At 45.8% G+C, this 143,392-nt stretch overlaps 4 protein-coding genes across 5 annotated transcripts; 1 reads left to right on the top strand and 3 right to left on the bottom strand.

Annotated features, from left to right (window-relative positions):
- Nucleotides 1-28,054: 28,054 nt before the first annotated feature.
- On the bottom strand, nt 28,055-34,797 carry SCGB1A1 (secretoglobin family 1A member 1). Its single transcript, XM_032414807.1, has 4 exons — nt 34,743-34,797; nt 32,090-32,277; nt 31,585-31,609; nt 28,055-28,125 (listed from the first exon to the last, which is right to left on the bottom strand). Exons 1-4 carry the CDS (start codon nt 34,795-34,797, stop codon nt 28,055-28,057), a joined length of 339 nt encoding a protein of 112 aa, XP_032270698.1.
- A 22,095-nt stretch (nt 34,798-56,892) lies between these two features.
- On the bottom strand, nt 56,893-79,522 carry ASRGL1 (asparaginase and isoaspartyl peptidase 1). 2 transcript variants are annotated; one of them, XM_032414290.1, is made up of 7 exons: nt 79,394-79,522; nt 77,767-77,967; nt 69,216-69,358; nt 68,259-68,416; nt 59,870-59,988; nt 59,017-59,127; nt 56,893-58,577 (listed from the first exon to the last, which is right to left on the bottom strand). In XM_032414290.1, exons 2-7 carry the CDS (start codon nt 77,954-77,956, stop codon nt 58,372-58,374), a joined length of 927 nt encoding a protein of 308 aa, XP_032270181.1. In that variant the 5' UTR covers nt 77,957-77,967; nt 79,394-79,522; the 3' UTR covers nt 56,893-58,371. The 2 variants fall into 2 exon arrangements, with proteins under 2 accessions (XP_032270181.1, XP_032270180.1); XM_032414289.1 differs by lacking the exon at nt 79,394-79,522 and adding an exon at nt 79,169-79,354.
- Nucleotides 79,523-101,588: 22,066 nt separating this feature from the next.
- On the bottom strand, nt 101,589-103,734 carry LOC116638707 (secretoglobin family 1D member 2-like). The gene is made up of 3 exons (XM_032414806.1): nt 103,680-103,734; nt 101,767-101,954; nt 101,589-101,678 (listed from the first exon to the last, which is right to left on the bottom strand). Exons 1-3 carry the CDS (start codon nt 103,732-103,734, stop codon nt 101,589-101,591), a joined length of 333 nt encoding a protein of 110 aa, XP_032270697.1.
- Nucleotides 103,735-110,886: 7,152 nt separating this feature from the next.
- On the top strand, nt 110,887-111,259 carry LOC116638093 (replication protein A 14 kDa subunit-like). The gene has a single exon (XM_032413809.1). The coding sequence runs from the start codon at nt 110,887-110,889 to the stop codon at nt 111,250-111,252; it is 366 nt and encodes a 121-aa protein (XP_032269700.1). The 3' UTR covers nt 111,253-111,259.
- The last annotated feature ends 32,133 nt before the right edge of the window (nt 111,260-143,392 follow it).

The following is a 143,392-nucleotide window of genomic DNA, read 5'->3' as shown; positions in this document are numbered from 1 at the left end:
TTCTCAGGGTGGCTTAAAACAACAGAAATTTATTGTCTCTTGGTCTGGAGGCTGCAAGTCCAGAATGAAGGTGTTGTCGGGGCCATGTGCCCTCTGAAGTTTCTAGGGAAGACTAAGACTCTTTCCTTGTTTCTTCCTGGCTTCTGGTGGCTGCTGGCTTATGGGTGTACCCTCCATTCCTGCCTGTTCACACACATGGCCATCTTCCTTCTGTACACGTCTGCGTCTCTTTGTCCAAATTTCCCTCTTATAAGGACCCCAGTCTTTGGATTAGGGCCCACCCTAAACCAGGAGAGTGTGGGATCTAGAGCAGTGCCTGGTTCATGGGGAGACATGTTATAGAAATTCAGAGTAGGCATTTAGCTACGTTTATAGCCATTTCGCCCAAGCACGTGCTCATTCTTGTAGCTATTCATTCGTATTCTCTTAGAAGTGTTAGTCAATAGGAAATAAAGATGCAAACATCTTCGATCCCTCACCACAGGTTGAGTAAGATAGGAACTCAGAATTCACTTTGGATTTGGCAGTATGGGTGGTTTTGACCATGGAGGTTTTGTTGGAGGAAAGAGGAGCGCCCCCCCACCCTGCCCTCTGGAGTGGAAGCTATGGACCAAGAATGGCAGGTGTGAAAGGATTCAGTGCGCACGGGTAGAGCTGTGCTTGGAAGGGCAGCGAATCAGGTTGGTAGGAGGGGAGAAAAGTGGGGTCAAGGGAGATGTTTCTTATTCTTTAGGGTGGGGGATCTTAGACCATGTCTGCATGGTCAGGGGAAAGGGTCAGTGGACAGGGAGAGGCGGTTGAGGCAGAAGAGAGGGTGATGCAGGACTGGACCCCGCAGGCTGGCAAGAGCGGGTGGTACCCTGTGTCCCCCCCGGAGGGTGGGCTTCCCATGGGAAGGAGCGGGGGGAGCACATCTGTGTTTAGAGTGACTTCCCCAGTTTTAGCCCTGAAAGTCCCACATCCTGGGAAAGCTTTAAAACGGAAAGTTCCATGTCCCAGGGCCACTCCCCTGCGCCCAGTCCCAGGCAAACCAGGACAGGTGGTCACTCTATCAACAGAACTGGCCTGAAGGGAGAGTTGGATGCTGGGAGGCCGAGGGCTTGATGGAGGGAAGATGAGGTAGCCTTTGATGGTGGCTTCTATTTTCTGGGTGACATAAGGGGTGAGGTCATGCACTGGGAGCAGAGTCAGGGAAGGAGGCCGGAGGGGAGAGGAGAAGGTGTGGAATAGCCATCTTGGGAAGGGGGTGAGGTAACTTACTAAGAAATGGAGTAGCATTTCCAGGCAGTGTTGGGTGGTACCTTGAGATCTGTGGTCGTAAACTTAAAGGGATACCAGTCAGAGTGACAGTGGGGATTCTGCAAAAATCCAAACGGCTAGCATTCCGTAATAAGTGATTTGTTGGAACATAGGACACTTACTGGGTTGTCCTGGGATATGGTGAAAATGGATACATCATTAGAAACACATTCCTGGTCTGTAGGACTTCCAGATAAAAATAGAGCAGAAGCCATCTCTCCTGAGAATAGATTAACGACAGACACTTTCACTCCGACCTTTGATTTCTTCACTTACAGGCTGTTCACAATGACAGTGCGGACCTGGTCATGTTGTCCACACCCCTTGTATCTCCTCTCCTGCAGAAACACCTCAGTGGCTTGCTCATACCAAATACTTCTTTGCCATTTGCAATTATGATGATTCGCACAAGCAACAATTTAACAATAACGGAAATAAAAAGTTATCGCCCAGCTTGATTCCACAGATCTTCAAGTGAAAGGAGTTTAGCTGGATTGCCCATTTTGGCTCATTCTGCCTATTCTCTTGGCAGATTTTATTTATTTATTTTTTATTTATTTGAGAGAGAAAAAGAGAGGGAGAGAGAGATTGAGAGAACAAGTGGGAGGAGGGGCAGAGGGAGAAGCAGACTCCCTGCAGAGCAGGGAGCCCGATGCGGGACTCAATCCCAGGACACTGGGATCGTGATCTGAGCCGGAGGCAGATGCTTAACCGACTGAGCCACCCAGGTGCCCTCTTGGCAGATTTTAGATGTGTGATCAAAGTAGGTAATTCAAAAAGTAGCAAGGTATCCTTATATTTGGAGTTAGAATGCCTGGATTCGAGTTATGCCCCTACTGGTTTTTGGTCAGGTGACCTTACGAAGCTCACATAACCTGCAAGCCTTAGTTTTGTCATAAAAATGTAGCTAAAACTACCTTTGCCTGCTGCTTTGTAAGCTCTGTAAAGGAAAATGTTGTGTGTCAAACATAGGCTGGCTATTTGCTCTGATGGTTGGCCGCGTGGTTCTGTGATTCTTTGGTAGATTCCAATTCTGTAGCTTTAATAATAGGGACAGAGAAAACTGCTGATCCACTGGGTGTGGCAGCTGAGCTCTGGATGACCGTCAGTAATGAGGCGCTGGACTAGGGACCAGGGATGAAGTGAGTGCAGGGCAGGGGTGGAGGGAGTGAGGCACGGGTGTGGGGTGGGGATTGTGGTAAGAGAGGGAAAACTCTAGACCTAAGAGTGGAGTTCTTCCAAGCACTGGTAAGCCGTAGGGGCTGCCTTAAAATGGGATTATGGAAATAATGTCCTGGGTTCTCTGTTTTAGAATGCAGGGGAGCGAGGAGGCCAATTTAGAAAGTTTACTTGTTTGTTACTTAAGGTTTTCGCCTTCAGCTATTCAGGAAATTTTACTCTATAAAGTGACTCATTCATTCCCTAAGGGTTCCGCATAGCCAGGGTTTTACTGGGTCAACCACAGAAGCATCAATTCCTGGAAGATTGTTTCCATTTTGTCACGGACTATAACTTGGAGGTAATATTTTTGAATGCTCAGTTATGGAGAACTCAAAATACTTTTTAGAAATTAGCTGTAAAATCCTTAGGTGCTGCTTGACGATCTCCAGATTAGTTACTTTTAATGTACTTAAAAAGGCAACTTGGAGTCCAATTCTACCCCCACAGAGACACCCCCCTTCCAGGAAATCCACCTTGCCTCCAGTCACTGAGGTGTCCTTTGGTCTTCTTGCCTTGATCTCAGCCTCTGCCTTAAAATCCCACTATTCTCCTCTCTCTGCTTTCCACAGCTCAGAGCTTGGTCTCCTGCTTCTCTCTTCATAGCCACCAAAGAACTCCCCACCCCTTTAATCTTATTTCTTTATTAATTACTATTATTATTTTAGAGATTTTATTTATTTATTTGAGAGAGAGAGAGAGAGCACAAGCAGGGGGAGAGGCAGAGGGAGAGGGAGAAGCAGGCTCCCCGCTGAGCAGGGAGCCCGATGCGGGGCTCCATCCCAGGACCCTAAGATCATGACCTGAGCTGAAGGCAGACGCTTAACTGACTGAGCCAACCAGGCACCGCCCCCCCCAACCCCTTTAATCTTTTTTTAAAAGTTATCACAAAAATCAAATTCTACCAGTTATTTCAAATAACTCAAAACTGTTTAAAGTGAAAAGTGAAAGTCATCCCCACTGCTCTTCCCAGGATAACCCCTATTCTCTCTGGGTAAGCTCCCCAGGCTGAAGGCTTCGGCACTGTGTCCATGGGATCTAATTCTGGCTCCTGGAGCTCTGGTCCCTCCCTTCTGCTGCACGTTGTCATGAGGGTCTCTCATTTCAGATATAGCAAATCTTCGGATTCGTTGGCAGGTCCCACTGTGGACAGGGCTTAAGTGACCTGCAAGAGATGTTTCCTGTGTATGGCCTTGAGAAATATATTTGACCTCTGTGTCCCTCAGTTTCTTATCTGTAATGTGTGGGGGGTTAAGACACCATGGGCCTTAAGCACTCTTTGCTCTAACCCATCTATGTGTCTAGCCTCTTCCCCCTCAATTAATATTTGTTTTCTTTTTCTGCTGTTGTCTTTTTTTTTTTTTCCCCACAAGCCCAGAAGGGCTTGTGTTGAGGTGCAGAGATCAGAGAGCTAGAGTCACCTTTTGGTTGGCTCGCTATGTGACCCTGCTAATCACGTGGCCCTTCTGGACCTTAGTTTTCTCATATGAGAAATGAGGGACCAGGACTGTCTGATCTCCAGGAGACTTTCTGGTTCTGACACCCCATGATTCTCACGACCTCCTCCTACCCAGGGGTGACTCCTCTGATCTTAAGGGAACACTCAGCTCAGGGCAGGTGTTTGTTGCTTTCAGCACAGGGTGGTGATAGTAGGTTTTGGGCAGGGGACAAACTGGGGGAGCTGGACCGTCTTCTAGAGTCCCTGAGTCAGCTCCTCATGGTCTGACTTCATTTTTTCATCTGGAGTGTTGTGAAATCCCAGAACATCACCCACGCCCACTCTTAACGCTGAGTACATTTGGGGCACATTCCAACACCAAGTAGGAGCCATTTGGGGATGACGATCTCATCTGCGAGCTTGGAAGCCCCTGCTCCTTGTCCTTGTGTGTGATTTGAAGGGAGCTAGGATGGCTAGCCGTCCCGGCTTGCCCTGGACTGTCCCATGTCCCAGGAACCCCAGGGCCATACCAGGACAGTTGGGTCCCCTACCGATGTTCCCCATCAGGGCCTGGCCCACTTCTTGAGTGGGCTAAGGAGCCGGCAGGGCAGTGAGACTAAGAATCAGCTGGGGTGCCTGATTATTGCAGATTCCTGGGCCCCACTCCGGAGAGCCTGATTCAGTAGATCTGGAGCCGGGGACTGGGAAATCGCGTTTAACAAAGCCTCCAAGTGCGTCTGGTGCCGGTGTTTCCGGTACTGCATCTTCAGACACACTCGGTACTTGTGGCGATGCGGGGAAGAGAACCCGCTCCTGCCTTCACATTGCTCGTACCATAGGCAGGAGAAGCCCGGGGTGGGGGTGGGGGGTTGTGGGGGGGGGGGGCTACTAATCACGCTTACATTGAAATGAACACTGTAACATGAGTAGCATGAGGACCAAGAGATTTTATTCCTCCTCTCACCCTCCAAAGTAATTCAGTGCTTACAAAGCTCGGCTTTGTTCATTAAGAGAGTTGACTTGGCATTTTTCTGCAGGGGGCCTGCAGGGAGGGTGAGTTAGTTGCAAGAGATGACCATTCCCTGCAGTTTATGTCAGACTCCCCTGTCTCACCACCACCCCTGCTTGGTCTGCTGCATCGTGGGACCCCTCTGGTGGAAGGACAAGGGAACCATCTCTAAGACCCACGGTAGCTCTGACCTTCTGGCATGGGGGGGAGGGGGTGAGGAAGCAGCCCTGGTCTTTTTCTTGGTAGGTAGCTGTCATTTCTATTGCTTATGAGCTAACACTATTTATAAGGTGAATCGATGAACTTGAGTCCCCAAGGGCACTTAGCTACAGGAATGATTTGAAGAGGACCCAAGATGGCTTGTGAAGGACGAGCTTATTGATGGTTCCAGTGGGTTGCTCAGTGCCCGCTGCCAAAGAACAAAGTGGCAGAGGCATCCCTCAGAGGGGAGAGGAACGAAGTCACAGCTCCACAGGTCTTCAGATGAGGAATGCAAGGTTCATGGGCTCCGGGCAAGACCTGCCAGCACTGGGGTTCCAGGAAGGTGCTATGGGGCCATGCACCACCACTGGCCATGTTGGCTCTACCCATCCAGCTGGTCTGAGAGCTGGGCTTGGGGGGGCTGTCTTAGTTCAGGCTGCTATAACAGGATACCGTAGACGGGGTGGCTTATTAACGATAGAAACGTATTTCTCGTAGCTCTGGAAGTCTGAGGTCAGGTTCTGGTTCTCTTCTGGGTTGCAGCCTGTCAACTTCTCACTGTGTCTTCACATGGTGGAAGGAGGTGATGGAATTCTCTGAGGTCCCTTATATAAGAGCACTAATTCCATCGCAAGGGCCCCACCCTCATTGCTAATCACCTCCTGAAGGCCCCGCCTCCTAATATCATCATGCTCTGTGTGTGTGTGTGTGTTTGTGTGTGTGCGCGGGGGAGTGGGTAAGATTTCAGCAGATGAATTCTGGGGGGACACAAACATTCGGTCTGTTGCAGGGTCCTTCCAGGGACTGGTGCCCTGGGCACCCCCCGGGCTGTGTTGCGATGGCTTCAAGTTGAATCCTGTCTGAGTCGTTTATCTGCTGGCTGTGACCTTGGGTAAAGCATTAACTTCTCTGAGCTTCAGTTTTCCCATTTGTAAAATGGGGTAACGTTCCCTGTGTTGTTGAGAGGATTGAATGAGATAAGCATACGAACTGCTTTAGCACAGTGCCTGGTGCGGAATAAAGGTTAGGCTTTATTATTATTAGTGACAGAAAGTGGTAGAGGCCTGTAATGAGGTCTGTATTAATTTGCTCAGGCTACCGTAACAAAACACCACAGAACAGTTCCAGAGCCTGAAAGTCCAAGATGAAGGTGTCGGAGGTCTGATTTCTTCTGAGGCCTCTGTCCTTGACTTGCAGACGGCTGCCTTCCCACCTTGTACTCACGTGGTCTTTCCTGCATGCACGTGAGTCCCTGTGTCTCTTTGTGGGTGCAAATTTCCTCCTCTTATGGAGACACCGGTCAGACTGGATTAGGACCCACCCTATGGGCTTATTTTAACTTAATCACCTCTTTAAAGACCGTGTCTCCAAATAGAGTCACATTTTGAGCTGATGGGGGTTAGGGGTTCCACATATGGGTTTAGGGACACAGTTCAACCCATAACAAGGGCCAGTCTCCGGGCCAGGACCTCTGAGGGTCAGACAGAAAAGGCCCCCTCTAAGGAGCCAGACACGAGAGTGGGGTGCAAGCTCGTGTGGGGGCTGTGTTGTGGTCACCCAGGCAGCGCATCCCATTGGACCATGCTGCCAGCTGCAGTGAGTCTAGGATTATGGTCGATGCCTGGGTTTGCCTGGGCCCCAGCCTGGCATGTGTGGTTGAGATCAGCTTCACGGGTGGAGTGGGGAGGTGAGTGTATGGGATATGGAAGGAGGAGCAGATGGTAGCTCTAGAAGAAACATGAAGATCACATCCATGGGAATTAGGGAGACACAACAAAGGCAAGGTTGGGGACCTCTGGGCTCCCAGCCCAGTTCCTTAGGGTTCATAAAACTCTTGCTTGCTTTCACTGGGTCAGGAAACCCTTTTAAGAAAATGTGATAGGCTCTCCAGTAGAGGCTGTCGGCCATTTAGGGCCTTCTCATGGATCCAGTCCATGCATTTCTTTAGGAAGTGCAAATCTGGGCTTCAGCAAACAACCAGGTGGCTGGGGTGCCTTTTAAGGACAGGCCTAGAGCCCAGCATGGGGGCAAGTGTGCCAGTCCACTAACTTTCAACCCAAGGATGAGCTCATGGAGGTCACTTGTCAAGCCCCCTCCTCTTCTCCCCCCCCCAACTCTTCTCTTCCACAGGGGTCCTCTTGAGCTACTTTGTGGACTTTCCCAACATCCTGGCATATCTGTTCCTGCCTGGGTTCCTGGACTGAGCATCTCTTTACCCGCCATTCGGCTTTGATTTTGGCTGAAGGCGGGGTCCTGAGGATGGTATCCTGGTGGCTTGTTGCTGGAGTGAGGGTGGGCAGTTTCCGTTGTCGCCACCAACATTCTAGCTCCCTCACCTTGATCTTAAGGCTGTCTTGGTTTCAGCCTCTTATTCACGTCAATTATTTAAATGGTTTGGGATTTGATAGTTTCTCTGTTCATAGTCATTCTGAGGGTGCTAGAGGTGGGAGATGGCATTCTTTTCAAACCCTTTGGCTGTCTCCAAATTAACTTAGAGTTTCTGACCGTGCACATGGCAGAGGGTATTTAGACACAGTCCTCTTATGCGAGGATGTGTTCCTGGGGCAGAGGCCTTGAGTCCAGACTAGAATTCAAACTATATCTCCTACTTAAAGGGTCTCCTCAAGCCACCCCTTCCTCTAAGGGACCTGAAACACTGGAGGACTCGCTCAGCTCCTATGGGCACTGGGTTGTAACCTTCTTGGAAGACAATTGTGCAGTGACAAATGCAAGTCCTGGGTTCAAATCCTGGCTCTGCTGTTGACGAGCTGGGTCTCCTGGGGTGTTTCTGAGTCTCAGTTTCCTCATTTCTGAGTCACTGTACCTGACACATATTAAGTAATCAAAAAATCATGGCTGATTTTATTATTTTTAAAAAAATTTTCTTTATTTGAGAGAGAGAGAGAGAGAGAAAATGAGCGGGGGGCAGGGAGAGGCAGAGGGAGAGGGAGAAGCAGACTCTCCACTGAGCAGGGAGCCCGACATGGGGCTCCATCCCAGGACCTGGAGATCATGATCTGAGCCGAAGATAGATGCTTAACCGACTGAGCCACCCAGGCCCCCCCTGATTTTATTCTTATTGTTTTCACTCATTCAACTTCCTCAACCCAAATGGCGTTGAGTATAGTGGTTTCCCCTGGAATGAGGATAAGGTGGAAGAAATTACCCTGGAGCCACGCTGGTCCTCAGGGAAGCTGATGAGTGACAAGTTGGACAAGAGTGGTAACAGCCAGCCCTTAGGCACTGCTCGGTGGAAGAACAACCTGAATTGTGGGAGAAAGCAGAGACAGGTTTAAAATATCTGAAGCACGCCTTCTGACATGTCAAGATAATGCTGTTTACCCTTCTGGAAATGCAGTGCCTAGCTGTGGATGGGGTTTGGAGATGGGATGCCCCTGGGACATCTGACTTTGTTTTGGGCAGCAGATGGGCATAGGTTCCTCATATTATTCTTGCAAAATTTGCAGAAACCCCTCTTACAACTTCACGGATCTCATTGTGTGAGCCCCGGAAGAGCTCAGACTCAGGCGACAGGGGTTGTGGAAGACACCTATTGACTTCGATCTCCATCACCCCCCAGCTTGGGAAGTCTTAGATGGAGGTCAAATAAAACCATGGCAGGAACGGCGAGAGCACTAATGCAGCAGTCGCTGGGGGACTGCTCTCACAGTGCCTGCCTGCCTTCTCAACCCTCCAAGTAAAAGCAGCTGGTAAGAAACTGCAGGAATCCAACTGACCCCCCCAACCCACAGTCACATGGGATCAGAGCCCCCTCCTGCAGACAGTGCAATGGAACAGGCTCTGTGGCTTGGTAGATAGAACCTCAGGGTCCAGAGCAGGGCTGCGTTCAGGTCTAGCTCCCCACTTACAAGCCGTCCTTTTTTTAAAAGAATTTATTTATTTATTTGAGAGGGAAGGGTGGGGAGGGATAGAGGGAGAGTGAGAGAGAGAATTTCAAGCAGAATCCCTGCTGAGCACGGGGGAGCTATACTCTATCCCATGACCCTGAGATCATGACCTGAGCCGAAATCAAGAGTTGGACGCTTGACCTGAACCACCCAGACACCCCCACAAGCTGTTCTGAATTAGCCTCTGCTTCCCCCTTGCTAGAAAGGGGATAATAATAGCCACGCACATCATAGCAGTGTTGTACAGATAAGATGAGACTATAAATGTGAAATCCTGGGCACATAGGAAGAAATGTTATCTGTTATTCTGATTACTCTCTTTGCAGTGGGATTTGTGATCTGCCTGTAGGCTTCTTGGGAATATACTGCTAATTGTCACAGGCACTGAAGTGCCATCTGTCCTGTGATATTATTATTATATTTTTTGAGACTAAAGGCTTTTGGGCTTCTGGAGAGCCTTTTTTTTTTTTTAAGGATTTTATTTTTTAAGTTATCTCTACACTCAGTGTGAGTCTCGAACTCACAACCCCAAGATCAAGAGTCCCATGCTCCACCGACTGAGCAGCCAGGTGCTCCTAGAGAGTCTTACTAGTAAGCATCCATTCTAAGCATTCCAGCAACTGTCCTGCCAGGTGGCTCGCTGGGCAAGGACCTGGGATGGGCACAGGGCGAGTGTCTGGGTTTGCAGAGGCACCTGGAAGAACATCGGACCAGATGACAACCTTTCTCTGACCCTACCTGTTGCCCTGGGCTGCATTCCCCAAACCACCCATGTTATTTAAACTGAAATCTCGCCCCCAGGATTGTTCTGAAGTTTTGGTGGAGGAGAGATGAGTTGAGACCCGCCCTTGGCATGTGGAGGTGATACCACTGGCCCCAGCTAGAAGGGCCAGCTGAGATGTTGGCCCTTCCTGGAATCCTGAACTGGTCTCTCCACCAACCTTCCCATGGCTGCTTTTTGAAGATGTCATGAGCTTTTGACACTTACTCCAGTCAGCGTCTACTGAGTGGCAGCCGTTGTGCTAGGCGCCCAGAATCCAAGAAAGAGAGAGAGGTCCCAGTCTGTAAGTCCAACGAGCCTAGGGCTGGTGGCTCTTGGACCTCCCTGCAGACAACTTCCTGTCTCCTCCCTGGTGGAGAAGGGCCAGGAGGGCGTTCTGCTCCTGGAGACAGCAAGAGCAGAGGCTCGGAAGTGTAACAATTCAGTACATTCAGGAAGTGAGCAGCCCCAGATGGAGGAGTGGGTCATGTGGGTGGGTCAAGGTGAGACCAGAGTCCTTATCTTTGGGGAGTGGGAGCCACTGGAGGTTTTTATATGGGGAAATGGCACGAGCTGGCTTTTGTTTTTCTTGTAATAGCTATCACAGCGATCCGTATTGAGCATTTCTTGTGATAGGCGTTAACTAAAGGCTTTACCAAGTTTTTTCTTTTTCTTTTTCAAGATTTATTTATTTATTTTAGAGAGAGAGAGAGTGCGCACGCAAGTGAGCGGTGGGGAGGGACAGAGGGAAAGGGAGAGAATCCTGAAGCAGACTCCCCGCTGAGCACAGAGCCTGATGTGGGGCTTGATCCCAGGACCCTGAGATCACGACCTGAGCCAAAATCAAGAGCCTGCGGCGTAACCGACTCAGCCACCCAGGTGCACCCCAAGTTATTTTATTTAAGCCCCTTTTACAGATGAGGCTGGGAGAGCCCACAAAGCCCAATCATGTAGCGGCAGACAAACCCACGTCTGTCCAACACCAAAGCCCTTGCTATTAACAGCTCCTCAACCTCCCTGAACCTCAGCGTCCCCATCTATAATACCTGCCTCATGGGGTTGTCTAATGGACTTGGGGAGCATATGGGCACTTGGAACAGTGACTGGCACATTGTAAGCACTCAGCAAACGTTAGTCTCTGGTATTTTTGGTGTTGTGGTTGTTGTCTGTTGTAGAGAGCCCGCTCGCATGCCAGGTGTTGCGTGGCGCCTTGAAGTTTGAAACCACATGGGCTGATGTGAGTCACCTGCCCTAATAAAGACACTCCTGTCAGAGCAGGGCGCTGACTAGGGTGCATGGCCTGAGTCTGCCTGCACCCACCCCAGCTGCGGCGGTTACCGACCTGGCACCTCGTTCTCTCTGTCCCGGGGGCCTCTCCAGCTCAGGTCTGAGTGACCCTGTTCCCACAACTGCTTCTCTGAGGCTTCCTGCTGCACCCTCTGGTTTCAGTTTTGCTAAGGCTGAGCAGTGGCCCACCCCACCGGTGGCAGAATGGTGGATGCCCTGGAGGCACTGAAGTCCCGGAGGCTGTTGAAAGTCTCCAGGTGAGACAAGGTCACGGCTGGAAGGGCACAATCATGGGAATGGAGAGAGAAGACAGCTTTTGGGATATTTTGGATTTAAACTGAGAAGATGTGGCAGTCTAATATCACAAGGAGAAGACAAAAGGAGATGTGAAGAATAAATAATATCTCTCACTTAAATGGCCTGATGACCCTACTGTTTCCCTGTCCATGCTTCCGTCAGTGGATCCCATCCATTCCCATGGCTTTATTTTATTTTATTTTATTTTATTTTTCCCCATGGCTTTACATACGTTTCTAGGCTGACAATCTCCAAATTCCCAGTTCCCTAAGCTCCAGCCTTGAGTACTTAGCTGTCTCTTGCTCTTTTCACTTGGATGGCTCTCAGGCATTTCAAACACAACATCTCCAAAACAGAACCCCAAAAATGATTTGCCTGCCTCACCTCCAAACCTGCTTCTCCATCTCAATCAATGGTACGACTCTCCCTTGTGTTCAAGCTAGAAAATATGGGGATCATCTTTGATGCTTCCTACTTCCTCACCCCTGGAATCCCCCTCATCAGCTAGTCCCATAATTTCTACCTCGGGAGTACATCACAAGGGAAACATGTCACCATCAGCGCTGCTACCATCCTGGGCCAAGCTACCCCCATATCTCACCGGGGTGACTGTGAGTCCACATTGCCTCCCTTTTTCCACTCTGGCTCCAAATTCCAGCCACATTGATCTTTCAGGAACACAGATTCGACTGTTAATCATCTTACTTCATGAATTCCAACTGCACTTAGCATAACAACCACCACCTTCCTAAGGCTTACAAGGTCCTGCACAGATCTGAGCTTCATCTGACTTCCTCCTCCCCTTCACTCTTCTTCAGCCTCACTGGCTTCCTTGCAGTCCCCATAACATGCCAAGTCTTTCCTTCCTCGGGTCCTCACCCATGGTTCACATTGTTCCCACTGTCTGGAATGCTGTGTTCCATCGTTGTCAGTTCCTTTTCATCCTTCAAACTTCAGCCTAAATGTTCCCTCTCAGGTCACTGCCTACAGCCTGAGGACATTCCACATCTTTCTCAACACCCTCTTTAGTTAATCATTTTATTCAGAGCATGCACTGATCACAAGTGAGATTTATTATTTGTTCATCTTGTTTATTAGTTGTCTCTCCCCACTAGACTGTCAACTCAATGAGACCAGCCAGGCACATAGAAGGTGCCAATAGATATTTGTTGAGTTAGTAAGCAGGTAGATGAAGAGGACATACACCTAAGCAGCAGAGAGGGCCAGGAGAACCCCGATATTCAAGGGGTGGGCAGAGGGGCTGTCAAAGGGTCATGGAGACTTGAGAACGAGGGACAGGAGAGAAGTGTCAGTAACCAAGAGAGTTGTGACATATTGGTTGGGGATGCTCTTGGCTCCAGGTAACGGCACACCTGTCCGGTGGTGATGTAGACAGAGATGATTTTTCTCATAGTCAGAATGCTTGGCGGCAGAGCTCTGGGCCAGTGTTGCTGAGGTGCTCTTGGCCTTCCCTCAGCTTCAAGCATCACATCCTCACACAACTGAGTTCAAAGACAGGAAACAGGGAGCAGCATGGGGCAGACATCCTCCTCACATGTCTCTCTCTTATTGGTGGGGGGTGGGCTGCCCCCAGAAGACTCCAGCAGATGTTCCTCCATATTCCACTGGTTAGAAAGGATACATGCCTGCCCTTGGACCAAGGCCCGTGCCCACCCTGTCGAAATAAAAGAATCTCTTTCCTGTCCTTGAACAAAGTTGGTCTTGTGCCAGCTAAGGAGAAGGGGAATGGCTTTTGAGTAAGCCACGCACAGTGCTTGCTCTAGGTACATCTCACAAGGAGGAGTTTTTTTTCTGTTGGTTTGATTGATGTAGAGAGGTCAGGTAGGATGGGTATTGAGCAGTGACTACTGGAGTTGATGCTTATAGCTTATTTGTAGCCCTTGAGAGAGCAGTTCCCATGGAGTGGTTGGGCTGGGCTGCCCACTGCAGGCTTAGGAATTAGTGGGAGCAATTTAGAAGAGGAAGGTAGACTACCAGGAAGTTTGAGGATAAAGGTAAGAGGAAAGATGGGACAATCTCTGGCCACAGGAGACAGACACAAAGAGATCTTTCTTGGGGCAGACTTGAAGATGTTTATTGGATGAGCCAAAGAAGCCAGCAGGGGAGAGTGGGAAGTAAGATGGGGTAGTTGATTCCCTTGTCTTGAAAGAGGCAGGGGATGGGTTCAAGTGCACAAGAGGTGGTGGCTGTTACTGGACCGAGTGGGGAGGCTTTTCTGGAGACTCAGGTGCCTTCTGAGATGGGAGAAGGGTTGCAAGATGGTGAAGATGCCCAGGGATGAAGATTCCCCTCACTTTCCTTTGTGTGACAATGGGCTCATTTAGAGAGTGAACGGGTGACCTTGACCTTTCCAGCACCTTTGTTTTAACATTCTGATATAACAGACTAACAACAACAACAACAACAACAACCCCAGATCCATTTGTGTGGTTGTACACTGGAAAGTCCAAGGACAAAGCCTGATCCTTGGGTTTTATTGTTCAGGGGCGTGGTTATCACATCATGCTGTCCAGAGGGTGCAGGACACTTGACAGGACAGAGCTTCCAGATCCTGCAGCCCATGGACAACAGGGTGGTGGGGGAGCGCCCTGAGTTGGGCAGAGAGGACTCGGGTCCCAGGTCTAGGCGTACCACTTACAAGCTGGGGTTCACTGGTGTCCTCCAAGCCTGTGACCTCATTTACAGCGGGTTGGGCTGTGACAGCCTCTCTCCTCTGCCCACAGGTTTAAAATATGCATGCTCCTCATGGGGACCTAGGGGGAATGCCTTCCTGCCCTCTCCACATCCCTTTCTGGGGAGTTTTGACCCTGCACAGTACCCCTTGGAACAGGATGGCATTTTCTTTCACCATTAACCCTGGTCCCTCACTTCTGGCATCTTTTCCCCTTTGTTTTGGGGAATGATGGCATAGGGCCCAGCTAGTAGGTTTGGGAGCCAAACTTTTCTCCTCTATTTATTCAGATCGTAGCTATGGATGCAGCAAAAAGCAAACAGAAGTTTGACTAGATATATGAGCTCAATATTCCACAACATTTAAAGCTGGTGCCTACTTACGTAGGAGGCATAAAACACAACATTATGTTAAAATGAATAATAGCCCCAACAGAAAAAAAGAGTGTATTTTTAAGAAAAAAATCCTTAGCAGGAATGTTCAGATGCAAAGTTGGTAAGATTGACATTAGCTCTGTGTGTCTCCTCCTCAAGAGCTCGTTAATGTCCACCCACATCCTGTGCTGTCTGTTGGGGTGCAAGTACTGAAGGGGACATGTCTTCTCTTAGGTCACCCTCTTTAGCTGGCACGTAGGGTTGGACGTTGACCTCAGGAGGGCTCCGTGCATGTCTCATGGCTTTGCTGGGGGATGCTGATGTTGGTAAGAAGCAAGGAGCAGGATCATGTAGTCCCATCAAAGCTACCATAGTCAGATCAGTCCTGCCCACCCCTGGGTCACTTGGACTCCACCTCCTCATGACCAAAATGTGACTAACGATAGTTTTTCCCTCATGGGGTGGCTATGGGGATTCGATGAGTTTACACCTGTGAAGTGTCTAGGAAAGTGCCCAGATGGAATCAGTTACTCAACCCGCCAACACAGAGTGCCAGCAACTTGTCGGGGATATCTTGTGGGAAGGAAGCCCGAGATGCATCTCTGCCCTCCAGGAGTCAGCATCTAGCTGGAGAAAGAACATGGACCTTGTGGAAATCAATAGAGAACCAGAGCAGCCTCCAAGACCAGCCCTTCCCAATGGCATGGACGACTTCCTGGAGGGCCAGCAGCTGCTGGGTGGGGCGCACTGTCAGCCGGCCCTGCTTAATCTCCTGGCCGCCAAAGCAGGGAGAAAGGAGAATCTGGTATTCATTGTGTGGTTGTTTCTAATTTCCTTCTGCTTTCGAGATCCTCTTCTGAGGGAGAACAATGCCCTGAACAAGGCTCAGGCTTCCTTGTCCGGACACCCGCCCAGCCGTGGGGGAGGTGGCGCCCAAGAGAATACAATGACCGGCCCTCCAAAGGCAGATGGTGTTTGACTCCTGTCTGAGAGAGCTGAGGATGGTGGGGTTTGGAGGCTGGTTCGAATTCCAGCCCATTGTTTGCTGTTATATCCCTGGGGCTTTGAGCGAGTCCCCCCATCTCATTTATGAGTGTTATTTATAAACTGCCTCTATTTGCCAAGGGAGGACAGTCCTTCCTGTATCACCAGGTATAGGTTCTAGTACAGGAAAGTTCGTCTGAGGCTGGAATTCCCATAGGACCTAGATTCTGGAGCCCCAGCCTGCTCCATTTACCCCCGTGCCACCATACCCCCAGCAGGAGGGGGTGGTGTGGGGTCCTTGACAGCATGGCCAGTGCACAGACCAGTGCGGGAGGGGTCCTCAGCAAAGGGCCTTGGGCCGGACATTTTCCCAGGCAGTGTCTTGTAAGTCTGGTGGGGGGCAGAAGGCCCAGGACTGGGACCAGGGTAAGTGCGTGGTGTCCTCATCCCTTTCTGTCTTCTTACTTGGCCTCTTGTTTGTGGATCTCAGTACATTGATCAGCCTTGTTGAGTTTCTCTTTTACCACCAGAAAGCAGAGAGAATCCAGAAGTGAGTGACCCTCACGTGGAACAGGCCAGGAGAAGGCAGAAGGGCTGACTAGGGTCTTTCAAATCCACAGGGCTTTACTGAGGGAGAGGCCGTGGGAGCAGCAGGTGGGAGTCCGATGCACAAAGGCTACGGCAGGGCAGCCGCCTCTAAGCTGGGGGCCCACACTTAAGTCCATCCAGGGCCACCATCACCCTCTCTGCACATCCACATGCCCTCCGTACACTGTTTGTTTAATGGTCCTCTTGAAACAGATTTATTTTAAAACCTCACATTTAATTAAAAAGAAATCTTTGTCACTACCATAAATGAAATCCGGCATTTTTCTAATAATTGCTGACACAAGTTCATAACTGTTAAAATGAAAGGACTCATCACGGAACCGCTAAAATCTTGAGTTTTGTGTAAGTTCTTGGTGTGGACTTTGACACACAAGGGGGTCTCCATGGGTGTCTGATGGTGACATTGGGGGTGAGCTTGGTGTTGGCAAGAAGTAATGAGTAGGGTGATTCGCGCATACGGGCGACCCCGTCGAAGACGTTTCAGGAGGGCACCCAGGTCTAGTGTACAGTAAGCGCTCAGTAGGTGTTAACAGCCACCATAACTTGGGAGGTCCCCATCACCGGCCTGTTTGGCGACAGAGCCAGGACAGACCCGATCTCCAGGCTCCCTCCAGCTCTCCACCCACCTCTGTTTCTCTCCAACTCCTCCGTTGGGACAGGTGCGGGCAGGTGCTATGCCCATCATTTCCCTCATGACGATAGAATTAACACTAAGACATGGTCACGGCATTAGTCATCTCAAAACATCCCCGATGGAATGGGTGGTCGTCTGTGTCCACGGGAGGCTCTGGAACAGGCTCTCAGGGACTGATGCTCATGCACACATGCTGGGGGCTTGTCCCATCTGAGTCTGCTGCTCTGTCTGAGCAGCCCTGGTTGTTTCTGGAATAGGACGCACGGCTTGGAGGGAGAAAGTTGCTGTGGGAAGCAGTCCCAGGTTCCCTGGTGGGACTGGAAATTCTGCCTCAAGCCCTGGAATTTCAACTTCCTGTTTGGCCTGGCTTTGTTCCCCCACATATTTGGCTCTGGTGCATCCTCTCCCTCCCCGTCTCGGGATCCGTTTCCTCATCTGTAAAATGAGGGGGTTGCACTAGATCATATCTAAGGCTCTCTTCAGCTTGAAAAAGCTATGATTTGCCTCCCACCCCCTTACTGTTCCCTCAGGCCTCTTGATTGACAGTAGGAAGGTGGGAAGGAAATGGGAGGAACCAGAAGAGCTGTGTGTCCTACAGTGTACAGGACGGGCCCCACAGCAACAGTTTCCAGCCCCAAACGTCCGTGGCGCTTGGGAAATGAGGCTCCTCCCCACTGAAGCTGGGAAACCTGGCGTTAGAGGAGGGGAGGTGAAGGGAAGAAAAAGCAAAGGTGTCAAGTGGGTAGGTGAATGATGATAAAAGGGCAAATCCAGGGAGAAAAGAACATGCGTGGGGAAAAGGCTATAAAGGGGGGACAGTGAGAGTTGCTAGGATGGGAAGAATGTGTCTGCAAAGTGATCACAGCTAGGGTTTTGGAGTAAACCGCTGGCCTGAGAATGTGAATAGTACTGAGGGGGACTGATAGCTTCCCTTCTCCTTTCTGGCTCATTTTGGAAGATGCTCCCCCATCCCTCCAAATTAGAGTCTCTGGAATTACAGCAATGCATCCAGTCAGCAATGGTGCCCTTTGATGCTCTAAATTGGCCTTAGGATAACAGACTGGATGGTCCAAAGACTGGTAGTCATGATCATGTGAGCAACAGCGCAAACCAGTCATGGTGAGCTTTTCTGTGGGACCTTTTCTCCTTATTGAAATAGAAGCTAATCTCAACTCTAGAGGAAGATAGGGGGAAAGCAAGATAAAAGGAAATTAACATAGGATGTCTTTGTGACCTTGGGGGTGGGCAAAATTTAAAACAGAACGCCAGAAGCACTGACTATAGAAGAAAAATTGGTACTTTGAGCTTTATCAAAATTATAACATCTCCTCGTCAAAACGCACCATTAAAAACATGAAAAGGCAAGCCCCAGACTCAGAAGAAATCTGCGGTACATACATTCGACCAAGTATTCATTTTAAGGATATACGAAGAACCATTTTATTTTTTTTATTTTTAAAGATTTTATTTATTTATTTGAGAGAGAGAGAGAATGAGAGACAGAGAGCATGAGAGGGGGGAGGATCAGAGGGAGAAGCAGACTCCCTGCCAAGCAGGGAGCCCGATGCGGGACTCGATCCCGGGACTCCAGGATCATGACCTGAGCTGAAGGCAGTCGCTTAACCAACTGAGCCACCCAGGCGCCCCGAAGAACCATTTTAAATCAATAAGAAGGGCGCCTGGGTGGCTCAGTCAGTTAAGCATCTGCCTTCGGCTCTGGTCATGATCTCAGGGTCCTGGGATCAGCCCTGTGTCAGGCTCCTCGCTCAGCAGGGAGTCTGCTTGTCCCTCTCCCTCTGCCTCTGCCCCTCCCCCTGCTTGCACTTTCTCTGTCTCTCTCTCAAATAAATAAATAAAATCTTCAAAAAAAGTCCTTAAAACAAATCAGTAAGAAAAAGACGATGACCCGATAAAAACTGGGCAAAAGACTTAATAGATCCTCACAAAATAACAAATCCAGATGGCCAAATAAACTATGAAAAGGTGCTCAATATCATTACTCACCGGGAAGATGCACATTAAAACCACGAGGACATACCACTACACACTCACCAGAGTGGCTAAAATGAAAAGGGTGACAATACCAGGGGTCACCGAAGATATGGACCCACTGGAACTATCATACATTGCTGTGGGGACTGTAGAAATGTACAATCACGTAGAAAATTGTTTGTTAGTTTCTGTTCAAGCTAAAGATATGCCTACTCCCTAACTCCGTCATTCCCCTCTGGGTATATGTATCTAAGAGATGAGAGCACAGAGATATGTACAAGAATGTTCAAAGGCATTGTCTCCAAACTTGAAATTCTCATCAACTGGAGGTTGCAGCAATAAACAAACGGCGGTGTATTCCTACAGTGGAGTACTACATAGCAGTGAGAGATTACATGTTGTAGGATTTCATTACTACGAAGTTCAAGAAGAGGCAAAGCTAAAATATGAAAGGTCAAATCATAGTTATATCTGGTGGAGCTATGGACTGAGAGGGTGTGTGAGAGAAACTTTTGGGGTGCTAGAAATACTCTATGTCTGGACTGGTACTTATATAAGTGCATATACATGTAAATGATTATCAAGCTATCCATTTATGCATTTTTTTATTTTTAAAGATTTATTTATTTATTTGAGAGAGAGAGTGAGCAGGGGTTGGGTGGGTGGGGGTGGGAAGGGATAGAGGGAGAGGGAGAGAAATCCTCAAGCAGACTCCCCCCTGAGGGCAGAGCCCGATGCCTGGGGCTTGATCCCAGGATCCTGAGACCATGACCTGAGCCGAAATCAGGAGTCAGATGCTCAGCTGACTGAGCCACCCAAGCACCCCAATTTTTATTTTATTTTATTTTATTTTATTTTATGTTTTTATTTTAATTGCAGTTAGTTAACATACAGTGTTGTGTTAGTTTCATATGTACAACAGTATAATTCAACCCTTCCATACATCCTTCTGTGCTCATCACGACAAGGGCACTCCTTATGTACTTGACTGTATATGTGTTAGACTTCGATTTAAAAAAATGAACAGAAACACAGATTCTTATGTCCAAGGGAAGTAGTAACAATACTAATTTACTGAACACTCATTGTATGCTAGGTGCTTTGTATAAATTATTTCATTGAATCCATCCAAACCACCCTGCCGGCTAAGTATTATTATTTTATAGAAGAGGAAACTGAGACTTCATAAGGTAAATGGCTTACTGAGCCTCCCTGCTGCAAAACAGGAGCCTCCCTGAGCACCACAATCCGTGTTCTTGCTACTTGGCTTGGGATCTTAGGGTGATGTAGGTGCAGCTTCAAAGCTTCCCCTCCAAGCATCAAAGCCTTAGATACCATTTTTTAAAAAGATTTACTTATTTTTATTTGAGAGAGAGAGAGAGAGAGAAAGAGAGAGCGTGCAGCAGGGGGAGGGGCAGAGGGAGAGGGAGAGAGAATCTCAAGCAGACTCCATGCTGAGTGTGGAGCCTGACGCGGGGCTCGATCTCAAGACCCCGAGATCACGACCTGAGCTGAAACCAAGAGTCAGACGCTCAACCAACTGAGCCACCCGGGCGCCCTGATACCATTTTTCAAAGAAAACTTCATCATGTCTCCTGATATTCCAGGATTAAATCCCTCTCCTGTCTTAAACAAAAAGAAGAAAAAAACCCCCCAACACTGAATGGGGAAACTTTCCATGAATTTGTTCTAACTGGGAGAAGAACCTGTGGTTTCCTACCCACGCTGCTCATCCTAACTGTTCTGTGTTGTAAATTCTCCGAGAAAGAAGTATCGAGTATTGGCCACAACAGTCAATACTGTGAGCCAAGCCTGAGCTCCAGCTCACTCCTAAAACGGGAGGCTCTCGGGGAAGTTATTTAGCTTCTCAAAACCTTTGTTTCCTTGTCTGTAAAAAGGGGATGTGGTACTTACCTTATAGTTTCATTGCAAGGGTTAAATGAGGTCATACCTAAGAAGCCCTCAGCTCAGCAGCAGGGTCATAGCGAGTGCTCAGGAAAGGAAAGGGTAGTATAGCAATGTCAAAACTGACACTGAATTGGTTCCACCAGGACTCTTAAAGAGGCTTAGCACTTTTCTCCTTCAGACAATTCAGCACATATATGAAAAAAAAAGTTATGCTAATGATTTCTCTACAAAGTGAAGATACTTTGTGGATGGGGCAGAATCTCAGTGCTTTAGTAAGGGGTGGGGGAGGGAGGTCATTTTCAGCTAGACTGGGCAGAGAGAGGTAGTAGCTGGGTGGGACTTGCAGAAATGGGTAAGACTTTGTCACAGGGACAGGACCAGGAAGGTCATTCCAATTTGCGGGGTAAGGGAGGGAGGTGGTACCCAGAGGGCAGGGGTGGAGTCTGGGAGTGGTGAGCCGGCCATTTTGGAGGGCGCCTAAGATTTATGTAGGAACTCGTGGAAGATAAACTTGGAAAGGAAGACTGGCTCCAGATGAGGTCCCACCAAGGACACTGGACTCTGTCTATAAGAAGAGGAGTTACTGACCATGGTTGAGCAGGGAGGGTGTAAGATGAAGCCGGGGTGTGCAGACCCACACGGGAGGTCAAAGTGACTGGGCCAGGAGGCTGGTGAGGAGAGAAAAATGCAAGTTCAGGTGGGGAGGAGTTTGGTGTGATCCAGGTAGAGGCAGCAGCATGGAAAGGAAGGGCTAAGTAGATGGGGAGGGAGGGGGGAGGGCTCCCGAAGTCTTGGAGCCAATTTCTTGAGTTTACGAAGCAGAGAGGAAGTCTGTGTGGAGATGGTAATGAAAGGGATTTCTTCATGGCTAAGACGGGAGGGGATGCACCTCATCCCTTCCTGGGTCCTCCCCTTCAGTCTGCTATTTGCACGTCCTCAAGAATACAGTGTCCTCTTCTGGTTTCAGGTTTGCACGGGGCACCTGAAGAACAGACACAGGCTTTCTAGAAACTTCCTTTCCACCCTTACCGCATAGGAATCACATGGAGGGAGGTGTATCAAGACCAAAACAGATCCAACAGCAGAGTCGTTTCCAAATCGACCCCTCCTAAAGAGAAGAGTTTGTTTGGATGCTCTACCAAGGGGTCGCAGGGATCTTTTCTCAGCTCATGAGAAGCTAACGAATGGCCTCCTGATTTTACGGAGAGAGGCAAACAGTGTTTTGAATAAAAATCCCGTTGTTATTGTTGTTTTACAGGGCTGTAGCAGTGGCCAGGAAGAAAACCGCCCCCTCTGAAAGCTGTTTTTGTGACTGTTCTTTGGAGCATTGTTCTAAAAATGGGAAATTACATCTTACTGTGCCAAAGGAAACAAACACCTGCAGTTAAAGGAATACCTTCCACGAGGTGGCTTCGAGAGCCCCAGCCCGTTTTGGACACAGGGCTGCTGCAGGAGTTCCACTTGGTGCATTTCTTCACTTCTAAGGGGATCAGGTGTGGGCTTACATTTGTAACCAGGGTGGGCTTTGGCAACTGCGGGGCCCTGGTGGTTGTCTTACTCATTCATTCAATAAACGTCTATCGAGCATCTATGCTGGGTCAGTGCTGGTGGTTCTCACTACACCCTTCCCTGGCGCTAAAAATCAGGAGAGTGGGGCCCCTGGGGGGTTCAGTGGGTTAAGCGTCTGACTCTTGATTTCGGCTCAGGTCATGATGTCAGGGTTGTGAGGTCAAACCCCGTGTTGGGCTCCAAGCTGGTTGTGGAGTCTGCTTAAGATTCTCCCTCTGCACCTCCCCCCGCGCTTTCTCTGTCTCCCTCTCTAAAACAAACAAACAAACAAACAAATAAATAAATAAATAAATAAATAAATAAAAATGTAAAAAAGAAATCACAGGGAGAGTTGGATTCTGGTCACTTTGTATCAATTTTCAGAGTCCGTGCATGACTTCTGACTCCATATGACGAGGAGCTAGAGAGAGCCTGAGCACATTCTCTCCCTCCTTTCTCTTTCCTCTTTATCAGTCTACAAAAATAAAAATGTTATTTTTAACACATCAGTCAATATGTTTCTTTATGCATATGATTTTTCAAAGTTTCCCGTTACGGGGATACATACAAAAATTCTTGTTCTATGATGTGAGACATCAAAATTTGATTTTTTTTGGTTATCCAAAAATAATTTTTTGGTTATCTGGTTAATAGTTAACACTTATCAACATTGATATAATTGCAAAATAATCAGGTCTTGAAATTCATCAAGGGTGAAATGAGTACACTTCAGATAGATTTGTGGTTTACAGAGCATCCAATTGGATAAGCTGATCTCATCTTTATTGGAAGAAAGAAAGACAGGAGCCAGGGGGAAACAATGAATTTCAAACTTTTTGGAATGCGTTGGCTTTGGTTAGAGCTTCTTGCCCATGAACACGTGCATTCTTCCAAGGGGTTGGCCAGTGAGTGATGGCAGATCTTCTTTGGGAGCCAGGGTTATCTCTCTGGGACCACTTGGTGACTGATGTGGTCCCACCTGCAAGAAGAGAGATGGGAATAAAAAGGCCCTCTATGCCTGTAATGTGCTTAATCTATTGTCTGAGTTTCCACATCGGTCTCAATCTTTCCATCAGAGGCTCAAAAGTAGGACCCTGCTGTACTGGATTCATATGAGTGCTTTTTTTTTTTCTCCCCTTTTGCTTACCTGGATTTTCTAATTTTTCTTCAATGACTGGCAAGATAACACAAATTTGGATCACACATTCATGGGGCTCATGTTCGAGAGAGGAAAGCAGATACAAGCGAACTTGTTCCCGTGAGATAAATGTACGACAGAGCCTGGGTGAGGTGCGATGGTGGTAGAGAGAGTCCCCGGACCTCGGGGCAGCAGGGGCAGGGTAGGAAGAGCCCAAGAGCTGAGTCTTGAAGAACCGCAAATTTGCTAGATGTAGCAGATAAAAAGAATGCCCAGTTAAGTCTGAATTCTAGAAAAATGATGGATTTTTTTGAGTATAATTATGTCCCAGATATTGCATGGATCATGAAGGGTAGAGTGTGGATCTTCAGGTGACTTTGGGAAGAGAGGGTACTTCAGTCAGTGGGAACTGCGTGCAAAGGTGTGGAGATATGAACAGCATGGATGTGGTGCCTCTTTTGGATATAAATGTGTGTGCCTCACAGTAACGCAGGTAAGTGTCACCTGAGGAAGGGGGTCTGCCCACCAGAAGGATCCTCTGTTCTGGGCTGGTGGCATCTGATTTCCCGCTTGCTCGCCCTTTCTTCCATTTGTCTGTCTTCCATAGACCACACACCTGGGGCTGTCTGGGGGAACCAGATGAGAAGTGGGACCTGGGTCTTTCTCCTGGCTTTGTCGCTTGAGAACCTGTGTGAGGGGACAGAATGTGAAGGGCTCCATCTCTCAGAGGAGGCTGAACACTAAGCGTCCAGACCCATAGCTGCAACCAGATCACATTTATTTTTAAAGGTTTTATTTATTTGAGAGAGAGAGAGAGCAGGGGGCAGGGGGAGGAGCAGAGGGAAGGGACGGGGAGGGAAAGAATCTCAGATTCTGTGTTGAGCATGGAGCCTGAAGTGGGGCTCAGTCCCACGACCCTGAGATCATGACCTGAGCTGAAACCAAGCATTGGATGCTTAACCTACAGAGCCACCCCGGCGCCCCCAGGAGCACATTTGTTAATTTGCTGTGAAAACTGTCTAGTAGACTAGACAAGTATATTCTGCCCTGTGGACAAGTCAGGAAGGTTGGGCGGTGAGCACAGACTTAGTATAAAGAGCCTGGTTGAAGGGACCCAGTCAAGGCTCCTTGCGGACGGAAGCGGCAGACTCTTCATTGTCCCTTCTTCCTGCTCAGGACCTCCTGTCTCGCTGTGCTGTTGCCCACTCCTCGTCTTTGGCACACCAGCCCTTTCTGTTCATCCAGCAGGGCACAGTGCATCGGCTTGGATTTCCACTTACTAGATGACCCCAGCGTTCTTCACGTGACGCCCTCGCACCTTGGTGGATTACAGGATATGGCAGAAACCTTTCCTCTTCGTTAGGGACCATCTCCTGGTTCATCCCCGTAGACGGCTCACTGCATCCACTGTCCGTGAATTTGCCAGCCTAATTTGGAGGGCAACCTTATTTCCAAGCCTTGCCCATTGCTGCACCTGCGGTGTAGGTGGGGGAAGCAGGAGGCTTTGAGGTCAGAGCCGCAGGCAGGGCCCGTCTCCAAGGAGGGCCTCCAGGGCCGGGTGAGGAGTCTGGACTTTATCCTATAGGAGACTGGTAGCAGAGAAGGCTTTTAAACAAAAGCATGGCATTTCTGTTTGATTTCTGCCAATTGCGGGGAGAGTATTGTGGAAGGGGGCACGACTGAAATCTTAGAGACTATTTGGGGGCTGAATGATGACTCCCAAAGAGGCCCACGTCTGAATCCCCAGAACTTGTGCATATGTTAGGTTCCATGGCAAAGGGGAATGAAGGTTGCATGTGGAATTGAGATGACTAATCAGAGGACGTTGAGTGGCCATGAGCAGCCTGGCTTACGGGGGGTTGGGGGGGTGGGGGTGGGCGCTGTGCAAGCACAGTGATCCTCATCTGTCGCCGAGGGAGGCAGAGGAGGAGACCAGAACCAGAGAACAGAAGAGGCTGCACTGCTGAGTTTGAAGGTAGGGGAAGGACCACAGGGCTAGGAACGAAGGTGGCCTCTAGAAACGGGAAAGCAAGGAACTGGATTCTCCCCTAGAGCCTTCAGAAGGAACACAGCCTGCTGACATCTTGATTTTTAGCACATTTTGGGCCTCTGACCCCTAGACCTATAAGATAATACATTTTTTAAAGCCACCAAGTTTCTGGCAATTTGTTCTAGCAGCCATAGGAAATGAATTTAGAGGCTCTTTGCAATAATCCAGGCTACAGATGGTGAAGGTCTGCTATTGACAACAGGGGCAGCAGGAAGGGGACAAGGTCAAGGGAAACTGAGGACATGGACTCAGAGACTGATTGGACACATAGGGTCGGGGTGGGGGCAGAAGACTCTTCTCCTGCCCAGTACCCTGAAGCTTGCTCCTCATCTCATCTGTCCCGCAAGGCAGCCCCTGACCTGAGCCTCTACCCTGTCCCAGGGCTGGGGGAGTACCTCTTGGGCTACTAGAACCACAGGAGGGAATTCTAAAGGACGCTCTGTAGTTATGGGCCTCACACTTAACACGGGATGGTCGGGTGCCGCAGACACACAGCCTCAGATATTTTATGAGTTAACTAGACTTTTGCGATGGGTTAGGAATCTATTCACTTGGTGGGAAACAGATCTAGATTCCAAACCCCGACACTGGCCACTGTGCATGTTTAGCTGAATCTATTTTCAGATTTTTTCCCCCCCGCATGTACTATGGTCTTATAATTTTAGTTTGCTCATGGAAAGATGTGGGGTGGCTTACTACGGATGATTCATCCTCACATTGTCCCATGTGCCCGTTGGTGTGTTCTGTAAGTGCTTGGGAGGAGTGTTCCCTAATTACACGTTTCAGGATGCATTGTTTGTGTGGCCCCACCAGCACCGATCAAGGTGTGCTTTATCGGCCATCTGAAGCCGTTCTGAGTGGCGGTCACCCTGCGGAGAATTACTACCCACCAGTCCCTTGGCCTTCACAAACAGCATGCCCTGCCTCAGCCATAAACTAGACATAATTTTAGCCACATCATCCTGATAAAGTTGATGAGGGCTAGTTTTGCTTCCTCTTTCCTGCCTTGTGAGTCATTTATAGATCTTTCTGTCAGGCTAACCTCAACTGTTTCATGCATTGAGGGTGTTAAAACTAGCTTTCCTAGCGATCAATCACTTCAGGGACACACTGACTTAGAGCAGCGGCAAGCCCTGGGATTTTGCAGTGTGATGGCAAGTGTCTGAGACTCGCCGTTCCTCTTTCCTTCAAGGGTAAATGTTCCTTTGTTGGCAGGTGGTGGGGGTGACAGACTATTTTCAAAGACCATTTTCACCCAGATTCACACTTTAGTTGACAATGTGGTCGAGGAATGCGGTCTTTCCCCTGGGCTCCTCAGAGGTATGAACGCCAAAACTAATATAGTGCTGGGGCGCCTGGGTGGCTCAGTCGTTGGGCGTCTGCCTTCGACTCGGGTCATGATCCCGGGATCCTGGGATCGGGCCCCGCATCGGGCTCCCTGCTCGGCGGGAGGCCTGCTTCTCCCTCTCTTGCTCCCCCTGCTTGTGTTCCCTCTCTCGCTGTGTCTCTCTCAGTCAAATAAAACAACAACAACAACAACAACAAACTAATATAGTGCTAAAAATACAATTTTCTTGGGCTTTTCCCCTTTGTTTTTAATGTTTATACATATATATATATATTTTTTGCTTTGTTGGGATGCATTGTAAATTTTTTCTTTAGATAGTTTGCGTGTAATGCTTCTCAAACGCAGGAGGCTTACATTCATACACTGGCCTCCCTGTTTTGGTGTTTGACATATTCATGGTGGAAATGGCGGGTTATATAATTATATATTTATATGATACAGGGGTGGGCAAACTTTTTCTTCTGCTCTCCTCTTCCTTCTTCAAATGTAGAAACCCTTCTTAGCTTGAGGTCCATTCAAACACAGGCCATGGATGGGGCGCCTGGGTGGCTCAGTCGGTTAAGCGTCTGCCTTTGGCTTAGGTCATGATCCCAGGGTCCTGGGATCGAGTCCCGAGTTGGCTCCCTGCTCAGTGTGGCGTCTGTTTTTCCCTCTGCCCTCCCCTCCCCCCCTACTTGTGCACGCACGTGCGCTCTCTCTCTCTCAAATCTTTAAAAGAAAGAAAAGTGGGGGTGCCTGGGTGGCTCAGTCAGTTAAGTGTCTGCCTTCGGCTTAGGTCATGACTCTAGGGTCCTGGGATCGAGTCCCACATCGGGGTCCCTGCTCAGCAGGGAGTCTGCTTCTCTCTCTCCCACTCCCCCTGCTTGTGTTCCCTCTCTCGCTGTGTCTCTCTCTGTCAAATAAATAAATACATAAATAAAATCTTCAAAAACAGGCCATGGCTTGAATGCAGGCTGCTGGCCAGAGTGTGCGGACCTGTGCTCTAACTTATGGGTAAGCACATGCAGACAGAAAAGAACCCGACGAACATTCCTTCAGTTCTCCAATCTCCTTCTGCTTTCTGGCAACACGCATCACACGGATTCGTGCTCTTTCTGTGGTTGGGATCCGTTCATCTTGCATTCTGTTCTCTCAAAACTGAACACATGTTTCCGTGTTGAGAGCTCACATTCGTGTGGATCACCTACATCTCTAGCCCCCTTGAGGCGGACACCCGCTGCAATATAATTGTACTTCTTTTCATCTCAAGATACCTGTGTTGTATTTGCCCTAGGTAAATACTTCCCCGGCTGTGAATAGGTAATTAAAATTCTGAACCTTTTATGGCCCTGGGATCCTTATCTGTTTGAACAATACTCACCTAGGTGGAGGGCTCACGGGAGGCAAAGGTATGTGAGTTGATGATGACCTGGATGCAGAAGAACCCGGGGCCTGAGCAGTGAGGGCGTGAGTGTAGGAGGTGGGAGAGTCAGGAGGCCCCCCACCAGGGTCCCACCTTCTGCCAAGAATCTCTTTTGAAACTGCCAATCTTGATGACCTGCTCTGGAATTTTTACCACCACAGAGTCCCTCTTTTGTCCCACAGTCCCTCAGCATTGTCCCACAAGGAAGGGTGGGGCGTGGTGGCTTTAGGATGTGTGTGTGCACGTGTGTGTTTGGGGGTGGGTGGACATTGCTCATCAATCTTATTTATTGGCTTAGCAGATTCCTGCATCTGGAATCTCATTCTCTGTAGAGCAGGGGTTGGGGCCTGGGCTCTGGAATCTGGGTTGTGTGAAGACTAAGAAATTGCAAGAATGCCCCCCAGCAAGTAAGCCATCTATAAAGATAATTACTAGGTTGCACTTTCTGCTGCCAGACTTGAAAAATGGGGCGGAATGAGGTCGAAAGACAGCTCTAGCAGCGCCCCTTGGTCCTCGCAGGTTGTAGATTCTGCTGGACTCGCCCTTGGAATCGTCTGGGAATGGAATTATTACTAATTCCCAAAGGGCTGACACATCACTGGCAGCCTTCCGCGGGCAACCGCTTTGTTTGTGGGACTGTCCCTGTGTTTTCTCAGAATTCTGATTTAAAAAATCTCAGAGATCACATTAAAGCAATCATATACGCGATAAAAGCGCCCCAGGAAGGCGCTGGGTTTCATCATCTGTCCCGGGGAGGGCTCAGGGTCGCGGTGCGCAGGCTGTGGGAGCCGCGCGTCCGCTCCCCGACACCTTGGCCGACACCGCCCCCTAGTGGCCGCGCGCCCCGGGCGCTGAGGGCGGGGAAGGCGCGTCTACGCCCGCCCGCCCGTGGGGCTGGAAAATTCCGCCTGCAGAGGTTTCTCTCTTCAGCAGCCTCCTTGCCTGCACTCCGCCGATGCTCTTTCCGTGCCTGCCTCCCCTCCGCACGTCCTCCACTTTCATTCAGTGTTCGCGGGTGGTGTGGCCCGGCCGGGGACCGATGGCCACGGAACAGGGGGGTGTTTTTATATCCACACGGGACACATCTTTATGACAAATTCTATTCTTTGCACATTTTGTTCTAGGGCCATTTTCTAAACCCATCAACAGTACTTTTGAGCAGTTGATGCTGTGAGGACAGGGCAAAGGCCCTGAGGTGGGAAGGGGTTTGGCTCTTAAAAAAAAACACTGACCTGAAGGCAGGGAGGGAGGGTGGGTCGTGGGCTGAGCAGAGGGAATAAGCAACGGGAAGGAGGGCGGGAGGTGAGAGCCAGTGATGGGCAGGTTCCGCAGTTTGCATTTTATAAGAGCGCTAGAAAGCTTTGAAGGATTTTACTTGGTAGAGGAGGGTGGTGGTGGAAGGAGGTTTTCATGTGATTAAAATAACTTTGGCAGTTGGGAGGAGAATGGCCTTCAGGGGCGCTGAGTGTGAGCTAAGAGGCCCCTGGGTTGTGAAGGGAGAGATGGCTGGTGTGGCCCAGTCGGGGGTGGCCCTGGGGACATGGAGGGAGTTCCTAGATGCTTTGGAGGCTGACTTGCTTGGCTGGATGCAATGGGCACTGCCCAGGGCAGGGTCAGGGATGCCCGTCCTTCTGGCTGCAGCAGCCGGAGAGCGGACTGAGATTGGAAAGAGCCTGGGGTGAGGGGTGGAGCATGAGTTCCTCTGGACAAGTGGAGTTTGAGAGGTGGGGTAGATGGTCTGGGGAGGAGGTCTGGGCTCTTTTGGGGACAGGTAACAGAACCTAGAGGTAAGGTTCTTTAGACAGGTTCTGAATTTTCTCTTGGGGTCCAAGGGCTGGGTTCAGTGGGGCTTCAAGAAGGGAGGGGGTGTCCCAGGCATCCCCCACACTCTGTTCTCTGTGCATCTGCCTGATCTTCCTTCTTGCTTTACCCTCTGCCTGGAATGCCCTCCCCCGGGGGCTGGCTCCTGTCCTCCCTTTAAGTCTCTGCTCAAATCCTAAGAAGGGGGCCTCCCGAGCTACAGTTGGCCTGTCTAAGCTCCTCTGGCTCGCATCACTCCATGGATTTCTTTTATGGTTTTTATCGCTGTTCCATCCACCTGTTTATTGACTTATTTTGCCAGAGCTGGTGAGCTTCCCCATCCGATCGCCAGCTCCCTGAGAGCTGAAGCCCCTGCTTTATTCACACTGCCATACTTGGGCCTTAGCGCCCTTCGGGCCCAGAGCAAGTGCTTTACACATACTTGCTGGGTTATGAAATCTGCTCCTGGGTTCCTCAGAGTGCCCAGCACCACTATGCGTGCATCGAAAGTGCCAGTAAATACCTAGGAATTAATTTCATGCCTGAAGACTCCTTTGCCACAGAAGAAAGGGGTGACTGATTCTCTTTCTGCAAGAAAGTTGACTGAATAGGGACTCAGGGAAGGGGGCAGGGGCACAAGTCAGGGCGCAAAAGCATCACCCCGTGGATGTGGACGGTGGACAGCAGTAACCCGGTGCTGACCAGCCCTGCATCTGTGACACCACTTCCCACCCCGGGATTCTCTTCGGGGCAGAGATGTCTTTAAAGTAAGACTGATGTGAATGGACAGATTGACTTGTAGGCTTTTCCGATTTAAACCTGGAAATATAGGGGTGCCTGGGTGGCTCAGTCGGTGAAGTGTCCGACTCTTGATCTCAGCTCAGGTCTTGAACTCAGGGTTGTGAGTTTAAGCCCCACGTTGAGCTCCATGCAGGTTATGGAGACTACTTAAAAACAAACCAACCAACCTGGAAATACAATGTCCTAACTGTGGTGACAGATAAAAGGATCTAGGAAATGCATAACAGGGTTGTTTTTTTTTTTTTTCCTGTTCTCCACCCCCTTTAAAAAATAGTTTAATAAATAATTTCATGTAGCATATATCCCGCCATGCCTGGGGACTCCACGTGAACCCCCCTGCTGGCCCTGAGGAGTCAGGGTCTGTCACCCTCAAAGTCACCCCAAACACCTTGGATCCCTAATCAAGGAACCGAACCTTCCCGCCTTTGTTGTGTAAAGTGTCTTACAGGAATCGGATTCCTTCCACGGGGGATTGTGCGCTGTGTGTGATGTGAGGCGCTCTGACGCTGGGCCACCCGGCCCCTGAGCAATCCCAACTGCTCTGTCCACATGCTGGAAGCAGACGCTTCCATCCCAGGTGTGGCTGGGTAGCATAATCAGCTTAGATATTTACAGAACAGTTAATTTCATCACTAAATGGCTGGAGGTTGAGGAGTCTGTCTGAGGTCAGCCGCCACCCTCTATGGACCCCCTTTTCTTCCCCTCTAGGTTAAGTTTGAGCAGGGCCCTGGGTGGCTCTCTGCCCAGGCCAGGGAGTGTGTGCTGGACACTGTCTTGCCACCTGTGGCCAGTCTGATATGTGTGGGGGACTGGGATTGAGACACCTGGGCCCCTCGGAGATGTGTTTGCGTGGCCACTGCCTTTCTCTTTGCACCTGCTAACCTTACCCTCACAGTGGCAGACCTCCTCACTCTAGCAGGTGAGCAAAAAAGAGGCGGGGGCAGGGGGCACAAAGGTGTGATGCTTTACTTTATTGAAGGGAACCAGGCTGGGGACGGAGTGAAGGAGGTGTCCAGGACCCGCAGGAGCTCCAGCAGTTGGAGATCTTCAGCTTCTAAGTCCTAAGCACACGTTGGGCTCTTTAAGATTATGCCCTAAAACAGACACACACCAAAAAACCCCAAGACAACAGTGAGCGAAACTCAAAGTTAGAGCAAGATGTCTGCATGCAGAAACTTCAGTGTCAGTTAAGAGGTTCAGTAGCTCTGGGAAGAGCTAAGCTTGTAAGAGTTCTAATTATTTCTCAGAAGCCTCTTAAAAAGCGTAAGATGACTGAGTCTGCTCCAAAGGGCTAGAAAGGGCTCCAAAAAAATGGGGCGAGGCTGCAGCCGAGGGACTGGGTGGGGGGGCGGACCCGCTGCTAAGCGGCACAGAGGGAAGGGAGCTATGTACCATGAACTTTAGGATGTTCTCCGTGGTGTTTGAGGGTAGGGTGTCCACCAGACTCTTCAGCTGGATCATCGCATCTTTCATGTCGGCGTCTGGGAGGAAAAATTCAATCGCAGCCTCGTAATTGGAGAGCGTGTCCGTGAAGAGGGTTCTGGTGACATTCAGAAAGCTCAGGCAGATCTCTGCAGAAGCTGAAGCACAGAAAAGAGAGAGCATGCATGTCCAGGCCCTTTTCCAAGCTGACCAGCCCCCTGGCTGGACCCGCCCCAGAGGCAAGCAGGCGGGCCTGTCAGCAAGAGAGAGCAGCCTTTCTGTCGATGGGATGGTGTGGAACGTGAGATCTGGTGGTGCTCCACGCCGTTGGCTCTTTGGCACTGTGGGAAGGCTTTCCGGGGTTGCAGCCAGCTTCTCGTGGCTTGCCCGAGCCCTCCTTGTACTTCCTGGGTTGGGGTGGGGCAATTTGCCATTTGTTCTTTCTGTTAGAGCTCCAGGTGGAGGACTGATAAAAGAAGCTGCTGATCTGATCTTTTATGCAACAGTGGGGGTTTGGGAAGGGGCTGCTGAGGGTTTCTGGTTGTTGTCCCGCCGGAAGCATGCCTCTTACCCGTGGTTAGTGATGGTCTGAGCCACTTGCCACGGGGGGTGGTGGGGGGGCAGGGGGCAGAGTCAGGCTCTGGCAGGAAGAAATACTTGTCCAGGCCAAGAGCAAGCCCCTGAACTGACCCGGGAAGAGGTGTGCACCATGAGCACTGGGCCCCTGGGGTGCACTCACCTGCCCACCTGCCTCTTGTGTCTACGCCTGGCCTCACTATGTTCCTTTCACCCGTAGTGCTCCCCAGGTTGTGCTCCCTTTTCAGGCCTCTGCCCCAGGAACATGGGGGAGAGTCACTGCTTCCTACGCCCTGAGTCTCGGTCCCCGTCCTTGAATTCTCTGCCTCGTGTGCAAGTTCCGCTTCCCTGCCTGGACTCCAGGGACCCCCAGAATGGCCACTCCAAGTCAAACCCCCTCCGGAACTTAGAGCCCTGCTTTGCAACTTACTATGTCATCTGGCAAGCTACTTTCTCTTTGTGTGGCTCCATTTTCTCATCTGTAAAATGGGAATAATATCCCTATTTCATGGGGTTATTGTAAGGATCAAAAGGGGTTCAGAACAGTGATTGGCACACTGTCAGTGCTGAATAAATGGGGATATTATTATTGTTATTATGACATGTGTGCAAACACACAAATACACAAAGGCATCCCAGATCCACCCCTTACCATGTTCCAGCCCTATCTTGCTGAGCCACCAGCTCTATGCACAGCACTGAGATCTAAGTAACATACAATTGACCTTTGAACAACACAGGATTGAACTGCATGGGGCCCCTTACGTGTGAATTTTTTTCAATAAATGTATTGGAATTTTTTTTTTTTTTGAGATTTGTGACAATTTGAAGAGATTCACAGATGAACTGAGTAGCCTAGAAAAAATGAAAAAATTCAGAAAAGGTTGGGTCTGATTGTCAGAACGCAGTATATAATACATACGACATACAAACTATGTGTTAATTAGCGGTTTATATTATCGGTAGGGCTTCTGGTCAACAGCAGGCTGTGAGTGGTTAAAAGTCAAAGGTTACAGGCAGATTTTTGGCTGTGTGGGGGGCAGTCAGCGCTCCCAACCCCTGTGCGGTTCAGTACATGTCAACTGTACATGTCAGTCCAAAATGATGTTATTTCCCTTTAAAGACAAATATCTCTACACAATAGTTGTCTCCATTGCCTCTTGGTTTTGGTTTTCCAGCTCTTCTGCCACTCCCCAGGGTCATCAAACTTATCGCCATGGGTGTCCTGAAACTTTCGAAGTGAATTAATTGAAATTTGCTAAAAAACTTTTTGTTTGTTTGCTTATTAAAAGGAGTAGAAGAGGCTGATACAGAGTAAAAACCAGGTAACTCAATTACCAAAAGATCAGGGGACTTCCTCCCTCCCTCTGTCCTTCCCTCCTTCCCTCCCTCTACCCCCCCCCCCGCCCCCCCCGCAATTCCTTTCCTCTTAATGACAGCTGCAACTATTCAGAGACTCCTAATCCTTTTGGCAGAGGACAGAAATGTTTAGAAAACTCCACTCTGGGTTGGCAGTTTCCCAAAGGGAAGATCCCTTTCTAGAATATTCCTCTCTGCCCAGAATGGGTGACCTTGCCTTAGCTTGGATTTCTTTTGGAGACATGAGGCTCTGCAGCTCCTTCTAGCCGCTTCGGCTGCCAAAGTGGTGTGGAGACCCCAGACCTGAGGGTGGCACTGTACCATGGTGTCTTGGCATCTTGGGGGTCTCTTGGAGAGACTGGGCTCTGAGGAGCTCATCATTCCTATTCTGTTGGCCATTGAACACACACATCCATTACGGGATCTCCTCCATTCCTGCCTCCAGTCTGTTCCAACACTGCAATTCTGAAGTTGTTGGCTACGGAAGATGGGATCCCTTCCAGGTTTCCTCATGGGCTCAAGGCGCTCCCCAAGTTCCCAAGATGGCCCTGTTCACAGACCCGGCTTCCTGGCTGGGACTCAGTGTTCCAGCTAAGCAGCTGCCCCCTGAGCAGAACTGGGAAGCAGAACTGGGGAGCAGGAAGGGTTCTTGAGCCTGGCTTGGGGGAGAGGGGCTCTGGGAACTCACCAGGGCTGCAGCAGAGAGCCAGGGTGGCCAGGGCGAGGATGACAGCGAGCTTCATGGTGGACAGGAGGCTGGCGAGTGAGGCGCTGGCCTGTGTCTGGATCGGGTGGTCTTGTGTGAGACATGCCCATCGGGGTGCCTTCTTAAATGCTCCAGGCTCTACCTGGAGGGGAGGAGGAGGGCAGGGCCTGGGCTCTACTGATGGGACCACACTATTTACTTGGGTATCAGCTTGGTGGGAAAAGTAAATATTCTCTTTTCTCAACCCAGTTTCTTTCCTCATTGGAACTGAGTTTACACAATGGGCACTTGGATGGGGAAACACAGAGTCCTATGTGGCTGCCACAAGGGGACTCAAGTCAGAGGGTGTGGAGAGCCGGCAACCTGTGCCACTCTCATTGAACCTGAGTGCCGGGCCAGTCCAGATCAACAGAGGCAATTGCAGAGTCCACCTGGACCCATCACCCCAGGAGAAACTGAGGCCTAAGGCCCCTCACACATGGTGCCATGTGGGCTCGGGACTCCTGATGCTCCATCGGGCACCTGCGATTGCCTTTCCAAAGAAGGCGACCGGAGGGTCACATGGACCAGAGCATCTCTGTGGTCAGACTCGGGGGAGACCCTGGACTGAAGCATGTTGACAGAGGAAGGTTTTCTCCAGAAAGCTCACGAGAAACCTGAGCCTCAAATCAGACTGGAGAATGTACTGGCCTGGGCTGGGTCTGTTGCCACCCCACGCTGCTCTCAAGTCCTGCCCTCCTGGTGGTCAACTTCATGGGCACTTCCGGCCTTATCTTGCTTGACCTCTTAACGGCCTTGACCCTCTTGACTTTTTCCTTCTTGAACTGTTCTCTCTCCTGCATTCCCACGGCTCTGTTCTTTCCTGATTTCCTCCCCGACCGACCATCCTTGTTCTTTAGATGTTTATTCTTTACTGACTGCGCTTCCCTGATGGCGGTTCCAGACTTCGGCCGTGGCCCCTTCTCACCTCCCGCTGCCACATCTGTGGCTGCTCCCATCCTCTTCCAGTACCCGCGCCTCAGGACACAGGCCTGGCCTGCTCAAAGCCAACTCCTGATCGGCCTCCTGTCCCTCGCTTGCGCTCCTGGGCCATCCTCAGGAAGGCCAGCAGAATGATCTTTCTAAAACCAGCCGATCATGTCAATTCTTCTTGGAACCCTTTGAAAGCATCCTTTTGCCAACGGGGCAAAATTCAAGTGTGACCTACAAGGCCTTTGTCCACTTACCATTTGAGCCTCATTCCCTCACTTCCCTGCATAGTGATTCAACCTTGTCTTCGTGTTTGTGGATTCGGGAACATCCCATGTGTTTCTTCATGCCTTTCTACCTTTGCACAAAGGATGCTTCATGTCCGAATACACATCTCCTGCCTTGTCTCCTTCTCCAAATCCTGTTTGTACTTCAAGATCCAATCAACTGTTCATTCATTCATTCATTCATTCTGAGCACCTACTACGTGCCAAGGATTGTGCTAGGGGTTGGGGATTGGGGTAAATATGGAGAAGCATTGCCTGAAGCCCCTCCAGAAGAGCTTGTCACCTGGCCGTGAGGAGCATGGTCGGCAGAGAGCCTCTAGATACCTGTCACTTTGGGGTCTGCCCTGGGCACATAACACTGCCCCGCTCAAGGTCACACCCTTCCTGGGGCCGCTCCCTTCTGGCGGCCAAGCAAGGACGGCACTTCTGCACCGTGTGGAACCACTCAGGTGGGCGACACCGACTCCAGAGCTTCTGGCCCGACCGGCTGAGATTTTGCCAGGCCCACATCGCCAGCCGGCTTTCCCTCTGCCCAAGTCTGCTGCGGCCCCTTCTCCACACAGTTACTATCCCTAATGGTGGTCTTACCCTGCAGATTCCGTCTCAGCATCGGCTTCCATGGCAGCATCGACCCACAGCAGGGAGGCAGAGATGGATGAGGCAGGCCCAGGTCCCTAACGCCGAGGAGGTTCGTGCTGGTAGTGGAGACTGGCAAGCAGGCCGTGAAGCCAGGGGCTCTGGGGGAGCTAGGGGAGCACGAAGCATGACATGGGGTAGAAAGTAGGTGGGGGAGTCAGCGGGCAGTCACTCCGAGCAGGTGACTCCCTACCGGTCGAGGGGACACCCAGCACCCAGGCCCTCAGGTGGGAAGAGCCAGGGTGTGCCCGGGGAGCACAGAGGGGCCGTTGTGCCTTCAGTGGGGAGAAGGGACCCAGATCTCGCAGGGCCTCCTGCTAAGTAAGGTCTCTACGCTCGCAGTCCTGGGAAGCTCTGGAAGGGGTTTCTTTTTTTAATGCTTTAAAAAATATGTTAAGGGCGCCTGGGTGGCTCAGTTGGTTAAGCGACTGCCTTCGGCTCAGGTCATGATCCTGGAGTCCCTGGATCGAGTCCCGCATCGGGCTCCCTGCTCAGCAGGGAGTCTGCTTCTCCCTCTGACCCTCCCCCCACTCATGTACTCGCTCTCTCTCATTCTCTCTCTCTCTCTCAAATAAATAAATAAAATCTTTAAAAAAAAAAATAAAAAATATGTTAAAATACACATAACACAAAGTTTCCCATCTTTATCACTTTTACGTGTACAGTTGAGTGTATTAAATCCATTCACGTTGTGCAGCCGTCCCCACCCTCCCTCCCCATGGCTCTTTTCGTTTTACAAAACTGAAACTGTCTCCATTAGATACCAACCCCTTCTCCATCCCCAGCCCCAGCAGTCTCCGTTCTACTGTCTGGCTCCATGATTTTGATTACTAAGTGCCTCCTCTCTATGCAATCCCGCAGTCTTTGTCTTTCTGGCTGGCTCATTTCACTTAGCGTAGTGTCCTCAAGGTTCATCCATGGGACGTATCGCAGAATTTCTTTTCCTTTTAAGGCCAAATAATGTTCCACTGTATGTGCAGACCACATTTTGCTTATCCATTTGTCGGACACTTGGGTTGTGTCCACCTTCTAGCTATTGCGAATAATGTTGCTATGAACATGGGTGCACAATTGGGAAGGTTTTAATCTGGAGAGATGTGGTCTGATTTCCCTTTTGATGGGATGCCCTTGACTACTCTGCGGGTGGGGGCGGGAGGGGGAGGGGATGACAGAGCAGCTCAGCAGAAGGGACGGTTGGACGAGTTGGTGGCAGTGGGGTGAGGGTTTGAGAGACACCTGGACAGGCTCAATGCTGGCTAGAACAGAGCGGGTGAAGCAGAGGGAGGTGACAGGGTGAGCCGGGCGGGTTTCTGGCTGGGACAGCTGGGCGCATGGGGGGCTATTTCCTGACAGAGAGAATTCGTCAGGTGGAATAGGGTTGGAGATGGGGACCGAGTGGAGCCTTCTCCGACCTGCAGTTCCCGTGGCTGATCTCGCACTACTATACCCCTCCATTATGAGCTCCCCATATAGTGTTTTAACTGTGTGATTCTTTTTTTTAAAAAAATATTTTATTTATTTATTTGACAGAGAGACAGCGAGAGAGGGAACACAAGCAGGGGGAGTGGGAGAGGGAGAAGCAGGCTTCCCGCTGAGCAGGGAGCCTGATGCGGGGCTCGATCCCAGGACCCTAGGATCATGACTTGAGCCGAAGGCAGACGCCCGGTGACTGAGCCACCCAGTAGCCCCTAATTGTGCGATTCTTTACTTGACTCTTTCATGTCACTGTTGCTAAACAGGGAGCCATGGCATGAATCACTGCAGGAGCCTTGCTCGTCATGTGCCCTGCTCGTCATGTGATATCCAGAGGCCACAATGAGGCTCAGAGGTGCCTAAAGACGCTAAGAGCACGAATTCCAAACTAGCCAGCCATGAGGACTCGCTGAGTAAGCTGCTGTGTGTCCAGACGATGCAACACCAAGCAGCTGATAGATCAGGAGAGGAAGATCTTCTGAACTAAGAGGGGAATGATCTCCACGGCAGACTGCAGAGGGAAGAGAAACAACAGCAAGGCAGAACAGAGTAAAAAAATACCTGGATGAAAAAAGAGCAAAAAGGAATCCACGTAGGTAACTGCTTGTGTATGCATAAAAGCTCTCTGGAAGTAGCCGTGGAAGAACCATGCGGGAGGGAGACTGAGAAAGGAAGCTTTTCGCTTTCAACATTTTGGTGCCCTTGGAATTTGGAATTGTGTAAATACCTTATCGATTCGAAACTTTTTTTTTTTTTTAAGTAGGTTCCACACCCATTGTGGAGCCCAACACAGGGCTCGAACTGATGACCCTGAGGTGAAGACCTGAGCTGAAATGAAGAGGTAAATGCTTAACTGACTGAGCCATCCAGGCGCCCCTCAAAACAAATTTTTTTTCAAAAGATTATATTTGGGGCGCCTGGGTGGCGCAGTCGTTAAGCGCTTGCCTTCGGCTCAGGTCATGATCCCGGGGTCCTGGGATTGAGCCCCGCATCGGGCTCCCTGCTCAGCGGGAAGCCTGCTTCTCCCTCTTCCACTCCCCTTGCTTGTGTTCCCTCTCTCACTCTCACTCTCTCTGTCAAATAAATAAATAAAATCTTCGAAAAAAAAAGATTATATTTATTTATTTATTTGAGAGAAAGAGAGAGAGAGAGTGCACAATCCAGGGAGGACAGAAGGGGACGGAGAGAGAGAATCTGAAGCAGACTCCTCACTGATCGCAGAGCCTGATGCCGGACTCAATCTCACCACCTTGAGATCATGACCTGAGCTGAAGTCTAGAGTCAGAAGCTTAAATGACTGAGCCACCCAGGCGCCCCTCAAAACAAATTTTTAAAGGGAGAACAGGTCTGACACCTGCCACAGCATGGATGAACCCTAGGGACATTATGCTAAGTGACGAGCCAGTCACAGAAAGACAAATGTGGTATGACCCCACTTATATGAAGTCCATAGAGGCGTCAGGTTCATAGGGACAGAGAGTCGAATGGGCTTGTCAGAGGCTGCAGGGGGAGGAGAATGGGCAGTTATCTTTGTTTCATGGGACAGTCTCAGTTTGGGGTGGTGAGAGTGTCCTGCAGGTGGATGTCCTGCAGGTGGTGAGAATGTCCTGCAGGTGTCCTGCACTCACACTGCATCACAGTGTGAATGTCCTTGCCACCACTGAACTTAGCACTGCAAAATGATGAAGATAATAAATTTTGTTATATGCATTTTACCACAATTTAAAAAAGTAATAAAAACGGTAGATAATAATAAAAGAAAATGTAATAAATAATAATGTAAAATAATAAAATAAAAAAGTGCAGAACGGGTTTTAGAATTGGGCTGAGTTGAATCCCCGACCCATCGCTTACTGGCTGTATTATCTTGGGTCAAGCAGGTAACCCCTCTCTGCCTCGATTTCCGTGTCTGTACAGTGAGCATGGTACTATTATCTGTGGCACATTAAGTGGTGCTGGCGTGGCGAACGTGCTCTGTGAATGAACCTTGCCAACTATTGTATTTGCCCGTCTCCGCTGGGAAGACCTTTCAATTTGGAGTTTCCTTGTCCAAGTCTACACGTGAGTGACCAGAGCAGGGACGCTCTCCTTCCATGCTCAGCCTAGCTCATCAGGATGAGCTTTTCTTTTGTTCCAACTACTGTGCTGTGTCCACCACATGCTGAGCTGCGAAGGCTTAGCTGCCACCCATGTTCCTGACCTGACCCTGGGGCAAGAGGTGATAGGTGAGCTTACACGAAGAAAAAGGAGCTCTGAGGTCCACTTGTACATAAGCTGTGCCAAGAGGCTTAGAATACCCAGGGGTATCTTCATGTCCCCTGAGTTGTAGGCTTGTAGAGCGAGGGTCTCCCCACGTGTTCTCCCCTGAAGCAGGGAGGGCTTCCGGACACATGGCGTGACCGCCTGGGGACACAGTGGCTGTGCAGAGAATGGCCTGATGAGTGTCATCAGGACAGTTCATCGGGTCAAGCATCTTAAAAATGCAGCCTTTGTGAAAGACTTCTGTCTGTGCCATCGAGGGCCGTCCGTGCTCTTCTCCACGGTTTGTTGGAGGGGAAACGTGCATGTCCTGTTCTTGTTCCCAGCATCTCTCTCTGGAGGCTCCTTTTCTGGTTCCTCTGTTCCTCCATGTTCCTTCTTCCTTCCCCTCCCTCCCCTCCTCTGTATTCTCTCCCTGGGCACTCATCCCTGCTCATAGTTTCAGTTACTTCCTACGTTAAGACAACTCCCTAATTTTTATCTCCATCTCAGCGTTCTTAGAACTGCAGCTTTGACCATCCAATGCCCGCTAGACAACCTCACCTAAATTTTTCAAAGGCTTTCAAACTCACTTTGTACGAAGTCAAACTCATGATCTAAGACTGGTAGATTTTTCCCCAGGATTCCATATCTCAGCAAAAGACCTCACCACCCAATTGGTCACATAACCTGGAGACACGTCTTTGATGCCTCACCCTCCCTGGGGTCATCTTGACCCAGCCCCATATCCACCACCAAGGGCATGGGCTTGGACACAACTCTGAGAGTGCCCCCCTTGCTGTTCTCTGAGGGCCCTTCCAGATCTGTCAATCGACCACCCAGGTCCCTCTCTTTCTCATCCAACTCCTTCTGGGGCCATCAGCTCTGGGCATCACAGTGGGGTCCTGAGGCTTAATTTATTTCCTTTTAGTTTATTTCCTTGGACTATAAGGCCCTATCGTCAAGCTGCAGAATTCAGCTTTGGGAATATCACAGATTCATGATAGGTTTATTTGAAGGACTCCTTATCTAAGAGGTAAAAAAACAAAACAACAACAACAAAAAAACAGCCCTCTGAAAGCTGAAAATAAAAAGCTGTTCATTATCAAAAGAAAAGAAAACAAAACCCCCACGATATGAAATACTGCCTTCCTCCTGGGTCTGACTCCATGATCCAGTGATCTGCTCTCTTGAGGCCAGCCCATCTTTTGGGCTCAGTTTCAGGTGTGTGAGTCACATGCTGGACCCGCTGGGGCACCCCGAAACCCCCCAGTGCTGCCCCTAGTGGGTCAGTCCCTCTGTGAGCTGGTGGAAGGAGTGGCTGGGGCCTGCGCGTCTCCCAGCACATCACCCACAGCCTTGGACTCTGTTCTCTACATCTCACCTTCATGGTTCAAGGCCCTGGGAACAGAAGAGCTGGCTCCTGGGTCGCTGAGGAACCTGACGTCTAACATCTCTCCTGCCATTAGGAGGGTCTGCCATGGCCCTTGGACAGTCAGCCCCTGCTGTTCTCGGGGCAGTGGCCTTCCAGGTATGAGGCTGGGGGTTTGTCTCAGTTCTGGGTGGGACCTGGAGGGCCACCACCAAGTGTCTTAAGGCAGGTTCTTCCATCCTGGTCCTTGGGAGAGCCCTGCTTGGCGGTGGGGGGTGTTTCTCTCCCCTGCCAGGGAGCCTACAGAATAGCCACTTTGATTTGCTGTGTGCAGCAGTTAGGTAAAAAGTGTTAGTCAAGGCTCAGAGTTTCTTAGACTCTAACACCTGCTCCTCAAATCCTTAAACCCCACACACTGTGAACTCCAGGCCAAAACCCTCGAGCCTGCCTTAGCACAGGGGGAGGGCAGGGAGCTGCTGTTTCCGGCTACACTGGGCAGTGACCCAGTCACTGTACAAGGAAAACTGTTTGAGGGAAGACAAGCTCCTTGGTTATTAGCGCTGTAGACATGGCAGTGAATGTGCATGGTTCCTGCCAGAGCCCCCCCCCCCCCCCCCCCCGAACTGTACCCTGGGTTGGCTGTGCTTGCGTCCATGTGAGCCCTGACCCCAGGTTTGCTGGAGCTTCAGGGCCAGGGCTGGGGGAGTGGCCAGGGAGTCTGCCTTGGAGGGTATGCCTGGTTCTGGCTCATGAGAGGAGCAGGAGAAGGAGCCTCAGCCAGAGCCTGAGGGTCCCGGGGGATCCGGAAGTCCCCCTTGGGGACTTGGACTATAAAACCTTAGGCCTGCTGGTCCTCCCCCCGATATTCAGGGTGTGTGTGTGTGCACGTGGTGCTGGGTTGGTGAGTCATGTTCAGTGCCCCTTGGGGAGCCTCTGCAGGCCCCATTTAAGGGTCTGGTAGCAATGGTGGGTGGGAAGGCTTGGGCCAGCAGGTATGGACTGGGACCAGATGTTCAGCCCCTGGGCCCAGTGCTTGGTGTATCCTAATGAGCAGGAAGTTGGGGTGCCGCCTATGCCGGCATTCGGCTTCCTGCAAGTCCCAGCATGGCCCAGAAAACAGGTTGGAGGCCTGGGTGGGCCATTCTGATCCTATCCATCTGGCTGGGTTGCTGAAGGGGGACTGGTCAGGCCACAGGTTCATGAGATCAGCTCATGGGGTCAGCTCATTGGGCAAGCTGCAGAATTCAGGCTCCTTCCACCCTGGGCTTCTGGCTCTGTGCTAGCTCTGGATGCAGCCTCTGAGCAGAGCAGATTTCCCCTTGTGGGTTTGGTTTATTCTCTTCCACCTTGGCGTCTCCTCGGGCTGATCCCTGCATTGACCCAGGAGGGCTTGGCAACTTCCGGACATTCCAGCCATTTTGGCCGCCAGCCATGATGCCTAGGACATGTGAATTTTTTAGAGTGCCCCCCCCAAATGATCATGTATCTACTGGCTCCAAAATAGAAAAAGAAATCCTCAAAATTGTAATTAATAAGTATTTATTTAGGTAACATCATTTCAACTAGCTTACTGCAACTCGGTTCAACTATGACCTAGCTTTATGTAGAAGCAATAAAGTTTAACTGGTATGAACAAAATGCATAATGTATTCTCAGGCTCAGAATTATTAAATTTATACAAGCCCCTTCAAAAGTTTATTACCAGAATTATGCATAGTGTGAGAAGTGTGTATTTTAATGTGTTTGATATGATGTGGGGTGGGAACATCAAAACTAGGAAGGTCTCACGTCCCGCTCTCCCAATGTCTGCAGCTGTGGGCCTTGCAGAGCACAAGCCACCATCAGAACAGGAAGAGAGGGATCAGAGCGAAGAAACGCCCCACTTTGTCTCTGGTCCCATCCTCTGATCTATCGCTAGAACGTTCCATTGGCCTAACCAACTGATATTCAGCCAGCGAGGGAGCCCCACTTTTGTAGTCCATAGGGGCAAGCTTCCTGGGGGCACAGAGCAGATCAGAGAAAGGCAGAGAACGGACAGGTGGGGTGAGGGTCAAATATAGAATAGTGGTATCATTCTAGACATATAGTTCTGGATCTTGCTTTTTTCACTTCATGTTATGTCTTGGATATCTTTTGAAACTTTGCTCTTATAGATATACTTGACTTTTTTCAAATTACAGAATATCCCTTTGTAGGATGTCATATAATTTGAGTTCCCGGTACCTTATTGATGGACGTCTGTATTTTTCCCAGTTTTTCTGCCATTACAAGCCGCACCCGGTGCCACTTGCTCTGGGGACTTGCCCTGTAACAGAGATGCCTGGATGCAGACCTGCTGCTGCTGTCGGGTGATGCTAACTCTCCAGGCTGAAGTCTGTCTGTTCCTGCTGCAGAGGTCGGGGCTGGGAGATTGGGAGCAGGAGGGCGCGTGTTGATGGCAACTGCTCTGATTTCCCACGGGAGCCTTGGTCATTTTCCCGGGGCAAGTTGTCCCTCAGCCCCAGACCAGGGCAGGAGTCGGCAGAGATGCTGCTGGGGCTGCTGAGAGCATCCTCTGGGTACCCATTGCCTACCCCACCTGGGAGTCGGACCCAGGCGTGAAGTGACCTGGTGTTAGCTGTTTCTGGAGGCTGAACCTGAGAGTTTCAGGGAGGGGTGGAGGTGAGTCAGGCGGTGACCTGTTGGGGATCAGAGCCCTTTCTTCGCTCCCCAGCCAGGCAAGCAGATGAGCTGAAACCTGGAGGGTGGGAGGGTGGAGCAGGCCTGGGACCTGGGGCTGTTCCCCGTGGAGCCTGGCAGAGCCGGCCGGTTCTTTGCTCTGGGACAAGCCCTCTTGAGGGGTGGGGACAATGGAGTTGATGGAAGTCCCTGTTCTGCGGGTGGAAACTGGCTCCCCTCCACTTTACAGGCCAACTCTGGGGATTTGGGCAGCGGGCTGGCTGGGGGGTTGACATAACACACAATACGATTCACTTCCTGCCCTTTCCCAGGAAGCTTGCTTAATTCTGCAGGTTCTTTGTTCTGTGGTGAGTCACCCAGGTCCTACCTTTTGTGTCTGTCCTCTCTCCCCTTCCCTGCCTTGGGCCTGTTCCCACCCACAGATGTGGCAGTCCACCACTCAGGCCCCTCTGGGTGGGTTGTACGGCCCTGCTCTCAGCCGTCCTGGGGGACATGAGCCACCTTGGTCAGCAGACATGGGTTGGTCGGCCGCGTGGCTCTGCAGGGCTGCAGCTGTCCTAGATGCACAGGGGCGGGGGCGGGGGGCGGGGAGAAGACCACCTCGAGCTCCCTCTGGCTCTTAGTCTGAGGCAAGGGGCGTCCCACCCAAGAGGAGCCTGGTGAGCCCCTGGCTCTCTGTCCCCCAGACAACCACCTGTGATGTCCCCTCTGGGCACCACATCACTTCGGCTCCAGCGGGGTAAGGCCGGCTCTCAAGGACAGGTGTTCACACAGTGCATTGGGGCTTCCCTTATTTATCTATCATCATCGTCTTTTTCGACCTATTTTTATTTTAATATTATTATTATTTTTTAAAGATTTTATTTATTTGACAGAGAGAGACACAGTGAGAGAGGGAACACAAGCAGGGGGGAGTGGGAGAGGGAGAAGCAAGCTTCCCATGGAGCAGGGAGCCCGATGTGGGACTCGATCCCAGGACCCTGGGACCATGACCTGAGCTGAAGGCAGACGCTTAACTGACTGAGCCACCCAGGTGTCCCTCTATCTATTTTTATAACTAAAATAGTTACATTTTATATTTATGTTTATATATTTTATGTAATATATATTATGCAATGCATATTTATCTCATAGACGTATATAACATATATATTGCATATAATTCATAATATATAATATTTATATTGTAACTAGAATAACATGTAATTTATTCAGCTTTCATTCTGTTAAGGGGATGGAAACTTAGTCATGGTTATTCCCTCCCACAACCTCCCCAGGGTCATGCCTAACTTCCAGGCGCTTGTGCGGGATTGAGAGTCGGGGGGATTTGTGTCGGTGAGGGCATCTGGAGCTTGATGTCCCCCATCCCTAGCCCGTGATAGTACTGTTGTTTGTAGTGGTCTTATTGTTGTTTTTGTTTTTTTATTTTTAAAGATTTTATTTATTTATTTGAGGGAGAGAGAGAGCACGAGCAGGGGGAGGGGCAGAGGGAGAAACAGACTCCCCGCTGAGCAGGGAGCCCCACTCGGGACTTGATCCTGTGACCATGGGTCTCGATCCCATGATCCTGGGATCATGACCTGAGCTGAAGGCAGACACTTAAAGGACTGAGCCACCTAGGCGCCCCTAAATCCTCTTCCTGCCTGCACCTGGAGTGGGCTGCAGCCTCTGGTTTCAGCAGGGGCCACCGATGCTTGGTAATGCTTGCTCTTCTCAGGCAATCCTTTTCTGGGTGGGGGCTCTGGAATCCTGGCTCTTTACACAAAACCAATGCCTGGAGGTCTTTCCTTTCCTCCCAAGGCCTAGGCTTTTGAACTTCAAAAGCCAGGAAAAAGACTTCCCTTCCTCTGCCTTCCTCTGCCTCAGCCCTTCCTGGGGCCGCCTGAGTCAGGGGAAAAGTAAAAAGAGGAAAGGAAAATAAGAAGAAAAATAACATAGGTGAATGTTTCAGGAACTCTCCACTGAGGATCGCTGGCTTGAGCCTTGGGGCAGTGGGGTGGCACAGGGCTGCTGCATCCCTGCCCTGGTGGTGAGCCCCCGGGTGAGGTCCTGGCTGCCTCTTCAGCCCAAGGCAGGCTGCCGAGGCCCCGGACTCAGAGGTTCCAGGTGGTTCTCCGCAGCTGCCTCTGGCTTGTTCTTGCCTCTGTGATCTGGAAGGGACACAGGGAACATCTTCTCCACCTTCGATGTTCTGGAGAAGGTGGTCTCCGGACAGGAGAGATGCTGTTAAGTTAGGAGAGGTTGCCAAAGTGAGGGGCAGAGACGGCACTTGAACCCAGGCCCTGTGATGCTCTGCCAGGGGGTGGGGCGGGGGGTGCCCTGCTGTGCCGAACCAGAGAGCAGAGTTTGGCCCCTGCGGTTTATTGCTCCAGTCGTAAATGCACCCAGGCTCCTATGGGCAAACACGGGTCTATGCTTTTATGCTCTGAATCTCACGGACCCTTGGGGCCGTAAAAACGCTGAAAAACAAGCTTGGCTGGCTGTAATTGACTTTCCTCTAAAATCACTGGTGGGTCTTTTCCAGGTAGATCCAGAATGCCAGGAAATATAACTAGAGAGCACGCATCCCTCGGTCCCGGAGGCTGGAGTCAGAGAGGTGCAGGTTGGGCAAGGGGACAGTTGTGAGCGGCCTGCCCCATTCTCCCCAGAGCAGCCAGAGTGACCTTTTAAAAATGTCAATCAGAGATCTTGTCACTTCTCTGTGTAAACCCCTCTTGGTTTCACACAACACTTAGAACGACATCCCAAATCTCCCCTGGACCACACGACCCAGAGTGATGGTCCCCACGTGTCCCTCCAGTTCCAGCTTGGGTCACTCCCCCTCCCTGTGACTCAGCCCCTGGTGGCACGCTGACCTCCTTATCCCTAGGGCACGTGGGAACCCTCGCTGCCGGACCTTTGCTCTGGCGTTTCCTCTGCCAGGGCACTCCACCCAGATTATTTCTTGATCACACCTTCTCATTGTCAGAGGTGTCAACCCACACAGCTCTTCTGCAGATGAGCCTTCCTGATCACCTGTGCCTCCCCCCGTCACTCTGGGTCCCGGCATCTAGTTTTCTTTCCTTCTGAGCCGTCACCACCATCTGTGGGCTTGTGTTTATTATCTGTCTCTCCCTAGAACGTAGGCTCCATGCTCAGCGGTGATTCTCTGGGGCCCAGCACATAGTAGGTGCTTTTTAAGTATTTGGTGGCTGAATGAATGGGACTCTGAGCCTTTCACCCTGCAGCCCTATGTCCAGGTGTCCTGCGAGCACTGGTGGGGAGGATGTGTGTAGCACATGGAGGCCGGCACATCCTAAACCCGAAAATATTCATTGTTTTCTGTGACAATTTTTGCACCCCAGGCTCACCCAGAAGCCTAGCCTCAGTAACTTCTCCCATTCCTGGAATGCGCTCAGCTGTCTTCCCCCATCTCCGCGTGCTGGAATCTCTCCGCTTACAACCCCGCTAGCTGTACTCCTTTCTTCCCTTCAAGACCAGGCGAAGGGCGACCTCCCGCTGTCTCCCCTCGCCCCTTCGGGGAGAATAGGTCCCTTCTGCAGGCAGCGCGAGCTCAGTTCTCTCTCTCTCTCACCAGGTAGGTGCTAATCTGGTCTCCATTTCACAGATGGGGACACTGAGGCTCAGAGAGTCGCCCTCAGTCCCCTAGTCAGCCAGTGGAGCGAGCTAGGATCTCCACCCAGGGAGGTTGACCCAACCTGATCTACACCCCCTCTGCTGACGCCGGCCCAGTGGCCTCTCCCCTTGCTTGCCGGGCTGGTGTCTGTCATCTGCCTGCAGGGACCCGAGACCTCACGGACTGTCCTCACCTCCAGGCTCTGCATCCTCCTTGCTGTTCCTGGACCCTCAGCACACTGTGAGTCTCAACAACGTTGCTGGTGGGATTGAACCTAATTCTGGCCCTTCTTACCCCACCCCAAGCACCTGCTCTTTTGGCCTCTTTCCTGGGGCGGAGGTGGAGGAGGCACCATGATTTTCTTCATCTTTTATTATATACGTGGATTATTTATGTATAATTGACTTACAACATTATGTTCAGATGTACAACATAATGATTCGATATTTGTATCTATTGTGAAATGACACGCCCCCCCAAGACGTCTAGGTAACGTGTGTCACGGCACAGAGTTAAAACATTTTTTTCTTGTGATGAGAACTTTTAAGATCCACTCTCTCAGCGACTTTCAAATGTGCAATCCAGTGTTATTAACTGTATTAACATGCTGCATACTACTTCCCCATGATTTACTGATTTTATAACTCAAAGTTTGTACCTTTGGGTCCCTTCATGCATTCCACCCACCCCTGATCCCCACCAGTCATCTGTTTTCTCTATTTATGAACTGCTTTTTTTTTTTTTAAAGAGTCTGCTTTTTTAGATCCCCCCCTTTTTAAAAAGATGTAAGTGAGATCCTACAGTATTTGCCTTTCTCTGCCTTATTTCACTCAGCATAACGCCCTCAAGGTCCATCCACATTGACATAGATGGCAGGATCTCATACTTTTCTTTGGCTGAGTAATATTCCAGCGTGTCTATAAATCTTTCTCTATCCACTCGGCCAGTTATTTCCATACTGTGAATAATGCTGCAGTGACCATGGAGTCCGGCTATCTCTTCGAGTTAATATTTTCAGTTTCTTCGAATATACCCAGAAATGGGATTGCTGGACCATATATGGCAATTCTATTTTTAAGTTTTTTTTGAGGAACCTCCATGCTGTTTTCCACCGTTATATTCGTTGAATGAATGTGAAAGATCCCTCTGACTGGACTCCTGAGCTTGGGCTTGTTCAGATGGATGCCACCCCACACTCACACCCTCGCTTGGCCTGAGCCCGGCTCTGCCCTGGGCCCCACAGGCCCTGGTATCATTGAGGTGGGAGAGGCGGCTAGAGGGATGGCCCCCAGCGGGGAATCCTGGGCTGCTGAGTGGGAGCGCCCTAGACTCCCAGTGCTGCCTGTCCCCCTCCTCAGCGAATCACCACTCCCGTCCGGCCTCCGCCCTGCCCCACTCCCATCTGGAGGCCCCGAGCTCCCCTCGAGCCTCTGCCAAGAGGGCCTTCACCGTGGCTGGGAGGTGATCCCTCTCCCCCAACAGCAAGGGGACCCTGAACCCGGGGGACCTGATAATGGGGTCTGGGGCCGTCCCGGTGGGCCCAGCCTCCGGCTGTGGGTGGGAAGGGGGTTGTGAGCGGGGCTGAGACACAGGCTGTCGCCCAGCTGTCCTCAGGTGGTTACTGGTTGCTAGCTGGGGAAGTCACATCTCTCCAAGCCTTTCCTGTCTGAAAAACGAGAGTCGCACCTGGTGGCTAGGGTGTCAGGGCTCGAGGGGGTTAGTGGCAACACGGTTGGTCTTGGCCACTTCTTGTTCTGAGCCCTGCGGTCTGGCCCGGCTCTGGCAAGAGGCTCTCCTCAGTGAGGTCCTTCTGCCAGGAGCTGAGCTCACGGGGCGGGGTGGGCCTCAGGGGCCACTTATCAGTTGTTCTCCCTTTCCTGGGAGCTGGCCCAGAGACCAGCGGGAGGGCGTCTGCTTTTCATCGGCTGCCTCTAATTCCTTTGGCATCTCAGCTTGTCAGGAGGAGGGAGACGCACTTAACCGGTTGTGGCCCAGCTTGGTGCTGAGGAAAGAGCGCTGGGCTTGGAATCCAGCAGCGGGCTTTGGAGGCTGACTGGGCCACTTACTGGTTGTGAGACCCGCGTAGGGCACCCATTGCCTCTGAGCAGCGAGGGGCCCATCGGAACACGGGAGTAATTATTTCTGCTCTGCCTACCCCCCCCCCCAAAGCAGAAATCCACGTGAAAGTGCTTGGTAAGCCATGTAAAATATGAAACGGGGGCCCCTCTTTGTGTCGGCATTGCCGTGGAGGGGTGGGGGTCCTCTGCCCAGGGACTTCGCCCCACACAGGAACAGACGGGCCTGCAGGCCCAGTGCCTGGCCCCTCGTCCGGAATGGTCAAAGCCAACTTTTGGGTCCGTGGAGCAGAAGCCCATTTCAGGAGGTGCCGGCTGGTGGCCCTGAAGAGTGGCAGGGGCTCAGAAAAGGAAGAGTTCACTCCGCTTGGTGTGGCTTGGGAGCAGAATAGCACAATGGCAGTAGCTAGCCGTGCTGAGAGCTTGCTACATGCCAGGCCCACGGCTAAGAACTGTCCACGTATTAAGTAGTTGACAACAGCCCTCTGAGGGAGGTTACTGTTATCTCCCCGTTAAAACATGTTTTTAAGGGTGGAAAGGCATTTCGGGAGAAGGAGTAGGATGTGGAGAGGCCTGGGGAGCCTCTCCCATCCTGGGGGCAGTGGGCCGTCCTGCCTGCGGCCAGGAGGCCTTGGCCTGGTGGGGCCTTGGCAGCCAGCCACGGGCTGGAGGTTTGAGAGAGTCAGCCCAGGAACTGTTGGAGGTTCTTGTGTGACCTAATCCTTGAGGGTGGGTGGGATGGGGCTCCTGGGAGGAGGGCAGGGGCCTTGATGGGCTGACTTCGGGGCTGCAGAGTCCACAGAACAAGGAGAGGGGTTCCTCATTCTTCTGTCTTCATTCTGGCCCAGCAGCCACCCAGGGAGCCCCCATGGGGAGCCTTGACTTTGAGACGGGCTCCGAAGCTGGGCTGTGTGTGGCCCGGGGGCTGGGGCTCTCAGAGCCCTGGGAAGCTAGGCTTGCAGCCAAGTGGCTTGAAGGGGGTCCTCCATGTGGCAGCCTGCACCCCATCGTGGGGCTGACCCCAGGAAGGCAGGACAGCCTTGCTTGCCTAGAGCTTTCTGCCCGCACTGGAAGGACAGTGGCGCCTTCCTGGTCTGAGCCCCCTGCACAGCCTGGTCAGGGGGGGCTGGCCCAGCTGGGGACGGGGCGGTAGGGTGATGGGGCCTCCGTGATTAGAAACAGGAAGCAGGGCTGGAACCTCTTCTCCCAAATAAAATGAAGTCCGGGAAGGCCACCGCCGAGTTGGTCACGGTGGAGGCCTTGCAGTCTGGAGCTTCGGGTGCCCGCAGGCCCGTAGGGCTCTGAGGTCTGCGGTGGAGTAAAGGCAGGCGTGTGGCCCTCCGGGGACGGGCGGCCTGTGTTTCTGCAGCACCTCCGAGGGAGGACTGCGGGCTGGGAACGCTGGGTGTGCGTGGGGGGGATTCCGTTCTGCAGGGCGCCCCACCCTGCGTCCTGACCATTTCTGCTTTGAGGCAGTGGACAAGCATGCTGGAATGTGGGCCCAAGACAGGGACAGGATAAGAAAAGGCTTGAGGGAAGGGGCAGAGTTTTTTAGTCATGAGGCATCCAGGGTGTGTTATCTGTGCGAAAGCCAGAGATGAGATCTGAACAGAGATGGCCAGGAAGATTGGGGAGGCCCGGGGCAGGAAGGCCAGATCCGGGGTGAGGTCACCAGGGAAGCATGTGAAGCCACAGTGAGCTGTGGGCTGAGTAGGCCCAGGGGCAGGGAGGGGAGCAGACGGAAGGGAGGAAAGGAAGAACTTGGCCTTTCTTACTTTGTAAAAGATTAAGTACTTGGTGTCTGAATGGAACGTTGGGAGAGAGAGTTCAGGAGTTCAGCCCCCCCAGGGATTTGGCGCTGGATGGACAGTGGGACATTGTTCTGGAAGGCGAGGGAACCGCAGCCTTTGTTCTCACTCCACTTCCACAGTAAATATTCCCGGATTTGGGGTGAGGCCGGCATCCACCTGTGCTAATTAGGCGGTAAATACTTGGGAGAACGGCCCTTTGCCTGAGAGGCACTTGGGGTAGCTCTTGTTCATTGTCTGGTAGGGCTGGCCTCGGGAAAGATTGAAGGGTGAGCACAGCCAGGAAGGGAAAGTGACCTGGGAAGGGGCCACTGTTCCTGGTGGCCACACAGGGTGAACTCGATCCCCACCTGCTCTTCTGACGCCAAGTCACTCTTTGCCAAACTTCTGGGTCGGGCCTTGTGCTCTTGGCACGGCCCACATTTCCCTTTCCAAAACCTTGAGCTCAGTCCTGTTCCCACAGCCCGGCTCTGGAGGCTTCTGCAGCAGAAGGAAGGCCACGTTTGTGTTCGGAGCGGCCGGCCCGGCCCCCAGCATCCCTGCCACGCGTTCTAGCCAAACGCTCACCTGGGAGGAGGTGTGAGGAGGCGTGAGGAGGCGGTGTGACCCTGCCTGGCCCCAGGTCTTGACGGCCTCGCCAAGTCACAAGGGCCGAACTGGGGAGAAGAGCCAAGGGGGCACTGTCACTCATCCAGACCAGCCGCAGGATTCGGACATACCTGTCGTTGGGGGGGTTTTTTTTTTTTTTTGAAGAAACTGCAGATATTCGGATATTGGCTATTACATAGGAATGTATGGATTGGATGGAAAGGTGGATTGTTAACTGAAAAAAGGTTTTAAAAAGCATGGATAGTATGATTTCATTTTGGAAAACAGACTCACGAGTACACAGTAGGTGTTAAGAGCAGGAGTCACTGGGTGATAGGAAATGTTTCCCCTATTTTTCTCTTGTTTTGGTGGATCTATGTTTTCTCGTAACTTATTTAGAAATTGTTATTTCTGGGCGCCTGGGTGGCTCAGTCGGTTAAGCGTCTGCCTTCGGCTCAGGTCATGATTCCAGGTCCTGGGACCAAGCCCCGCATCGGGCTCCCTGCTCGGCGGGAAGCCTGCTTCTCCCTCTCCCACTCCCCCTGCTTGTGTTCCCTCTCTCGCTGTGTCTCTCTCTGTCAAATAAATAAATAAAATCTTAAAAAAAAAAAAAAAGAAATTATTTCTTCCAACTTCTACAATGCACATATGCCCCTTTTACTTAATTACAAGGTTATTTTTAACTTAAAAACGCTGACTAAAAAATTGCTACCCTGGAAGGGAACAATCCAGGGGATGCTTGAACCAGAGCATTGGGTGGTGGACCCTCAGTCCCATCTCAGAGGTTGGGAAGAACCGACCTCTTTTCTGCTAGCTGTAGTTTAGAGCCAAAACCCCATCCAAGTTCTGCACAGAATCCAGAAAGTGCTGATATTTTGTAGAGCAAAAAACAGTTAACTCTTGAGATGATCAGTGACCGGAAAAAAAGAAAAAAAGAAAAAAAGGGAGTGAGAGAATCCCAGTCTGCTTTCCTCTGTCAACTCCATCCATGCCTGCCCCTTCTTGCTCACTGTCTGAAGATCCAACTTCACTTTATTTTATTTTTTTTAAAGATTTTATTTGAGAGAGAGAGAGACAGTGGAAGAGGGAACACAAGCAGGGGGAGTGGGAGAGGGAGAAGCAGGCCTCCTGCTGAGCAGGGAGCCCGATGTGGGGCTCGATCCCAGGACCCTGGGATCATGACCTGAGCCTAAGGCAGACGACGCTTAATGACTGAGCCACCCAGGCGCCCCCCCAACTTCACTTTAATAGTGGGTTGGGAAAAAAAAGCAGAGTTTGGGGGTGCCTGGGTGGCTCAGTTGGTTAAGTGTCTGCCTTTGGCTCAGGTCATGATCCCAGGGTCCTGAGATCGAGTCCTGAATCAGGCTCCTTGCTCAGCAGGCAGCCTGCTTCTCCCGCTGCTGCTTCCCCTGCTTGTGCTCTCTGACAAATAAAATCTTAAAAAAAAAAAAAAAAAGCAGAGTTTGGAGGATAAAGTTGTTAAAACGTGCTGTTCTTTCCTGCTTCTCACCTGTAGCATTCTTGGGACCGTCCCTACACCCTCCGCAGGTCTTAGAAGGCGCTGGGAGCCGGGCGAGAGGTGATGAAGACGGTGCAGGGAACAGAGAGGCTGAGCTAAACCTCAGTTTAATCTGAGGGGAATGAATGCCCCAGGGAAACTCCAGTTTCTCTGGGCCTTTTTTCATCTTTCAAAAGGGCTCCCTGTGGGGCCCCACCCATCTTTAACTCCCTGCAGGAGACAAGCTACGTATGACTGTGGCTCAGTTGTTTTGGGGTGTATGGAAGTGGGGTGGGGTACGGGAGAAAGTCGCTTGCCCACTGAATGGTACCTGCACTCTGGATGGGACCACTCTGGGCACCCACATCCACTCCTGGCCCCAAGCCTACCTGTGGTCCAGGCCCAAATCCCCGAACCCCTTTCCCGGGCCTGGTTCGCCTCGTCCTTCAGCCCGGCCCCTGTTCCCTTAGGGGCCACACAGGGAGGAGGAAGAGGACAACTGGGTTTCTCCAAGCTGGACAAGCTTCTGTGGGCACGTCCTTACTTCCTGGTTGCTGCAAAGTCTGAAGGCAGAGCTGGTCTGTGCAAAGATGAAGGCTGCCCAGAGGACCACAGAGCGGGCATGGGGCTGAAGGGCCGTGTCCTGTCAGCTTCCCAGAACACCACCCACTCTGATGAGAGGGACCCTGACAAGGACCAAAGCACACATCCCATTCCACTTTCCTTTGCCCTCAGGGTTTGTACTCTCTCATGCCAGAAAGGAACACATCCAGGAAGGACATTATTTGAATAAACAGTTTATTGTGCAACAGCTAAGGCCCCTTCCAGCCCACGGCTGACCGCAGCATCTTCTGGGGCGGACACCGACTCTTGGCTCTGGGCCCCTCTTGTGCTCTTTCTCATCTCACCATTTTGGCGAGTTTAGGCCAAATACAGTTTATCTGTCTTCCTGGCTGGAAGGAGCAACCAAGGGCCGAGGCCGGGGCTGTCTGAGCATGCTCACCCTGGGGGCCCTGGCATTTGGCGTCACACGTGGAATAAGTTTCTGTTGTTTTAAGAGAGATATGGTTTAAGAGTCTGAGACATGGTCAATTTTCATGGGTCTTTTGGGGCATTTGCTAGCACTGTTTTGGGGACAAATCTGCTCTAAAATAAACTGTAGTGTTTAGATGAAAATGAAGGTCAGGAACAGGAACCCAAATTTTCTTTTTATTTATTTTTATTTTTTTATTTTTTTAAAGATTTTATTTATTTATTTGACACCGAGAGAGATAGCGAGAGAGGGAACACAAGCAGGGGGAGTGGGAGAGGGAGAAGCAGGCTTTCCGCTGAGCAGGGAGCCCAATGCGGGGCTCAATCCCAGGACCCTGGGATCATGACCTGAGCCAAAGGCAGACGCTTAGCGACTGAGCCACCCAGGCGCCCCTATTTTTTTTTAATTTTTAAAAATTATTTTATTTTTATTATGTTAGTCACCATACAGTACTTCATTAGTTTTTGATATATTGTTCCATGAATCATTGTTTGCATATAACACCCAAGTGCTCATTGTAATAGTGCCCTCCTTAATACCCATCCCCCCACCCCCCTCCCCTCTGAAACCCTCAGTCTGTTTCCCGGGTCCCAAATTTTCTGAGTAGATTATTCTGAGGCAGTCAAGATAGATCAGTCTCCCTTGCGGGTCCCGGGGAATGCTGGACGTTTTATAGTTTGCTGCCCTCTAGTGGCACAGAAGTGATGAGTCTCCTCTTTCACGTCGCATCTCGCTCTCGGGACAACGTGTGGGACAAAACAGAGGGCCATACCCGGTCTCTGCTGAGGGCATTCCCAGGCTAGTGGAGGCCACTGACTTTTCACTGAATCAGGGTCTGAGGGTAACAATCCACGCCTTGGGCTGTACAAGGGGGACGACGTACGTACGCTTACCTAACTGGGCTGCCCGGCCAAAGCGGTCAGGTGGCCTCCAAGCTGAGCCTCCAGAGCCTTCAGCAGTCTTTGACGACTAGAGTTGCTTTCCTTTCGAATGGTGGAACTGGTAAGCACAAATTGAGATGTTTCAGCTGGCCTTCCTCCTACCTCCGCCTCCCTTATCCACTTAGTGATGGCTCTCTTCTTCAGTCTCTCCTTTCCCAACCTCTCATGTAATTCTGCTTTGCCTCCTTTTTGGGCTGAATTGTGTCCCCTCAAAATTGGTTTGTGGAAGCCCTAACCTCCAGTTCTTCAACACATGAATGTATTTGGAGACAGGGCCTTGGAAGAGGTGGTCGAGTTAATGGGGCCATTAGGGTGAGCCCTCACCCAATCTGACTGGTGTCCCCATCAGAAGAGGAAAGTTGGCTACAGATGTGTATAAAGACCATGTGAGGACACAGCGAGAAGGAGGCCATCTGCCAGCCAAGGAGAGGCCTCAGGAGACACTGAGCCTGCTGACACCTTGATTTTGGACTTCCAGCCTCCAGAGCTGTGAGAACATAACTTTCCATTGTTGAAGCCCATGTCTGTGGTGTTTTCTTGTTGGCAGCCCTAGCAAACGAATATAACCCTAACATAATACTTATTTCTACAGGGCAGTGGTTGCATTTTGAGTTTTTTTTTTTTTTGATTTAGAGGGAGAGAGAGAGAGAGAAAGAGGGAGAGCGGGCGACCGCGGAAGAGGGGCAGAGGGAGAGGGAGGGAGAGAGAATCTCAAGCAGACTCCCTGCCGAGTGTCGAGTCCAATGCAGGGCTCAATCTCATGACCCTGAGATCATGACCTGAGCCGAAATCAAGAGTTGGACGCTTAACTGACTGAGCCACCCAGGCGCCCCAACATTTTGAGGTTTTCAAGGATATGAACACACCCACTCCCTCCTGGGCCCCACCACAGTTTCTCTATCTGTCCAGAGGATCCTTAAGATAAACACAGAGCAGTTTTCCTTTAATTGTATTTAATCTTCATGGTAATCCATTTTATAGATGAAAACATTCCTAGAAGTTAACTTGGGTCACCCCGGTAGTGGGGAGAGTCAGGATTCAGACTCAGTTGTGCCTCCGAGTGCCACCTCCCCCTCCGTGGCTCGGAGTAGCCGGCCGGCCCGGGAAGGTCATGGGCAGGGATCTGGAAGGAGGTGGCTGGCAAACCGCAAGAATGTTGCTCATTCGCCCTGCTGATCCTTGCAAATGGTGGTCTGGTTTCTCCCTTAATCCATTGAGAAAAAGCTCCATTCCTCTGAAAAACTCTCCAATATACTCCACGAGGCAGGACGTAACCGACATCCCTGTACCACCCTCCTCTCGAAAGTCCTCTTGAGTTAGTACGCCTGTCTGAACTGACAAACAATGGGAGCTTGTGGACATTCTGGTCTTGGTCAACAGTGACTCCTAACCACACTGTTATTCTTTCAAAATAAATTTTATTAGTGGCACATGGAATTTAAAGTTAAGCAGTTTCTTTCCAGTGAGAAGGTAAGACCTGACAGACTAAAAAATTGTCACAGCAGAAATACCATTTCCAGTATAAAGCGAGATGAATAGGAATAGTTTCCACCAAGGAAATGACTTTTTTTCATGATGCTGACCATGCTGTACACATGCCCCCTGCAGTCGTGGGGGCCCACAGCCCTGGACATCGGGAGAGTGCCGTAGATCATGGTGCATCCCCACGGGATGGGCGCGCTGGTTATAGTAGGGGCGGAGAGATCATGAGCCCCCTTACTCGGCATGAGCACCAGGAGGGCCTGCAGTAGGCGGAGGCTGGTGGGAAAATGCGAGGCCAGCAGACTCACGTGGGAGCTCCGCAGAGTCTCCATTAGACCCTTCACCTCCAGACTGGGGACTATGGGTTATCAGAGGCTACTTCTAAAGTATCTGGAAACATGTCCACATCAGTAAGTCAGAGGAGATCTGAACCTTCTTAGAAAAATCAGCTTCTCCTCTCATGGATTCTTTTCCCTGACATTCTTCTGACTTAACGTGAACTCTGCAACCAAGAGAGCCCCGGGAGGTGTTGGTCTGGGTCCCCCCACCTTTCGAGCCTGCCCCTTCTGTCTCCGCTGCAGGTCTCCTGATCCCAGATGGCACTCCCTGCACCGAAGTGGCTGTTGTCCTGTTCAGATCATGTCATTTCTTCTTTCTAATCTAAGACACTGGGGACGACTCATAAGAAAGACTCAGGACCTGGTCATCTTATTTTGACCTTAATAGGAACGTTTCTCTCAGCACTTCCAGATCCTCCCCTCAACCAAACACTCAGATACTCATTGATCAAGGCGACAAAACGAGTGACAGACTGCAGAATTTTCCATTTCTAGATCTAATTGATTAAGCCAAGTCTCCACACCAGGAAACTGGACTTTCCCTCCAAGCTAGCATCTAGAACACAATCTTCAGGGTCCTAGGGCAGGTCAGTGATACTGGTCTCGTTGAGATCGATTCCAGAGTGCAGCTTGCCATCCTTGGCGGCTGCCCAGGGCATGGAGGTGGAGGTCCACTTCACCGCCCAGTCTCCTGCTTTGCTGACCAAGATGACGCCGCCTAAACCCTTCAGCTTTGACTTCATATAACCCAACGACATGTTGGCTGCCTCTTCCAATGTCTTTCCTGAAAACGAGGAAAGGTTGAGAAAAAACACACATTATAATGAAACGAATATGATGGGAAAATCAGTTGCAGTATGAACAACCCAAATAAGTTAACAAAGACTTTGGGCAAATGATTTCTATGAACGCTTCAAAGAAGGATCCTCACCATAAAAGGCCCTCTTTGCACGAGATGATGCCTCGCATCAGCCTGAGCAGAGCTGCTTTCTCTCCCACACCCAGGCTCAAAGTCTCTCTACTGCCCCCGAGATGTCCAACACGGACAATAGCCTAAGTGCACTTCTTTCCAGATCCTAACAGGAGGTGGGAAGAAGTCAAAGGAGCGTTAACCTGCAAGGAACATCTGAAGCAAATGAGAAAGGGTTTCATATACTTTACAGTCTATTTATAAAGAGCTTCCATTCACTTGTCTTCAGACAGTATGAACTTGTTCTGTGTACCTTGTTCTACGTGGAAGAGAGTCAGTCTGGCCAGATTCACCTTCAGGATGCTCTCCCCGTGCCCCGTTGTTGAAATGGCACCAACGTCGTTGTCCGCATAACCTCCAGATCCTGCTCAAAAAAGGTGCACTGGTTCTGACTGAGCAGCAACAGTGAAGAAATGCAAACACGTATCAAGTCTAATGCTACATAAACGTTAAATCCCAAAGAGTGCCAAAGTGTGAACAAAGGTCAGTAGCCGTGACCTTGAGATGCAGAGGTGGAGTAGTGCGTGCCAGGTGATGACCCTGAAATCAGTGGTGGTTGGTGAGGGGGGGTTGGCCCGAGCTCTCCCGGAGCAGCTCCTCCAGGACGGCTCCTCCTTTGCGAAGCCCATGTAGCCAGTCCCAGCCCCGCCACTGACCCACGCCCGGGAGCCAGAGGACGTACTTCAGTGTCAACACAAACGTTTCCACTTGTAGCAGCACCGCGTCGCTTTCGTGCCACTCAAATCTAGTAGCTGCCAACCTATATTCTCAGCTTTTTCTGTTTGTTAATTTGAGCCCATGCCTGGGAAGAGGCTTTGTGTATGTAACTCTTCGGGGCTAAGTCTGCAGATCCTGAAGCTGGGACTAGAGAGAAGAAAGAGGCCCTTGGGGGCTCGCTGGGGGCCCCCTGAGCCTCCCCAAGTCATCGCGGGAGCCACCTGCCTCGGAAAAGCCTCGCGCCTGCTACATACAGGCGCCCTCTCTAGGCGGTGGCCACCCCCCCCCCTCGCTCCTGGAGCGGCCGGAAGAGGCAGGGAGTGAAGAGGAGAGGGCGACAGGTGCATGGCAGCGGAAGGGGCAGGGCAGCAGCCAGCCATGGGGCCTACCTATGCACGGGGTGTCCCCAACCCGGCCGACCATTTTATTAACGATGCCGCCCGTCGAGGTTGCATAGGCTACGTTTCCTTTGCAGTCCAAGGCAACAGCACCCACGGTTCCCAAGTCTCTGCCAAGAATAAAGAGAAAAGTGACAGACTGAGACGAGAGACACTGTCACAAGTAACATCGTAGCTGAACAGCACTTAAATCCCCACATTAGATGCTAATGGCAAATGGGACACGCTTCGATTCTAACACTCACGCCTCACATTAGCTTTTTATTCTGCAGGTCAGACAGATTGCTAGACATTCCTTTAGACCTCAGCTTTAAGAGCACATCCCATCCCAGTACCACCGTCCTCTAGCTGTGGGACTTAAAGTTTTCTTCTCTGTGTCTCATTCTCCCCACCTATAAAACGGGGATAAAAATGATTGAGTGCATTTCAAACGTTGTGTGCATACAAATCCCTTGGATCCCCGGGCCCACCCCAGAGATCCTGAGTTGGTGGCTACAGGGTGGGACCCAAGACCCTGCATTTCTCACAACCTCCCAGGTGATGCCGATGCTGCCTGTCACACCCCACTTTGCCTGTTTCCCGGGGCTTGCTGTAAAGATGAAACGAGCTATTGTTTTCCCTAACATATATTTTCAAGTAAAAGAACTGGAAGAAATTGTACAACAGCTATAATACCCACCACCCAGATTCTATGATGAACTATATCTGAGGCACATGGTAAGTGCCGGGCACAGCAGTGAACGGACAAAGTCCCTTCTGTGCAGCTTGCATTTGGGGGCAGAGGGCAACAGAGCGATAAAAATTTGTTTTATGGAACAACAGTAAAAATGGTGACTCCAGCAGCATGGAGAGGGCTTTATACGGGGCCTCTCTGAAGGTGAAGGCAGCCCGCACGGCTTGCTGGGAAGCTGGAACATGGTTGTGAAGCTCATGGAATTTGGAGGTCACTGTGGTTGCAGAGAATAAAGCAAGGGAGAGAGGGTGGGGGGGTCAGGGGACGGCCAGCAGCCAGACCATGGAGGCTCTGACGGGTGGGGGTACTGTACACCGTGGTGACCCAGGACAGTCCTGATTTATCCCCATGTAACAGTTCCCCTTTCACTCTCAAAGTCAAGTTCTGATTTGAACACTAACTCATATGGTTCTCTGACGTATAGGTCCTGAGTGAGATGGGAAGACACTGCAGAACCTGAGCCAAGATGTGTCACTAGATGAGTTGTTTTAAAAATATCATTCTTACCCTACACCCATCCACCAGGATGGCTAAAATGAAGATGACTCGGTATTCCTTTGGAAAACCATCTGGCAGAATCTACCAACGCTGACTTGGCAATCACACTCCTACATTTCTGCATTCTTCCAACAGGAATGCGGAGCTACGTTCACCAAAAAACATAGACCAAAATGTTCACAGCAGGACTGTTTGTAATAACAGAAAACAAAGTGACGTAAATGTCCACCAAAGGCAGAGTAGGTGGACTGAGATACAGTCATGGAACAGAATTGTCTATTGCCGTGAAAATGAGCTCCTGCAGTATGCGGCACATGGACGGATCTCAGAAATATAATGAGGGAAGAAGGCACCAAATAAAGCACATACTATATGTTTCCACTTAAATAAAGTTCGAAAACTGGCAATAGTCGTCCACAGTGTTAGAAGCCAGGTAAGTGGTTGCCTTTACAGCAGGGCTGGGAATGGAAGGGAGCATGGTGGGGAGCATCGGGCGATGAGCAATTTCCCCACCTGGGGGCTGGTTATATGGGTCCACTCTGTGAAAACTCATCAGAGGCAACATAAGACTGGTGCACTCCGGTACGTATGCCACACGTGTACAAAAAGTTTCTCTTAGAATAATCATTCTGGCAAATGTGTGTTGACTGAGGGAGACAAGAGTAGAACTAGAGACTGGTCAGGAGGCTTGAAGAGTCGCTGGCCTCCGTTAGGGTGCTCCTGGGATGGAAAGAAGTGGGCTCGGCTTGGGACATTCTGCAAGCAGAGCTGACAGACTGTGGGGGAGCTGGGTGTGAGAGAGATTATGGGCGGCTCTAAGGCTTTGGTTTCCAGAATGGAAAAGGTACAAGAACCATTCATTGAAATGTAGACTATTAGGAATAGGGTTTTTTTTAAGATTTTATTTATTTATTTCAGAGAGAGAGACAGCGTGAGAGGGAACACAAGCAGGGGGAGTGGGAGAGGGAGAAGCAGGCTTCCGGCCGAGCAGGGAGCCTGATGTGGGGCTCGATCCCAGGACCCTGGGATCATGACCTGAGCCGAAGGCAGACGCTTAACGACTGAGCCACCCAGGAATAGATTTTTTGTTGTTTTTTGGTTTTGTTGGTGGGTGTGGAGCAAGGCTGGTGGGGAAATCCAGGGTTCTGTTTTGGACACAAGCTTGAGGTACCTGTTGGGCAATCACATGGAGAGAGCAAATTGTAGCTAGATATGGGCCGGCATTCAGGGGGGCTAGAAAGAGAAATTTGGCATTCTGTTTGGCAGAAAACCCTATCTTCCAGCATTCACAAAAATCAACTCCAGAGGGGCGCCTGGGTGGCTCAGTCGTTAAGCGTCTGGCTTCGGCTCAGGTCATGATCCCAGGGTCCTGGGATCGAGCCCCACATCGGGCTCCCTGTTCAGCGGGAAGCCTGCTTCTCCCTCTCCCACTCCCCGTGCTTGTGTTCTCTGTCTCGCTGTGTCTCTCTCCATCAAATAAATAAATAAAATCTTAAAAAAAAAAAAATCAACTCCAGAGAGTTCAAGGCCTGAATATAAAACATAAAACAAAATTCTTCAGGAAAATCTAGGTGACTACAGATGTCTCAGGGTGGGGAGTACCTTCTACGTTTCTAGTCCTGCAAGCTATACAAGAGAGGTAGACTGAGTATTTGATTATAAAAAAGTAAAAACCTCTGTATGGCAAAATTACCATAAGCAAAGTAAAAGCAAGACTAAAAACAACAGATTTGGAATTTTTTTTTTTTTAAACAGAGCAGACAGCCTTAAGACCGAGAAGAAGGGACATAACAATGAAAGAGAAAAAATGATCATAGGACAAAAATAGGCGAATTCATAGAAACAAATGGCCCACCAACAAACGCCAAATGCTCAAACTTGTTGACAGCCAGGGAATACAGCTTAGAGTGACAGCCTTTCCCTCCTGACGTCAGATGAGGGCAGGCACTCCCAGGCTCTGCTGCTGGCAGGCCCACCCCCAACACTCGTAAGGTGTGGAGGCAAGATTGCAAATATAAATGGAGGCCCATACGCCATCTATTTACTTTTGAGAAGCTGTAGATACATTCTTTTCTCTTAGAGTGATGAATATGTCTTTAAATAAATATTGTAAAGCCATGGTTTTTACATGCCCGTAAGTGGACAAACTACCAATGACAACTTAATGTAATTATTATTGTGCCCATTTGGGTCCTCTGTGGATTAGCTATTGATGGCTGGAAACAAACACACAGACACCCACCCACCCACCCACCCTATAAATTATTAAGTGTTGACTCCACAAGGTTGATTTTCCTGCTTTCATCTCAGGAAGCAGTATGCTCTTATAATCGTATGTCCATACAACATGTGTTCTCTTGACAAACTGCCACATAAGACAGATCTTTTTGAGTCCGTGTAGTTCTTAGCAGGTTTTTTATTAATTTTAATTTGGAGAAGCTTCCCTCTGCTGAGGCAGCAGCTACTGGAATGTTCAACAGAATTCCTAAGGCAATCCTTAGATTTGGAAAGAACTCCTGATTTGAACATTACCACACTCAGATGCTACCGGCACCGCGGGATACATTTTTGTAACGGAAGACACTATTACATACTTTAACTTGATCATACAAGTCACGATCGCTCCCTGTAGTCATTTATACCATCTCTTCAGCAGCACCCAGATCCAGCAGAGTATCTTCAGCTCTTTCACATTTCACTGCTGGCGTATTACAAAGAAGACTGAAAGTAGCGGTTGTGTTGTTTGATTTTGTGCAAGTCTCTCTTCAAATGGCACTAGGCTCTGATATATGACAGAAAGACAGCCTCTGTGGGAGCTGATCTGGGGATTATTTGTACACGAATCTTCTCCTTCAAGTTAGGCAAGAATTTTTGTTGCCTTCTTTCAGGTTCCTTTTATTTTACTGGAATTTTCTTTTCTTTCTTCCTTCCTTCCTTTCTTTTCTTTCTTTCTTTGAGAGAGAGAGTGCAAGAGAGCGCAAGCGGGGGGGAGGGACAGAGGGAGAGGGAGAATGCCAAGTAGGCTCCACACCCAGTGTGGAACCCCACGTGGGGCTCAAATCTCATGGCCCTGAAATGTTATTCTTCTTGCACATTTCACATGCAGTATGATTTTGTTTCTCTAAACTTAATATATTTTCAATCCTTTTAAAAGTGAAATAGCCAAAAATATTTTTTTAAAGCTTTTACTAAGCTTATCAATAGAAATTAACAGTTCATACGAAGGGACTGTAGGTAGCACCAATTCAAAATTAATTTCACTGTCTGTCAAAGTCCATAATTTACTCTTTGAGAATCTTCTGTGGTTTCACAGAATTCTTTATCTAAATTCAATGTAATCACTTTAATAGCACTGAGTTGGTCATTCCCACCATCTGTCTGAGATTTGTTCTAAGGTCAGACAGGAGTTTGAACACGCTGTTCCATTTTGGGCCTGTCTAGAGACTCCCCCATTGGACCCTCTACTGCCACACGGTGGGGGCACACCTCCTAGAAACAGATTCAAACTGTATCAAATGGAATACTTTTGGACTCTTGGCCAAACTTCATGCTTATATATCTTCTATTTACCAACCACGTTCACTCCATTATCACAGGCTTGCCTTTGACAGTCTTTTATTTTATTTTTTTTTAGCTTTATTTTAGAGAAAGAGAAAGTGTGCGTGTGCAAGCAGGGTAGGGGGAGGGGCAGAGAGAGAGAATCTCAAGCAGATTCTGCACTGAGCGTGGAGCCTGACAAGGGGCTTGATCTCACATCCCTGAGATCATGACCTGAGCCAAAATCAAGAGCTGGTTGCTTAACTGACTGAGCTACCCAGGCGCCCCATTGCCTTCGACAGTCTTTTAAATTGATGCCTAAGATGAAAAGTTGTCCCCACTTCTTCTCTAAATCCAAAACACTTACTTCAAAAAGCAGGTGAGTCAGACCTTGTTTTTCTTCTCAGGGTAGTACAGCCATACATATAATAAATGTTAGTTGCTTGACATGACTTCTGACCATGGTACCTTCTAGTTGAACTGAATATTTTGTTAAAAACATTTTATGTATTTGATTTCATCTCTTGCTTATTACCCACTAAATTAATCTGTCTAAATTCTCTATCCTAGATAGTGATTATTAGTTTCATTATTTTTGTCTTAATTACATATATTATTGAATTTTGAAATAGTTTTTATTAAGCCTAGAAATGTCCCACTGTGTTTTGTAAACACGGTGCTGATGATGGAGTGCCATGAAAAGCCTCATTAGGCCTGGCTAAATACCGGACACACTGTATTATTCTTTCAAGAACATTACATCCCTGTTTCATATCATCTTTTTCTTTTTCTGCTGTTATCAACTGCCTGTTCCCCCAATCCTACCGACTGCACGTGTCCTTTTGGTGTGTGATTCTTCGTGATGAGCAATTAACTCTTCCTGTAGTAAAGGACGGGAAATCGCTGGGATTTCATTGGAACTGTTCAAACTGAGGTTGTGGCAAGAATAATATTCTTACTAATTTTCACTGTTCTGACAGGTAATTAAATCTTCATTGGACCAAGAATTTGGAATGTCCCGCTTGTGAACGTTAGGTGGATCTTCCTGGAAGAAGACTGCTTACTTTACTGTTTTGTTTTCTAAAATGTGCGTGGGCTATGTCCTGGAAGATTATTTTCCTTCTTTTTTCCGCTCAGCTTTCTGTTTTCTTTTGTGAGCTCCACTTTTGTATTCTTTTTCTATCAAAATCTTGACTTAACATGCATTTTCAATAATCTAGGGATTAAAAAGATGTAATCGTCTTGAAAGTGCACAAAATTAGGATATATTTTCATAAAAAAATGAAGAGTAAATATAACTGAATAAATATAAATGAGTTACAGATATAACTTTAAAAAGTTAAGTGTTTTCCTAAAATATACCAAATTATCTATTAATATTAAAGTCAAAACATGAATTATAATTAGTGAATATAACATCTTAAAATAAAATTCCTTAAAAGCTAAAAATTTTAACATATCTTAACAAACAAAACCATTCCTAACTAACATTCAGTGTCCATTTAGTTGCCAACAAAAAGAGCTGGTTCTTCACGCAGGTTCTGTCTAGACCCACACTGTCCAGTATGGCAGACATGAGCTACCTGCACCACTGGCCACAGGAAGCGTGGGCAACCCCCTGGGGGGGCGGTGGAGGTATGCTACAAGCATAGCATATGGGTCAGATTTTGAAGATTTAGTGTGAAACAAGAATGTAAAATATCTCAAGTAATTTCTTATATTGATTACCTGCTGAAGTGATAAAATTTTAGATGTATTGGGTGAAATATATTAATTTCACGTGTGTGTGTATATATATTTTTTTTTTGAGAGAGAGAGAGAGTGTGTGAGTGGGGGTGGGGAGGGGCAGAGGGAGAGAATCTCAAGCGGACTCTGCACTGAGCATGGAGCCTGACGTGGGCCTTGATCTCATGACCATGAGATCATGACCTGAGCCAAAATCAAGAGTCAGACGCTTAACCGACTGAGCCACCCAGGCACCCCTACCTGTCTCTTTTTACTTTTTTAATGTGGCTACTAGAAAATTTTAAATCCATATGCAGCTCTTGTCTTTCTGTTGGACAGTGCTGGTCTAGACCTACATATATACACTTTTAAGAGTAATGGGCATCAGTCCTCATGTGCAAGTCTTGCAGATATTGTACTAATCCATGAATCCCGCCAGAACCACAGCATAGAACATGTAAGGAGGCAAGAAAATGGATACTTGGCACTACTGGGAAACAACTACTTTGTTACGTAAGAATTTATTCGACAAGTAATTAATTTGTCTTTTTCTCTTACCTAAGTCCTTCTGCTGTTCAATTCTTCCCCCTGCTGTTCAATTCTTCCCCCCACTCCGAAGCAGTGTCCATTTCCGATATCAGCAGTAGCACAATCCACAAATCTTTAGATTTAGGTGGCCTTCGCTTCCAAGACATAGAGCAAGAGATGCAGAGAAGCATTTCCCTGGGGGCTGAATGGTGTTAATCACAAGAGTGGATGATGAGGGTTATGGGCTATACTATGCCACTGCTGAGTGACAGACGTGCCCCAGGTGTCTGTAATAAGCCAACTGTTTTGTGTGTTTGTGATATGGGGGGTCCTCTAAAGTGCAGGACCCAGGGCGGAGCCCCTCTTGCTTATATCTAAGGGTAATACTGGCTGGTAGAGATGTGTGCTGTTGCAGAATTTTTGGAAAGTGATGTGACAACATCTGTTAAAAGACCCAAGAACCATCGATAAAGCACCCCATTCTGGTGACTCTAGCCTACAGGTACAATAGCACACTTGGTAAGGTTATCCGAAGTACATGGTACACACTTGGTAAGGTTATCAGAAGTACCAGTACATGGCCAATTTTGTGAAACAGATTCTTAAGCTGGGGACACATCAGAATTACCTGGGAAACTTTTTCCTGATACACCTGCCTGGCCTCTTCACCTCAGATCTATTAAATTAGATTAAATTATTAAATTAAATCTATTAAATTAGATTCTTTAAGAAGAGGACCAGACAATAGTTTGAAAAAGCTCCCTAGGTGATATTAAAGTATACTGCTGGTTAAAAATGACAAATCTTAAAGAGTACGCAGAGTTAATGGATTATATTCCATTATAAACTCCCAGGCCATATCTAAATTCTATTTTTCAAATTTTGCTTTGAATAAGGGGGCTTTTCTTTGGGATTTTGAACTCTGTAACACAGAAAACCGTAATTCAGAACAAATGATTAATTCAAACTTATAAGAACTGTTCTGATTCCTCTGTACTAGGACAGCAGGCTCAAGTAACTTCAGAGGGTTCACTAGGTCACAGACAACCTGTTTTGTCTGCTTTTAAGATAACAAACTGATCAAGAGACATCCGACAGTTAATCCACTAACACAAGGCACTCTATGATTGGAGAAGGAACTCTTGGCCAAATCTGAGTTGTTATTATAGGAGTAATAAATGAGGCTAAATGTAAGAATCAAAAGAGCAGTTTTTCCATGATGTAGTGTCAATTATTTTGTACAAAAATGGAAACTACCAAGTGATTCTTGACTTATTTAAGAAATGTAGGTAATCAGATATTTGTCACACTTCCACGCCTGAGTAAGTCCCCAAACTGCGAGCCACAGAAGACACTTACTGTTGACAGTCTAACTTCAGAGCACCTTTCTCATGCTTCTCTTTTTCCAGACGTTTTATGTTTCTTTCTGTCACCAGCTGCTCTTTAGGAATCGTGGGGACCCCCATGACTGCTGCAAATTTCGCTGCACCTTGGTCAGTCAGAAAGCAGTGAGCTGTCTTGAGCCAGAAAGAAACAGAAACATGGTTAGTTTTTTGAAATAGTTAAAAAATCTTTTTAACTGTTCTGTGTGGATATAATTACTTCTCTCTGGGTTTAGAGCCTCAAAAATGCAAATTCCACTGGCTTGCTTTTCCTCGAATGTTGGACAGAGCCTGGCACTCTGAGATCTTGTATTTTCAAAAAACCCCCAAAGTGATGGAATATTACTAGAAAGGTACTTATGTATGATCTTATGTTTGTTTATTTATTTATTTTAAAGATTTTATTTATTTATTTGACAGAGAGAGACACAGCGAGAGCAGGAACACAAACAGGAGGAGTGGGAGAGGGAGAAGAAGGCCTCCTGCAGAGCAGGGAACCCGATGTGGGACTCAATCCCAGGACCCTGGGATCATGACCTGAGCCGAAGGCAGACGCCCAACGACTGAGCCACCCAGGCGCCCTGATCTTAAGTTTAGAGAACATAATTCATCTTTATTTTACACATGCTATTAAACAGTTGGTCTGTTCAATTTGTATCTGTTATGTCATCCATGTTGAGAGAAGACTGAAGAAAATACAAGAAGACAAGATGAAAACAAAGTAATCACTGGACAAGGGATTACTAGTCAAATTCCACTGCCAACAGAGTCAGAGTCTCGGCTTATTTGAGAAATTTAAGTAGCATTGCTTCTGTTCTTTTATAGGGTTTTAGGAGAACAGTGCTCACAATTATTTCCCTACAGTTAGACCACTTTTAGTTGCTAGAGTACAGCGGTAACAATTTCTTACAAAAAGGATGCTTTTGTCACATACCTTTTCCATAACAAGCCGTGCAAGTTTAATGGGATTTGCTATACAGCGGACTGCAGACACAGCTCCTGCAGACAGGTCTTTTCCATTCATGATACTGGCATCCATTTCAACATCACCATTTACATTCAAGACAGATCCACAACCTAAAGCCAAAGAGAAGTTGAAAAGCAAGAATTAAGAACTTCGAAATGGCTCCCAAGTTTCCTCTAAGCTGCCAACTTTATTTTTTTTTTTTTATTTTTTTATTTTTTTTAAAGATTTTATTTATTTATTTGACAGGGAGAGACACAGCGAGAGAGGAAACACAAGCAGGGGGAGCGGGAGAGAGAAGCAGGCTTCCCGCGGAGCAGGGAGCCCGATGCGGGGCTCGATCCCAGGACGCTGGGATCATGACCTGAGCCGAAGGCAGACGCTTAACGACTGAGCCACCCAGGCGCCCCTAAGCTGCCAACTTTAATTCATCCTCTACTCCACTGCCAGAGAAACATGTTTGGAAACCCACATCTGGCTTGGCACCCCATGACCTACAAAATAAAAAGTATGAAACACTTCCCGATCTGGCTTCTGATCTCCTTTACCAGCTGTATCCTCCCCGCCTCCTCCTTGGCTGCATTTTACTGAAATATTAGGTTTCTATGAAAGTACAATAAGTTCCCACTGCTCTTGTCCCCTTGTGCATGCTGCCCTCTTTACCACCACCACCCTTCCTCCAACTTCTTTTGCCTAGCTAGTGCCTGTAAGGCTAGCTATGCTTTACCTCTTTGGGCCTGTTTCCTCATCTGTAAAATGGGATAAGAACAAAGCTCGAGAATATTTAAAGGATTATAAAACTGTCCAGTATCTAACAAGGTAAAATTCACAATGTTCGGTATCCAATAAGAAACTTCCAGGCACACAAAGAAACAAGAAAATATGACCCATAACAAGGAGGGAAAAAACCTCACTCAATAGTAACAGATCATAAATGACAGAATTAGTAGACAAGGATGTTAATAAAACAGCTGTTATAACTATATTCTGTATGTACCAGAACATGGAGGAAAACATAAAAAGGACCCAAATAGAACTTCTAGAGATGGAAAAAAAAAAGTCTTAAGTGGAAAATACACAGAAAATAAAACAAGGTTAGACAGTGCAGCAGAAAAGATTAATGAACGTGAAGATGTAGCAACAGAAACTATCCAAAATGAAAAATAAAAAAGGATAAAAAAACCCAAAATTAAAAGAGATCATTGAGCTCAGGGACAATTTCAAGCAACCCAATCTATGTGTAATTGGAATCTCTAAAAGGAGAGGTGAGACAAGAGGGACAACAAAATATTTAAGGAAAAATGGATAATAAATTTTCACATTTGATTAAAACTACAAATTCACAGATCTGAGAAGCTCAATAAACTCCAAGCAAAAGAAACATGAAGAAAATTACATGCAAGGACATCATGATCAAACAGCTTGGTGCTAATGAGACAGAAAATCTTAAAAGTAGCCAGAGAGACATGCATTAGGAAGAGAGGAAACAATGAGAATATGTTTCTTGTCAGAAATGACACAATCCAGAAGACAGTGGAGCAATGCCTTTAAAGCCCTGAAGTTAAAAACAACAACAACAAAACACACACACAAAAACAGCCTGTCAAGTTGGACGTCAATATACAGTGAAAGTATCTTTCAAACACTGAAAACAAAGACTTTTTCAGATACACAAGAGCTGAAGGAAATCACCAATAGCAGATGCGAAATACAAGAAATGTTAAAGGAAGTCTCTCAGGAAGAAGGAAAAGGACAGTGGACCACAGTCATAAGCCACACGAAGGAAAAGCACTGGAAATGGTTAGTATATGGATAAGCAGAAATACCTTTTCCCTTTATTTTAACAATATCTTTATTTTTTATTTATTTATTTTTTTTAAAGATTTTATTTATTTATTTGAGAGAGAGAATGAGACAGAGAGAGCATGAGAGGGTCAGAGGGAGAAGCAGACTCCCTGCCGAGCAGGGAGCCCGATGTGGGACTCGATCCCGGGACTCCAGGATCATGACCTGAGCCGAAGTCAGTCGCTTAACCAACTGAGCCACCCAGGCGCCCTTAACAATATCTTTAAAATATAACCATTTAGGGGAGCCTGGGTGGTTCAGTTGGTTGAATCCAACTCTTGATTTTGGCTCAGGTCATGATCTCAGGGTCGTGAGTTCAAACCCCACGTAGGGCTCCATACTCAGGAGGGTCTGCTTGAGATTCTTTCCCTTTCCCTCTCCCTTTGCCCCTCCCCCTGCTCTCTCTCTCTCATATAAATAAATATAAATAAATCAATCTTAAAAAAAAAAAGATTCTCTCTCTCCCTCTCCCTTTGCCCCTCTCCTCACACTCAATCTCTCTCTCTCTCTCTCTCAAAAAAAAAAAATATATGTATGTATATGTGTGTATCTATATACATATATAACTGTTTAAGGGAAAAATAGTAACAATGTATTGGGTAATTTATAACATACACAGAAGTAAAATACATGACAGCAATAGCACAAAGGCTAGGAAAGGGGAAACAAGTATACCATTACAAGGTTCTGAGGTTATTCATGGAGTATGATATTACTTAAAGGTAAACTGTGACAAGTGAGAGATGTATACTATAAACTCTAAAATAACCCTTAAAAAGAAGTAGTCTAGCTACGAGGCCAACAAAAGAGGTAAGACGGAATCATAAACAACACTCAATTATCCCAAAAGATGACAGAAAAAGAGGAAAAAAGAAACAATGAATGGATTGGACAAATAGAAGACAAATAGCAAGATGACAGACTTATAGCTGACCATATCAATAATCACATTAAATGTAAATCGCGTAAACACCCCAATAAAAAGCAGAGATGGTCAGATTGTATAAAAAGGTAAGATACAACTATGTGCTACCTAAAAGTAATCCACTTTAAATATAAAGATACAAACAGGTTAAAAATAAAAGAATGGAAAAGTTATACCATGCTAAAATGAATTAAATGAAAGCAGGAGCAGTTATATTAACATTGGGCAAAGTAGACTTCAGAACAAGGAACGTTAAATAATAATGACATTACATAATGATAAAGGGGTCAGTTCACACAGAAGACAGCAATCTATGTACCTAACAACAATTTCTAAATATATGAAGCAAAACTGATAGAAGTCAAAGGAGAAATAGAGAAATTCACAAATAAAATTAAAGATTTCAACACTCCTCTCTCATTAATCAGTAGAAATAGACAGAAAATGAAGGTATAGAAGATCTGAACAACATTATCTACTAACTTGACCTTATTGAGATTTATTTTTTTATTTTTTTTTAAGATTTTATTTATTTGACAGAGAGAGACACAGTGAAAGAGGGAACACAAGCAGAGGGAGTGGGAGAGGGAGAAGCAGGCTTCCCGCCAAGCAGGGAGCCCAATGCAGGGCTCGATCCCAGGACCCTGGGATCATGACCTGAGCTGAAGGCAGACGCTTAAGGACTGCGCCACCCAGGCGCCCCAACCTTATTGAGATTTATAGAACTTTCCATATAACAATAGCAGAGTACATATTCTTTTTAAATACAAATTGGATATTTACCAAGAGAGACCATATTCTGGGCCAAAACCCAAACCTTACAAAGTTCAAAAGAATGTAAATCACACAGTATATCCTTTGATTGTAACAGAATTAAAATAAAAGTCAGAGAGATATTTGGCAAATCCATACATATTTGGAAATTATCGCACTTCTAAATAACCCACGGTTCAATGAGGAAGTCACAAATGAAATTATAACATGTTTTGAACAGAATGAAAATGAGAAGACAACATGTGAAAACTTGTAGGATGCCATCAAAGCAGGGCTTAGAGGAAAATTTAAAGTATTAAATGCGTGTATTAGGAAAGACAGGTCTCAAATTAATGATCTAAAAATAATAGTAAATTATTCCTAAAGTAAGTTGAAGAAAGGAAATAATACAGATATATCAATGAAATTCAGAAGAGAAAAACAGTAAAAGAAAAAACAATAAAAAAATCCACAAAACCCTCCTAAAACCAAAAGCTACTGTTCTTTGAAAACACACACACACACAAAAAAAACCAAAAAAATTCCCCCAAAACCAAACTTGATAAACTCTAGCTAGACAACCAAGAAAAAAAGACTGAAATTCAAATATCAAGAATGAAAGATGGGACCACTCTACAGACCTTATAGACATTAAAAAAATTAAAGTATATTATAAATAACTCTTAAACCAATAAATTCAACATCTTTTTTTTTTTTTTAAAGATTTATCTTAGGGGCGCCTGGGTGGCTCAGTCGGTTAAGTGGCTGCCTTTGGCTCAGGTCATGATCTCAGGGTCCTGGGACTGAGCCCCACGTCGGGCTCCCTGCTGTGTGGGGAGTCTGCTTCTCCCTCTCCCTCTCCCTCTGCTGCTCCCCCTGCTTGTGCTCGCTCTCTTGTGCACACTCCCAAATCAATAAATAAAATCTTAAAAAAAAGATTTATTTTATTTTAGAGAGAGATCTCACGTGCGTGAGAGAGCACAAGCAAGGGGAGAGCGGCAGAGGGAGAGGAAGAGAGAAACACAAGCAGATTCTGTGCTGAGCATGGAGCCCGAAGAAGGGCTTGATCTCAGGACCCTGAGATCAGACCTGAGCCAAAACCAAGAGTCAGATGCTCAACCAACTGTACCACCCAGGTGCCACTATAAATTCAACATATTTTTTAAAAAAAGATTTAATTAATTAATTAATTAATTAATAGGTCAGAAGCACAAGTAACAACCTGGATTTACAGTTGGCATCTGAAGTGGAGGGTAGTCTCGTGGGACTGAGCCCTTCACCTGTGGCGTCTTTTTTTTTTCTTTAAGATTTTATTTATTTATTTGAGAGAGAGAAAGAGAGAAGAGAGCGAGCGCACACATGCATAAGCAGGGGGGAGGGGTAGAGGGAGAAGCAGACTCCCTACCGAGCAGGAAGCCTGATGCGGGACTTGATCCCTGGACCCTGGGATCATGACCTGAGCTGAAGGCAGATGCTTAAGCGACTGAGCCACCCAGGCGCCCTCACCTGTGGAATCTGATGATACCTCCATGTAGATAGTGTCAGAAATGAGCTAAATTGTAGGACACCCAGCTGGTGTAGGAAAAGTGCTTGGTGTGGGAAAATCTACACACGCACTGGAACTGGGTTCAGAATCTTCAGACAAAGGCAATCCAGGGGAACAAAGATAAGTCTTTACAACAAACAGTGCTCGAACAACTGGACATCCGTATGCAAAAAAACCCAAATCTAGACACAGACCATACACCCTTCATAGAATTAACTCAAAATGGATCACACACCTAAATGTAAAACGCAAAACTATAAAACTCCTAGAAGATAACATAGGAGAAAATCCAGATGACCTTGGGATTGGCTTTTTAGATACCACACCAACAGCATGCTGCATGAAAGAAAAAATTGTTATGCTGGACGTCATTAAAACAAAAAATTTCTGCCATATGAAAGACACTGTCAAGAGAATGAGAAGATAAGCCACAGACTGGGAAAATGTATTCATAAAAGACACATCTGATAGAGGACTGCTATTCAAAATATACAAAGAACTCTTAAAACTCAACAATAAGAAAACAAACAATCAGATTAAAAAATGAGACAAAGAAAGAAAAAAAAACAACAACAAAAAAAAAATGAGACAAAGACCCGAACAGACATCTTACCAAAGAAGATCTACAGATGGCAAGTATGAAAAAGATCAACTGTATTTTTATATCAGCAACAAAGGTTCGTAACTCTAATCGTAATAAGTAACATTTACAATAGCACCAAAAGACATGAAATAATTAAGTATACATCCAACAAAATATGTATAAGATAGTGCATGCTAAAAACTACAAAACACTGATGAGAGAAATCAAAGATTTAAACAAATGGAAGTATTGGATGGAAAGGCTCAGTATTGCTCAGATTTCAATTCACCAGACTGCTCTACAGAGTTAATACAGTCCTAATCAAAATTCTAGCAGGATTTTTTGGTATAAATTGACAAGGTGATTCTCAAATTGGTGGGAAGGACAAAGGGGACTAGGACAGCCAAAACAGTTACACAAACATGCACACAAAGAGCTGCAAGACTCTTACTACCTGATTTTTTTTTTTTTAATATTTTATTTATTTATTTGACAGAGAGAGACACAGTGAGAGAGGGAACACAGCAGGGGGAGTGGGAGAGGGAGAAGCAGGCTTCCTGCTGAGCAGGGAGCCCGATGCGGGGCTCGATCCCAGACGCTGGGATCATGACCTGAGCCGAAGGCAGACGCTTAACCGACTGAGCCACCAGATGCCCCAGCCTAGGCAGATAGTTCTTAAGCTATGACACTAAAAGCACTAAAAAATTGGATTCCTACAAAATTAAGAACTTTTGTTCTTTGAAAGACACTGTTAAGAGAAAGAAAAGACAAGCTACAGACCAAAAGAAAATATTTGCAAATCACATATCTGATAAAAGACCAACATATAGAATATATGGAGAATTCTTAAAACTCAGTAATAATAATAAAAAACACAATACAGAAATTGACAAAGTACTTGAAAAGATATTAAAATAAACATTTGCTGCTAGGGAAAAGCAAATTAACACTAGAATGAGATCCCACCACACACCTGTTAGAATGGCTAAAATACAAAATACTGACAACACCAAGTGCTGGTGAAGATGTGGAGTGACTAGAACCTTCATACACTGCTGGTGGGAAGGGAAAGTGGGAGTCACTGTGGAAAATAGTTTGGCAGTTTCAAGTAAAGTTAAAGATATGCTTGCCCTATGACCAGCAATCCCACACCTTGGTATTCACCCAAGAGAAAGAAAAACTTATGTTCACACAAAAACCTGTATGCAATTGTTAATAGTGACTTGTAATGGCCCCAAATTGGCCATGTCCTTTGGCTGGTAAATGACCAAGACTTAGTATATTCATGCAATGGAATGCTACTTAACAGTAGAAATGGACGGACTATTAATAGTTGTGTCGACATGGACGGCCCTCCAATGCATTACGGTAAATGAAGAATCCAGACTCGAAAAGCTACAGATTGTGTGATTCTACTCTTCTCCCTCAATGCGCTGCAGAGCAGACGCCTGGCACAGTAGAAGCGAGTCACTTAGAAGTGAGTCACTCTACCAGGCTTTGCTATAGAGCGAAGACGAGAACTAGCCACTCCAGTTCTGAATCCATACTCCCCAGTTCAGGCAGATGACTGATCCCAGTAGCTTAGAGAGGGTGGGGGACCAGAAGACCTGTTCCAAATCAAGGTCCTTTGTGAATAAGAGGGTGTTTGTCAGCCAGAGGGTCAAAACTGCTAGTGGCGTGTAATTGCACAAGTCTCCCACTGAAACAGCGCCACTCCTTCTGCTGGCAAGGGGGAGCATCTGCTAAGTTCTGGTTCAACCGACAGCCATAACAGTGCACTTATGCCTCATTCTACGGTCAGCCTGACTTAGGAAATTTTGCATAAGTGTTAAAGAGTGCTTAGCAGAAGCAAGGGGCTGGAACAAATACTCAGTATTTCATGACTAATTGGTTCAGATTTCCTGAAACTCTTTTCTCTGACAGATGTTAGGTGGGTGGTATCATCCCAAGAAGTATTTTAATCCCCAGATTCTCGGTGCTCTATTTTAAAATCAATGAGCATAAGAATTATACCTAACTCATAATGCAGATTAAATGAGTTAATCATGCAAACTTCTCAGACCATTGCTTGATACATAGTAGATAATCATAGTAGTTACAATGATAATTACTCTAAAAAGGGATCAATTGAGAGGAAGAAGCCAAACACAAAAGAATACACTCCGCATGATTTCATTTATATGGAATTCTGGAGAACGCAAATTAATCTATAACGACAGAAGAAGAGCAGTGGATACCTGGTAGTGAGGATGAGGGTGGATTAAAATGCAAAGCGGCATGAAGGAACTTCTGGGTATGATGGAAATGTTTTAATTTTGTTTTTTTAAAAAGGATTTTATTTATTTATTTGACAGAGAAAGAGAGCACCGGTAGGGGGAGTGGCAGGCAGAGAAAGAGGGAGAAGCAGAAGCATTGGCTCCCCGCTGAGCTGGGAGCCCCATGTGGGGCTCGATCCCAGCACCGGGGGATCATGACCTGAGCTGAAGGCAGACAACTGGCTGAGCCACCCAGGCGCCCGATGGAAATGTTTTAAATCTTGTGGTGTGGTTACACAGGTGTATATATTTTTCAAAACTTAAAATGGGTGCACTTTATAGTATATAGTCTACCCCCACAAAAAGATGTAATAAAAAAGCCTCTCGGTATGTGAATTCTCAGAAGCAAGTTAAAGAAAAAAAAGTGAACTGATGGATTTAAAAATTCTTAAAGCAACCCGGTCAACAGGTAAAAAGAGAAAAATTAAATCTTTTTAACATATTAAATTTTACTGAAAAGCTTACCAGATTCATTGGCACTTTAGATTCTATTTGTGTAGGGGGATAAGCTTAACCTGATTTGGCATCAGTTACTAACTGCACTGCAAATATACCTGCGTTGAACTCAGGATGATCTTCCAGGAATGCCACAGCAACTTCCACAGCGTCAACTGCACTCCCTCCATCCGTCAGGATTTTGTAACCTGCCTCAGCAGCTTTGATGATGCCCTGGCGCACCTGCTCTTTCCGGTCCTTAGAGATACTGCTGGCTCCGCCACCATGGACCACGATGACGGGATTCATGTCGACGGATCCTAAGCATCAGGAAGATGAAAGTGTCACTTCGAACAGGCCCAAGAAGACCACCCTGGGCATAATCTCCTGGGGGAGATTCCACTGGAGACTAGGTCCAGTTTCTACCCCAGGAGGGAGGCAAGGTTTAGAGCCTCAAGAAATTTCCTGAGACCTAGGGGATGGGGGCGGAGGGCAGAGACAGCTTGGTTTGAACTTTGCACAAAATGCCCAGAGTGCCCCCCGGCCTCGCACATTCCCGGTTTCTCTCCCACCCCCACCTCAGGCATCTTTGGGCCTTCGGGTGGGGCTTCGGGACCCAGTGCCCGCGCCCCCTCCCCACCGGCTGCCATCTGGCCTCAGTTTTCCAGAGAACCACAGTCTTTGCTGGGAAGGGGTGGGGACTGCCTTCAGGGCCAGAGCTCGAGCCCTACTCCTGGGCTCTTTCTGGTCTTGGGTTTCCCCTGGGATGGTCCCTTTTCCAAGGCTGTAAGTCCTGGATATCTGAAGGCAGGTACCACATTGACTAGGCATCCAGGATTCCTGGTATTGGTCCGGGGACTGGACCATGTAGGGATAGTCGGGGACACTGGTGGAACCTCTGGGAAGGACATCAGGCTGCTGGGGGCCATCCAGCTTCAAAGCAAAATGACTAAATCCTCTAAAGCCAGATCTCAGTAGGATCTCAGAAGCCATTCTGGGACTGTCAGAGTTTAGGGATGGGAGACAGCTGGGAATCATGAACGCCAGACAGGCCCCAAGGAAAAAGGGTCTGAGGGTCTGAGGGTAACCACAATTCCAACCTCCTCATCACTACTGCAATGGGAGGAAACGCTGGCCTCAGGATCATTCCTGGTGGGCTAAGACAGGCCCTACCCAACAGGCCCAGAGGGCTGCAGACCGAGAGGCAGGTGCTCTGGTGTGAACTGCGCATGCACTTGCCAGCGACACTCAGCATCTAGGCTCCTTGGGATCGTCCAGTCCAGGCCGTGCAGGGACAGACTGGGCCACAGACACGGACTTCGGGGGTCACCCCGCGCTGCAGAGGTCCAGGTCCCCCTTCCCGCCCCCCAAAAAGAGATGCGCCACATCCCACTGGAATCCCTCACCCTTGACATTCTTGGGCAGTGCCAGTTCGTCGGCGCCCCCCGTCCCAGTCCCCCACCACCGGGCAGGGCGCTTTCCCGGTCTCCGGCAGCTGCTCCGGCGGCGCCGTCGACTTACCGAGGACGCCGCGGGAGGCAGACGCCGGGGCTTCAGGCTGGGCCGAGCCGCCCGGCCGGCTCCGAACCTGCGCGGTCCAGCGCCGGGGCGAGCCTGTCCTGGGAACCGCTGGGCTCGCAACCGCTCCGCGGACAACGGCTTCGCGCTTGCGCACGAGGGCGGGGCTGGCGCGCAGCTCAGTTACCGTAAAGCCCCGACCTGGGGCCGCCGCGCAGCATCTCTCACCTTTGCTGGCGTCTCCGCTCCGGCTCGACCCCAGCAGGTTGGCTCCCGGCACAGGGACAATGCTGGCCCTCCACTCACCCGAGCTTCCTGGTGAAAGGGGGAACCTCCACTTCCTCCTTATGAGGCTGGGGGCGGGGTGTTGGTGTTGGTGGCGAAATACGTGATGTGCCAAGGTTTTGTAACTGACAGTTGAAAAGCAATGCAGTGGGCACTGATACCCTTCCTCTGCTCGAAATGTTTCTCAGTCTTGTTATTCGTTTAAATTCAGATCGCTTCCTTCTAATCGTCTCTCTCCTTAACCTTTTGTAAAGAACGGAAAGATAAACTATAATTCGTATGGTTCTGTGCCGGAGGTGCTCTGAAGAGTCTGAAACCCTAGGCGGATTCCCTCCTCTGAGCTTCCAGGAGCCCAGCTCTAAATTCCTTAAACCACTTGTGCCCTTAGTTTTTTTGTTGTTGTTGACACATTTTCTTCAATCTGCTCCAGAGAGTTGCCTTAAGGCTCTGACCCCCTGGATGACTTAACCAATCATCTGTATCCGCCCCCCTCTTCCCGTTGCCATAGCATCCTTCCAATAGAAGGAGTTTACATATCTATCCATAAGACAACTGTATGATACTAGATTAGTGGAATGAACCAAAGGATACATTATTCTAATATGCAAAGTAGCCTTTTGAATTATAATTTTATTTCCATTAGTAATTTGCTTTAAACTTTTTATTGGTTGGATGAGCCAATGTCAAAGATAAATTTTCACTTTGTCCAACAAATAGCATCACACAGCCTCCCCAATTTAAGATACTCATAATGTAGGGCCTGATTCTGATAAGGCAGGCAGTTAGTTAAGAGCTGGAGACAAAGGCGGTGATAAATAGATGACACATTAGAAGCCTGACTGAGGCTTTTTTTTTTTAATTTAAATTCAATTAGCCAACATATAGTATATCATTAGTTTTTGGTGTTGTGTTCAATGATTTATTAGTTGCGTATAACACCCAGTGCTCATCACATCACGTGCCCTCCGTAATACCCATGACCCAGTTACCCCATCCCCCCACCCACCTCCCTTTCCACAACCCTCGGTTTGTTTCCTGGAGTCAAGAGTCTCTCAAGGTTTGGCTCCCTTTCTGATTGTGGCTTTTTACACTCTCCTCTTCAACCTCTGCCCCAGGGTAACCCATAGCTTCATTGTAATATATTTACATTGTGGTTTCACCCCTCCCACTCCACCATCCCACGCTCCCTGGAGGAAGATGGCCATGACAATTCAGGCAAGAACATTGTAGGGCCAAAAACTCCCCCCTCCTAACCAGTAGGAGTCCCTTAGATGACTGGAAACATCCTCAGTGGGAGATCTCCGTAGCTATGACCCATTACCTCTGCAAACATAGAAAGAAAAGACACCCCTAACTGTGGTGAAATTGCCAACTCTGGGCCTGCCCATTCTCCCTTCTTGAGAGTGTACTGTGCTTAATAAACTGCTCTGTGCTTGCTACTTTCCTTCTGCTTGTCTTTATTCCAGCGCGGATCCTCACATAAATCTTTCTTGGGGAATCCAAGAACAGAGACCTCTATCCACACAGCACAGACTCTTCCACCAGTAACAACTTCCTGATAGACTGAATTCAGAAGGGCAATGGCCAGACCTTATACAAAAATAGAACTCTGAACCACAACTTCTCTAGCAACCAGTCCAGGAAACCATGTTTGCTGCGCAGATTAAATGAGAAAATGTAGGCAAAGTCCTTAGCATTAACTTGGTGCATAGTAAATGCATAATACAGGGTTGCTGTTGTTTCTGCAATTATTATTATTAATATATTTATTATTTCCTCACCTCCCCTTCCCCAAGGAAAGGGAGTGACTAGCTCTTTCTCTTCCATCATTAGGAATTTCTTAGTGAAAAAGTTTGAAAACCACTGTACAGGAAATGAATGCACAAGGCAGAGAAGCTTTTTTCAGAGCTGTGTCAAAAGGAAGTTGCTGCTATTGAAGATTAAGAATACAAGCTTTTCTTGGGGCACCTGGCTGGCTCAGTCGGTGGAGCATGCAATTCTTAATCTCAGGGTTGTGAGTTCAAGGTCCACGTTGGGCATGGAGACTACTTAAAAAAAAAAGAATAAAAGGTTTTCTTAAAAATTACAGCAGATTCAGTCACCCCGTAGTCCAGTTATTCTCAAACACCCACATTCTGACTTTATGTTCCTCAGAGGAAGAGAGAGAAGTGAGGTTTGTCACTAGCTGAAAGTAACTGCACATCCCTGGGGGTAGGGCAGGCAACAGAAGCAAAAGCCTGAGGTAAAGGTTTGGCCTGATGCTCTGATTTCCAGAGCTGAAGAAGGCCAGCCCCTGCTCCAGGGTCCCTTTTTTAACCCAGAGCATGCTATAGCCAAGGAATCAGCTACCATTACTTGTGTTTGGCAGAGACTCAATGACAGGAAAGGGTGTGCTCTGACCAGAAGTTATCGGTGCGGGGAAGCTGGGGGCGGGCAGACCAGAAGTGGGCATCCTATGTGATCGGTTAGGGGGACATATTTGGCCTTCTCTGGTTGGTCCTAAGTTGGAAGTGGGGACAACAGTTGGTAAGGTGGCATTTATTGACGGAGTCCTGACCATTTCCATCTCCTTTTTTCCTGGTTACAGACTTTCAATCAATAGCCATAGACATGGACACAAAAACCCAACCTGGTCAATCATGGTATTCCATTTGTTTGGCAACAGTAGTTGGCTCGAAAAGCAACTGTGTGATCCAAGCAGGACCAATTATATAACTTCTCTAGAATTGAAGTTTGGACACAAAAAGAAAGAAGTTTTGTCTACTGCAGTCGCTAATTAGAGAGACTGTTGATTTGGGGCTGTTGGTGGTCATCTTTTCCACCGTGTGGAAAGTCTGTTTACAGAATGAAGCTGTACAACAAAGGATTAACCTTACTGCAAGAAGGATCTGACCTTTGCCCTTGGCTCCTGGGAGATGATCTTTAAACCAGTGGCATATCCTATCTGATAACAGTGTCTTTGTTTACCTGGGGGACTTGGGCCCCAACAGGTGGTCTAACAATGTGATTATAAGAAGGAAATTTGGATGCAGAGAGGGAGAAAACCATGTGGAGGTGGAGGTTGGAGTGATGCATCTACAAGCCAAGAAACTCAAGGATTATAAGCAATATCCAGAAGCTAGGAGGAGGCAAGGAAGGGTCCTCCCCTAGAGTCTTCAGAGAGAGCTTGGCCCTACCAACATCTTGATCTTGGACTTCTAGCCTCCAGAACTGTGAGGGAATACCTTTCTGTTGATCTGAGCTGCCTGGTTTGTGGCACTTGGTCCCAGCAGCCCTAGGACACTAACACAACCACCTATCTCTCACCTGATTCTGCACTCTTGGGATCCAGGTGGGCTCCTTGTCAATACAGAGCTGGGAGATGTTACAGAAGCTTCTCATGCTACCTTTCCAGGGGTCAGCCCCACTGCACTGCTTCACTTCATTTGGAAGCTCATCTCACCCAGCCTGAAGCTTTGAATCCGAAGACAGAATAAGCACCAGGCATTGCACAGAGAGAACCACATTCTTTCCTCAGTGCTGCCTTCTCTTAGAGACTAGACCATGGAGATAGAGCCCAGAAGGTATCAGCAACCAAATTGTCTTATTTAATTTCTGACCACCCTGGCTAACACAGCCCCACATCTGGTGATTGTTATTTATGAAATTTCCCTTAGAAAACCACGGAGGCTTTTTCACTGGACTATTGTACCCAAAAGGCACTCTAGAAACATTTTCCTACCTCTTCTTCATGTAGTCGAATCAGTATGTCATATGTTGTGGCTTATCTGCAACCACTTTGAATCCCAGCCAACATTCCCCTATTACTGGCGTACCTCTTGGGGAGGTTTGATAGCACAAGCCAGGGCATGTAGATAAATTCAGCATCAGCCTGAGGCCACAGAAAGGAAGATAATTGCTTGAGGGACCCTGCTTTTCCCTCCTGGTGCCCTAATTGTCACTGTTACGTTTTCAATTCACCACTAAAGAGTGAACCCAGGAAACCCTAGAAACCCCACCCTCAACTCCAATAAAGGCAGGAACCCCAGGTCAGAACTCAATCTCTCTCTACTAGCTACCTCCAAGTGCGGCCCCCAGCATGCAATATACCCTCCAGGACTTGTGAGTAATGAACCTTGTGTTTTGATGTTCCCTGATGGTTGTTGCTGAGGTGCTTCTTGCAATCATAACAAGAACCGCAGGCCTGGTCTAGCCACAACGTAAGCTCCAGTTAGAATGTGTCTGTGGGGGATCAATACAAGTGGTACAGGCCCAGTGAGTGCCCCAGGCGTTGCTAGCGGATACCATCACTATTGATAGGCTCAGACCAACACAAAGCAGGTGGGTTGGAAAGGACTCACTGAGGGCATAATGTTTTAGCCCAGATCTGAAGGAAGTGAGGGAGAGAGTGTGAGGTGTCTAGGAGGTGAGCATTCCTGGTGGAAGGACTCTCCAGAGTCTGGTCAGACAGTTCTCTGAGTTCTGATATAAACATGTATTGTCCTCAGTTAGTCTAGAGAACACATTCCAGAAAATAGCACATTTAGGTTCTGTTGACCAACATATGAAACAACTATCACAAGACTCTGGAGGGTGACTGACTGTTCACTTTTTAACCTTCCATTTACTCCTCACCCCTATGTAATCTGGCTTCCAGACATGGGATGTTGCAACATTTAAGACTGAAGCAAATATGTAAAACCAGCTCTCTTCTATTGAGACTTGGAAAAATCTAAAAATGCTACTCTTCTCACTGAGAAAGAGACATTTGACTAAAGACCAAAGAGGGGAGAGACACTGAAGAGAGAGGAAAACAGGATTTAAGAATTGCTGCACACAATAGGGCACCTGGGCCCTCAGTCAGCTAAGCCTCCAATTCTTGATTTTGGCTCAGGTCATGATCTGAGAGACTGAGCCCCACACTGGGCTCCACGTTGGGCTCCATGCTGGGTGTGGAGCCTGTTTAGGATTCCCTCTCTCCCTCCCCCTTTGACCCTCCCCCGCCTCTCTCTCTCTCTCAAAAAAAAAAAAAAAAAATTGCTGCACATTGCCTATTCTTATGTGTTAAAAATTAAATTAAAAGTAATTTTTAAAAGCCATTATTCAGTTGTTGGGCTGTGTATTTTTGGAAAATATACTGCTCAGAGATAGGACCAAGTAGCAATCTATTCCATTTAGTTGCAGAAGCCATTTCTGAGTCCCTGATCTTCTTCCTTTACCTCCAAAATACATATATGTCTCTCCATTTTTCTACTTATTTTTTATTATCTCAGCAGATTAAAAAATAATGGCTTATTATTAGAATATCTCAGTGCAGTACACTTGGCCAGGGCAGGGGAGATGCTCCATGACATGCTGGAGGTGGAGGGTGGTGTGGGGGGAGTGTTCCCACAGGGTATGGAGAATGAATGGGTACCTGTTTGTGGAGGATTTAAAAATGACAATGAAAAGTCAACTGCTGAGGAGCAGGATGGCGGAGGAGTAGGAGACCTGGATTTCGTCTGGTCCCAGGAATTCAGCTGGATAGGGATCAAACCATTCTGAACACCTACAAACTCAACAGGAGATCGAAGAAAAGAATATCAGCAATTCTATGGACAGAAAAACGACCACTTTCTGGAAGGTAGGACGTGCAGAGAAGTGAATCTGAGGTGTTTGGGAGGATAGACGGCGGGGGAGGGGGCCTCCGTCGGCCGCTTCTGGCAAGTGATAGAGCCGCGGAGCACAAAATCGGAACTTTTAGAAGTCTGCTCTGCTGAGGGACGTCGCTCCAGTGGCTAAGCGGGGGGTGGAACCCTCGCGGGACAGTGTGGTCTCAGGACCCTCGGGGTCACAGGAAGACCAGGGGTGCCTGAGTACGGCAGAGCTCCCAGGGATCGGAGCAGGGAAGCCGGCTGCAGAGATGGAGCCCAGGCGCGGGCTCTCAGCTCGGGGTTGCCATAAACCGTGATCCGGGGCACAGTCGGGCCACTGCTCCTCCAGCAGGGACCCAACAAGCGGCAGATCCGGGGAGACAACACTTCCTCCCCTGGGAGGAGCGGCGCGGGAGAGCACCACAGGGATCTGCTGGCTTTGGAGACTCCACCCGGGGTCGGGTGCCAGATAGAAAGGCGCGGTCACAGGCCGGGTGAGCACGGAGTGCGGCCGGAGACCGGGGAGATGGGAGTGACTGACTGCTTTTCTCTGGGGGTGCACTGAGGAGCGGGGCCCCGAGTTCTCGGCTCCTCTGGGGCGGAGATTGGGAGGCCGCCATTTTCACTCTCCGCCTCCAAAGCTGTACGGAAAGCTCGCAGGGAACAAAAGCTCCGGAGAGCAAACCCGAGCAGATTACTCAGCCCGGACCGGCAAGGGCGGGGCAATTCCGCCTCCGGCAAAGACATTTGGGAACCACGGCAACAGGCCCCTCCCCCAGAAGATCAGCGAGAACAGCCAGCCAAGACCAAGTTTACCGATCAATGAGAACTGCAAAACTCCAGTGCTAGGGGAATACTGCACATAGAATTCATGGCTTTCCCCCCATGATTCTTTAGTCTTTCAAAGTTTTTCTATTTTTTTTGAAATTTTCTTCTTTCCTTTTTCAACCAACATCAATTCCTTTTTAAAAATCTTTTTAAATTTTCATTTTTACAGTCATATTCTATCTCTTCATTGTATTTAAACTTATTTTTTGTATATATGTAAGTTTTTCTTTCTTTAAAATTTTTGGATAAAGTTTCTTCTAATAGACCAAAATACCCTAAATCTAGCATATGACTTTGTTCTAGTCTCCCACCTGATCACATTCTCTCCCTTTTTAAAAAAAATTGGTTTTCTTTCTTTTTTTCAACCAACTTATCTTATTAATTCCTTTTTTAAAATCATTTTTAAGTTTCATCTTTACAGTCATATTCCATCCCTTCATCGTATTTACCATTATTTTTGTATATATATGTTTTTCTTTCTTTAAAATTTTGGGAGGCAATTTCTTCTAACAGACCAAAATACACCCAAAATCTAGTGTGTGGCTCTGTTCTATTCACCAGCCTGATCATATTCTTTTTCTTTCTGCCCCTTTCTTTTCCCACCAGTTTCAGGTCTCTTCTGATTTGTTTAGTGTATATTTCACTGGGGTTGTTGTTACCCTGTTAGCATTTTGTTCTCTCATTCATCTATTCTTCTCTGGACAAAATGACAAAACGGAAAAACTCACCTCAAAAAAAGAACAAGAGGCAGTACTAACTGCCACAGACCTAATCAATATGGACATCAGTAAGATGTCGGAACTAGAGTTAAGAATGACGACTATAAAGATACTAGCTGGGCTTGAAAAAAGCATAGAAGATACTAGAGAATCCCTTTCTGGAGTAATAAAAGAACTAAAACCTAACATAAGCCAACTGTTAACCAAAATAAAGAGTCATATTGATAACAATACATTAATTGTAGGAGACCTCAATACTCCACTCTCAGCAATAGACAGATCATCTAAGCCAAAAATCAACAAAGAAACAAGAGCTTTGAATGACACAGTGGACCAGATGGACCTCATAGATATGTACAGAACATTCCACCCTGAAACAACAGAATACTCATTCTTCTCGAGCGCTCATGGAACTTTCTCGAAAATAGGCCACATACTGGGTCACAAATCAGCTCTCAACCGATACCAAAAGATTGAGACTATTCCCTGCATATTCTCAGACCATAATGTTTTAAAACTGGAACTCAATCACAAGAAAAAATTTGGCAGAAATTCAAACACTTGGAAGCTAAAGACCACTCTGTTCAGGAATGTTTGGGTCAACCAGGAAATCAAAGAAGAACTTAAACAATTCATGGAAACCAATGAGAACGAAAACACATCGGTCCAAAACCTATTGGATACAGCAAAGGCGGTCCTAAGGGGGAAATACATAGCCATCCAAGCCTCACTCAAAAAAACAGAAAAATCCCGAATTCACCAACTAACTCTACACCTTAAAGAACTAGAGAAAAAGCAACAAACGATGCCTAAGCCATGAATTAGAAGAAAAATAGTTAAAATTAGAGCAGAGATCAATGAATTAGAAACCAGAAATACAGTAGATCAGATCAACGAAACTAGAAGCTGGTTCTTTGAAAGAATTAATAAGATCGATAAACCACTGGCCAGACTTATCCAAAAGAAAACAGAAAGAACCCAAATTAATAAAATTATGAATGAAAGGGGAGAGATCACGACTAACACCAAAGAAATAGAAACAATTATTAGAAATTATTATCAACGGGTCGCCCGGGTGGCCAGGCAGATGGTTAAGCATCTGCCTTCGGCTTGGGTCATGATCCCAGGGTACTGGGATCAAGCCCTGCATCAGGATCTCTGCTCAGTGGGGAGCCTGCTTCTCCCTCTCCCTCTGCTGTTCCCTCTACTTGTGCTCTCTGGCTCTGTCTCTCTACCAAATAAATAAATAAAATCTAAAAAAAAAAAAAAGAAATTATTATCAACAACTATATGTCAGGAAGCTGAGCAACCTGGATGAAATGGATGACTTCCTGGAAACCTATAAATGCCCAAGACTGAAACAGGAAGAAATTGACAACCTGAATAGACCAATAACCAGTAACGAGATTGAAGCAGTGATCCAAACCCTCCCAAAAAACAAGAGTCCAGGGCCTGATGGATTCCCTGGAGACTTCTACCAAACATTCAAAGAAGAAATAATACCTATTCTACTGAAGCTGTTTCAAAAAATGGAAACAGAAGGAAAACTTCCAAACTCATTCTATGAGGCCAGCATTACCTTAATTCCCAAACCAGGCAAAGACCCCATCAAAAAGGAGAATTTCAGACTGATATCCCTAATGAATATGGATTCCAAAATCCTCAACAAAATCCTAGCTAATAGGACCCAACAATACATTAAAAGGATCATCCACCACGACCAAGTGGGATTTATCCCCAGGATGCAAGGGTGGTTCAACATTCACAAATCAATCAATGTGATAGAACACATTAATAAGAGGAGGGAGAAGAACCATATGGTCCTCTCAATTGATGCAGAAAAAGCATTTGACAAAATACAACATCCTTTCCTGATTAAAATTCTTCAGAGTGTAGGGATAGAGGGAACATTCTTGTTAGTGTATAAGAAAGCAACTGATTTCTGTGCATTGATTTTGTATCCTGCCACATTACTGAATTGCTGGATGAGTTCTAGTAATTTGGGGGTGGAGTCTTTTGGGTTTTCCACATAAAGTATCATGTCGTCTCCGAAAAGAGAGAGTTTGACTTCTTCTTTGCCAATTTGAATACCTTTTATTTCTTTTTGTTGTCTGATTGCTGTTCCTAGGACGTCTAGTACTATGTTGAACAACAGTGGTGAGAGTGGGCACCCTTGACGTGTTCCTGATCTTAAGGGAAAGGCTCTCAGCTTTTCCCCATTGAGGATGATATTCGCTGTGGGTTTTTCATAGATGGATTTTATGAGCTTGAGGAATGTTCCCTCTATCCCTATACTCTGGAGAGTTTTAATCAGGAAAGGATGTTGTATTTTGTCAAATGCTTTTTCTGCATCAATTGAGAGGACCATATGGTTCTTCTCCCTCCTCTTATTAATGTGTTCTATCACATTGATTGATTTGCGAATGTTGAACCACCCTTGCATCCCGGGGATAAATCCCACTTGGTCGTGGTGGATGATCCTTTTAATGTACTGTTGGATCCTATTAGCTAGGATTTTGTTGAGGATTTTGGAATCCATATTCATCAGGGATATCGGTCTGAAATTCTCCTTTTTGATGGGGTCTTTGCCTGGTTTGGGGATTAAGGTAATGCTGGCCTCATAGAATGAGTTTGGAAGTTTTCCTTCTGTTTCTATTTTTTGAAACAGCTTCAGTAGAATAGGTATTATTTCTTTTTTGAATGTGTGGTAGAATTCCCCAGGGAATCCATCAGGCCCTGGACTCTTGTTTTTTGGGAGGTTTTTGATCACTGCTTCAATCTCGTTACTGGTTATTGGCCTATTCAGGTTGTCAATTTCTTCCTGTTTCAGTCTTGGCAGCTTATAGGTTTCCAGGAAGGCCTCCATTTCATCCAGATTGCTCAGTTTATTGGCATATAGTTGTTGATAATAATTTCTAATAATTGTTTCTATTTCCTTGGTTTTAGTCATGATCTCTCCCCTTTCATTCATAATTTTATTAATTTGGGTCCTTTCTCTCTTCTTTTGGATAAGTCTGGCCAGTGGCTTATCAATCTTATTAATTCTTTCAAAGAACAAACTTCTAGTTTCATTGATCTGATCTACTGTGTTTCTGGTTTCTAACTCATTGATTTCTGCTCTAATTTTAATTATTTCTCTTCTAATGCGTGGCTTAGGTGTCGTTTGTTGTTTTTCTCTAGTTCTTTAAGGTGTAGAGTTAGTTGGTGAATTCGGGATTTTTCTGTTTTTTTGAGTGAGGCTTGGATGGCTATGTATTTCCCCCTTAGGACCGCCTTTGCAGTATCCCATAGGTTTTGGACCGATGTGTTTCCGTTCTCATTGATTTCCATGAATTGTTTAAGTTCTTTGATTTCTTGGTTGACCCAAACATTCTTGAGCAGAGTGGTCTTTAGCTTCCAAGTGTTTGAATTTCTGCCAAATTTTTTCTTGTGATTGAGTTCCAGTTTTAGAGCATTGTGGTCTGAGAATATGCAGGGAATAATCTCAATCTTTTGGTATCAGTTGAGACCTGATTTGTGACCCAGTATATGGTCTATTCTGGAGAAAGTTCCATGTGCGCTCGAGAAGAATGAGTATTCTGTTGTTTTAGGGTGGAATGTTCTGTACATATCTATGAGGTCCATCTGGTCCAATGTATCATTCAAAGCTCTTGTTTCCTTGTTGATTTTCTGCTTCGATGATCTGTCCATTGCTGAGAGTGGAGTATTGAGGTCTCCTACAATTAACATATTGTTATCAATATGACTCTTTATTTTGGTTAACAGTTGGCTTATGTAGATGGCTGCTCCCATGTTTGGGGCATAGATATTTACAATTGTTAGATCTTCTTGTTGGATAGACCCTTTAAGAATGATATAGTGTCCTTCTGTGTCTCTAACTACAGTCTTTAGTTTAAAATCTAATTTGTCTGATATAAGAATTGCTACCCCAGCTTTCTTTTGAGGTCCGCTGGCATGGAAGATGGATCTCCATCCCTTCACTTTCAGTCTGGATGTCTCTTTAGGTTCAAAATGAGTCTCTTGTAGACAGCATATGGATGGGTCCTGTCTTTTTATCCAATCTGCAACCCTGTGCTGTTTTATGGGAGCGTTTAGGCCATTCACGTTGAGAGTGATTATTGAAAGATATGAATTAATTGTCATCATGTTGCCTGTGAAGACGTTGTTTTTATAGATTGTCCCTGTAAATTTCTGTTGTAGATCACTCTTGGGGTCTTTCTCCTTTTATAGAACCCCCCTTAATATTTCTTGCAGGGCCGGCTTAGTTGTCACATATTCTTTCAACTTCTGCCGGTCGTGGAAGCTCTGCATCTCTCCATCCATTCTAAATGAAAGCCTTGCCAGATAAAGTATTCTTGGCTGCATGTTCTTCTCATTTAGTACCCTGAATATGTCTTGCCAGGCCTTTCTGGCTTGCCAGGTCTCTGTGGATAGGTCTGACATTATTCTGATGTTCCTCCCTCTGTACGTAAGGAATCTCTTCCCCCAACTGCCCTTAAGATGGTTTCCTTGGTTCTAAGATTTGCAAGTTTTACTATTACATGCCGGGGTGTTGGCCTGTTTTCCTTGATCTTAGGAGGGGTCCTCTCTGCCTCTAGGACTCGAATGTTTGTTTCATTCCCCAGATTAGGGCAGTTCTCAGCTATGATTTGCTCAAATACATCTTCTAGCCCTCTCTCTCTCTCTCCACTCCCTCCGGGATTCCAATGATTCTGACATTGGAACGCCTCATGGTGTCACTTATTTCTCTGATTCTATTTTCATGGATTCTGAGTTGTTTTTCCCTGGCCTCCTCTTTTCCCTTTTTATCTATTATACTGTCTTCCAGATCGCTTATTCTCTCTTCTGTCTCAGTTACCCTAGCTGTTAGATTATCTAGATTGGATTGGATCTCATTGATAGCATTTTTAAGTTCTGCCAATTCACCTTTTATTTCTGCCCTTAGAGACTCTATGTTGCCATTAATTGATTTCTCCATTCTAGCCATTGTCTTCACAATTGCTAGCCTGAATTCCATCTCCAACATCTTGGTTATATCTGCATCCATTTGTAAATCTGCAGCATAAGTCATAATCTCTGAGTCTTTTCTGTTTTGGGGGCTCCTCCTCCTAGTCATTCTGTTGATGGGTGTTTGAGGGAATGTATAGAGTCCAAATTACTGACCAGAACCCAAGCAAGATGCACCTGTTTTCTTGGGACCTTAGGGTTGCTGGCCTCTTGTTTTCCCAGCCTGTCTTCTGGGGGAGGGGCCTGCCGCGCTGTTACTCAGGCAACCCTGTTTGGGCGGAGTTGCCCTGCGCCCCTGTGGTGGGGGATGGGCTCAGTGGGAATCAGTCTTTGGGGCTTTTGTTCTCTGGCGCCTTTCCCTGGTGGCTTTCCGCGTCCCTTCCGCGAGTCAGAGCAGAAGAGACCGTTTCCAACCCTCTGCCTCAGAGCAGAGAGACCGCAGTCTGTCCTTCAGTGAGCTCTCCAGGCCACACCGTCTCCGTTTCTGTCCGTGCTGCTATAAACTGCAGCGGCCTGGGTTGTGCGCCCCTCCGCAGCGCTCCCAGTCCTGCCTCCAGGTCGGGGCACGTCTCTGCCCTTTGTGCTTCTAAAACCACCAGCTGCCCCCAGTTCCCGTGCGCGACTCCACCGCTAGGGGTTCCCACCCCCGGGGGTTGCAGTTCACCGGCGGGACCCCGGCGCACTGGGTTTCCCTCTCGGAGGCTGCAGTTCGCGTGCGCGCGACCCCGCCGCTCTGGTTTTCCACCCCGGGGCTGCCCTAAAGTCCTTTCCTGCCGCTACCGGTCTGCGAGTCTGTGCCCGTCCGCAGCGCGCGAGGCTGTCACTCACCGGCGGTGTAGGATCCCCACAGCCAGGCTCCCTCCTGCTGCCGTTTATCCTCCGATATCTGCCCGCAGAATCACGGCTCTCCAATTCGTACCCTGAAACCAACCGCCTGTGATATTCTGTTTGTAGAGATCCAGATCTTACATCTCAGGCTGGTTTCGTGGGTGCTCAGAGTGGTCTGGTAGATATCCAGCTCAATTCCGGGGACCAGTTGAAATAGGGTCCCCTACTCCTCCGCCATCTTTCCCCCCTCCCTCGAAGTGCGCATTTAAATTTGAATCTTTAGTGAAGTCAGGGATCAAACCCCACACTAAAACCAGTCACCATCCTGTCATTCTGGTGCTAACACCACCTTGTTTATGTTCCTAGATGAGGACTTCGGTGTCACAATAGGGAGAGGGCTGGCAGAAATAACCATTACCTTGAGCCAATGTAACTTTGATCCAATCTCTCCCGGATCCGTCTGACGACTTGGGGCTGCAAGCCGGATTTGGAAGCCAAGCCAGGATCAGTGGTTTCCTCCAGTGAATTGTCCTTGGCTCATTCACCAAAACCCTGATTTTTACACAACTTGACATTGCCAAGAAATGTGTAATTTGGCATTTAATCCCCCATTTACCCGTGACAGTTCATATGGATCATTAGATATCTACACCATTATCTTCTATATTGAGTTAGTAATTTTCCCTCCACTATGTGCCCAACTTTTCTTGCTACCTGTAGAAACGCACAGTTGTAAAGCTCTGGTCCTCAGGGGAATTACAAGGAGGATATGGCAGAACTGATATAAGTATTTGTACTATGAGAACAATGATTTTCCACTGAAGCTGACTGACTCTCTCCTTCCTTCTGTATTGTAGGCATTTGTCAATGTCTGGAGACGTTTTGGGTGTCCCCACAGGGTAGGTGGTATGCTAATGGCATCAAGTGGGTAGAGACTAGTGCTCTTCTTAAGCAACCTGGGATGCTTAGGACATTTACTCAAAAAGGACATTTTCATCCTCAAATGTCAATAGAGCCTTGGTTGAGAAACTCAGTGTTAGAGAAATCACTAAAAGCATTTGCCCTGTGGCAAAATATCAGTAGTGCTAGGTATCCTCACATTAAGTGGACAGTGAGTGGAGCCCCAGTGCAGACAGATGCTGGCAGGACTGAGGGCATCTGTGTCATCGAGTGCACAGATCTCATCTTGTTTCACAGAGGGCCTTGTTTTCTCCATTCTGTCATCCACATCCTCTTTGTCCTTCAAAATCCAACTCAGTCTTCACCTCTTCCCAAAGTCTTCCTTCAGAGAGAATGTTCAGCTCATAAGGGCTTTGTTCTTGGTTGAATGTCTTACGGCCTTTGAATTCTATGGTAGAATCTCAATCTCAGGGATATATTGGTATCTTTTTCACTTCTTTTATGTCTTGTCATTTGACATGATAATTAATTCCTTAAGGAAATCCATTAATTCTTCCAATAAAATACATAAATTGCTCCTATGTTTGGTGCAGTGTAGATTCATAGTTGACCTGAGATAATTTGCTGAATCATAGCACAGTTTTGGTCAAATTTTTCTCTAACGAATTCTTTTTGCCTCTTCTCTCTTGTCCTTCCTTTTCATTTATAACAACTTCTTGTTTTTTTCAAAATTTTCATCTTATTTTTTTTAAGTTTACTTATTTTTAGTAATCTGTACACCCCTCATGGGGTAGAATTCATGATCCAGAGATCAAGTGTCACATACTCTTATGACTACACCAGCCAGGTGCCCCTCAAAATTTTCCTTTTAAAATGGTGATATGGGGCGCCTGGGTGGCTCAGTTGGTTAAGCGACTGCCTTCGGCTCAGGTCATGATCCTGGAGTCCCGGGATCGAGTCCCACATCGGGCTCCCTGCTCAGCAGGGAGTCTGCTTCTCCCTCTGACCCTCCCCCCTCTCATGCTCTCTGTATCTCATTCTCTCTCTCAAATAAATAAATAAAATCTTTAAAAAAAAAAAAAATAAAATGGTGATATGGAAGCACTGTTGAAAAAGGAAACTATTGAAAACAGCTTCCATTGAGAAACGCTGGAGCCGTCTCTATTCTTACCCACACCACGTGGCTTCATACTCCTCCACAACTTCTTTCACTGTGTCTCCTGGTTTTGCTGTGTTCTCAATATTGTTTTAAAATTTTTTTTTTTTTTTTTTAAGATTTTATTTATTTGCGAGAGAGAGAATGAGAGACAGAGAGCATGAGAGGGAGGAGGGTCAGAGGGAGAAGCAGACTCCCTGCCGAGCAGGGAACCCGATGCGGGACTCGATCCCGGGACTCCAGGATCATGACCTGAGCCGAAGGCAGTTGCTTAACCAACTGAGCCACCCAGGCGCCCTCAATATTGTTTTAAACTCTTCTCTACTGATTCATCCATAAAAACCTAAGTTTTATCCTGCATTGACTGGATTTCATGCCTTATCTTTTCTCATCTACTCCTTCTTTTTGGTAAAGCATATCCTCCCATACCTTCTGAGAAAAAGCTCACTGGAGATAAAACTTTTGAAGATTTGCACTTCCAAAATCTCCATTTTTCTTCATGGTTAAGTGATAGTTGACTTCATATAGAATTCCATTCATATACAATTACAGGTTGCAGCCTCTGAATTTTTTTTTTTTTTTTTGCAATTTCATTACTTCTTTATTGTGGATTGTCACTGTAACTGTTTACCATTGAATTACTATAAACGTTTCTTTTTTTTTTTTCCATGCAGAACGTGCCCTCTTTAATACCCATCACCAGGCTAACCCATCCTCCCACCCCTCTCCCCTCTAGAACCCTCAGTTTGTTTTTCAGAGTCCATCATCTCTCATGGTTCATCTCCCCCTCCGATTTCCCCCCCTTCATTCTTCCCCTCCTGCTGTCTTCTTCTTCTTCTTTTTTTTTTTTTAACATATAATGTATTATTTGTTTCAGAGGTACAAATCTGTGATTCAACAGTCTTGCACAATTCACAGTGCTCACCATAGCACATACCCTCCCCAATGTCTATCTCCCAGCCACCCCATCCCTCCCACCCCCCACCACTCCAGCAACCCTCAGTTTGTTTCCTGAGATTAAGAATTCCTCATATCAGTGAGGTCATATGATACATGTCTTTCTCTGACTGACTTTGCAGCCTCTGAATTTTTAATCTAACTTTTGTGTCTTCCAGTCTTGTGTTGAATCAATTTTTATTCTCCATTCTTAGATATGACCTAGTGTTTCCTTCTGAAAAAAAAAAAAAACACCTTTTTCTGAGTGGTGTTAAAAGAATCACAGAGATGTGTTTTGAGGTGAGGAGTGAGTGGGTTATTCAATTTTGTATTATTCATTTCTAGGAATTTTTCTTGTCCTGTTGCTTTGATTATTTTCTTCCCACTGTGTTCTGTCTCATTCTGCATATCTGTTAGTTAGGTGTCATGGATCGATGCTTTAACATGCTTTTCCATTCTCTCATATTTGTGTTCTTTATCCTTTCCAATACATATACACTACTTATGTTTCATGATTTTGCTTTGAGTTCCAACTCATTCTTATTTTTTTCCAGAGGTTATATTTTTAATTTTTCCAGATCTCTCTTTTACTTGGGATATTTTTAAGCCATGAGGAGATGAAGAGATCTTGGTAATCTGGACTTTCTGAAGACCCATGAAAGGATCCACAAGAGAAAGATCTGCCTGGCCCAGAGAATCTACACTAAATGCAAAAGAATATGAGTAAGTTAAGAACTTTCTTGTCTCTTGTCTCACCTAATTTTAGGCCTTAACTCTGCCAGAAATTATGGTTAGTAGCCAGGAGTGAAAACATAAGAATGAAAGAAAGGAGGGCGCCTGGGTGACTCAGTTGGTTAAGCGACTGCCTTCGGCTCAGGTCATGATCCTGGAGTCCCTGGATCGAGTCCCGCATCGGGCTCCCTGCTCGGCAGGGAGCCTGCTTCACCCTCTGACCCTCCCCCCTCTCATGTGCTCTCTCTCTCTCTCTCATTCTCTCTGTCTTAAATAAATAAATAAAATCTTTAAAAAAAAAAAAGAATGAAAGAAAGGAGAAGTCTTAATCTGAAACAATGTGAGGTTTTGATTATTATACAGGCCTGAATATGCTAATTACAGAATGGAGACATTAGACTTCATATCCCAGGAAATGGAGAACCTTTGAAGGTTTGCTTGAAATAAGCCATGGAAAAAGCAGAGCTTTGTGTTCAGAGTGTTGACTTTTTGTAGAGAGTAAGATGGATGCAGGGAGAAGCCATTCGAGGAGGAGTCCCTGGGCAGAGAGTGGTAATCTGTGTCCAGGGGAACAAATGGAGGCCTCAAAGACAAAGTCAAAAGACTCTGCATACATTCATCCTTTGTGCTTGGTTAAACACAGTTGTGAGTTGAGCCAGAGTTACTAGAAAATTAGGCATATGTCAACAAAGAAAAATGTAGGAGGCGAATCAAAGAGTGAGTTGACACCAGACGTTATTTGACTTTGAGGTGTCAACAACTCTGGAGGAGTATGTCCAGTGGAGATTGAACTAGAGGCCTGGCTCCAATTTAGTTATCTTTCTGCTGCGTCAGGGAGCTATAGCCTGAGGAGTCTCTGTGTGTGCATATGTGCATGTGTGTGTGTGTGTGTGTGTGTGTGTGTTTGGTAAAATATACCTAAGATAAAATTTATTATTTAAACTTTTTAAATGTACAATTCCACTGCATTAAGTACATTCACAATGTTGTAATGGCTACTCATTTGCAGAAGTCATCTCAAACAGAAACTCTGTACGCAGTAAATAATCACTCTATAAACTTCTCTCCTCCCAGCCCTGCCTTTGCAGTCTTGCTTTGTCTCACCTCACACTCTGTAGCAGCAGCTCATGAAGGAATATGTTCCTGTATGAGACCTTAATTTTATTAGTTTTATAACAGAGGAACTAATGGATACCCTTGAAATGAGCAGGATTGAAGGTTTACAGAAGTAGCTAAGGAAAGGTCTCAAGGCAGGGGTTGACTGGCTGGCAGAGTGGGAAGAGCATGGGACTCTTGATCTCGGGGTCATGAGTTTGAGCCCCATATTGGGTGTACAGATAACTTAAATAAGAATAAAACTTAAAATAAAACACAAAATGTCTCATGGTGACCACCACGGTGATGCTGGGGGTTCTCTGAGTATCACGGAGATTCTTGTCCTCCTCCCCCCATTGACGGGCACCTGCCTCTCCAGTCACTGGGCCACTGACACTTAAAGGAGATGGGGATGAAGAAATGAGGACTGCATGGGTTCTGCCAGCAGAGATATCTGTATTTTGGTCCTGGTGGCTGTGGCAAGCAGTCTGGGCATCAGTTGCTTTTGAAATCTTCCGAATTGATCTAACACAGAGCCAGGGTTGAGGAACACTTGAGGAAGACATTCTTCATCTCCACATTCAATGGTGGTATTAATCTTTTACCTTCCTGGCTGCTGGTAGGGACTAAGAGAGACAGAACATGTAAACCTTCCAGGATAATGACTAGCCCATAAGAGTGCTCAGTGAATGTAAATGCTTAGTATTTTAGAAATGACAATGGTGATTGATAAAATTTGTTGTTTTACATTATTAATTTATCCAAAACCACTCTGTGATATGAATAATCTATCAGAGAAAGGCAAAGTGATAACAGAAAGATATGTGTGTGTGTATGTGTAAGTGTGATATTGTGTATTTCTGGGTTTGTCTGTGTGTGATTGTAAAACTGTGTACTGTGTGTTGTTGAGGGTGAAATGTGTGTCTGTGTATAAAGATTTGTTTCAGGGTGTGTGACTCAGAGAGAGCTTCACAAAGAGGAGACAGGAAATGGACCTTGCAGGTGAGGTTGTAGGCTGTCCTATTCAGGCAGGACATAGAGGCAAAGAGAACTCCGCCTCCCTGGTACAATCGAGTGACTCAGGGTGATACATGAGTGAATGGCATGCAGACAAATAGGGCTGAGCATAGAGTCCTGGGTGATCAGGGATTGAGGCTAAGGAGTGCCCAGGGATGGAGCCATGAATGCCCTTGTGTGCAATGCAAATGGTGGGCCTTGATCCACCCAGCAGTGTGTCTGCAGTCTGAGTATCTCAGTTTTCAAGAGCTCCATAATCCTTGTGTCCACTGAGCATAGTATGTAACTTGAATACGGAATGTATTTCACAAAAGGGGACCAATTTGAGTGTCCATATTTCTTGATGTGTTAAAAATTTATTATAAAGGCATTGCTAATAATTGATAATAGTAAATAGCTGTTACCTTCTATTTCTCAGTCAAGAGGTAGTATCACTTTTTGACTATAATTTGAGAGTTGGGTTTAACATTCAAAAACTCCTCTTACTCAAAAGGTGTGGAAACATGTAACCTTTAGTAATTCGTGGTTGTAGGAGTGAGATCAGATTCACAGTTGGAAGGGAGGGTCACTTTGGTGTCAATGAGGAATATGTATTGCAGGAAAGTATGGCAGAGCCCAGGGAGCCACATAGGAAAATTTGACGCAAGCCAGGCAGGACAGGACTGGTGTGTGATGATGGCTGTGGGGATGGCAAGGAGGGGAAGCTCAGAAGTAAGGCTGTGAAAGCAGTAGGAGCAGAATTCAGTGAACTTTTGGATGTCACGGGGATGTGAAAACAGTAAACTTATAAAGCTCACCAAAAGATACCCGCATCTTAATCCCTGCAACTTGCAATGCTACCTTCATGGTAGAAAAGGACTTTGTCAATGTGATAAAACTAGACTCTGACATGGCCTTATTGTCCTGAATTTTTGTGATTGTCCTCTACATGAAACCCCATATATCTTAAAGATTTTATTATTTATTTATTTATTTGAGAGAGAGAGAGAGACCTAAAGCCTGAGTAGAGGAAGGGGTGGGGGAGGTGCAGAGGGAGAGGGAAAAGCAGACTCCCCTCAGAGCAGGGAGCTGGAAGCAGGGATGGATCCTGGGATCCAGGATCATGCCCTGAATCGAAGGCTGAGCCACCCATGCACCCCACACCCCATATATTTTATATGAAAAAGACAAAGGGAGATTGACAGGCACAGAAAAGGAGAAAGCAGTGTGACCTCATAGGGCAGAGATCAGAGTGATGGGACACAAGATAAGGAATGATGGTTTCCAGCCATCAAAGCTGGAAGCAACCATGACTAGATTTTCACCTCAATCTTCCAGAGGTAGCGTGGCCCTCCTGACACAATAATTTCTGCAAAGTGTTACAGATTTTGAATCCTGTCATCCAAATGTTGAGAAAATAATTGGTGTAAGCCACTAAATGTACGGTAGTGTTTTGCAGTGGAAACTAATCAGGTGCCTCATGGCTTGGAGTCTATTGAGAAAGGAAGGCTCATGGAAGGTAGAGCAGGCTGCAGGCAGGCAATGTGTACAGTTTTACACATTCACCTGAAGTAACTGTGGAGTCCTGTATGGAGTTTTCCAGGTGGCAGCTGGATACTCTTTCTGGAGCTCTCAGGAGAATGTGAGGGAAAAAGCATTAACCTGAGGTGTTGATGAGTGGTCTAGGTGTCGGGCAATGTGCATGTGCACACTCAAAAAGAGTTAACTGAAGGGTGAACCCTGGAGATTCACTAAAAATTGAGAAGTAGATGGAAAACAAAGTATACCAGAGAATTCATAACATTGAATCCAGAGTGAAGGTGTGAGGACCAAGTAGGTTTTTGTGGTTGTGATAAGGACACAATATTAGTGATGCTGCTGGTTGAGAACCACGTTGAGAATTAGGCTGTGGGTATCCTTCTTACAAAACCATAGCAGGAATTTTTTTTTTTTTTATCATTTATTACCCTGAAACTTCATTTTTGCTGGTGGCCATGTGAATGGGAAATCTATAAAGTGATGCAGGACAATTCCTGAGCAAATATTTCCTCTTTTGGTCCCTGCTCCCCAGGCTGCCATGGGTAACTGGACATTAGGTCTCTGAAATTAACTACTGACAACACCCAATGTCCACTGCATGACAAAGAGCACCCCAACTCAAGGCTGGAGACTGTGGGATAATAAGAAGACATTTATAGCAGTGCAGAGCAAGTGATTTATTGAAGCAAGATGTTGAAACCTTTACATTTTCCAGAAGAATAAGTGATCATTGCAAGACAGACATACTGTATATAAGGTTCATATGAGACATTTTTTCAGGATTTTCCCCTGAAACAGATAAAGGAGAGAGAAGTTCAGTTATGCTGTTCCTGGGGATGACACCTTAACACAGACTCTACTCATAAGACATTGTCTGTGAAATTTGAACCAACAAAAGGCAAGTAGAATGGGCACAAGACAGGAAACCAGGGAGAATGGTAAACTAAATACACCTGACACAATTACAACAAACGATGCAAATCAGGAAAAATCCATTTTCATAGTCTGGCAAATAAAGCCTGAGGTGACCCAAGAGTAAGACTCAAGTTTCTAATGGAAGGAGGAGCAACCCAGTATTTTTTCCTCTGCTATCCCAGGGTGGAGGACTCTAATTTTTCACTGCAGTGGGAAGACTGGGGTGAGAGATTGGAACAGGGGTGGGAGGGGACTTTGGGAATACTGCTTTCAGGAGAGTCCCAGGTTCATGGTGTGTAAAGATGGCACATGTCTTCTCAGCACTGAAAACCCAGCCCCCATGGGCATTTATGACTGAATCTGATGAGCCAAATCCAGCAGTGGATGGGCTGAGAGACACCTTTAACTATCTTATTTCTAGACAAAGATATAATTTAAGTGTTTTACCCTCACATGTGACTACAGGAGATAGTGGAAGGAGGGTTTCTGGACATGGGTACGATAAAGGAGAGCACTGTAGGCAGGTAGTGGTGAAGTGGGCTGAGGAAGGGGGGTAGGTCTTGGCTATGCAGAAGCTGGCAGAGTGCCCAGCCAGCTGCCCTCCATGCTGACAGAGGACCAGGTTCCCTCCTTTCCAGCTGTCTCCCCATTCAACACTCCCAACATGTCCATGGGATTCTGCTGTGACTGTGTCTGCTCAGAGGGGGAGAACTCGCCCTCAGGAAAGCTTCCAAGTAAGGAGGCAGTCAGGCTTTGGCCCTTCAACATCACTGTTTGGGGCTCCTGGTGTCCTCTCCCTCAGGACACTATGGGGAACCTGGCACCCAGGGAAGTGACCTGAAGAGGAGGAAGGTGCCCAGATGCTCCAGGCAGCCTTAGTGTAGCTCTCCAGGTGTAATGTCATCCACCCTGTGGCCACCTTTCACCCTATCAGTGGTGAGCAAGGAGGAAGAGACCTCCACCACCTGTGCCCCTGACAGAGCAGCACCCTTACCGCCCTCCTGGCTGCTCAGCTGAGCAGAAGCCTCTATGCACAAAGAAGAAAGGAATTACCAATGTGTTTGCAATTAGTATTCTATTCCCAAGGAATATCTTATCTGTGCAGGACTTCACTTCCAACTTGGCCTCAATGAATTCTTGAGATGCGTTAAATTTCCTAATTGTTTTCTTGTAGATGGTTGCAGGTTGAAAGAGAAAGCCCAACAAATCATCTACTAAGGCTGGACAGGCAAACGCATTGGCTGGTGAAGAAAAAGAAATACAATCGATATATTGGAAATCACATTTCCCCCATGGCTTCCTGATGTTAGAACTAGACAGAAACCCAAAAGGTTGTATGATCTCATCCCATTATAGTGCCAAGGACAATGGGTGAATAGGGAAACTGTGACTTCATACTCAAGAGCAAACAGAGGAGCTAAGACTAGAATATCAGCTTACTGATCCTTAGTTCAGTTTTTATCCTTTTTAAATCACATTCCTTCCTTTCCAAAACTCTCCTGGTTTGATGGAATTTACTTTCTTTATATTTCACACAATTACGTTTTGCCTGAATAGAATGACATCTTGTTTTTGTCTTGGATTTTGGGTTAGAGGAGATTTTAAAATCAATTTTTAAGTGAATGGTAGAGTCAGATCTTTCCAGAGAGCAGAGAAGCCGTGGGTCAGTCTGCAGAAGAGCAGGTCACACTCTTTATATGGTGGAAGATGACAGCTTGAGACTAAAGAATTGGATTATGTCATTGGATGCAGATATGGTTAAAAAGCTAAATTCATACATACAAACAAAACCCCCAGGTAATCAGTTTGAACACATTTGAAGCTTATACACAAAGTTATGACTGGCTTTTTTATTCCTGCATGGATGGACAGAATTCCTTAGAGAGGGTGAGAGACAGGGAATGGGGCTCTTTCCTAACTCCAATGGAACTGTGGCAAGACTTAAAGTGACCACTTTTCTTAATGTGGATTCTCTAACAATCCACATCTTTGTAACCATGCTGTAGCCAGGGAGGTACCCTATTAGGATCTTTTCTGACCCCTGATCAGATGTCAAACTATGCAAAGAATTTGAGAGGTTTACATCAGAGGCAATAGAGGGAAAGAAGAGGATGTTTAGATAGATGAAATAAAGATGGAAGAAGACTTGGGTCAGTATCAAGGATAAGAAGACATACAAAAATATTGTGGAATAGATAGCCAGAATTAATCTAGATAAACAGAAATCCCATTCCTCAGAGTGTACTCATTCTATTACAAAATACTGGGAGCACTCTTAGAAAACCAGGAGGACTGGTAGATACAGTGAGATCTACTCACTAGTAGATTTAGTGAGTGCTGCTTATTCCCAGAGCTGCCTTGAAGATTTATTATCAGAGACTAAGAGAACACTAGCACTTCTGGAAGTGAGAACTCTCCCCAAACCGTTCCAGCTGTAACATTTAAGTCTGAATCCATGAGTGAAAATGCTGTGGACTCAACTGGCACCTGAAAAACTCTGGGAAGGAGAATGTCTGGAAACTACTAGACATCAGCCTGTAGCCAAACCTAGACCCTTGTCACAGTTAATCTCAGTTCATTGCTATAGCTACTCTAGTGGTATCTGTCAAACACAAGGATGAGAAGAAACTTGAAGAGATTAAACATTTTGTTGAAGGCCAAAGCACTGCTAAGTGGCAAGGCCATGATTCACACTAAATCTTATGACCTCTTGCTTCTGAAATACAGATCACAGATAAGGAGAGAGGCTTCAGTGGAAAACTCTTAAAATTTGCCCGCAAGAATTTGTTGTAAAATTTCCAGGTTGTTGTAACTGACAAAAAGAACCTTGAGCTTGGGAGATGAGGTGGGGAGGAGGAGGGCTAGTACACAAGTGTAGGAAAAAGAGGAGAGCCACTTAAGTTCACCTAGTTCAGAGAAGGGTACTCACCAGGGCTGGTGCCTGTCTGATGAGAAATGATACTCACCCTCATAGCAGTAAAGAGCCAGAATGACCAGCAGGACACTCAGGAACAACCTCATTTTGTATTTTCCTTTGAGTTTTCAGCTTTATTGAAAGGTGAGCAATTAGGAGCTGAATTCAGGAGACTGGGGAGCCCAGAGCTACTTATACCTAGAGAGCCTCCCTGGTGCTGCCCAAATAAACAAGTGGTTAGGCCATGGGCCTGGCTTCCAGCCCTAGCTTCCTCATTGAGTGCTCATGCCATCCATCAGTGTCACAGACCCCAATGACTTGGTCAAAATTCCTGTTCATAGCACTGCTGGCTGCATGCACCTCTCCTTTGTAGCAAAAACGGAGGTTGTAGTTTTACAAATCTATAGTCAGTTAATTGATGCAAGCCTGTCCCCCCCCCCCCCCCGCCCCCGGGCATTAGCTCCTGACATGCCGGGTCAACTTCTGGTTTTGCTCATCTTTACTTAGCATAATGCCTGGCATACAGGAAAGGAAAAGCAAATATACTTGGGATAAATGATGAATATGAATCACCAAACCACTAAACTTGGTTAAGGTGTATCTTCAGTGTGAATAAATGCCCGGTATGCCAAGTATCCCTTTGGGCAGGTGAGGGAGAAAGGTTAGTAGCATAGTGATCCCAGTGAGAAGAATGAGTGGTTTTTGGTATCCCAAGAGAAGACAATGCCAAGAGGAAGACTACCTCCCCAATACTAATTTCCTATTCTAAGCTAATATTTTAAAAAATATCAAAAGATATTTAAAATCAAATCAGGCTCTATATGGAGAAAAAGAAGCTCCTCGTTAGTTTTACTTGTCAACTGGAAGGATCACACCTCGGTGTCATCAGGATCCAGGCAATAGATCTCCCCATACTGGCTCTTCCTCTGCCTCTCCCCAATTATGAGCATTCTGCTCTGTGGAAACACAGGGGAGCTGTGGAAGATTCTTACTAAAGGCATGGGAAGGTCAGTCTGGTTATCCAGAGGAGCATATGGGAGAGCCATTCAAGTGTATATAGAATTTTGACTTGAAGAAATGGCTGGAGGAGGGATCCCAAGGAACAGCATGAGGGGAGACAAGAGGGCATAAATCATGTTCCTTGGGAATATCAGGTACCTAGGTTACCCTGAAACATACAATACATACAACAGTGCATGGTGGCAGAAGAAAGGCATTGTGACTAGAGAGACAGGATGGGCCAAATCAAGGAGAGTTTCCATTGTACTCTGTGGGATGTGGGGGCAGAATAGTGGGTGGGGTGAGACACATCTAGGTTTATTGGCACTAGTGCTTTCATGCTGGGTTTTAGATCTCTCACCAAAATCACATGGGTTTTTCACACCCATTATGATGGCTACTGTAAAAAAAAGAGAGAGAGAGAAAGAACAAGTGTTGGCAGGGATGTGGAGCAATAGGAACCCTTGTGCATTTTGGTGGGAATGTAAAATGGTGCAGCCTCTGAGGAAAAAAGCCTCAAAATCCCTCCAAAAATTAAAAGGAAAGTTAATATGATCAATCGAGTTCACCTCTCAGTACCTGTGCAAAAGAATCGAAAGCGGGGTCTCAAACACATATTTACATACCCATATTTATAGCAGCATTATCCACAATAGCCAAGAGGTGGAAAGAACCCAGTGTTCATGGGTAGATGAATAGATAAAGAAAATATGGTACATACATATAATGTAGGATTATTCACATTCAGCCATATAAAGCAAGGAAAGCTTGTCAAGTGCTACAGCATGGGTGATACTTGAGGACTGTAGACTAAGGGAAAGAAGCCAGTAAAAAGAGAAAATAGATCAATGGAACAGACTAGAGAGCCCAGAAATGGACCCTCAACTCTATGGTCACCTAATCTTCGACAAAGCAGGAAAGAATGTCCAATGGAAAAAAGACAGTCTCTTCAACAAATGGTGGTGGGAAAATTGGACAGCCACATGCAGAAGAATGAAACTGGACCATTTCCTTACACTGCACACAAAAATAGACTCAAAATGGTTGAAAGACCTCAATGTGAGACAGGAATCCCTCAAAATCCTAAAGGAGAACACAGGCAGCAACCTCTTCGACGTCAGCAGCAGCATCTTCTTCCTATAAACATTGCCAAAGGCAAGGGAAGCAAGGGCAAAAATGAACTATTGGGACTTCATCGAGATAAAAAGCTTTTGCACAGCAAAAGAAACAGTCAACAAAACCAAAAGACAACCGACAGAATGGGAGAAGATATTTGCAAGTGACATATCAGATAAAGAGCTAGTATCCAAAATCTATAAAGAACTTATCAAACTCAACACCCAAAGAACAAATAATCCAATCAAGAAATGGGCAGAAGACAGGAACAGACATTTTTCCAAAGAAGACATCCAAATGGCCAACAGACACATGAAAAAATGCTCAACATCACTTGGCATCAGGGAAATCCAAATCAAAACCTCAATGAGATACCACCTCACACCAGTCAGAATGGCTAAAATTAACAAGTCAGGAAACAACAGATGTTGGCGAGGATGCAGAGAAAGGGGAACCCTCCTACACGTTGGTGGGAATGCAAGCTGGTGCAGCCACTCTGGAAAACAGTATGGGGGTTCTTCAAGAAGTTGAAAATAGAGCTACCATATGACCCAGCAATTGCATTACTGGGTATTTACCCCAAAGAAACAAATGTAGTGATCCGAAGGGGTACGTGCACCCCGATGTTTATAGCAGCAATGTCCAAAATAGCCAAACTATGGAAAGAGCCAAGATGTCCATCGACAGATGAATGGATAAAGAAGATGTGGTATATATATACAATGGAATATTATGCAGCCATCAAAAGGAATGAAATCTTGCCATTTGCAATGACGTGGTTGGAACTAGAGGGTATTATGCTGAGCAAAATAAGTCAATCAGAGAAAGACGTGTATCATATGACCTCACTGATAGGAGGAGTTCTTTTTTTTTTTTTTTTAAAGATTTTTTTTTTTTTACAGAGAGAGCACAAGCAGAGGGAGAGAGAGGGAGAAGCAGGCTCTCTGCTGAGCAAGGAGCCCAATGTGGGACTCGATCCCAGGACCCTGGGATCACGACCGGGGCCAAAGGCAGCCGCTTAACCAACTGAGCCACCCAGGTGTCCCTGATATGAGGAGTTCTTAATCTCAGGAAACAAACTGAGGGTTGCTGGAGTGGTGGGGGGTGGGAGGGATGGAGTGGCTGAGTGATAGACATTGGGGAGGGTATGTGCTATGGTGGGTGCTGTGGACTGTGTAAGACTGTTGAATCACAGACCTGTACCTCTGAAACAAATAATACATTATATGTTAAAAAAAAAAAGAAGATAGTAGGAAGGGAAAAATGAAGGGGCGGAAATCGGAGGGGGAGATGAACCATGAGAGACTATGGACTCTGAGAAAAAAACTAAGGATTCTAGAGGGGAAGGTGGTGGGGGGATGGGTTAGCCTGGTGATGGGTATTAAAGAGGGCACGTATTGAATGGAGCACTGGGTGTTATATGCAAACAATGAATCATGGAACACTACATCAAAAACTAAAGATGTAATGTATGGTGATTAACATAACACAATAAAAAAATCTGTATAAATCAACATGAAAAGATATCTTAGATGATGTAATGTATGGTGATTAACATAACATAATAAAATAAAAAAATTAAAAAGAACTCAGCAAAAAAAAAAAAAAAAAAGGAAAGAAAATACTGTATGATTCCACTAATATGAGGTTCTTAGAGTGTCAGTTTCACAGAAATAGTGAGTAAATGGTGGTTGCCAGAGCTGGGGGAAGTAAAATATCATCTTCAATGAAAATCATGTCATCACATTAACAGTGGGTTGATGATATCTGGAAACATACCATTGTAATCCTCCGTACAGTTTCTTTGGGTTGCAAACCCTCCTGTAGCCAATAATAATAGTGGCAAGAAAATGAGTAGCAGTAATTTTGCTTGCTATCTATGGCCAGAGAATGTGGAAACATAATTTATCATCTTCAATCATTGCTCCAAATCTACAAGCCATTAGGTTTCCTGTTTAACAGTTGAGTCAACTAACTTGCAGAAGGTAAGAAACTTGCTCAATCTTGTTCAGTTTGGAAGCCAGTAGGTCTAGTTCAGGCATGACGTTATGTGAATTAAAAAGTAACAAATTGGTGCTTTCAGTTGGGGGTGGCTGGAGGTGGTGACATGTCAGATGGAACAGAGGTAGATGACAGTGAAGTTCTCTGCTTGCATCAGTTTCTGACTCAACTGAATTCTTCTGATGATCTTCACTTTCTTCATCTCTCTCTCCAGTTCTCTTCTTTGTTTACTTTTTAAAAATAGATTTATCCATTTATTTTAGAGAGGTGGGGGAAGGGTCCAGAGGGAGAGAGAGAATCTCTAACAGACTCCCCGATGAGACCTAGTCTGACCAGGGGCCAGATCTCAGGACCCCAATATCACGACCTGAGCTGAAACCAAGGGTCTGCCACTTAACTAACTGAGCCATCCAGGCGCCACTTCTTTTACTTTTTAAAAAGGTAATTTACTGACAACAGCAAATGCTGTTGGGGATGTGGAGTAACAGCAGCTCTCATTCACTGCCTGTGGGAATGCCAAATGATACAGGTACTTTGGAAAACAGTTTAGCAGTTTCTTATCAAATAAATATAGTCTTACAGTACGATCCAGCAATTGAGTTTCTTGGTATTCATGCGAAGTAGCTGAAAACACGGCTACACGAAATCTGCACGTGATGTTCATGGCACTTTCATTCATAGTTGCCCAAATTTGGAAGCAATCAAGATTTCCTTTAGTATGTCAATGGATAAAGAAAGTGTGGTACCTTCCAACGATGGGATATAGCTGTAAAATTCTAAGGAATTGATCTCTTTTTTTTTTTTTTTAAAGATTTTATTTATTTATTTGAGAGAGAGAGAATGAGAGAGAGAGAGCATGAGGAGGGGAGGGTCAGAGGGAGAAGCAGACTCCCCGCCGAGCAGGGAGCCCGATGTGGGACTCGATCCCGGGACTCCAGGATCATGACCTGAGCTGAAGGCAGTCGCTTAACCAACTGAGCCACCCAGGCGCCCAGGAATTGATCTCTTAAAGATGAGCTGTAAGCCATGAAAAGGCATGGAAGAGCCTTACATAAATATTACTAAGTAAGAGAAGCCAACGTGAAGAGCTGCCTAGTGTATGATTACAACTCTATGACATCCTGGGAAGGCAAAATTATGGAGACAATAAAAGATCTGAGGCTTTTGTGGGTTGGGGAGGCAAGAAGGATGAATATGCAGAGTACGGAGGATATGCAGGCTGGCAACACTACTCTGTATGAGACCATGATGCTGGATACCTGTCATTATCTATCTGTCGAAACCCATCAAATTACTACCTGAGTGAAATATAATGTGAATTACTGACCTTGAGTGATAAGGATGTGTCAGGATAGGTTCACCAATTGTAACAAATATACCATCAGGTGTGGTTATTGATGGTGTGGGAGGCAGTGCATGTGTGGAGGTGAGGGGCACATCGGGACTCTGTATGCTCTGCTTGGTTTTTCTGTGAACCTAACACTTCTTTAAATCCATAAAGGCTATTGAAAAAAGGGAAACATCTTGTTAAAAACATTCTCTTTCAGCAAGAAAACAGTCAGAAAAAAGTGATTCAATGGAACTGTCACCACATATAGATAGTCGATCAAGGGGAATAAATCTAAGATGATCTACTGAAAAAATGTATTAGGACTGACAAAAGTTCATTAGGTAGCTGAATATAAGATTAGCTTGTAAACATCAATGACTTTCCTATAAACCTGCTAATACTATTCAACATCATGGAAAAAAAAGATGCCATTGGCAACAGAACAATAGCAGCAACAGAAATATGTTGGAGTAACCTAAGTGGAAATGCAAACTTTAAGGATCAAATAATGAAAATTTACTTATAGATGTAAAAAGGAATCTTAAAAAATAGAGGCACACACTTTGTTCCTGACGAAAATAGTAGAACATTTAAGGAAGTCCGCTCTTCTCAAATTATTTTACAAATCCAGTCCAGCCCCGTTCAGAATCCTCAACAGGCAGTTTTACACTGTGTGTTGGGTTCTGAAATGCTGGGTCTTACAAAGTAGAATGTATTCATTCATTGAGCAGTGTGAGCAGTACATTGTAAGGGCCCAACTTTAGGGTCAGACAACTGGGTTCAAGCTCAGGTGTTGTACTTTCTACTTGTGGGCACATCAGCAAGATGCTGACCCTCTTGGGCTGGTGCTTCATCTGCAAAATAAGGTGATAACAATAGTGCTTACCTCATAGGATTTATTTTATGATAAATGAATTAATAAAGGAAAAACACTCAGCATAGTATCTGGCAGTAATGTCAGCTGTCAGGTTTATGTAACAAAAAGGAAAATATACAAGTAAAATGTCAAACACAATAAATCAGCTCACTCCCTATTCAAATATCAACCAAATGTAACTGACTCCGCCAATGAGGAATGTTTATTTATCCTAAGTGGGAACAAAGTGTGCTTCAGAATTTGGCTTTAGTCTCTTTGGGATTTCTCTCATGTTAAAATGGGGTTTCTCTCAGTTAAAATTTTCCCCATAGTACTTTTCAGTCACTTAATTCGTTGTTTTATTATCACATTGAAATGGCTTTTGTGATTTTAAATTCCAAACACTGAGTACTGGAACTAAAGGTATAAGAGAGTGGGGGGTGGGGACAGATATTAGTTATCCCCAAGCCACACAGGGTCTCTGGGCTCGTGTTCACAGCAGGAGACACTGGTCACATGTGTCCTTTTGGTTGAGGTTAAAATCCCAGGGATTCTCTAGGGCTTAACATATACATGGGACATGGAAAAATTTAAGACATCACTTCTGGATCATAAGGTCCACAAACAGTGTCACAAAGGATATATCATGTGGTGACACTGGTTGTCATGTCCCATTTTGCCTGAAATGAACATTCTTATTCCAATTTATAAAGACAGAGGCATGCATGTCACCCTTCAGATCTTACACAACATTGGCTCTGTGTACTAATCTCTAGACACCAAAAAAATAATTGAAAGTAATATTTTGTGGTACACACACTTTTTTCTATAAGAAGTGGTTTCTGATTCCTTGCTTTGGATAACATCAAAGGACCTAATTCAGCTGGGGATGATAAATCATTAAAAATAATTTGGAATGGTCTGTTTCCTGCTGCCTGCAAGTCTCGCACTGCAATCATGGTGGATGTCATGGTGTTGCCCAGGTCGTCCGTCAACACCAGCACGCTAGCTCAGTTCATCGACTGGGCAGTCTGCTTCATAAGGAGGCTGGAAAAGATTCATCCCATTGGAAAAATGTTTATACTTTCAGATGGAGAAGGAAAAAATGGAACCATTGAGTTGATGGAGCCCCTTGATGAAGAAATCTCTGGAATCGTGGAAGTAGCTGGAAGAGTAACGGCCAAGGCAACCATAATGTATACATCATATATCCAGTTTAAAGAAGATAACCATCCTTTTGATCTTGGACTTTACAATGAAGCTGTGAAAATTACCCATGAGTTCCCTCAGTTTTTTCCTTTGGGGGTAGAGCAATATGATTGATCTTGATGAACACATTGAAGACTGTCATAGGAAGCCCCTGATATTTGAGAGAGAGATTCCTGTGATTTTTAATATTTAATTTGTTCTTCTTTTAATTTCATTTACCTAACCTTATTAGATATTGCAATATCCCACTTTTGATGGAACCTGTCTGTATATTGAAACTTAAGTCCTCATAAAGAATCACTTCTCCAGTATATGGTCAGATCAGATGCAAGAACAAAGCAGTTGCCTTGAGTTTAGCTTTCTGTTTTATTAATAAAAGCTGAAATGGTACAAAAAATAATTTGGAGTGACAGATCACAATGTCATTTTTAGCTGGTACCTAGGGGAATTCAAAGAATCGAGTGACATCGCTGCCATACACTCACTCTTTTCCCATCTGCACATTCATGTGACCAGTATTTTCAGGGTTTACATCTATAGAGATGAAAAACATGAATAAACCTGCCTCATTGTAGGAATAAATGGTATTCATGGATATGCAAAACTAAAAAGGGCCTCATTCAGCTCTTTAAGAGATGTATTTATCAATAACATTTTATACCATAGATTTAAAAAGTATCAAAAATTGAAATATATGCCTTTATCCAAAGACTGCAAGCATCTTTGAAGGCACCCAAATCACCACTGTGCCTTATCTTACAAACTCTACAAAGCCATTTTATTACTTTTTCCCTTGTCATAGTGCATTGTTGAGCCTGTGAAATTTTTGCCCTGAGGGTCCTCAGGGAAATGTGTGAGCTGACTGAGCCATCTCCTACTCCCACATGTCAGTTGCCATTTGCCAACTCTCATACCCCTAACTCATGCTCAGACTCTTGCTACAAGCTGTGAGCCACAAAAAGAAACTCATATGGTGGAAAATGCCATTGGGCTTCAGAGATTGTTTCAGACACATGTTTGCCAAATAGTGCCATAACACAATGGTCCTAGGTGTCTAAATCTCTTTTCTGTGTAACATAAGGTAAAGAATGAAGAAAAAAAATCAGAAATGCTTGGTTTGCTCCAGAATTTTCCATAACAGTTTCTCATTGTGTGCACTGCCCTACTCGTGCATTTCATAATGCTGGGAATCCAGTCCAGGTGCCATTTCAGACACGAGCTGGAGTTTGACGATCCTTCATCCAACTGCACATTGATTCACACACCATCGCCCATCATTGTGGTCTTCCGATGACCCAGCTATATCAGGTACTCTCCCAGGATGACCTAACTCTTCCTTCCTGGGAAGGCAAAAGTTTGTTCATCCCATTTTGTCTGATCAATACAAGTGTTAACTTTGTATTGGAAAATAACTAGAAATTTATAGGAATTATGCAATGTTATGTACCCTAGTAGAAGATATGTTCACATTTACCCAGATCCACTCATTGTTGGCGAGTTACTCCATTTGCTCCCATATACAGACTCTTTGTGAGAATTCTGTTCAAAAATAGAATAAGACGAAGAGTCTTAACTTATGAGACAAATTTTCTGGCAGATTTGCAAAGGCTTAAACATCAAATTACAACCACATCTTGTACCCCAATCCCAGGGCTCTAAGAAGGTCATACTTAATTTGAGTGACAAATTACAGACTAAATAAATCACAAGTAACAAGCCTACAGTGGCTTAAAGCCCTCTCAATGATACAAAAAACATACAGGGTGCATTAAAATGAGCTGTGAAGAACTGCGTATGTGAAATTGTCATGGGCCCAGGAGATTTCCAGGTAGAACACCAGCAATTCTCTTCTGCCATGAGGAGACACTTGAATGTCAAGGACTCTCCTTTCATCCCAAGCTCCTTTTAAGCTGGAGTCAAGGCTACTATACCAAGGTGACTCTGTCACAATATATTAGTTTTGTCTGAGGAACAGATGTTACAGAGAGCAATTCCAAAGGGGCTTCCTTGTAGCAATCAAGGCTAGGTGCTAACAATTCTTTTTGACCATCATCACACTCAGGCAGGGGTGCTAGTCCATCCCTGAGGTACATGCTCCTCATTATAAGTCGGCCTCACATATGAATGAGAACCTTGAGGACAGCAAGTCACAACCTCATCAAAGGTACCTCCCAAACGGGGGAGTTTGAGTCCTCTGCAAACACTTAAGGAAATTGGCACTGAGATGTCACTTAGATTTTCTCCATCTTTAGCCTAGGGAGGAAAGGAGTTACCCTATGGCATCAACAACAGGTTGAGTGAAGTTATTTCTAAATTTTGGACGAGCTGCATAAAGAAGAGGCCAAATAACCTCATGACTTGTGAGATGTGCCAGGAAACTGATGAAACAATATTCACTGTAGGATTCTTCCGACCTTTTAGTTTGCTGACCTTTATACATTGCTTATCAGAAAGACCTTACTTCTTGAATAGTCTTTTGTAGTGAGGTGGAAAATAAAAGTAATTTGTGCCTTGTGGGTATTGATCTTTTTTAACCTCCATTCTGCTCTAATGTTTGTGTATACGCAGCTTTAGCATCTTCCCCAAATCTCCTATTGTAGATCTGCCACTCTGAGTTTAAACATAAAACATAAGAGCTCAGGGGACTTTTCTTATCCCAGCATTACCTAGTACACAGGTATTGATCAATAAAGCTTATGGGTGCGTTAGTTGATGTATTTATTATCCCAATAAGTCATGTTTATTAGTTGTAGGCAACAAACTTACCAGCTATTAATTTTTCTATAGTTCAGACAAGTGGTCTCTAACAGAATGAGAAAACCCAGGCTCTGTAGATTAAATCTCTGTGCCAGATAGGCTCTGTGTTTTCTTAGTTCCAGAGTTCTTTTGTCCTACTCATGTCTCTATCACTGGAACTGAAGGCATCTGAGTTAACATATCCCAGACTCTCTTGCCAGTGCTGACTTGTGTGGTTCTCTAGTGGAGGGCACTGATGGGAGTTTAAAGGTGGGAAGAAGGCAGAAGTCATGTTTCCCAGCTTTTGATGTCACCTCTTGTAGTGATTGTAGAAGTAGTGTCTCCATGACCCCCAGAAGCCCAGCAAGGGCAGTGATTTACGAATTATGGGAACATGGAAAACGACCACCTAACCAGAGGAAATTCAGGGAGGCTTCTTGGGGGGGTATGACATGAAGATAAAGTATCTATGCTAGAATAACAGTCAACCTTCAACAACTTTGCACAGGGTCAAAACAGAGGAAGACCTGGTCTCACTGCTTGTTGGGAACTGAATAACATGAATAACATGGACTTCTGGGGCAGGGGGTGAAACTGCTACCAGGTGAAATCCAGAATGGCTGAAGGTATATGCAGGTGCTCTGGACCAGTTCCTTCCAGTCCAACCTGGGTTCTTTCAACCCATGAACAGGAACCCTCTCTGGAAGTGACCTCAAAGTGTCTTTGGGGATTTTTTATCCCATTCTTCTTTTGTCTCATTCCCTGGGTAGGAGATGCAGGGAGCAGAGTCCCAGTTTTTATTGAATGTCTAGGAACAATGAGTAGTTAGTGAGAGAGATGAACCATCTCCAGTTAGAGAAAGCAACTCCACAATTTCTACCAGCAGAACTGATTTTGCAAATTGATTCTATTAATTTATCATGATTGAGCACATAATCTATGCTGACAAGGTTCATGAAAAAAGGCAATGAAAATATTAAGCGTCCTCCACTCAAGATGTGCAGAGTGGGATGACTGAAAGAGACAGAGAGGAGCTTATGAAAATTAGATCTATTTTTGTAACATAAATGAGATTTAAACCAGCACTGAGTCATTTTTTTTGGAATGGAGGGGTGACAGGGCCTTTAATAAAACGTTTTCCTTCTCAGCTGGGCAAACACACTTGGAATTGGAGAGAACGTTCGATGAAGCTTTGCTGAGGTTTGAATGTGGTGATGTTTTAGGTGGTTTCGTTGGTCCATTCAATTTCTCCTCGAAGCATCTCCCATAGACCCTGTGGTCTTAGAGTAAACATTGTGAACGCAATCATAACTCTCCTCATTAAACCTCTTGTTTCCGTTTAACCTCCTGTAACCGTTCAAGAGACGGTTCTGGGGCACTTGGGTGGCTCAGTCGTTAAGCATCTGCCTTCAGCTCAGGTCATGATCTCAGGGTCCTGGGATCGAGCCCCACATCGGGCTTCCTGCTCCGTGGGAAGCCTGCTTCTCCCTCTCCCACTCCCCCTGCTTGTGTTTCCTCTCTCGCTGTCTCTTTCTCTCTGTCAAATAAATAAATAAAATCCTTAATAAAAAAAAAAAAAACCACTAATGGAACTGCATTCACTGAAACAGCTTAAAAATAGAGAACCAATCGGTTATAAGAGAATGTCCCCAAATTCTCCAGATCAGAGGTAATGGTGACATTCAAATCATTGGGAAAAGAGAGCTTATTCACGAAGTGATGTTGGGAGTATGTGGATCTATTTTTGAGCTCTCCATTATGTTCCACATTATGGTTGTCTATTTCTGTGCCTACACTAATCCAGATCAAGGTGAATTCTTTTTCAGTAAGTTTCAGTATCTGATAGAGCGAGTCACCATTCAGTGTTCTTCCTAATCTTCATGGCCATTTTCGGGGGGTATTCTTCCATATGAGTGTTAAAATAATTTTTTTAGAAGATTTTATTTATTTATTTGACAGAGAGAGACACAGCGAGAAAGGGAACACAAGCAGGGGGAATGGGAAAGGGAGAAGCAGGCTTCCCGAGGAGCAGGGAGCCTGATGCGGGTCTTGATCCCAGGACCCTGATCATGACTTGAGCCAAAGGCAGACACTTATTGACTGAGCCACCCAGGCGCCCCAAATGTTAAAATAATTTTGTCTAGTTCTCGCTAAAGCTCTAAGGGGATATGATTTAAAGTATATTACATTTATATATCAACTGTGGAAAGATTGGCATTTGTATAACTTCTGTCCAGAGTCAGGTATGTATCTTATTAGATTTGTTCTTAGGTATTTTATGATTTTGTTACTTTTGCAAATGAGGTATCTTCTTCCATGTACACTGGCTCTCTCATAGAGCATATAAACAGCTCTATTTTTATAGATTGAGCAAGTATCCAGCCACTTACAAAGTATCTGATCTTATTATTTTAATACTTCCAATGGTACTTGGTGAGCATGTCTCATGTCTCCTGGTGAAAGAATTGCACTGTCTGCAAATTAAAAAGTATTTTATCTTATCTTTGGAAATATTTGTGATCGCTTTGTCTCTTATTTAATGTGACACTTCGGACTTACAAATCAATGTTGACTAACAATGAATATAGCAAGCATTTTTGTTTCCCTGATTTTCATGGAAGTATCTTTAGCACTCAGTATTTTGGTGTATTGTTTGCTGTTGACTTTGAAATTGGATTTTTTTGGGTTCTGACTAGTTTTTTTCTTTTTTTTTTTTTTTTTCTTTAAGATTTTATTTATTTATTTGAGAGAGAGAGAGAGAATGAGAGACAGAGAGCATGAGAGGGAGGAGGGTCGGAGGGAGAAGCAGACTCCCTGTCAAGCAGGGAGCCCGATGCGGGACTCGATCCCGGGACTCCAGGATCACGACCTGAGCCGAAGGCAGTCGCTTAACCAACTGAGCCACCCAGGCGCCCCCTGACTAGTTTTTTTCTATTCTTTCTTTACTTAGAGTTTTTACTAAGAGCTATCACCAGATTTTATCAAATAACTTTATTCATATAACTATGAGATTTTCTCTATTCATTTGCTGAGGTAATAATAATAATGTTAAGTAATGGTTTTGGTGTTTTTTCTGGAATCCCCTACATGTGTTTAACTTTTGAAGTTAAGAGTCCTCTTTGGCTTTCATCTTTTGGTATGCAGAGGAGAAATTTTACCATATATACACACACATATAGATACTGCAGTGCTTCCAGGGACTGCTGAGAGGACCCCAAGACTCTTCCAGGGGTCCTGGGAGGAAAAAATTTTAATAATAATATTAAGATTTCTTTTTCCAGGTTACTCTCATTCTCTCACAAATGTAGTGGAATTTTTCAGAGGTTACATGACATGGGATGTTGCAACATTTAAGACTGAAACAAATATGTAAAACCAGCTGTCTTCTATTGAGCCAGACATTGAGACTTGGAAAAAATCTAAAAACTCTACTCTTCTCCCTGAGAAAGAGATGTTTGAGTAGAAACGAAAGAGGTGAGGGAAACAAAAGAGAGAGGAAAACCGGATTTAAGAATTGCTGCACACTGCATATTCCTATGTGTTAAAAATGCAATTAAAAGTAATTCTTTGAAAAACCATTATTCATTTGTTGGACTGTGTATTTTTGGAAAATACACTGCTCAGAGATAGGGCCAAGTGGCAATCTATTCCCTTTGGTTTCAGAAGTCCTTTCTGAGTCTCTGATCTTCTTCTTTACCTCCAAAATACATATATATCTTCAATTTTCTTTTACATATATGTCTTTATTTTTCATCATCTCAGTGGATGAAAAAATAATGGCTTATTATTAGTATATCTCAGTGCAATGCAGTTGGCCAGGACAGGTGACATGCTTTGACATGTTGGAGGTAGAGTATGGTGCAGGGGAAGTGTTCCCACGGGGTATGGGCAATGAGCGGGTGCTTGTTTGTGGAGGATTTAAAAATGACAACAAAATGGAGTAAAAGTCAACTGCTTTTTTTTTTTTATTAACATATAATGTATTATTTGTTTCAGGGTATAGGTCTGTGATTTATCAGTCTTACACAATTCACAGTGCTCATCATAGCACATACTCTCCCCCCAAAAGTCAACTGCTTTGAATGATCACCATGAGCTAGTTTTTCTAGGCAGTATCACAGATAACATGCCCCTCCTTGCTGGACTTTTAAAATAATTGTTACATTGACCCTAAGCAGGGTCCTCTCAGTGGCCCGTCTATGATACATCCTGACCACATCCAGTCATTCAGGAGCCCAGGCTTCTCCCATTGAGTGGTCCAGAGTCTCAAAGGGACTTAGGGCTCTACTGGATCTCTGCATTCAATGGCAGCCATTCTGGAAAAGTAAAAAAAATGGGGACATTAAAAATAGCAATGGTTGTCAGGGGTCGGGGAGAAGAAGGAACCAACAGGCAGAGCTCAGATGATTTTAAGGGCAGTGAAACTCTCCTGTACTATAAGGGGGGGGCGTGAACATCACATAGATATCACAAAAGGCATAGACTGGAGAACACCAAGAATAAACTTTGAGGTAAACTATGGACTCTGAGTGATAAGGATGTGTCCGTAGAGTTTCATCCTGTGTAAGTAATGTACCATCTGGTGGGGGATGCTGATAGTGGGGAAGGCTGTCCATGTGTGTGATTTTAGTAGATGTGTGGAAACTCTCTTCACTTTCTGCTCAATTTTGCTGTGAACCTCAAACTGTTCTTGAAAAAATCTCTAGTAAAGGGCCACCTGGGTGGTTCATTCGGTTAAGCATCTGCTTTAGGCTCAGGTCATGATCCCTGGGTCCTGGGATCGAGCCCCGCATTGGGCTCCCTGCTCAGTGGAGAGCCTGCTTCTCCCTCTCCCTCTGCTGCTCCCCCTGCTGTTCTCTCTCTCTGTCAAATAAATAATATAAATAAAATCTTTAAAAAAAAAATAAAGACAAAAAAAGAAGGAAAACTTGTTATTAAGAGTAGTGAAAAGAAGGGCCATACACGCCCAATGTTCATAGCAGCAATGTCCGCAATAGCCAAACTGTGGAAAGAGCCGAGAAGCCCTTCAACAGATGAATAGATAAAGAAGATGTGGTCCATATATACAATGGAATATTACTCAGCCACCAGAAAGGATGAATACCCAACTTTTACATCAACATGGGTGGGACTGGAGGAGATTATGCTAAGTGAAATAAGTCAAGCAGAGAAAGTCAATTATCATATGGTTTCACTTATTTGTGGAACATAAGGAATAGCATGGAGGACATTAGGAGAAGGAAGGGAAAAATGAAGGTGGGGAAATTGGAGGGAGAGATGAACCATGAGAGACTATGGACTCCGAGAAACAAACAGGGTTTTAGAGGGGAGGGGCGTGGGGGATGGGTTGGCCCGGTGATGGGTATTAAGGAGGGCACGTACAGTTTGGAGCACTGGGTGTTATACAAAAACAATGAATCATGGAACACTACATCAAAAACTAATGATGTAATGTATGGTGACTAACATAACAAAATAAAATTAATAAAAAATTGAAATATACTTTTATCCAAAGTTCTAAGCATATTTGATGGCACCCAAATCACCACTGTGCTTTATCTTACACACTCCAAAAACCATTTTATTATTTCTTCCCTTGTCTTTGTGCACTGTTGAGCTTCTGAGATTTTTGCCCTGAGGGTCCTCAGGGAAATGTGTGAGATTACCAAGCCATCTACTATTCCCACACATCATCTGCCACAACCTTCTTACCCCTAACACATGCTCAAACTTCTTGCTATAAGCTGTGACCTGCAAAAAGAAGCCCAGGTCATGGAAAAGGCCATTGGGCATCAGAGATTTTTTACTTCACCTGTTTGCCAACTGTTGCCATAACGCAATGGTCCTAAGATGTCTAAATCTCTTTTCTGTGTCATACATAGGATAAAGACTGAAGAAAAAAAAATCAGAAATTCTTGATTGCTGCAGAATTTCCATTAACAGTTTCTCAAAGTGTGCATTGTCCTACTTGTGCATTTCATGATGCTGAGAATCCAGTCCAGGTGCCATTTCAGTCACAACCTGGAGTTTAAGGACTCTTCATCCAGCTGCACATTGACTTCATATAGCATCACCCATCCCTGGGGTCTTCCCATGGCCCAGCTGTATCAGGTACTCTCCCAGGATGACCTGACCCTCCCATCCTGGGAAGGCAGAAGTTTGTTCATCCCATTTTGTCTGAGCAGTACAAGTGTTAACTTTGTATTTGAAAATAACTAAACACTTTTAGGAATTATGCAATGCTATAATGCTAGAAGAACATATGTTCACATTTACCCAGATCCACCTATTATTGACGAGTTACTCCATTTGCTCCCATATACAGACTCTTTCACAATAAAAACACTAAGATGAAGAATCTTAATTTATAAGACAAATTTTCCTACAGATTTGCAAGGGTTTAAACACCAAATACACCCACATCTTGTACTCCAATCCCAGACCTCTGGCAAGGTTGTATGTAAATCAAGTGACAAATTACAGACTACATAAATCAAAATTAATGAGCCTACACTGGCCTAAAGCCTTCTCAATGATACAAAAAACATACAGGCTGCATTTAAATGAGCTGTGAAGCACTTCTCATATGGAATTGTCATGGGCTCAGGAGATTTTCAGGTAGAACTCCAGCAATTTCCTTCTGCCGTGAGAAGACACTTGAATGTCAAGGACTCTCTTCTCATTCCAAGTTCCTTTTAAGTTGGAGTCAGGGCTACCAGACCAAGGTGAGACTCTGTCACAACACATGTGTTCTATCTGAGTAACAGATGTTACAGAGAGCAATTCCAGAGGGGGCCCCTTGTAGCAATCAAGCCAGGTGCTAACAATTCTTGACCATCCCCACCCTCAGGAAGGTGTGCTGGTTCATCCCTGAGGTACATGCTCCTCATTATAAGTTGTCCTCACATGTCAACGAGAACCTTGAGGACAGCAAGTCACAACCTCATCAGAGGTACCTCCCAAACAGGGGGAGTTTGAGTCCTCTGCAAACACTTAAGAAAATGGCACTGAGATGTCACTTAGATTTTCTCCATCTTTAGCCTAGGGAGGAAAGAAGTTACCCTATGGCATCAACAACAGGTTGAGTGAAGTTGTTTCTAAATTTTGGACAAGCTGCATAAAGAAGAGGCCAAATAATCTCCGGACTTGTGAGATGTGCCAGGAAACTGATGAAGTAATACTCAGTGTAGGATTCTCAAGACTGTTTCTTTGCTGACCTTTATACTTTGCTTACCACAAAGACCTTTTTCTTGAATAGTCTTTTGTAGTGAAGTGGACAATAAAAGTAATTTGTGCCTTGTGGGTATTGATCCTGTTTAATCTCCGTTCTGCTCTAATATTTATGTACACGTAGCTTTAGGAACTTTCCCAATCTGTCATTGTAGACCTGCCACTCTGGGTTTAAACATAAAACATAAGAGCTCAGGGGACTTTTCTTATCCCAGCATTACCTAGTACACAGGTATTGACCAATAAAGCTTATCAGTGTGTTAGTTGATGTATTTATTATGCCAATAAGTCATGTTTATTAGTTGTAGGCAACAAACTTACCAGCTATTAATTTTTCTATAGTTCAGACAAGTGGTCTCTAACAGAATGAAAAAACTCAGGCTCTGTAGATTAAATCTCTGTGCCAGATAGGCTCTGTGTTTTCTTAGTTCCAGAGTTCTTTTGCCCTACTCATGTCTCTATCACTGGAACTGAAGGCATCTGAGTTAACATATCCCAGACTCTCTTGGCAGTGCTGACTTGTGTGGTTCTCTAGTGGAGGGCACTGATGGGAGTTTAAAGGTGGGAAGAAGGCAGAAGTCATGTTTTCTCAGCTTTTGATGTCACATCTTGCAGTGGTTGTAGAAGTAGTGTCTCCACGACCCACAGAAGTCCAACAAGGACAGTGCTTTATGAATTATGGGATCATGGCAAATGACCACCTAACCAGAGGAAATTCAGGGAGGCTTCTTGGGTGGTATGACATGAAGATAAAGAAAGTACCTATGGTAGAGTAACAGTCAACCATCATCAACTTTGCACAGGGTCAAAACATGAAGACCTGATCTCACTGTATGCTGGAAACTGAATAACATCAACAACATGGACTTCTGGGGCAGGGGGTGAAACTGCAACCAGGTGAAACCCAGGTTAGCTGAAATTATTTGCAGGTGCTCTGGACCAATTCCTTCCACTACAATGCCTGGGCTCTTTCAACCTATGAACAGGAATCCTCTCTGGAAGTGACCTCAAAGTGTCTTTGGAGATTTTTTATTCCATTCCTCTTTTGTCTCATTCCCTGGGTAGGAGATGCAGGGAGCAGATCTCAGTTTTTATATTCTAGGCACAATGAGTAGTTAGTGAGAGATGAACCATTCCTGTTAGGGCATGCAACTCCACAATTTCTACCAGCAGAACTGATTCTGCAAATTGATTCTATTAATTTATCACAATTGAGCACATAATATGTACTTAGGGCAATTAAAAAGGTGATGAAAATATTAAGCATCCTCCACTCAAGATGAGCAGAGTTGGATGATTTAAAGACACAACCAGAGAGGAGTTGGTGAAATTAGATCCATTTTAGTAACATAAATGAGATTTGAACCATCACTAAGTCATTTTCTTGGAAGGAATGGGTGACACGACCTTTATTTATTATTATTTTTTTATTATGTTATGTTAGTCACCATGCAGTACATCATTAGTTTTTGATGTAGTGATCTGTGATTCATTGTTTGTATATAACACCCAGTGCTCCCTGCAATATGCGCCCTCCTTAATACCCATCACCAGGCTAACCCGTCCCCCTACGCCTCTCCCCTCTAAAACCCTCAGATTGTTTTCTGGAGTCCATAGTCTCTCATGGTTCATCTTCCCCTCTGATTCCCACCCCTTCATTTTTCCCTTCCTTCTCTTAATGTCCTCCATGCTATTCCTTATGTTCCACAAATAAGTGAAACCATATGATAATTGACTTATTTCACTTAGCATAATGTCCTCCAGTCCTATCCATGTTGATGTAAAAGTTGGGTATTCATACTTTCTGATGGCTGAGTAATATTCCAGTGTATATATGGACCACATCTTCTTTATCCATTCGTCTGTTGAAGGGCATCTCAGCTCTTTCCACAGTTTGGCTATTGCAGATATTGCTGCTATGAACATTGGGGTGCATATGGCCCTTCTTTTCACCACATCTGTGTCTTTGGGGTAACTACTCAGGAGCAATTGCTGGGTCATAAGGTAGCTCTATTTTTAACTTTTTGAGGAACCTCCACACTGTTTTCCAAAGTGGCTGTACCAACTTGCATTCCCACCAACAGTGCAAGAGGGTTCCCCTTTCTCCACAACCTCTCCAACATTTGTTGTTTCTTGCCTTGTCCATTTTTGCCATTCTAACTGGTGTAAGGTGGTATCCCAATGTGGTTTTGATTTGAGTTTCCCTGATGGCTAATGATGATGAACATTGTTTCATGTGTCTGTTAGCCATTTGTATGTCTTCTTTTGAGAAGTGTCTGTTCGTGTCTTCTGCCCATTTTTTTACTTGATTATTTGTGGGTTTTTTTGGTGTTGAGTTTGAGAGGTTCTTTTTTTTTTTAAGATTTTATTTATTTATTAGAGAGAACGAATGAGAGACAGAGAACATGAGAGGGAACGAGGGTCAGAGGGAGAAGCAGACCCCCTGCTGAGCAGGGAGCCCGATGTGGGACTCGATCCTGGGACTCCCGTATCATGACCTGAGCCGAAGGCAGTTGCTTAACCAACTGAACCACCCAGGCGCCCCGAGTTTGAGAGGTTCTTTATAGATCTTGGCTATCAGCCCTTTATCTGTAGTGTGACAGAGACTTTAATAAAATGTTTTACTTCTCAGCTGGGCAAACACATTTGGAATGGGAGAGAATAAATGATGAATACTTTGCTGAGGTTCAAATGTGGTGATGATATAGTTGGTTTCTTTGGTCTATTCAATTTCTCCAAGCATAGCCTTGGAGCATCTTCCATGTACCCTGAAGGCTTAGAGTAAACACTGTGAAAGCAATCATAACTCCCCTCCCATAGCTTCATTTCTTGAGTGCTTTGATACCAAAATTGTGTCTACCTCCTCCTCTACCTGTCACATTCTCTGGTAATCACCAGGAGTCAGCAAGTAGAGGGACTTGGAGAATAAGAGAGACTGTACAAATGTTTGCAGGAAGTTCAATCCTGGATCCTTAAGCAAGATGTCAGGTGATTGATTAAGACTTGAAGGATCAACAGGAGTTGTCCAGGTGATCAAGGTGCATGCAGGCTTATCTGGACAAGGATGTGGAGCCTATGTCCTTGCCACAGAAAAGGAGACATCCTGTGGTCCTCTCACCTAATCACACATACTCTATGAAAGCTGAGCACCCATATTGGTCCTACTCCTCTGTGCCCATAACCCTAAACCTCAGGAAAACACTTGCTTGTCTGTGTTCCCGTTAGCATGCTCATTTATGTGCTAACTGATGAATGGGAATCATAAGCTTCTGTTTCATCCTACTGACACCCCCACATCTATTGCTTCTCCACCCATGTTGGCTTTTAAGTGAAATTCCATAATTCCTTCCTTTATCATAAACCATGGAGAATCTGCATTCCAGTGGGACACTTTTTTTGTATGTGTGGTATATTACTTAGAGCCTCAAGGTCAGTGGGATTGTTAGGTCCCATTAAAGAGAGGCCTTGCTTCCCCATTGAAGGGAATAATTCATATGTTTCTAGCTCAGTGCTTCTGGTTGCCACCCCCACCCCCATATTTTACAGTAATCTCTGGTACCCAAGAGAGTAAATACATCATGCAATGCAAGATAGATCATTCTGGAGCCTCCATTTCTTTGCCAATGGTTCTTTTTCTGTACTGTCATCTGGAATGGTCTTTTTTGCAATTCCATTGCCACTTGCTCATCATCTCTGATCTGAACTTGACTGGGAACCCATGTCTCTCTTTGATTGTCCCTTGACTGGGTCCTTCCACTGACTGATTCTTACATCTGGGTCATTCACTCACAAACCTATTGTTGAACTTGCCTTTTGTAGGGGCCAAGGGCAAGCTGCCCCCAAATGTGCTACTTTGGCATGTTGATTATTTTCAGTAAAAGTTACTTAAGAGGCAATGACTGCATAAGGACACTCATCTGTTGCCCTGAAAGCAGGAAATAAATCTCCCCATGTAAGGTACCCTCTCTCTACCAGGAGGTAGACACCCTAATCACCAGAGTTAGAAAATGTCGAGCCATGAAGGCTGCATAAACAATCCTTGTTACTTTTTACTAATTTCTTTCCCCAGCCCAATTTTGTTTAGAATTCCTTACTAATTGTAGCTCCCAAAATTAAGTTTTCTCTGCCCTGTCAATTCCTCACTGATTTATTGTCTCTTTATCTGAAAAGTATTATAACTGCCTGCCTTGGTTATTCCTTTAGGTATCAATTTTATTACTGGGCTTTATTTATTATGCATATGTAATAAAACTTTGTTTTTTTTCTCTTGTTAATCTGTCTTAAGTAAATTCAATTATCAGCCCATCTAAAAGTCCTTGAAGAGTACAGGAAAAAGTTTTTCTACCATTCATTTTCATGTCCACCCTGTTCTTGGCACTGAGGATACATCAGTAAGAAAAATAGGCATCAGGCAAATACAAATCAAAACCACAATGAAATAACATGTCACGTCAGTCAGAATGGCTAAAATTAACAATTCAGAAAACAACAGATGTTGGCAAGGATGTGGAGAAAGGGGAACTCTTACACTGTAGGTGGGAATGCAAACTGGTGCAGCCTTTCTGGAAAACAGTGTGGAGGTTCCTCAAAAAGTTAAAAATAGACCTACCCTCCCACCCAGGAATGTTTTTTATTATTTCATTTTATTTTATTATGTTAGTTACCATACAGTACATCATTAGTTTTTGATGTAGTGTTCCATGATTCATTGTTTGCATATAACACCCAGTGATGCCCTCCTTAATACCCATCACCAGGCTAACCCATCCACCTACCCCCCTCCCTTCTAAAAGCCTCAGTTTGTTTCTCAGAGTCCATAGTCTCTCATGGTTTGTCTCCTCCTCCAATTGCCCCCCCCTTCATTTTTCTCTTCCTTCCACCCAGCAATTGTACTTCTATGTATTTATCCAAAGGATACAAGAATAGTATTTTGAAGGGGCACCTGCATCCCAATGTTTATAGCAGCAATGTCCACAATAGCTAAACTATAAAAAGAGCCCAGATGGCCATCAGCAGATGAATAGATAAAGAAGACGTGGTGTGTGTATATATATATAATGAAATATTACTCAGCCATCAAAAAGAATGAAATTTTGTGATTTGCAATGACATGGTAGGAGCTAGAGTGTATTATGTTAAGTGAAATAAGTCACTCAGAGAAAGACAAACCATATGATTTCACTCATGTGTGGAATATAAGAAACAAAACAGATGAACATATGGGAAGGGAAGGAAAAATAAAATAAGATGAAAATTGAGAAGGAGGCAAAACATAAGAGGTTCTGAACTATAGGAAGCAAGCTGAGGGTTGCTGAAGGGGAAGTGGGTTGGGGAATGGGGTAACTGTGTGATGGGCATTAAGGAGGGCACATGATGTAATGAGCACTGTGTGTTATATGCAACTAATGAATCACTAAATTCTACCTCTGAAACCTATAATACACTGTATGTTAATTCAATTGAATTTAAATAAATAAAAAAAAAAAGACTGAGACACATATGTAACACCAGCTGTCTTTTCTTCTCTTGAGCCAGACACTGAGACTTGGAAAAATCTAAACGTTCTACTCTTCTCAGTGAGAAAGAGATATTTGAGGAGAGACCAAGAGGTGAGAGAAACTGAAGAGAGAGGAAAACCGGATTTAAGAATTGCTGCACACTGCATATTCCTATGTGTTAAAAATGCAACTAAAAGTAATTCTTTGAAAAACCATTATTCAGTTGTTGGACTGTGTATTTTTGGAAAATACACTGCTCAGAGATAGGGCCAAGTGGCGATTCCATTTGGTTGCAGAAGTCAATTCTGATCTCTGATCTTCTTTACCTCCAAAATACATATACATCTTCAACTTTTTAAAAATTTTATATTATTTTATTATGTTATGTTAATCACCATACAGCACATCATTAGTTTTTGATGTAGTGTTCCATGATTCATTGTTTGTGCATAACACCCAGTGCTCCATGTAATACATGCCCTCCTTAATACCCATCACTGGATTCACCCATTCCTCCATCCTCCTCCCCTCTAAAACCCTCAGATTGTTTTCCAGAGTCCATAGTCTCTCATGGTTCATCTCTCCCTCCGATTTCCCCACCTTCATTTTTCCCTTCCTTCTCCTAATGTCCTCCATGCTATTCCTTATGTTCCGCAAATAAGTGAAACCATATGGTAATTGACTTTCTCTGCTGACTTATTTCACTTAGCATAATCTCCTCCAGTCCTATCCATGTTGATGTAAAAGTTGGGTATTCATCCTTTCTGATGGCTGGTATTCCATTGTATATATGGACCACATCTTCTTTATCCATTCATCTGTTGAAGACATCTCAGATCCTTTTTTACTGCTCCAGTACTCCAATAACCTTTATTACCAATTCTTGCATGAAATTTGCTCTGTTCAATATATAGACACCTTCATCAAATAGGCCAGGGTTTATCTTGACTGATGCAAATTTCTGCATATCTTTGTGTCCATCTCCAGTTCCTGCAGCTGAATCTCTTCCTTTTCCTCTTCTCTGATGGTCCAAAATTGAGAGAGTATTGACTGAGGTTCCCATTTTTGAGAGGTGGAGAGAGATGGTGCAGCCTCCCTCCCCAGTGAGGATGCACCTAGTGCACTGAGAACTGAGTATGGTCCTTGAGTTTTTAATAAATAAGTGTGTGTGTGTGTGTGTGTGTGTGTGTAATAGGGGGGATCTTTTAAGATGTGGGTCCTGGGCAAGGGTCCTTTTGCTTGGGCCTAATGGCATCACAGACCCTGAGGTGTTTGGGAGAAGGAAGAGGGGAGAGACTCATGATTTTTGTGAGTCTTAGGTAGTTTGGGATAGTTTCCATAAAAAGCATATTAAATATCATATCTTACAACTGCATCAGTATAGGGGCGCCTGGGTGGCTCAGTCGTTAAGCGTCTGCCTTCGGCTCAGGTCATGATCCCAGCGTCCTGGGATCGAGCCCCGCATCGGGCTCCCTGCTCCGCGGGAAGCCTGCTTCTCCCTCTCCCACTCCCCCTGCTTGTGTTCCTTCTCTCGCTGTGTCTCTCTCTGTCAAATAAATAAATAAAAAAAAAATCTTTAAAAAAAAAAAAAACAACTGCATCAGTATAAAAGCGAATATCCTCCAGTCTGGTTCATTGGTATATATTCATTATTACTACAGTCACTTTTGGTTAATATTTTTAAAGAAAGTATAACATTTAGTGGAATCCTAAAAGTATTGTCAGCCTAATTCTCTGTATGTGTTATGCCTGGTGGAAGTCATCCCTGGTAGAAGCTGAGAAACAGTCCTGAGGAAGGATCCAGGGTCTCCCGGGGTGACAGGATAGCCTGTGAAGGAAGAGAAGGGGGACCTCGTGAGTAGAGAGCAGAAGGGGTGGCAATAACTTATCCCTGGTGACAGGAATGTGGGGACGGATAAAAGTAAGGAAAGTTATGGTTCTGTATAAAAACTGCTGGCTTTGCTTTCTTCCTACAGAACACACACATTTCCCTCAACCTACTTGGCTTTGTCGGTCATTGGGGTGGAGAGACTGGGCCACATTGTCACTTGCAGGGAGAGGACTAGGGGCACCCACACAATTTCAGGGAGGCAACCCCAATCTTAGTAATTAGGGAAAAATCACATTTTAATGAAATATTTCAAGAATCAAAATGAATGTCACATATTAAAATTTAAAATCAAGACAGGATTCACCCCTGCTTTGTATGAGTCACGGTTCTCCCTGGCCAGCAGTCTTGGGTCAGGGGCAGGAGATGAGAGAGGCCTAGCCATGGCGAGCTGGGCTAACAGCACAGAGGAAGACTACAGTGTCTCAGGGACCTGCATGCTGCCCAAACACCAGAACCTAAGTCTTGAGATCTTCACACATGGTCCTGAGGGAAATGGGGGCCAGGAGGGAGAAAGAACTCATTTTCAGAGAGAGGACTGTGTTGGGCTACACATGGGGAGGAACAAAATGCTTTCCCCATTCCTAAGTCCTTTATCCATGTGCTCTCCAATGAATTATGTATGAGTGTGTGTGTGCCTGTGCTCGCGGGCACACGCATGTGTGATAGCACAGACTCTCTAAAGCCTCCATTTTGATCAGATAACATAAGAAGAACTTTCCATTTGCAGATACTTTATTGAAATGAAAATGTACTCGAGGTTTCAACAATTGTCTTGCAGTTTATAGATCAAAAGACAAAAAGGAAAGGAAAGTTGTGGTTCATATATAATCAGCAGTCGGTTTCTGAGCAGTCTCTGTAGTCCTCAGAGGCCCAGGTTTTATGGAAGGTTAAAACGGAGCACACCACTTACTTTCATATATTATGTTCTGGAAAACAAAAACAGAGACATCGATCAGATTTTCAGCTCTCTGTTAGAAAGGAAAGTTGAAAAACAAACATTTCTTCTCCTTGGCTTCCTGGGTTTGTCCATACATATCTGGTATCCAAGAAAGTCGGTGTTTCAGTTAAGATTGGAATGATCTCATCTCTCATTCTAACGATGAGGAGACATTTTCATCTTGCTATGGTGAAACCCTATACCAACTGAACAATCCCCATTTCCCATACCACCCAACCCCTGAAAGCACTATTCTACCTTCTGTTTCTAGGAAATTGGCTACTCTAAAATGGATGTAAGTGACCTCATGCATTAGTTGTCTTTTTCACTGGTTTATTTCCTTTATGATAATGTGCTCAAGGTTCATCTATGCTGTGCCGTGTCAGCATCTTCTCAGTGAAGGATACTTTTACCTTTTGCTTTGGCAATATTTCTACATTGTCTACCCTGGAAGGTTTTCAATGGCATATTGGAATAGGGAATAAAATATAGAGAGCAAACACACTACTGATTATTATTTTATGCAATTCCATCCCCAATGGCCGATTCATACCCATGATCTCTACTTGTCATTCATGGGGTCTTAAATTAATGGTCAAGGAATCCAATCACTTATACTAACACATTGGGATTGCTTGAAAGTGCATTCTAAATTCTTTTCATAAGATGTACAGAATCGTCGGGGTGCCTGGGTGGCTTAGTCATTAAGCATCTGCCTTCAGCTCAGGTCATGATCCCAGAGTCCTGGGATCGAGCCCAGCATTGGGCTCCCTGCTCGGCGGAAGGCCTGCTTCTCCCTCTCCCACTCCCACTCCCCCTGCTTGTAGTCCCTCTCTTGCTGTGTCTCTGTCCAATAAATAAAATCTTTAAAAAAAAAAAAGATGTACAGAATCTTCTTCAAGTGGGGTTTTCTGGATTCTATTAAAAATTCTTATGAATATTTTCCTCTTTTTTATGAAGAAGGGGATCTTTTTTTGCTGATCATTTCTACAAGTTAGGTCCTTCTTGAGAATCAGACATTTTTTACCTTGATAGAAATTGTGTGCGTATGTGTATGTGTGTGTGTGTGTGTGTGTGTGTGTGTGTGTGTGTGTTGTTTCCCTGCTTTGGCCTTTTTCATTTATCATTCCCTAAAGATTCTACAAAGTGAAGAGGCAAGTTAGCACTGGGACCTTGGCTGGCTTTCTGGATGTCAAAGGATTCACATGCACCCACAATTAAATTCACTGAAATAAAAGAAGGCATGTGTAACACTTGCTGTGGCATAATGAGTGACAAACTTAGAGCCTGCTTGTCCCTGTTCAGTGGTTTTAAAGTTCATTAGAAGAAACCATAGTTACCATCAGCGTGCCAACTCTGGTCAGAGTTTCGTTTGACTGGCTGAGAAAACATTGCTTCAGTTGCGCTATGGCCTCGTCAGTTGCAGGACCAGATGAGTAGGATTTAAGTAAATTTTGGTATTCTTCCACGCTCACTTGAGAATCGATAGTTTTGTTAATCACCTCTTCTAGAGACGAGCATCCAGAACCTGGAAGAAAACATGCAAACATGGTCTCAATTATGTAGGTATGAAGCCCTTTTTGGGTGTCCCTAGGATATTGTTCATCTTCTTACGTCCCAGTAGACACATGCATTCAGAAAGAATATGGTGAATGGTCTTGAGTTCTCAAATCTAGCAGAGTAAGCTCAGGATCTAGGATTTCCTTTAAGCCTGAAAGCATGTGTACCCCGCCCACCCCCACACTACCTCCATAGCCCAGAGAAGCCAAACACTAGTAACCATGAAACACGAAGACACTGGAGAAAGGAGGTGCTCTGCACTGGAGTGTGGGGAACAGGAGGTCTTCCAGAGGGCCCTGACACAATCTTCAGCCCAAAAGCTGCCCTCCCCACACAGAAGTCACCTGCAGAACAGTAAAGGGGGAGGGCAATCAGCACAAGGACTCTCAGCAGCTTCATGGTTGAGGGCAGCACTGGTTGGTTATTCAGACAGGGAGGAAGGAACTGACTTTGGCAGTGAGTGCCTAGGAGTCCTCCTTTTATTCTCTTGTTCACCACCTTAATCCCTCCCAGAAATGAGGTAATGAGTCACACAATGAACCTGGCTTTGGACCAGGAAAGACAGGAAGAGTCAACTGCAACCCAGCCAGCCTATGCTCCATTTGTAGAAACCAAGGAGATGGAGCTTGTTGAACCCAAAACAATTTTGGAACTCAATGATACATGATTTTAGATGAAATTAAGCAAAAGTGCTTGCTAACTAATCAGACTACAGTAAAGTGAGCCTGTGTTGTCATTCTTGTTTTATTATTAGTGTGGTCTTCATATCCTTCTCACATCCCTCCCTCCTCCTGGGAAAAGACTTCCCTGGCCCATAGACACTTTAGTAAGGTGCTTGATGTTTGAGAAATACTCACAATGTCTCATTCTCTCTGAAGGCTCTTTTTACAAAGAATATCTCATTTAATTAACTCAATTTCATAAATTCATTATATTATAATCTATCATCTATCTATCTATCATCTATCTACTATCTATCATTATCTGTCTATCACCTATCTATCTATCTATCTATCTATCTATCTATCTATCATCTATCATCTATCTATATCTATCTATATCTATATTTTTTCTGTTTAGGATTTTTTTCCCACTGATTCAAAGGATGATGTGAAGCTGTAGAGCAAGTGGTTGCTCAGCAGAGGCAGTGCTGAGTGTTAGAAGGATGACCATATCTGGGCTTAAGCAGATATGGATTTAAATCTTGGATGCAACACCTAATCATGAAGTGTCCTTGGGCAAGTGAAACTGCTGGTCATTTCAAGCTTCCTTTTCCTCATCTCTAAAATGAGCAGGAATAAATCCAGGCCTGGTTTTGTAAAGATGACAGAGCCTCTGTAAAAAGCTTATCCAGGGATTCAAACAAGGTAATGATGAGTAAATGGGAAGTTTCATCCATTCATCCATTCATCCATCCATCCATCCATCCACCATTCATCCATCCACTGCTCAACAAGAACCATGAGCTTTCTCCATGACTGGTGGCTGTGCTGTGTGCCCCAGATTCAGTTGTTCAACCAGAACTTCGACGCTGCGGAACTTACTTCTCACAAAGGAGGCAACAAACACTCCCAAAATTGAATGAGTGACATCAGAAAATGATTGCTGTACAGAACAACAAAACAACCACGAGGGGCAGCGTCCTGTACAGAAGTCCAGGCCAGCTACAGGAGGACAGACTTTAAAGCCTGGATGAGTGGACAATGATATCAAGGGGAAGATCTGGGAAAGAATGTTCTAGGGAGAAGGAACAGCACTTACAGAGGCCCTGGAGCACTTGGTATTTGGCAAGTTAAGGAAAGGAAACACAGTGTGCCTCTTGGTGTCAAGAGACATAGGACAACCTCCTACTATAGAAATAGAAAAACCACATCAGTTTAAGCAGGGACAATAGGAAGGTAATAGGAACAAGAGAAACAAAGTAGACTCAAGTTAACAAAAGGAAAATGAAAATGATGAGAGAGCCAGAGAGATGAGTTAACTACTCATAAATGCGATATTTGCTGTTTGGATTATTAGGGACTCATTTCTTCCCATCATTCAGTTGGAGCATAAATTGCCAAGAACAATACTAATTTAGGGATAGGCTAGAAATAGGAAAAAATGTGATGTTCTCATGTGTGTGCTTTCCTCCAGTTGACCATTGCTACCAATCTCCATTCCACAGCAAATGAAGGACTTTAGTGATGAAAAGAGAGACTGCTTGGCTAGGTCTTAATGGGGACTCCCCTTGGTGCCCCAGTTGGTATGGACTTGCCTTGTTACCTGCTGGGACACAGATCCTTGCATAAGTTTCTTACTCAGCAAAAAATAAAATAAAATAAAGTAAAATAAAATGGAATAAGATGAATTAAAATAAAATCCCACATCATGTACATGGTGCCCACAATAAGAGGTGTATTTTTTTTTAGCTTCATGTTTTCTCTATCGCAGATGATGATTATTCTCCGGTGAATGACCAACAGTTAACTCAGCCCACAAAGGACATATTGACAAGCCAGTGTTGACAAGGAGAAATAGAAGAAACCAAAAGGTCAGGATGCATGTGTAGCTAGCCTGATGTTTTCTCTTCAAAAGGGGCTTTAAGTCAGGTCCCCAGATGATGCTCAGGAACTAGCGGAATGAAGGAGCCTTCAGTTTGGGCATTTGCATGACACTTATTGATCCCCTATTAAGACAAACCATGCTGTAAGGGTGAATTTGTCCAGGTAGAGATTTTGCCCTGAATGCCATGTGTCATGGGAAAGAGAGAAAGTATGTGGCAAGAGAGAGTTATATTTGGCTTGTCTTCAGGTTCATGTAAGACCTGATATATACTCACACCAATATTTTGGTCATTTGAGGACTTACCATACTTCATAAAGTAATAACAGACAGTGAGAGCCATCTTTTCTCAGTGTTTCATGTATTGGCACAAAGCCTATGAAGGAGTTATTTTAAAATTTAGATATTCTTTAAGTGGTTTTAAATTGTAAGTTACTGATATGGATCAGCTTTGCAGTATTTAAGAAGATATCCCACATGTTTTTTCACTCATTCTGTAAAACCAGTTCTGCCCTCACCTGCAGGGCTGTTGGGACATTAACCTCAGGCATGTTCTTTGGAAGTGAACCTCTTCCTCATTAAGATCATGCCAAAGTCTAGAACTTGGGGAGGGAGGGACTTAGCAGCCCGGCAACGATAGGAAAGGCCTTGGCCTTGGAGACATCTTGAAGGCAGTGAGATGTTGGTTGTTCACAGTATCTAGGCCATCCCTAGACCAGGCTCACTACTTGCCATGGGCCAAGCCTGCTGTGGAAATTTCAAGGCTGTGTCTTTTTGTACCCTGGGAATAGTCCTGGGATTGTCATAAGTCCTCAGAACAGGGCTGGGCACAGAACAGGTGCTGTGTACATGGCAGCTGCCAGTGATTCATTCTATAAAATTGAGAAAGCTCTTATGATAAAACTTGAAGGACTACCAGGACCATCAGAGATCACTGGAAACTTGGTTGAACTTCACATTCTCTGAAAGATCTAGAGAAGGTCATGTTGAGATCTGAGGTAAAAGTCCTGTGTGTGAATAAAAACCACTGTATTTTGATCCATGCTTACTTGATACTGTTCTTTTTGGAAGAGTTTTATTAAGGTATAATTTACACAGAACTTCTCTGTCAAACATCTTCCATACTGTTGGTTTAGTAATCTTCTCAAAGCCCAGCAGCAATGGGTATTTATCTGTTTCCAAAATTCAATAAAACATGAATGGCAAACACTAATAGAGTGGTCACTCGAGGCAAGGCACTGGAGAAAACCTCCTTTAATCTTGTCAACAACAAACTAATGCGTAGGAGGAGGATGACATTTATTGGTCCAATGGGGGTACTTTAGAGTGTGAAAGAGGTCACAAAGTGGATGGCATGTCAGGAGAGTAGCATAAACTAGGATTCTACTGAGAAAAGTGACATGTGTGGTCACCCTCCCTTGGTTTGCAACCTCCTCTGCAGCTTCCCAGGTATAATCTGAAAGCAACCACTTTACAGAGAGAGTTGGGAGAGATTGAAGAAAAGGCTGGCCACTCTGGGTTGGTATATGGCAGGTTTAATGATATAGGGAGCTTACATACAGGGTTGTCTTGCGTAGCGGCAAGATGGGTAGATATCTACACCCACTTGCCAGAATCTGAAAGTTTACAGAGAAGCTTTAAGTGGGTTCAGTCCCATACCCAGTTCAGATGGTCTCAACAACACATCACTATCTCAAGGCATTGGCTTGTGGCAGCTTCTGGAAGTGGACCAAGCAAGTGGAACCTACATTCCAAGGACAGGGGAAGTGGGTGAGGAGCTTCCAATTGCCTGGGTATAGATATGCAGTTCATATCTTCTCCCCCAACACCTCCCCATGATGTGAGCATATCCTTTCTCTCCAGCTGCTTATGTGACAAGAGAGGTCAAGTAAGTTGACCAACATCCCATGCTTGTAAGTGGCAGCCAAGCTAAGGAGTCTAGTGTTCTGGCTGAGAAACAGCTCTCAGCACTATTGACCTCCTTAGTTTGACCCTCATGGACTCTCATCATATGGCTCAAATGCATCCTTGTGATCTTGACTCACACAACTGCCCTTGTGAACTCCAGGTTGATTTCTGTGTAGGCCTGCCAGGTTTATGCTGAGGTTTTGTTCACTGTGGACTCCCCTCAACACTGTCCCTGCCTTACTCCCACTGGGTTGAAACTCCTTATTCCTTCCCAATGTCACATCAAAGACAGCCCTCTTCTTGTGCTCTTTCCTGACTCTGAATCTCTAGGTCTCCCTTGCTAAGACACCTTGGATCTGTGTGTGCAGCTCTCTCCTGACATCTCTAGGATCCTGATCCCATGGTCCTTCCTCCCCTTTATGGTCCTATAGGTTACAGCCTGTGTACCTCTGGTCTTTGTGTGATGGCAGTGATACAGTAGGTGCTTAATTGTTGTGTAACTGCTTTTCAGGACAGATTTTGTATGTATACAAAGACTTCACTGATTATATTATATATTTTATTATTAGGTCTATTTAGAAAGAGGTGCGCATTTAAATTCGAATCTTTAGTGAAGTCAGGGATCAAACCCCACACTAAAATGAGTCACCAGCCTGTCATTCTGGCGCTAACACCACCTTATTTATGTTCCTGGATGAGGACTTTGTTGTCACAATTGGGAGAGGGCTGGTGAGGACAGGAGGTGGTAGTAGCCCATTCCATGCATGGACTGGGCCACCCCAATTGACCTGTTCCCCAGAAGTAACCATTACCTTGAGCCAATGTAACTTTGATCCAATCTATCCCGGATGCATCTGATGACTTGGGGCCGTAAGCCATATTTGGAAGCCAAGCTGGGATCAGTTGTTGCCTCCAGTGAATTCTCCTTGGCTTATTCACCCAAACCATGAACTTTATACAACATTGCGGTGCCAAGAAATGTGTGGCTAGTTATTTAATCCCCATAGACATGTGACAGTTTTATGAATCATTAGATATCTACACCTTTATCTTCTATATTGAGTTAGTAATTTTCCCTACACTACGTACCCAACTTTTCTTGCTACCTGTAGGCATGCACAGTTGTGAACCTCTGGCCCTCAGGAACAGTACAAGGAGTATATGGCAGAACTGATACAATGTATTTGCACTGTGAGAACAGTGATTTTTTTTAACTGAAACTTTCTGACTTTCTCCTTCCATCTATACCTGTAGGCACTTGTCAATGTCTGGAGATGTCTTGGGTGTCCCCACAGGATGGGTGGTGTGCTATTGGCATCAAGTGGGTGGAATATAGGGCTCTTCCTAAACAACCTGAGATGCTCAGGACATTACTCAAAAAGGACTTTTTCATCCTCAAATGTCAATAAAGCCTTGATTGATACTTAGTGCTAGAGAAATCACTAAAAGCATTTACCCTTTGACAAAAGATCAGTAGTGCTAAGTCACCTCCCACTAAGTGGACAGTGAGTGGAGTCCCAGTGCAGACAGGTCTAGGCAGGAGTGTGGGTATCTGTGTCATTTGGTGCACAGAGCTCATCTTGTTTTTGTTCATGGAGGGCCTTGGTTTCTCCATTCTGTCATCCACATCATCTTTGTCCTTCAAAATCCAACTCAGTCTTCACCTCCTCTCAAAGTTTTCATTCAGAGAGAATGTTCAGCTATAATGGCTTTGTTCTTGGTGGAATGTCTTATGGCCTTTGAATTCTATGGTAGAATCTCATTCTTAGGGATATATTGATATCTTTTTCACTTCTCTTATGCCTTGTCATTTGTCATGATAGTTAAAAATGTTCCTGTATGAGACATTGAGTTTATTAGTTTTACAATGGTGAACTTAATGAACATCCCTGACAATACTAGGGATGAGGGTTACAGAAGTAGATAAGGAAAGGCCTCAAGGCAGGAGATGGCTGGTCAGCTGAGTGGGAGAGCATGGGACTCTTGATCTCAGGGTCATGAGTTTGAGGCCCATGTTGTGTTTGGAGATTACTTACATAAAAATAAAACTTAAATAAAATCCAAAAGGTCGAGGCGCCTGGGTGGCTCAGTCGTTAAGCGTCTGCCTTCGGCTCAGGTCATGATCCCAGAGTTCTGGGATCGAGCCCCGCATCGGGCTCCCTGCTCAGCGGTAAGCCTGCTTCTCCCTCTCCCACTCCCCCTGCTTGTGTTCCCTCTCTCGCTCTGTCTCTCTCTGTCAAATAAATAAAATCTTTAAAAAAAAAAAAATCCAAAAGGTCTCAAGGTGACTGCTGTGGTGATGCTGGAGATTCTCTGAATATCATGGTGGTTCTTGTCCTCCTCTGCCCATCAACTGGTAGCACCTGCAGCCCCAGTCACTGGTCCACTGACACCTAAAGGAGATGGAGATGAAGAAATGAGGACTTAATGATTTTTGCTTGCAGAGATATCCATATGTTGGTCCTGGCAGGGGTGGGGGGACAGTCTGGGCATCAGTTGCTTTTGAAATCTTCACAGTGGATTCCAACACAGAGCCAGGGTTGAGGAACACTGGAGGAAGACATTCTTCATCTCCACATTCAGTGGTGGTAATAATCTTTTACCTTCCTGGTTACTAGTAGGGACTAAGAGAGACAGAACATATTAATCTTCCAGGATGATGACTAGCCCATAAGAGTGATCAATGAATGTAAATGCTTGGTATTTTAGAAACAACAATAGTGAGTGAAATAAGTCAATGAAAAAAATACATTATCATATGGTTTTACTCATATATGGAATATAAGAAACAGCCCAGAAGATCATAGGGGAAGGGAGGGAAAACTGAATGGGAAATCATCAGAGAGGGAGACAAACCATGATAAACTCTTAACTGTAGGTAAAAACACTGCGGGTTGCTGGATGGGAGATGGTGGGGGGTTGGGGTAATTGGGCAATGGGCATTAAGGAGGGCAGGTGATGTGATGAGCACTGGGTGTTATATCATCTGAGGAGTTATTGAACTCTACATCTGAAATTAATGATGTACTATATTTTGGCTAATTGATTTATAAAAAAGAAACAACAATAGTGATTGATAAAATTGTTGTTTTATTAAAATAGTTTACCCTAAACCACTCTGTGTTATGAATATTCTATCACAGAAAGGAAAAGTGATAATAAAAGGATGTGTGTGTGGGGGGGAGTGTGATATTGTGTATCTCTGGGTAATTTTGTGTGTGTTTGTAAAACTATGTGTCTGTGTGTGTGTTGTTGAGGGTGACATGTGTGTCTTTGTATAAAGATTTGTTTTAGGGTAAGTGATTCAGACAGAACTTCCCAAAGAAGGAGATGGGAAATGGACCTTATAGGTGAGGTTGTAGCCTGTCCTATTCAGGGAGGATATAGAGGCAAAGAGAACTGTACCTGTCCTGGTACAATAAAGTAACTCAGCATGATACATAAGTGAATGGCATGTAGACAACTATGGTTGAGCATAGAGTTCTGGGTGCTCAGGGATAGAGGCTAAGGGGTGCCCAGGGATGGAGCCATGGATGTCCTTATGTGCAATGCAAATGGTGGGACTTGCTTCTCCCAGCATTGTGTCTGCAGTCTGGGTATCTCAGAGTTTGCAAGAGCTCCATAATCCTTGTGTCCACTGAGCATAGTGTGTAGACTGAATACAAAATGTATTTCACAAAAGGGGACCCATTTGAGTGTACATATTTCCTGATGTGTTAAAAATACACATTTATTATAAAGGCATTACTAATAATTGATAATAATAGATAGCTGTTACCTTCTATTTCTCAGTGAAGAGGTAGTATCAATTGCTTACTCTAATTTGGGAGCTGGGTTTCAGATTCAAAAAGTCCTCTTAATAAAAATTACCTTTAGTAATTCATGGTTCTAGGAGTGAGATCAGATTTACAGTTTAATGGGAGGGTCACTTGGGCATGGATGAGGAGGGTGTATTTCAGGAAAGGTATCACACAGAGCCCAGGACCACGTAGGAGACACTGACCCAAGCTGGGCAGGGCGGGACTGGACTGTGAGGATGGCTGTGGAGGTGGCAAAGAGTGGAAGCTCAGGAGTGAGACTGTGGGAGCAGAGGGGGCAGAACCCAGGGAAATTCTGGTTGTAAGGGCTGAGGTGAATGTAGTAAACTTATAAAGCTCCTCAAAATATACCCAGATCTTAATCCCTGCAAATTGCAATGTTAAACTTCATGGTAGGACTTTGTTAATGTGATAAATCTAGATTTTGACATGGGCACATTATCCTGATTTTTGGGGGTTGTCCTCTAAATGCAACCCCATATATTTTAATGATTTTTATTATTTATTTGTTTATTTATTTGAAAGACGGGGAGAGAGAGAGTGAGCGAAAGAATGAGCCAGAGGAGAGGCAAAGGGAAAGGGAAAAGCTGACTCCCCACTGAGCGGGGATCCCGAATCTGTACTCAATCCCGGGATTCCAGGGTAATGACCTCAGGTGAAGGCAAATACTTAACTGTCTTAGCCACCCAGACACCCCATAATCCCATATATTTTACATGAGGGAGTCAGAAGGAGATTGATAGGCATAGAAAGGAGAAGGCATTTTGACCTCATAGGGCATAGATCAGATCAGAGTGATGGGACATAAGACAAGGAATGATGGTTTCCACCCATCAAAGTTGGAAGAAGCCATGAATAGATTTTCCCCTCAATCTTCCAGAGGGAGCGTGACCCTCCTGACACAATGATTTCAGCAAAGTGTTATAGATTTTGGACACTGTCATCCAAATGTTGAGAAAATAATTGGTGTAAACCACTAAAGGTATGGTAGTCTTTCACAGCAGCCAGTGGAAACTAATCCAAAATTTTGCATGAGGTGCCTCATGGCTTGGGGCACTATTGAGAAAGGGTGGCTCATGGATGGTAGAGCAGGCTGCAGGCAGGCAGTGGGTACAGTTTTCTACATTTCTTCTGAAGTAACTGTGGAGTCTTGAAAGGAGTTTTCCAGATGGCAGCTGGATGCTGTTTCTGGAGCTCTCAGGAGAATGTGAGAGAAAAAGCATTAGCCCGAGGTGTTGATGAGTGTTCTTGACGTTGATGAGCAATGTGCATGTGCAGAGTCAAAAAGAGTTAACTGAAGGGTGAACCCTGGAGTTTTACTAAAAATTGAGTAGTAGATGGAAAACAAATTATACCATGAGAATTCATAGGCTTGAATCCAGAGTGAAGGTGTGAGGACCGAACACGTTTGTGGTTGTGATAAGGACACAATATTAGTGATGCTGCTGGTTGAGAATCATGTGACTGACCAGATAGGCTGTGAGTATCTTTCATACAAAAGCATCGCAGGAACATTTTAATTGCATAGACCCTGACCCTTCATTTTCACTCTGGCCATGTGAATGGGAAATCTATAAAGTGATGCAGGATGATTCCTGAGCAAATATTTCCTCTTGCGATCCCTGCTCCCCAGGCTGCCAGGGGTAACTGGACACTTAGTCTCTGAAATTTGCTATTGACAACACACAATGGCCACTTCATGACCAAGACCACCCCAACTCAAGGATGGAGACTGTGGGATCATAACAAGACATATAGAGTAGGGCAGAGCAAGTGATTTATTGAAGCAAGATGTTGAAACCTTTACATTTTCCAGAAGAATAGGTCAGCATTGCAGGACAGAGTTACTAGTATATAAGATTTGTTATATATAATTCTGCATGGTTTTCTCCTGAAAGAAAGAGGTTAGTCATACTGACCCTGGGGGTGACATCTTAACACAGCCTGTCACTCACAAGAAGTTGTAGTGAAGTTTCAAGCAACAAAAGGTAAGTAGAATGGGCACAAGACAGGAAACCAGGGAGGATGGTAAACTAAATACACCTGACACAACTACAACAAATGAAGCAAGTCAGGAAAATCCATTTCCATAGTCTGGCAAATAAAGCCTGAGGTGACCCAATAGTAAGACTCATGTTTCTAATGGAAGGAAGAGCAGCCCAGAATTTTTTTTCCTGCTATTCCAGGGCAGTGGACTCTAATTTTTCACTGCAGTGGGGAATATGGGGGTGAGAGACTAGAACAGGGGTGGGAGGGGACTTTGGGAATACTGCTTTCAGGAGAGTCCTAGGTTCATGGTGTGGATATTCAACCAGATGGCACATGTCTTCTTAGCACTGAAAACCCAACCCCCATGGGCATTTGTGACTGAACCTTATGACCTAAATCCAGCAGCAGATGGGCTGAGAGACACCTTTAAGCATCTTATTTCTTGACAAAATGTAATTTGAGTGTTTCACCTTTACCCTTGGCTGCAGTAGACAAAGGAAGGAGCATTTCTGGACATAGGTTCAATAAGGGAGAGAGTTGTAGGCAGGGAGTGGTGAAGTGGGCTGAGGTATGGGGGGTAGGTCTTGGTTCTGCAGAAGCTGGCAGGGTGCCCAGCCAGCTGCCCTCCATGCTGATAGAGGGCTGGGTTCCCTCCTTTCCAGCTGTCTCCCCATTCAACACTCCCAACATGCCCATGGGATTCCGCTTGTGACTATGTCCACTTGGAGGGGTGCACTCACTCTCAGGAAAGCTCCCAGGCAAGGATGTAGCCAGGCTTTGGCCCTTCAACATCACTGTGTAGAGCCCCAGGTGTCCTCCTCCTCAGGAGGAGGAAGAATGTGTCCAGATGCTCTGTGCAGCCTTATTATAGCTCCCCAGGTGTATAGTCAACCACCCTGTGGCCAGTGGTCCCGTCAGTGGTGAGCAGTGAGGCAGGTATCTCTACCACCTGTTCCCCTGACAGAGCAGCACCATGACCACACTCCTCGCTGCTCAGCTGAGCAGAAGCCTCTATGCACAAAAAAGAAAGAAATTATAAATGTGCTTGCAATTAGCATCCTGTTCTTAAAGGGTATCCAGTCTGTGCAGGCCTTCTCTTCCATCTTGGCTGGAATGACTTCTTGAGGTGGGTTATATTTCTCAAGTGTTCTCTTGTAGATAGCTGCATGTTGAAGGAGGGAGTTCAACAAATCAGCTGCTAAGGATGGACAGGGGATGTCTTTGGTTGGCGAAGAAAAAGAAATAGAATCGATATAAGGAAAATCACATTTTCCCCATGGTTCCTTGATGTTAGAACTAGACAGGAACCTGACAGGTTTTATGATCTCATCCCATAATAGCGCCAAAGAGAATGGGTGAATAGGGAAGCTGTGACCTCTTATCTCAGAGCAATCAGAGAGGCCAGGACTAGAATAAGGCTTCCTGATTCTTAATTCAGTTTTTATCCTTTTAAAAGCATATCCCCTCCTTTCCAGACTCTCCTGGTTTGCTGAAATTTACTTTCTTTATATTTTAAACAATTAAGTTTTGCCTGAATAGAATGACATCTTGTTTTTATATGCATATTAGGGAAGAGGAGATTTGGGTAATAAATTTTTAAGTGAATAGTAGAGTCAGATCTTTCCAGAGAGCAGAGAAGGGGGTGGGGTAAATTTGTAGAAGAGTGGGTCACACTATTTATATACTGAAAGGTGCTACTTTAAGAATAAAGAATGATTGTGTCATTGGAGGCAGACATGGTTAAAAAGCTAAACACACACATACAAACACAACCTCCAAGTAGTCAGTTGAACAAATTTAAAACTTATCCACCAAGTTATGATTGGCTCTTTTATCCCTGCAGGGATGTGCAGAATTCCTTAGAGTGTGAGAGGCAGAGACTGGGGTCTTTCCTGAACCTGCTGGAACTGTGTGGAGACCTGAGGTGACTACTTTTCCTTGTGTGGATTCTACCATCCCAAGTCTTTGTAATCACACTGTAGCTGGGAAGTACCCTACCAGGCTGTGATCCTACCCTGATCAGATTTCAAACTATGCAAAGAATTTGAGAGCTTCAAATCAGAGGCAGCAGAGAGAAAGAGGAAGATGTTTCTAAAGTTTGATGAAATAGAACAACCCAAGAAGACTTGGGTCAGTATCAAGG

The sequence above is a fragment of the Phoca vitulina genome, unplaced genomic scaffold (assembly GCF_004348235.1).
Source record: "Phoca vitulina isolate PV1807 unplaced genomic scaffold, GSC_HSeal_1.0 scaffold16, whole genome shotgun sequence".
NCBI lineage: Eukaryota > Metazoa > Chordata > Mammalia > Carnivora > Phocidae > Phoca > Phoca vitulina.
Note: the sequence above shows the minus strand (reverse complement) of the source record. Positions and strands in the feature narration are given on the sequence as shown.

Coding starts and splice junctions, on each gene's coding strand:
- SCGB1A1 (XM_032414807.1), bottom strand. CDS start 34,797: ATGAAGCTCGCTGTCATCCTCGCCCTGGCCACCCTGGCTCTCTGCTGC. Junction 32,278..34,742: donor GGCTCTCTGCTGCAGCCCTG/GTGAGTTCCCAG, acceptor TCTGTGCTTCAG/CTTCTGCAGAGATCTGCCTG. Junction 31,610..32,089: donor AGAACATCCTAAAGTTCATG/GTACATAGCTCC, acceptor CTCACCTGCTAG/AGTGAGGAGGTCTGCCACTG.
- ASRGL1 (XM_032414290.1), bottom strand. CDS start 77,956: ATGAATCCCGTCATCGTGGTCCATGGTGGCGGAGCCAGCAGTATCTCT. Junction 59,128..59,869: donor TGGGGACACCCCGTGCATAG/GTAGGCCCCATG, acceptor TTTTTTGAGCAG/GATCTGGAGGTTATGCGGAC. Junction 58,578..59,016: donor TCTCTTCCACGTAGAACAAG/GTACACAGAACA, acceptor CCTCGTTTTCAG/GAAAGACATTGGAAGAGGCA.
- LOC116638093 (XM_032413809.1), top strand. CDS start 110,887: ATGGTGGATGTCATGGTGTTGCCCAGGTCGTCCGTCAACACCAGCACG.
- LOC116638707 (XM_032414806.1), bottom strand. CDS start 103,734: ATGAGGTTGTTCCTGAGTGTCCTGCTGGTCATTCTGGCTCTTTACTGC. Junction 101,955..103,679: donor GGCTCTTTACTGCTATGAGG/GTGAGTATCATT, acceptor TTTCTTCACCAG/CCAATGCGTTTGCCTGTCCA. Junction 101,679..101,766: donor TACTAATTGCAAACACATTG/GTAATTCCTTTC, acceptor TCAGGGGCACAG/GTGGTGGAGGTCTCTTCCTC.